Source organism: Sminthopsis crassicaudata, chromosome 2 (genome assembly GCF_048593235.1).
Source record: "Sminthopsis crassicaudata isolate SCR6 chromosome 2, ASM4859323v1, whole genome shotgun sequence".
NCBI classification, from domain to species: domain Eukaryota; kingdom Metazoa; phylum Chordata; class Mammalia; order Dasyuromorphia; family Dasyuridae; genus Sminthopsis; species Sminthopsis crassicaudata.
The window spans coordinates 90442835-90587013 of NC_133618.1; the positions used below are offsets into that span (position 1 = coordinate 90442835).

Here is a 144179-nt window from a genome sequence, read left to right on the forward strand (position 1 = left end):
TGGGAGTTGAATTAGATGCCTTCTAAGGTCTTTTCCTGTTTTAAAATCCCAGGATTTCCCTGGAGAATTCTTCTCAAATTGCCTATTCTCACTCCTCCCTCTACCACTTCCCTTCTCCCCAAGTCCGTGACAGAACGAAAGCCAGGGTAGAAACCAGCATCAAGCACAGCCTGGTTTCCTATCGTGGATCTAAAAATCTTCCCGTCTTTTTTGTGGGTGAACTGGAGTACAAAATTAAATGCTGGTGCTGCTCTCTTTAATCACATGGTTAGATTTTTTTTTTCTTCCCTATTGCCTTAAAAAAAAAAAAAAAAAAAAAGTGACATGTAATTCGGCAACAGATCTCTTTGAAGTGTCTCCAGTGAGGGGAATGTGTCCAAATGGCATCCGTTGGTGGAGATGCCAAGCTGACAGCCTGGCCAGAAATCTGCAGGCTGGCACTGCAGTCTTGGTGCAGAGAACAGGGAAAAACTCCCTGGGTCTAAGCCTGCTAAGCAGCAGCAGGAGGAGGGAGGGCATTGTTTCTCTTTGTCAGGGATATTAACTCTTTGGAGGTATGAAAGGGGACTATTTAACATCTCAAAGCATCTATTTACTACGTCTCCTCCAGGACTGAAAGAGTTAACTGTTTCTTCAACCACTAGGCAATTTTATCTTATTGTTTTAGATATATAAAAAAAAATCAGGAAAACAAAGAGCTCATCTCTTAAAAAAAAAAAAAAAATTAGTATTTTTGATTGAGAGTTAAAAGAGAACTGAGAGGTTCCTTACGCCAAGCCCTCCTTTTTTATAGATGAGGAACCCTAAACCCAAAATTCTGAAGTGAAGTGACAGACATATAAGTGGACAGGATTATTTGAACCCAAATCCTGAGATTCCACATCTAGAACTCTTTCTATTTTACTATATTAGGCAGAGGGATATTTCATAGTCTCTTACCCCTAAAAAGATCTCTCTAAGGAAATTTCTGGCTCTAGATCTTATAAATTAGCATCAATCTAAGGCTTCCATTTTACAGAAGAGAATATAAAGGTATGGGTTGGGGAAGGAACCCTTACTCAGGGCCATATAGTTAACTATCATTTGTTGGGGACTACTACTATGTTCAAAATTCTTTGTAACCTGCCTTCCCCTTGCACCTTCACACTCTATTTTCCAACTTAGGCATTGTCACAGACTGCCTCTCCTTCCCTGAGATGCTCTAGTCCAGGAGGTGACTTGCATTTTCCAGAAGGATTTTTCCTCATGGAATAAAAAGCTTAAGCCTATTTTCAGATCTCAGCAAGCAAGTAATGATAGTTTTTACAGGGGGATGAAGAGGAGGCCTGGAGAAGAGAAAGGCATTCTTGGCATCCCTGAAATCATACCAATAATTGGCTGCCTACTTGACCTAAGCCTCAAGCCAGTCCTGATAGTCTCTCTTCCCTTGAGACTTTCATATAAAGTGAATAGATTCTTATCATTGTTTTATGAAATTATATGTTGAGAAAACAATAACAACTCACATTAGTACAGGAAAGCATTTTCTCTCATACAAAGCTTCAAATTGGCAGTCTGTATCCCTGGCAGCAACTGCTGCTGTTCTCTTAGGATTCTAGTTGTAACCCCGAGGGGCTGGAATTCTATTACTATAAGCCCCCACCAATATGCTTTCTATTGAAAAATCTTAATTAGTTTTTAGGAAATGTCAGGCATATTATTTAACTTTTAAGAAAGGAATTTACTGAACTGTTATTGTAAGAATAATTGGTGCAAAATGTTTCCTCCACTCTTGTGGAATACCTTCCTTTTGTATATAAAATGTACCTGAGTAGAATGAGTTAATATTGACAGTAAAATTGTAGGATAGTATATGTACAAAGGACAAGTCCTTTATTCCATTTGTAGTATTATGAAGTTCCTCCTAAATATAACCCTTTGTTGGGTTTTGAGAGCTGAATGCCTTTTTTTTAAACATTCATAGCTGATTCTGTTTTGTGTTAGTGCCATCAAACTATTTCTTCCTTCAAGTGGCTATCTTTTGGTTATCTGCTTCTGTCCATTTTTTTCTTGATGTGTCTCTCTCTACTCCCAGTGCAATAGATAGTCTCCTAGTGATAACATGGTCAATGGAGAAAGAGGGGAAGAAGAGTATAACATTCCCTCTGGGCTTACTCTTTCCAACCCCCCATGTTATTGCTCTATAATGCAGACCCAAGTGTTTGTCTCTTAAGAACCTCCTGGGCTTGGAGTCTTTCCCACTTGATTGTTTCATTTGGTGAAAAACTATATTTATTATTGGACTGTGTGGTTCCAAACAGGCTTACTCTTTTGTACTAAGTCCCAGGGATGTGTCACAAGATATTTCCCATATCATTTCATTTGTATTTATCCAATGATTAAAGCACTTTATTTCTCTTGTGTAGATTAAGGGCTTGTTTATAGTTGGTTTATAGTTGGGATCCTTATTCAACTGATCTAGCTAGACCTTCTGTGATTATTTTAATTGGGAAAAGAGGGTTGAAAACTCCATTCTTTTACTGACAGCAATATTAGTAAAGAAATTACAAAAATATAATTATCCCTATTTTATAATTGAGGAAATCTAAACTTGAAAAATTAAGGTAGTTTAATTAAGGGGTGAATCAATATTCAAACCCAGGTCTTCTGACTCCAGATCAAGAGCTATTTTTACTGTGGTACACCATCAGTGGCATAATCCAACACTAGATATAGATCTTAAACTAGTATCTGAAATTTTAACCAACACTGACAGATGGCAGATGGAAGAAGAAGGGTGAATTATATTAGGACAATATCATACTGAAGGTATTGCCATTCTCAACCCTTGCCTCAGGGTTTTCTCAGTGTCTTTCAGGTACCAATCCCCATCTCTATTGTTCTGAAATTATGTTCTGAGAGCTAAGTGGCCTGGGTCTCATTTCTAGTTTTTCATTGGACTATTCTATGTGTCCTCAGACAACTCACTTTGCCAATTTCTCTTTTTTTGAGGAACATCCAGGATAGATACCTAAGTTTGAGTAAATTCCTTTGAAAATGATTTTACTTTATTTAATAGCAAGTTTAGGAAATAATATATAGCAACTCACCCTTGTAAAGTGCTTTCAGATATACATTTTCCTCATAACCATGCCATTAGTGTCATGGTACAATTTATTATCCCTAATTTTATAGATGAGGCAACTGTGGTTAAGAGATGTGACCTGTTCATAATTATATACCTACTAATCCAGATGGTTAGACTTCAGGTTGAATATTCTTTCTACTTTCTACTTTTCACAATCTATCTCTCATCTTCCTTCTCTTTTTTCCTTTTACCTCCTATTCCCTTCTTCCTCCCCCTTTTCTTCTGCCTTTTTCTTTTCCCCTTTTCTTCCTCCCTTTTTCTTTCCCTTCTCTCCCCTACCATTCCTCTCCCTTCTTCTTTCCATTTATACATGTATAATTTCATAATCAATCAATGTCTTATAAGTCTTGGTGGCTTCAGATTTCATTATCTGGCAAGGCTCATAAGATGCAACATCAAAGAGAATCCCCACAATGATGGAACTAGAGATCCTTAAAAGTATCAAAACATATAATATATGTATGTATGTATTCCAATACTCTAAAGGGTCCATTATTTCATTGATTTGGGTATTTCTTCTGCCAATGCAGATGTGCATCTTAGCAAAAAACTTTATGAGCTGCTATGACCAAAAAAAATTACTATTTGGCATTTACCCTTTTGGTAAATTTTTTGACAGTGAAGACATACAATCCATCATTGGGCTCATTCTTGAAGTTTTTCCAGCTTGTTAGGACATGCCAAGGTTGCACTCTATTGGTATAGCCTTTAACAACCAAGGGTCATTGATGAGGAATTGGAATGAGACTTTAATGGAGGATGCATATATACAAACTCATGTGAATACATGTAAAGGTACCCAAATCAGCATTTATCCCTATTAACATAAAAATATGTAGACACACTGATAGGTTTATATTGAATTCTCTTTTAATTATATACATGGGAAAATACCATTCAAGGAATTATAATAACTTCTTTCTATCCTACTCAATTCTACATTTATTAATCACCTATCGTGTGCTATATACTGTAGGATAGAAAGATAGAATTTAAAATGTTTTTGCTTCCTAGGAGCTTATAATCTCTTAGGAGAATACACACATATGAGTACATACTATGTTATCTGAGGATCAAAAAGCCTAATAATTTGGAGGACCAGGGAATACCTTACAAGAATAGAGGAACTAAGTTGACCCATGAGTATGACAGGTAGAGGAAAGGAGTTAGTATTCAAAGATCACTGAAACTGGAAGTGACCATAGAGATCATTCAATCTAACTCCTTATTAAGTCACTTAAACTCTCTAGGTCTCAATTTCTTCATCTTTCCTGAGAGGATATGTCATTGAATAGATGAAGAAATTGAGACCCCCAATAAAAGGTAGTTTCTGTTTCATGCCATTTTGTTTTTTGTATCCCCATGATTCCTGGACTATAATGAGAGTCTCTCTCTGTCTCTCTATCTTCTTTGTCTGTCTGTCTGTTATTCTATCCATCTATCCAGTGAGAAGTTCTATCCAACTAGTGAGAAGAGGTCATTAAGGAAACCAAATTTCTAAACCCCAGATAGATTTGGGTTCTGTGTATTTGTTTTTTAGACTGAGTCTTTTGGTGGGATAATGGCACATGTAGTCCTTAGTTCAGAACATTTTCTTCAGCCTTGCAGCTAGAAAATTGGACATTTTTGATCTACATACTGAGAGAAGGGAGAACAAAAGGTTCAAGTCAGAGAGTAAATATTTGTTGGATAAATGATTGAATGAATGACTCAGGAGAATGATTCTTTAATGGAACACCTCTCCATTCTGAATATTTTCATAGAATAATGACCTATTAGAAGTTGGAAGAACCTTTGAGATAATTTAATTGAACTCCCCTGTACAGTCAAGGGACCAGGTTATACGATTAATGGGTGGCAGAATCAGGATTAGAAAGAATCAAGATTTCTTGATTGCCAATCAGTCCAGTGTTCTTCAAGGCCCCTTTCTAGTGATTCACTTAAATTCTGTTAGCTCTGCTATCTATATAATCTCTTTATTTTAAGGAGTAAAAGGAAGAAGGGGGCTTAAAGTGATAAGGTAGCCACAGAATAGGCTGCACCAAAGGGTATTTGGCCAGGGATTGCTTATTTTTAGGGCCTCAATGATGGCCAATTTGTGATAATGAGGCAAATTGGAGAACATCTACATCCAGAGTTAAAGTTTCTTTTGAGCCAGCTGTGCACCTAACCTTGTATTAAATAAGGATGAAAGAAGAGAAAAAAGGATGGTGTGTGTGTGTGTGTGTGTGTGTGTGTGTGTGTGTGTGTGTGTGTGTGTGCGCGCGTGCACTCGAGCACAAAAAAGTTATACTGGGTAGGTAAAACTATAAGTATAAAATACTTTCAACACTCATCCTAGTCATTCAATTGTTGCAGTTCTTGTAACATTTTAATATTTAATTTGACCAATGGGGGAATTCCAAACAGATGTTTCCTATGTCCTTCCCACAGGATTGGCTAGGGTTTAAACTGACTGATAAAGTATTGCTCTAATTATAAGGATCAACATAGTGCCTATAGGCATAGTAAGTTCTTAATAAATATGTTATTATTCACTCATAAAATAACAGGTTGAACTAGGTCTACATATGGATAAATAACAATGTTTAAGAACCTATTGAACATTGCCATAGCCTCCAGGAAATCCAAACTAAGTTCCATGGTAGTCGCAGGGCTGTTCAGTCAGTTATTACTGGACTGTGTGGTACTTGAGATTAGATCCCAGCTGACTTAAAGCTGATTATTTTCCCAGAGATAGGCAAATTGGAGTTAGGAATAGCTAGGTAGGATCCTCTGAAGGAAAGCAGCTTGAACAGGAGAGCACACACTATATAAAATTACATGAACGACAATCTTCCAAACCCACAAAGGTGGTATATTTGTTTTACTATGATATATATCCTTATCCATATATACCCATATACATATATACACATATCACCCATACAAAGATAACTAACAAAGAATCTGGTATTCACTGATTAATCAAACAATCAAGAAGTGTTTATTAGGCTCCTGCTGGGCAGTGGGACTACAACAAAACTCAAAGTAGCAATATCCAATGTTCATATCTATCTCAATTTAGAAACGATGGCAATTTTACAAACTAAATCCATAATAAAGTATGTGAAGTTGAACAGTTATTTGAGTTATTTAATACCAGTGAGTGGGAGAGCTACATGATCTGTAGAAATTTAAAGGTGAGAGTGATTTGGGTCATGGAAGGCTTTAGTGAAGTATGGAAGATATATAATGCAGAATAAAGTAAGTAGGAAATTAGTATGCACAATAATTAGAAAAATTTAAATAACAAAAAAGTTAAACTGAATTCTTTGATATTATAATGACCAAGTTTGGCTTGTGAGAAGATATGGGAAAATTCATTTCCTTCTCGTCTATGACACTCTATCTCAGCTCCAGATATTATCTCTTGCTGTGTATCCTAAACCTGGGACACTTTCCTTCTCCGTTCCAACTATTGACTTCTCTGGATTCCTTTATGAACCAATTAAAATCTTTGTAGCTCAGTTATCTGCGACTCTTTGTGACATCATTGGGGATTCTCTTGGCAAAGATTCTAGAATGGTTTGCCATTTTCTCATTATTTTACAGATAATTAAGTGATTTATTCAAGATCATACATCTAGTGAGCATCTAAGACCAGATGTGATCTCAGGAACATGAGTCTTCTGACTTCAGGCTCAGCACTCTACTTCTGGCTGTCAATAAAAATCTAGACCTCTGAATTCTAGTGCCTTCACTGTGTTAATTATTTCCTATTTATCCTGTATATATTTGTGTATATTTGCAGATTGTCTCCCTCATTATGTGGTAAGGGCAGAGGCTGTCTTTTGCTTCTTTTCATATCTCCAGTGATTGGCTTAGTGCTCGACAGTGGTAGGCACTTAAAAATGTTTGTTAATTGATCAATTTTGCAGATTATGCAAAAGTGAAAATCTATGACAAAACAGACATAATTCATATGTGGATATTGCTAGACTGCTTTTCCTCCTCATTCCCCCTTTTATTTACCCTTCATTTATGACAAAAGGTGACCATTCATTGGGAGCATATGAAAATGAAGTTGATGTAAACAAAAATATATTAATAAAAGTTAACAAAAGCATAGAGGTCAGAAAACACCAATGATTAATATGGATTGTGATGCCAGATGGGACAACCAGTTGAGAAATTTTAAAACAGGTGGCCCATATTCATAAGAAAGCTGACCATGAGAATTAGGTACTCAAGAAAGGTAGGATTTAGTGCTGGGAAACTTTGTGAGCAGTATCCAGGGATGTTTCTAAATTAGATCCCTTGGGAATACTGGAATGGAAAGAATTAGCCCAGTCCTTGGACTGGAATTAGTCAGTTAGTAAAGGGACTTAGCAATGACTGGAAAAGTTTGAACTCTTTTTGATTCTGTAACAAACTGGTCTGAATAATTGAGCTGTGCCCCTAATGAAGTACTAAATGGTGTTTTGAACAGAGAGAAATTAAAGAATTGATCCCTGAGGCACAGGCAGAAAGCACTGATTCAGATCAGTTTAGCTTCCTGGTCCCACCCTCTGGGGAGGTTGTCCAGTCTGAAATAAATCCAAGTTATGTAAAATCCCTAAGATCCACCTTCTCTAGAAATGTGCAGCTATCTCACTTTGCCATGTCCTATCAAAAATCTTAGTCATGTCCCGGAGGTTAAATTTTTCCTATAAAATCTACTTTTGGGCCATTCTATGGCTGCTGCCTTTTTTTGGATCAGTCTGCCACAGCACTCTGCCTCATAGTGTCTTTCCCTTTATGTCCCATGCCATATGGGATCTCTCCTAACTCCACTATGCTTCTCAACCCCCCTTCTCCTTACTGCTAACTAACTATTTTAGGGTGCTAAGCCCCTTTCAGAATTTAGTCTATCAACTAAGGGCCTGCCCCAACCTCATGGAGTGCTCCCTTTCCACTGGGTAATTGTGAGTTCCATTCTATTTCATATCTACCATTCCAGATATCTATTGTATCCCTTCATTTTGTCTGTAACTTCTTCCCTAAATAAATCAACCTTTTGCCAAAGAGAATGACCATTGTGAATTTTTCATGTGTAACTGAACCCCAACTTTTGGTGTCTACCATCATATGGTGTCTACATCACCCACATCATTTTGGTGATGAACCAACTTAAATCATCCCTATCTATAAAAAATTGAAGTTGCCTTGCAGGGTAATAAAGTAGTTTATATACTTTAAATAATTTACTGAGAATGTGCTAGGCTACAGTAATCACTGGAGACATGGAAGTGAAAAGGAAAAAAAAAAAAAAAACATGGGCGTGGGCAGAGAAGCCCCGAATCCTCTGGATGATAACTGTGGGAAGAGGCCCGAGCTACAAAACCCATTGGTTTCCCAAATCCAACAGGCCAATTGCTTTAAAAGGTAGAAGGACCAAGGTGAGCATAGTCCTCAGTGTTAGAAGGAAGTTAGGGAGGGACCGGGACCGATTTTATTAGTCTAAGGAACTCCCATATTAGCAAATTCCCTTGGTCAAGATAGGTTAGCACCTTTTCTGCAATTTATTATATTAGTTGTTTAGGGTATTAAGAATTTAAATGACTTGCCCCGGGGTTACAAAGCTGGTCACAAATGAAACTTGAGGAAAGATTGTCTTAGTTTTGAGACTGGGCATTGTGGAGCCAGCTCTAACCAGCATAGAGAGCAATTACAAATTCAGATTTGATTTACCATTTTGTTTAGATTTAAGTAAGCGTTAATGCTCAGGGGCAGATACAGTAGACAGAGTGGAGAACCTGAATTTAAATGCAACATCAGATAGTAGCTGTGGGAACCTGGGCACATCACTTAACTCTGTTTGCCTCAGTTTCTCCATTTGTAATGAGCCAGAAAAGGAAATGGAAAACCACTCCAATATCTTTTCCAAAAAAACCCATATGAGGTCTGGAAGAATCAGACACAACAAAATTTAAAAGTGTATGTGCATATGTTTCCCCCTTTTTACCCATCCCCCAGTCTGGTTGTTAAATATTTACCAGCACACTCTTGTATTGCTCTATAAATATTGCTGGAGCCCAGCAGGACTGCAGTAGAGGTGGAATGACTGATGTCATCAACACCCTGGAGGCCCAGTGACTGGGGGCTAATAATAGTAATAATAACTAGCATTTGCAAACATTAAGGTTTGCAAAGTGCTTTAAATCCATTATCTCATTTGAGTCTCTCAATATCCTTGTTTATTTGTGTCCTAGAAGGAAGCTCCCTGGAGGGAAAGGCCATTGCTCAGAGATTTATTTGATTTCTCCCCATCTGCCCTAGCTTTATGTACACCTGATTTATTTTCTGGATATCTCACTTTTGTTGTGATTGTCCCTCCCATCCCTGGAACTTTCACTCATCCGTTAGACAGTTGGTATGGTATCAGCATCAAATGAGAAATGGCTTTGGACCCCAGCTTGAATACCTAAGAGCTAGGGGAGTCTGGGTAGTCTGAGGATCACTCAGTTTCCCCTCATTTAGAAATGAGATGATGAGAATATTTATACCACCAGCCTCTCTCGGATATATGAGATTCCTGTTGAATCTACCTTTCTTCACTGATGTCATTTTATTTCTCTTCACACATTTATCTTTCTGGTTAAACTCTCCTGCCTACTGTATAGAGCTCTGATTGTCCCAAAGGGGAAGGAGATTCAGCTCCCTGAATCCCAGAGTTCCTACCTCCTCTTTCCTAGTTTCCTAGAGGCAGCTAGGCTTTAGAGCACTGGGTCTGGAGTCAGAAAAACCCAACTCACTTCCTAGCTGGGTAGTCCTGGATAAATCATATAAACTCTATTTACTTCAATTTCTTCAGCCATACGATGTTGTGAGGATCAAATGATATAATATTTGTCAAGGTTTAACATAGGACACATAGGAGGTGCTTAATAAATTCTTTCTTCCATTCTCCCTTCCTACAAAGCACATACTGGTTGTGTGGGCCACTCAGATTTCTAGACAATTCTAAACCATCAGCTGCAGAGACAGTGCTGACCTACATGGGTGGAAGGCATTTCTCATTTGGGAGTTCCTGATCCTGATGGAATCACTGTCTCTTGTCTATGTATGTGATACATCCCCTTAAAAGAATAGAAACTTCCTGAGGTCGGGGAAGCAGTGAAAAGCACATTGCATCAGGCGTCAAAAGACTTAGCTTCGAATCCCGACTCTGCTATTTATATGTCTGACTAGGGGTAAGCCATGTAACTCCACGGGGTTCAGTTTCCTTTTCTATTAAAAGAGGTTGCACTATGTGACTTCCAACTCTGTAATCCTTTGACCATTTCGTTTTATCTTTATTTCCTGTATCTACTTTATGTGTGTGTGTATATATTTAAATGTGAATTATTATTATCTTTGGGTGCCACAATGGATAAAGGGCTGGATTCAGGAGGATGCAAGTTCAAATTTTACTTACATGATCCTGGGCTGTTTGCCTCAGTTTCCTTATCTGTAAAATGAGCTGGATGAGGAAATGACACAATTCAGTATCTCTGCTAAGAAAACCCCAAATGGAGTCATGGAAGGTCAGACACAGCTGAAAAACAACCTTATTATCTTTGTCATCTGTTCTTATTTCTTTCCTCAGATATAATGTTCTTTGGCATCAGCTTACAGCCACATACGCTGTTTATAAAGCCCTGTTTTCTCCTCTGGGAGGTTTCTAAATCATAGAGGCTGACTCAGTCCTCAGGCAGCCACTTTGACTTCCCTATGTTTCTTGAAAAAATATGACAAAACAGACCAGAGAAACTTCTGTTAGAGGGATATTCTAGTCTTCTTGGATGGGGGTGGGGGGGAGAGACAGAGAGAGAGAGAGAGAGACAGAGAGACAGAGAGAGAGAGAGAGAGAGAGAGAGAGAGAGAGAGAGAGAGAGAGAGAGAGAGAGAGAGAGAGAGAGAGACACAGAGAGAGAGAGAGAGAGAGACAGAGAGAGAGACAGAGAGAGAGAGAGAGAGAGAGAGAGAGAGAGAGAGAGAGACAGAGAGAGAGAGAGAGAGAGAGAGAGAGAGATATTAAAAAAGGAAATGCTCTGATCTAGAAAACCCAAAGTTTTGAAGGGACCAAAATTTTGATGGGTGGAACCAATGGTGGTTGAAAGTTTGTTCTGGAAAACTAGTGATTCCTACCCTTAGAGCCTATGTTGGTGTGGATTTCCAAAAGCTATAGGAACCCTAGGATCTACTGTTGCAAGGGACTTTAAGAAAGCATCCGCACCACTTCCTGGTTATTGCAAGTAAAATATTAGGCAGCTAGGATGTCCTAGTGTCTAAAATGATAGATTTGAAGTAAGAAAGATAAAAGTTTAAATTAATTAATTAGCTGTATGGACCTACAGCAAGCCATCTACTCTTTCTGGATCAGTTTCCTTGTCCATAAAAATGGGGATAATAGTAGCTACTTTATAGGGTTGTTGTGAGAATCAAATGAGATAATAAATACAAATATTAATGTGCTAGATAAATGCTTATTATTTCTACACTTATTATTCCACAGTTTATAGATAAAGCAACTAAGACCAATTTTGTTTGTAGTTGGCCTGAGGCTGTATAGCTACTAAGAGTTGGTGGTAGAAGGATTAGCATCCCAAACCTAGAATACCTTCCAATTTTTAGCCAGCACGGGAAAGATAATTGGTACTCACTGTAGATAAACCACTTTGTGCTAACAAACAGAGACATGGCGGGCGGTGAAGTGGGCAGCGAAATATGTGTGACAATGATCTAGTTGGTTGGAGCTGGGGAAGCCACAGCTGATAGAGTGTGTGTGTGTGTGTGTGTGTGTGTGTGTGATGGGGAGTAGGGGGTGGCTGCCCAAACTCCTTGGTTTCAAAGCTGTTGTTTTGTGAGGACACGTCGCTCCTTCCCCATTATCCTGGCAATTTTCAGAACTGAAAGACTCCAAAGGAGGGAAGGAAGAAGTGGAAGGTGGGAGGAAGCATGTCTCTGTGGAGTCTGCACTTTTGAAGATGATGATTAAGGTACTGCTAAAAAGAAAAGGGATTTGTAATGGAATCATAAGCTGGAATAACCACCTTTTTTCTATGCCACAGAAATGTCCTACCTCAAAGTGAATTGGGACTATTTTACTTGTTATTCTAATTTTTAAAATAGTATCATGGGCTTGTAGAAGGGCATTGTACATTTCAAATTGTAAATAGCCAGCAAAGAGGACCTTAAGGTTTGCAAAGCATGGTGTGTATTTTAATTCATTTGAGTGTATATTCATCTTCACAATACCCCTGTGTTATAGGTGAGAAAAGCTATCATTATCACTATTCACAGATAGGAAAATGGAAGCTCAGGGAGTATAATTAGGTAGAGAATCCTAAACTAGAAAGGCTCTTTCCATCACCCCATGATGCAATTCATCAATGGCTTCAAGATTTTTTGATTAGAAAAATTCAATTCAATAGTGATCAGTCCCTTATCACAAAAGTACTATACAACACTCAAAATTATTTAAAAAAATATGAGTCTTGAAATATTCCTCAAGTGTCTATTAGGCTCCTGGTTTGCTGTTGTTTTGTGATTATTGTTGTCTTTTTCCCATATACCTTCTGAAATGTGTGTGTGTGTGTGTAAAATTTTAAAATTTCTATTTAATGACAGAAACAGAAGTGATCATGGAATAATACTTCTCCCAACCAAGGTTATAGTCCTAACAAAGCAAATTTAGGAATACTGACACATTTGGGGAGTCTTCGACTGAAAATATTATGTGATTTCTCTGGCACTTATCTAGGAAATGGAAAGGGAAACGTAAAGCAGCAGTCTGTGGATTTGGTTGTAAGAAAAAGACCACCAGTGGCTGCTGGTCCTTTCATGGAAGCAATGGATGGTATGCACTCTGCTCTTCTGTAGAGAGCAGGGCACTGAAAAGAATGCTTTGTATTTGGAAGGAGGAGACTTGCATTTAAATCCTGGTTCTGCCACTTACTATCTTTGTGACTATGGAACAAGCTATCACTTCACTTATGCAGTAAGGGGATTTGAATCCGATGACCTTTCAGGTTGTTTCCATGCAAAAATCTATGAACAGGTAGCAAATGATTGGTAGCAAGGAACTTCCTCCAAGTGCAAAGTACAACAACCAATTAAAACCATCTCACATGTTTTCTAATATTTATTTTTTAAGCCATAGTAATCAGATAGTATTCTTGATGCATTCTTAACCTTTTTGTGTGCCACTGAGTGACAGTTTGCATCCCTTCTCAGAATGTTTTTAAATACATAAAATAAAATGCATAGGATTATGAAGGAAATTGATTATGTTGAAATAAATGTAATCCTCTTCCTCCTCAATTCAAGTAGATAGACTACCTGTAATTTATTCAAGGACCTTTTGGTGGAGGGAAGGTCAAGATCTGGAAACACTTGTGATGAAGCTTCTATTGCAGAGGCTGGGGGAAGCAGGTAGAGGAGTGAAAGAAGGCAAGACTGAAAGACAGACTGAGAATGGCTTAAATTATGTCAGGTTGCTTTTTATTTATCATTAATTTGATCATCCCTTTGGAGTACTACTCAGAAAAATAAATGTATCATTTAAGAAAGCCCTCTCACAGTTGGGCTAGACATGCTTTGATCCCATCTAAGGTGTACACATTGCATACAAAAAGAGTTCATAAAGCAAGGTTAGTTTTTTTTTTTTTTAATGGGGATGGGGGTAAGGAGAAAGGATATAGGCCAGTGTAGTGCATAATTCCTACCATTTCTCCAAAAATAGACAGATGAATGTATACCTGTTTGCCAAGGTAGTGCCTGAAGTTTTATCCACTTCAATTTACTCCAGAAAGTTAAACCATTCCCTAGTGGAAACAAATGAAGCTTTCTTCTCTTTTTCCTCCTCTTCCTCTTCTTCTTCTTCTCCTTCCTCTTCCTCCTCCTCCTCTTCCTTTTCCTCACCAGCCTCCATCCCTGCAGGTAGGAAGTTACCAGCAGGGGTAGGCAGGTTAAAAAACAATAATAACAAATAAACAAAGAAAATCCCCAACAGCTCTTCTCCTGCAGACCTGAGCTGCAGAAAGCAGTGGTTTGTCTCAGTGTTTTCCAGGCATCCACATTGTTGCTTGTGCTTTTTGAAGGTAGAAAGTTACAGTAAGATTGAACTGAGCGGGGATTTGTATTGCTTCTGCAGCCTGCCCTCCTGCCTGTCTGCCTGCCTCAGGTTCCCAGACAGATTCTGTTCTGAGGGGGAGGACTCCAATTAAATCAGTCCCTGTTCTGATCACTCCATTGGCATTAGATTGACCCCAGTGCATTTCCCAGGATTACAAGACTTGGGGAAGATTTAGTGGGAATATTTTCCAGGGTTTTCTTTTGGAAGCTTACCATTGTGTAAAATGTATATAGTCTTTGCAAAGAAGTACATCAAACTTTCCAGACCAGATTTGTTTTCCTTGGTTCTGGAAGATGAGACTGGCAATGTTTTCTCCCTACCTGGTCTAAACCCTGATTCTTCTTAGGCAAGTGGCCAGTGGTGATCCATTGTAAAGCTGAGTCCTATATATACATGCACACATGCCCTATAGTGTTTAGTCATCTGCTATGATGGGTTCTTGGGCATTATACCTATTGAACCCTCTGCAATGGAATATAGGAGTGGGATGTGGTCCCATCAGCTTTTTGTGTAACTTAAAGAGGCCTAGGATGTTCTAAAGCCATTTCCTCTGTGAAGATTTGGCAAAGCTTCCTTACAAGCCTGATAACTTGAGGAAAGAGATGTGGAAGCCTTTGGTAATTATAGAAGGGAGACCCTAATTCTTATTCTCCCCCCTCCCACTCACTTGGATTTCCTGTTTTCTGTAAGTTAGTCACTTAGAAACAGAGTCTGATCTCTTAGGTCTGAGGGGTGAGCCTGGGCCATGAGGCTCAGCTCTGGGCAACACAGAAAAGCCCCTTAAAGCTATTCAGCTGGAACGGACTGCTGTCTGGGGCTCCTGCTAAGACCGAGTAGTGGACCAGAGGTATGGGCTAAGAGCGACTTCCAAAAACGGAGAGCTTCTGAAATTGTCAGCCAAAGCTTCCTCTGAGACAAGGTTCAGTTGCCAGCTGTTTTAAATGCCTTGCTATCGTAAGGTTGGGAGAGCTAAGTACTGGAATTGGATAAGACAAAGTTGGATTATAGGAAAGGGGAAAGTGCTGCGTGGGTCTTTAAAAGCGCTGGGAATGAGTCATCTTTTTATCAGTATGGAACCCCCCCTCTGAATTCTCTGGCAGTCTGGGAAAATCTTGAGAGTGGCTCTGCTTGGACTGCCCTGGGCAAGGCAGCTGCCACAGCTGTAGAAAAAGGGCAAAGAGCAGACTCTGGACTCATGCAGTTGTGGGCAGAGGGCTGAGGAACCCGGTCCTTGGAGGAGGAGGTGGAGGGAGCTAGAAAAAGACTCAGCCAAGCTTCCAGGTTCAATATTTCCCAAAGAGCTCCTGTGTTCTTGGTACACTCCCTCAGGGATCAGAGTGACAAATGAAACAGCAATTAGGGTGTCAAGTCTGTACTAATAAGCCAACTTTAATCACGCTATGTTCTTAGAGACAGAGGTTCTTTGGAAGCTGTTGCTGGCACTTGGAGTCCCTTGATTTTTAGCTGAAACCTCCTAAGTTCTGAGGTGCAGTGCCCTGAGATGAGAGACATACCTTTCACCAGCTCAGCTCAGGTCATGGGGAAGCTGGTGCAGATGGCAAGAAGCAAAAATTGTGCTAAGATTCCTGTGAGATCTGGGGGATCTGTGTTTGACTTCAGGGAGTATTTCCTGACAGCTGGAAATAGGTTTGCTGAGGTATATCTGGGGCTCTCTTTTCCTGTAGATAAGATCAGCTCTTCTCTTCTTCCTGGGATGAGTTCAAATGTAGTCCTGTCTGTAGGCAAATGGAGAAATGGGGTTGACTATGGTGGTTCTACTTGCATCTACTTCTCCACCTTGATCAAGTACAACTAAGCTACCTTCTTGGTTTCAGGGTGCGTTCTGGACGTGCTTGCTTTGGAAGGATAGCTATTTTGCCTTGATAGGCAAAGTCTGTATATGACAATGAAATCTATATAATTTCTGCTCCAAATTTTTTCAGGAAATTCCTGACGTTATTTCATGTTACCTGGGTGACACCTCTAATTAGATCTTTTGTTCTTTTAAAGGGATAAACTTTTAGATTGTCATTGGCTTAGATCCGGAGAGACATTTCTTTCTTTCCCCCCTCTCCCTTCCTTTCTCTGTCCATCTCTATGTAACTTTTCATACATCTTTGTTTCTCTGTCTCTGTCTCTCCCTTTCTGTTCATCTCTAGCTTCTTGTCTCTGTTTCTGTCTGCCTTTCTAGGAGTTCCTCCTTGGATGTCTATCATGGTCACCATTTGAAGGAGCAGAGTACTCCTTTTCTCTCCTTTTGATACATGATTCTGATCTCCCATTGATCCTTTTTGTATTTGCCATTCTAAATATCACTTGCATATTTGGAAGCCGCCCTTCTGAAAGAGATCCCTAAATAAAACATTCCAATAGCTTCCGAGTAATTTAGTTAAGAGGTGATGAAAGTGATGAAGTAACAGGGAATCCTTCTACCGGAAGATTCTCAAGAAGTAACCTTAGTCCATCCACCTAACTGAGGTGGAGACATAGGAGGAGCGAGGCATTTTCACAAAGTAGTTTTGGTTAGTCTTTGACAATGGCAATACATTCTGAGGTCTAGCACTCATGACAGCAACTCTTAGCCTTCAGAAGATTCTATCTCAGAACTTTACCTTCAGAAGTCATGGTTAATAGCTTTTGGATCCTTTGGAAGATTCTTCTCCTTCATTTTAGTTAACAGTCTGGCATGATTCTCATTCCCTGATATCCATTTTAATTAACACAGAACATTTAATGCTGGGTTTGGATATGAGGATCTGAATTCAAATCCAACTCTGCCAGTTATTACTACTACTACTGCTAATAGTAACATTGTCTCACTTTAAAGCTCACTAATTATTATTATTTTTTTTTCTGGAGCTGGAATTTCACTAGTGTAGAGGATTCCTGAACATTACTTTGAGCCTCACAACAACTCTGTGAGGTAAGTACTACAGGTATCCTACAGATAGGAAATGGAAGTTCAGAGAGGGAAAATGATTTGCAGGTGGTCACCCAGCATGTAAGTGTCAGAGGCCGAATTTAAGGTCTTCCTGACTTCAGATCCAGCACTCTTCCACTAGGCCACACTGTTTCTCTCACTTTCTATGGCATTATGGGGCAAGTCACTGCAAACTGAGGAGGTTGGACCAAATGACCTTTAAGACCCCTCAAAATTCAAGGCTCTGGTTCTACTCTCAGGGGGATTCTCTGCCTTACTTTCCCTTTTCAATGATTGAATTAAATTATTGTCTCTTATATTATTCTTTTTTTCCTGCTAGGATCTGGCTCAGTATGCATGAGGGAGAAAAGAAATTTATCATTCAATCTTTTTATATAATATGAATATGTATGTATATATATATCTATGTACTTGGATATATCTGTGATTTTACCATTGTGGGTACTTCCTCCTGGTTATACATAAAATGTGTGTATGTGTGGTGTGTGTGTGTGTGATGTGGCTAAATATAGACACACCACACTCACACACACACATCAGATACAGATGCTTACTTAACTTTTAGGGAAATTTCCCAGCAGTAGGGTGCAGTGAAAACAGTGTATATATTTGGAGTGAGAAGAGCTATATTAGAATCTTGGCTCTATCCCTACAGGACAATGGCCAAATCACTCAATCTCTCTGGTCTCAGTTTCCTAATCTGGTTTTTTTTTTTTTTTGTTTGTTTGTTTTTTTTAAGATGGCATTGGACTAGCTGTGATCTGTGACCTCAAGAACCACAACTCTTTTTGTTATCTCCCAGTAATTTCATCCATATCAGGAGCTGTCTCTAGTGATAGGTCTGGAATGTATTCATATTAAGAAAAGCTTTTCTCCCTCTGAGCCATTCACTTAAAAAGATGATGATCTCAGAAATCCATTCTAGTTCTCTGACTCTATCATTAAATATACTTCAGGACTGCTTATCCTAAAGATCATCAGGAATGGAAAATGACTTCCTTTACCAGACAGGATGACTTTGCTCTCACAGAGAGCAGGGCAACCTTTGCTGTTAGATCTTCAACTTGTCTTCCTGTTACTGAGTAAACCAGTTAGTGTGAAGGGTGAGAGGGCGAGCCAGCTTCTGGATTCCCCATCAGACAGGGCTCTCCTCTTCTCATCCAAATTGGTTCCTTGACCACAACTGCCCAAGCTTAGCTGATTTACAGGGGCAAGGAATGCTAAATAATTTTAACATTAGTCTAATGAGAATTAGGAAGGACAATAACATATTCCAAAAGTAAATGAGATTGACTTTGGGATTATCTGCTGCTTCTCTGCTCCGGTCCTCTCTATTAGGACGGGTAATGGAGCTTTGACTGACTATTGAGCTCACTGAGGAGGGGAGAGGTTGAGCGGAGGAGAGGGCTCTTGGGGTATCCATAAGACTCTGGCTCTAAACTGATCAGGATAAAAAAGATTTGAAAAGTTGAAGTCTTCCTATGGAAGAGTCCGAGATTCTCAGATAATACTGAAAAGCATCGCCAAGAACTGTGGGCATGTCTCATGACAGTGGGGGGAGGGGGGCAATTCTTGGCGACTTGAATTCCAAATCACGTGGTTGAACCAGTGCCCTAGAGAGCGTTTTCCTGTGGGGTTACATGTTTCTGAGGCCTTGGGGGTTTGGGAACTGCCCACCCTGCACTTCCCCTCTGCTCTGACTCCATCTGCCCCCTTAGGCCCCTCTTCATTTCTTTCCTACTCCCCCCCCCCCACCTTGGAGCAGTGTTCCTGGGATGAAGGGTTCTGCCTCAGGGTCACCTGTGCTAGAGATGGCTAACGGAATTGGTTCCAAGCTGAGAAAAGGATAAAAACAATTCCTCTTATTTGGTACAAATTCAGAATCGGGGTGGATAGTCTGGATAAGTGATATGTTTCATCTCATTGCATAATATTATAGCATCATGTTGTGTGTATAGTAGATGTACTGTAACATACATACGTAATATACACATATATACATACATCTGCAACCCTGGCTCTCCCCACCTCTGTAACTGACATTCCGGAGAACCACCAAATTGTGAATCTCGGGGATTAATTTCAGCCACGAGAAGCCGCACCATATATTCGGGGGTTGGGAGAAATGCTATTTCCAGCAGGGACTTGGCGCAGCCTTGCTGACGGCCCTACGGCAGGGGAATTCTCTCTGCACTGAGAGGAGAAACTGTCTTCCTTCTCCAGGCGCCATTCTCAGGCCTGCCAGAGACAGACTCCCCAGGCATTTGGGAAGAGACTCAGAACCAGAAGGTGGCTTGGGAATCTTCTGAAATCCGTTGGTGATCCACTGGCTCGGCGGGATCACTTGGTATTTGGTATCTCATTTCATCTGTTAGATAAAGAATTGGATAGGGCTGCCCCCCTCAGTCCTTCCCGCCCCTCCCCCCACACCCTATCTACCTGGAATCGCTCGTTTCTGCCAGTCGATTGTTCATGATCCCGAGAGCCCCCACACCCCCCGAGAAGCCGTTCTGCCGGGTGTTGACACAGACGTTCCGGGGATAGCCGTTAGCTGTCTCAGACAGCTGCTTCTGCAGGAGGGCCAGAGAGACCTTGTTGGAGGCAATCAAGTCTCTCATGGAGATCATCTCTCCCGAGAGCCTCCGGCCCTCTGCGTCGCTGTCATAGTGCCCATCAGCCTCCATGGCGTTGAGGTGGTGGCGGAAGCGGGAGCCGGGTGTGATGGCGTTGCGCCTGCCCAGGCGGGAGCTGGGCCTCCGGCACCGCTTGCAGCACTGGCAGCTGAGCTTCTTCAGCATCCAGTTCAGAACCTGCTTGATGATGATGGAGATGACATTGAAGAGGGAGTAGATGCAGCAGACCCCCATGAGGATGAAGAGGAAGTTGCCCAGCCTGTAGAGGCTCTGGTGGCGGTAGGCCTCCTGCTGGCTGCTGACCAGGTCCCCGAAGCCGATGGTGCTGAAAGTCACAAAGCAGTAGTAGAGGGAGTCCATGTAGTCCCAGCCCTCCACGCTGGTGTACATGGCAGAGGCACAGCAGGACAGGAGGATGGCGAAGATGCCCAGGATGAGCATCACGTGGTATACGGAAGGCTTCCAGCCCACCAGACTGTCCGCCTCCGACAGGGACGAGCCTCGCCGGAAGGTGGGGGGCAGCAGGCCGCTGCGGCGCAGCCGCCGCTCGTGGCAGGCCCGCATGATGAACGCCAGCAGTGAGATGATCCGCTCCAGGAAGAGGTTGAAGAAGAGGATGGTCCCCGCACAGCCAAACAGGCCATAGGCGATGAGGAAGGCCTTCCCGGCCACCGTAGAGGGCGTGGTCATGCCAAACCCTGCAAAGACAGAGCAGACATGGTGAAAAGGGGCCTAGGCCATGAGGGCACCGGCACCAGCCGCCCGGCCTTCCCTCGCCAAGCAGCGGGTGGCTCGTTCCTGAGGAGCGCCCCCAGAAGGCCATGGCAGACGGCCTTGCGTGGCCATTTGGGCCGTGTACATCGGCTGAAGTGGGAGCTCCTGGGAAGGTTGTGACTCCTCCCCATCTCAGCGCCAGAGGAATTGCCCCAAGTGTTATAATTCTCAACTGCGGTTCTCATCAGTCAGTCGATCAAGAACCACTTAGTAAATGTCTGCTACATTCTGGTGCTAAAATAAAAAATGAGGATGATATGGCGCATGCGCGATGAAATGACCATTCTATGGGCAGGTCAGCCCCTGCCCTCCAGGAGCTTACAACTGAATGGGGGAACAACTTGCATGCAAAGCGAGTGTGTACAGGATGACTAGGAAATAATTAACAGCGGAAAGGCGCCATTGTTAATAGGGGTTATTTCCCCCAAATGACACTTTACCAAGAATTCCCCATATTTGGGCAGTCACTGGGACGGAGACTCCGTGTTCCCTCAACCAATCAGAAAAAAAGTGATTCTTGAAATGGGTAATAACTGTTATCGGTCCCTGATTAGGCGAGCAGCACCCTGACAATCCCATGGACAAACACCGAGTTGTCCCCAGGGCAGTCGATCCTGATCTTTGCCTTGAGTTTTAATGCCCAGTCTAACTCAAGGTACATGGAAATCCTCATGCAATATGTATAGTTGATGTTTTTTTGAGGTAAAGTATAGCCCGATAGAGTACAAAAGGCACTGGATTTGGTGTCCAAAGACCTGAGTTTGAGTACCAATCCTGCCGCTTCACTAGTCTGTGAGCAAGTCATTTAATCATTCTTAGCTCAAGCCTGGCCTCAGACACTCCCTGTGTGACTCTGGGTCACAGTCACCTAACCCTGCCTCAGTTTCCTCATCTGTAAAATGAGCTGGAGAAGGAATGGCCACCACTCCAGTATCTGTGCCAAGAAAACCCCAAATGGGGCCACAGAGAGAACTGGAAAAGGAGCAGATGAAAGCGAGCATTAACCAACTTAACTATAACTCATAAGTAAAATGGGCCTAACACTACCGCCTCACTCCTAGGGTAGTTGTTGGAGAAAGAAAGGTCTTTGGAAATCGTACCACACTGTCAAAATAAGCATTCAAGTACAAAGTAAAACAGGAATATAAGCTGCTGTGCATTCACCCCGCTGAAATCCTACTCTTGACATTTCACACCGTGGCCTGGAAGTATCCTTGTCCTGTCAGACCAAAGGTTTTAAATAAAGCCCATGGCTCAGACTATATACAATGTATCTCTTGTGAAAATGATGACTCTGTGCTTGGAGTTCAGAGAGGCTTATCTCCAGAATGTTATTGTTGCTATTTTTCTTTGCAGCAGAAGTAGATTAAGACTGCATTTTCTGCTCTCTGACTGCATTTTCTAACTCTTCAGCTTCTGAGACCTAACCTTCTGGAGGGACTCCCCAGAACATCGCTGATTTTGTGTATGTATCTGGAATTCACAACTTACTGAAGAATTTACTGTTAAATCATTCCTGGAATGATTTATCATACAGTGATATCTAGCTGATACCTCCTTCGGATCACTAGGATTCACGTTTACAGTTATTGTAAGAATAAAGTCACTGTTACTGCATATCAGAAGAGTAACAGAAAAAAAAAAAAAGTTCATTTAGAACTATGTAATGATGACCAGCCTTAGCCCTAGAGAAGAAATGAAAAAAAAATGCACTTTCTCTCTCCTAACAAATAGGAGACTATTCATGTGGAACAATGACCATATTGTTTTATCTTTGTTTAGTTTTACTGAAAATATTTTTGCCCCCCTTTTTAAAAATTTTATTTGACAAGGGATGGCTCTCTTGGGAAGGAACAAGCATATTTGAAAAAAAAAAGTGATATTGAATGATATTAATAGCAAATGAGCTGAATCTAAAGTATGGAAAGATTTACATAAAATAAGAGATGAGCAGAACCAAGAGAACATTATAGATAGTAACAGCAATATTGTTTTAAGAACAACTTTGAACAAATAATCTATTTTGACTATTACAAATGCCCAAATTAACTATAAAGGACCAAAGAAGGAAGCTTCTATCAGCACCCAAAAAAAAGAATTGATAATAAAAAAAATAACTGTACATACATATATCTGTTTGTATAGACACCTATTTGTGTCTAATGATAGCAATCTCTAAAGGGGGAAGGAGAAGAAAAAAGGAAGAAAAATGTGCAATCGTCATTTTTTATAGAAATACTTGTTTTATTCCTTAAATTAAAAAGAAAATAAGAAAGAAAAAAGATATCAATACATTTTTAAAAAAGAAGCCAGTTCTGAATAAGCATAAAATAGTTGACTTTTCAATATGCATACAACATACAAAACTATTCTTTCAGGTCACCTAGATGGCATAGTAGATAGAGAGCCTGACCTAGAGGAAAACAAGTTTCTGAGTTCAAATCTGGCCTCAAACACTATCTGTGTGACCCTTTTTGTCTCAGTTACTTATTTGTTAAATAAGATAGAGAAGGAAAGATAATCCACTCTAATATATTTGTCAAGAACACCCCAAATGGAGGTCATAGTCAGACATAATTGAAAACAACTAATCAACATATGATCTTTGGGAAAAACATCCTTAGTGAGACCATCAGTTACTTTGTTAAATGTTTAAAAATACAAAATAAAACTTGAATCATCTGTCTTGTAAAATCAAGATAATAGACTAAGTAGTTTCCAAATAGAAGATGTTAGTGAACCTGTGATTTCATTGAACCACTTTTTTTTTTTTTTGGCTGAAGCAATTGGTATTAAGTGACTTGCCCAGGATCATATTTAATAAGTATGAAGTATCTGAGGCTGGATTTAAACTCAGGCCCTCCTAACTCTACCTAGCTGCCACCACTGCTTTAGATTTAATGGGACATGCTAATAGACATATTCCTGAGTGGACTTTGTTCTCCATTCTCTTGATCTGAGACTCTATTGCTTTCAAAAAACCATTTGTTTCTTGCTCTCACTTTCTGAATCTTATATCAATACCTTGTTTAGACTAGGTTCCAACATATTAACTTCAACAGGTTTCTTTTGCCTGACTGCGCTGCTTTGTCTGCTAGAAACAAAGGATGAGAAACTCAGGATCAGCATATTGTCAACTCCAACAATCTGCTTCTCTTTATTGTCCCTGATTCTGGAATTTGGACAACCACATCATTATACCTGAACCTGTCTTCCAACGCACATTTATCTGCAGAGATGGGCTCTGCTCTAGGGAGATCAAAGACTGGGGTTTCCTTCACAGATGTAATGCTCCTCTCCTTGCAGTTCCTAAGCAAACAAGACTATAGACCTTTTGCAACCACACAGATTGACAGAGAAAGCTGAGGTAGGAAATTTAAAGGGATTGTGCCTATGGATTTGAAGTCATCAGATCAAAGTATGGGGACTTCTGAAAAGGAGAAAAAGATGAAAATGGCCAATTAGAAGAGTTCTTCCAGTCAACTCATGGACCTTCAGTCTCTTACCTTTGCTGGCAAGTTGAGCATCTTTTGGAGCATTGGCCAGGTCTAGGGGTAAGCACAAGGTAAAAAGACTGAGGAGGCAGTGATTGGAACCGAGCCACTGTAATGCGTGTCCAGATCCCAGAACAGAATCATTGCACTACTCAACACTTTAAGGCCCTCTGAGGCCCTGCCATATTATTCTATCATTTTAGTCATATCTGACTCTTCATTGACTCTGTTTGGATTTTCCTTGGCAAAAATACTAGAGTGGTTTTCTCTTCCCTTCTCCAATTCATTTTACAGATGAGGAAACTAAGGCAAATAAAGTTAAATGACTTGCCAAGGGTCACCTAGTTTGTGAGTGTCTGAGGCTATGATGGAACTCGGGCAGAGAAATGCTTTTGCTTTCAAGCCCAGCACCTCTAACTATGACCAGCCAAGAGTTGGCTATTGCTATTATTTCCCCCATAGCACTACTCCATTAGGAGTAGTATGAGATTCCTCTGCGTGAATTATCCAAATTTCACAGATTGTTTCCATTCTAGTCTGGAAAAAGCCGCCTTTTTTCTTGATTCCTGCTGTGCTTCCTAATTAATATTCCATGTAATTTTAGAATAAATGTTTAAGTGAAGTAATTAAAATAAGTGTCAATGAGAATATCAACTCTCATTCACCTATTCACATGACTGCTATCTTTGATAAATCAACCTACCTTATTTTATCCATCTCTGGAATGCAAACAGTAGAAGGGAGTCAGAACTTAGTTGGAGCTTGGAAGACTGACTTTTCCCATCATCACAAAACATGTACATTGTTATTGGAATTCTTCTACCCCAAATCCCCTTTGATTCCTGCTCCATCTTCTGGGTACAATGCAAACCCAATTCAATAGCATGCAAACCCAGATCTTACACACACCTGAAAAAAGACTTGACATTGCCATTAAAATATTTGCAAAGATAAACAGTTGAACCACATGGGGCTTTGGCTCTATTTTATTTTTATTTGCCATTTTTGCTCCTGCTGTCATCCCCTTCCCCACTTCAAAAATACTGTAAAATTAAAGATTGATTTGAAATCCATTTTGCTAAGATAATCAAGGAAGATTTCATATTCCCTATATCCCCAGAAAAACTTGCCTATCAGTCAAACTTTTGTAGTTAGTTCCTCCTTTGTAAAGCCACCCATCACCTACTTCCAGATAAACTTGATAAACTTAAAGGTCAAACCTTCCCTTTGCCTGGGAATGTCTTCAAGTCTTAGCTATGGTTAAGGGGTTTCAGAAGGAGAGGTCCAACTAATGTAATCTCAAGCCAATCAGAACACATACCTGTATTGCTTGAAATTTTACCTGATCATCTAATTGTTATAAAAGACTATAGGTCCTCATTTGAGGTCTTTGGTGATTGAGAGAGGTCACTGACCCAATTTATTGGTTACTGCTAGCCTATTGATCATGCTCAGTACTTTTTGTCTCAGTTTACCTAAACTTTCAAATATTTAAACTGTCCGGAAGACTCTTCATATTGTTTGGGAAAACTCTAAGCTCAGACTCAGCTCTTTAAGAATATGTTATCCTTACCAGTTACAAGAAAAACAGGTGGTTTATTGTCGAGTCAACTCAACAAGTACTTAGTATATTCTGGGCACCGTGTCGAGCAATGAGAATACAAATGTAAGATGAAAGAAAGATAACTGTTCTTCCTCAAAAAGTTCACCTAAATTAGGAAAGATAGCCCATATAAGGAGCTTAGGAGAGGATAGTAAGAGTACGGTGGGGAGAATCTAGAGAAGAATGAAGACATGGATGGGCTGAGAACTCCCCTTGAAATGGAGGTTCTGGGAGGAATTGACCACTCAGAAGAAGGGATGCTAGAGGAGGAATGAATTTCCAGCTCAAGAAGGCTGTTGGGCTTCTTTTTCTTGGAATACCAAGTATGGGGAGGGGGAAGGGAACAAGCATTTATTAAATTTCTGCTTTGTGTTAGACACTATCCTAAGCATTTTACAGATAGTATCTCATCTGAGCTCCATGAGATAAGGTCCTTTATTATCTCTATTTTACAAATGAGAAAACTAAGGCTGATAGAAGTTAGTGCCCAGGGTCACCCAGCTGCTAAGTGTGGAGGGTCCTGATTCCAGTACACCATGCAGCAGTCTCTGGGGAGTCAGGGAGGATGCACCTGTCATTTGAGCCCCTGGGACTGGTTTTGTAGGAACAAATCTGTTTTAGGCAAGGTATCCTTATCCTAATGTAGGGAGTTAAAAGCTTCAAGAAGACAAGGTTCACCTTCCTTTTGAAAACCCTTTCCTTTCAAGTCTTTGGTTCGCCTGTAACAAGAGGTCCACATTCAAGAGCAGGATATTTTGTTTGTAATGTGATTTATCTACCATCCAAGATTTGCAGAAAGATTTAGTTTGCTGCTTTGACAAAAACTCTGTAACTCCTTCCCATGATTTTCCTGGTGTTGCCTTCTCAAACAAAGAAGCACCTGTAGTATTACCTAGAGGTAATACTGTAATTATTATACTGTAATACTTCAACAAGGATTTCAGAGACTCGCTGGGGGCTTGTTGGCAAACATTCTGATTCTGAGCTTCAATTGCAAAACATAGCCAAGATCCTAGAATTAGATCCTGCTGTCTAATTTGACTCTGGAACTTAAGAAACCAACCTTAATGACATATTTCCCTCCACAGATGTAAGCTTTCTTGCTGCAGCCTTCAGCAAAATGAAAGAAGGCAACTCTACAGAAAAGCATCCCTAAAGGCAAGGTGTTTAATGTGATGCTGTTGAACAGAAAGATTGTAGGAAGGGTCAGAATATCTCTCCATCTAAATATGATGGAATCTACAGAAAGAGAGGCAGCAGGAAGGATCAGAAGTGCTGGAACTCTGTCTTCCCAGAAATCAGCTGGAGTCAGGATCACTAAACTTCTTTATTTATCTTTTACGGTCAAGGTCAGGGGGTTAGGCCTAGCTACCTCACACACACCTTCCTCCCTCAAACGCCAGGAGAGACTGAATCTGAGTCTCAATTCCTCTTCCTCCTCCTACTCCTCCCACCCACGTCACTTCCCCCTCTTTGTCCCACCAATCAAGTCAGCACAGAACAGCTGGGGAGAGTCAACCTTCAAACAAGTTAATAGGGAACTGTCCAATTGGCAATTAGTCTCACGTGCTTCATTATCCAAGTGCATTGTTCAGTTCTAGCTCTTTACACAGAAGACATCTAACTATCCCTCCATTCATCCATCAAAGTATAATGTAAGTTGCAGAAAGAGAAGCTACAGGGAGAGTAAGACAACATCCATCAATCCATCCATCCATCCATCCATCCATCCATCCATCTGTCCGTCTGTTCGTCGTCCTATCCACAAATTCATCTATCCAAATATGATGGAAGTTGCAGAAAGAATTATTTGATGTCAGGAAAAACTTCTAAACAATTGGACCTATCCAAAAGTGAATTATGTTGTTTTGGGAAGTAGGAGATTCTCCTTTGCGAGAGATTTTTAAGCTGGATGACTATCACATATATTGTAAAGAGGATTCTAATTCAGACATAAGTTGTATTGTATGGCTTCTGAATTCTCTTCCTAATTGGTTTCTGTGAAAAAATTTAAGATAGAGTCTTATCATCAAGGGACTTACAACAAGGCAGGACTGCATAGGATAATGTGATGAAAGGATTCAGAGGAGCAGAGACCCTGTGGCTGCAGTAATAGAGGAAGGCTTCATAGAGAAAGATGGACATAAGGGTGCTCCTGTAGGAGGAAATAGCAGAAGAAAAAGCATAGCCTGGAAAAGATGAGGAATATTAGAGTAACGGGGAGAAGTCAAGTTTATTGGCAAATAAGGTATTTGGAATGTAAAGAAACACCAAAAGAAAATCTGGTAAATCTAGTGGTAACAACAGAAATAGCAGACTGGGTTTTTGTCTAGGGTGCAGTGTGGAACTGAAGTCTGTACTCAACATCTAGAGAATCAAAGAACTGATGGGCATCTCTGGAAATTTATTACATAACTGCTGTTATAGAATGTGGCTTTGCTGAAATGTAACAATCCTGGACAACCTTATTTATTAAACCCTGGAACAGTTAGGAAAACCACTCAGAATGTGCATCCTTATGGTTTTGGGGACAGGTCCCCTCTTTCTCAGAAACCAACCAATTTAATAATGAACAAGTATTTTGTGCAAGACTCAGACTTTGTCTTCTAGATCAGAGGTTAAAATTAATTGGTAGGAACTTGTGGAGTGGGGGACAAGATGATCAGAGTATGCTAAAAGCAAAAGATAATGTCAATGAAAGAGCAAGGTATTACAAAGACCAAGGCCTTTGTAGAGGATTCACTAATCTCTTTTATTCTAAGTTTCCCCACCAATTAACAAAGGAGGTTATGATCATTATTTCTGATCTCATTTATTTCAGAGACTCACTGGGGGCTTGTTGGCAAATGTTCTGATTCTGAGTTTCAATTGCACAACAAAAGCAAGATCCTAGAATTAAGTTCCCTGTCTAATTTGACTCTGGAACTTAAGAAATCAATCTTAATGACATATTTCCCTCCACAGATGTAAGCTGTTACTATTCTATTTTGAATCCTCATCTTCTCTCACCTTGACAATTGCAGTAGTTTCCTAATTGGTCTTTCTGCTTTCAGGCTCTTTCTTCTCCACCCTGTTCTGCACAAAGCTGTCAAATAATCTTCTTAAGGTCAAATCCAACCTTGTTACTTCTTTGCTCAAAAACCACTAGTAGCTCTCCAACTGTTTTAAAGATCATCACTTTGACCTGATATTTTGACTCTGGTTCCAAGCTGTTTACTTGCTGTTTCCTAGAGAGAACATTATATCTTCAGCTCTTCTCAGTCGGTTAATAAACATTAAGTATCTACTCTGTGTCAGGGTTACAAAGAAAGGCAAAAGAGACTCCCTGTCCTCAAGGAGCTTTCAATCTAATGGGAAAGACATCACGCAAATAACTGTCATTTGATGAGATATACAGGATAAATTGGAGATGGTCCACAGAGGGAAGGTAATTCCCCTTTAAGAAGGGAATCAAGAAAAACTTCCAATAGATGTGAATTCTTAAGTTAGGTAACCAAGGTAACCAGGAGGTAGAAATTAATAGGGAGAGACATGGAGGATAGCCAGAAAAAAGACCATAAGTCTGGAGATAGAGTCATTAAAAAAAAAGAACAAAAAACAAAAAACAAAAAAAAAAAACCTGAGCAAAGGAAGTCAGTGGCACTTTATCATAGAATATGGAAGTTGGGAGGTGTAAGGTGTAAGAAGACTTGAAAACTGGAGCAAATTATGAAAGGTTTTCAACATGATAGGATTTTACATTTGATTCTGGAGGTGATACAAAGTTACTGGAGGTGACAGGAAGCTACTGGAGTTTATTGAACAAGGGAGGACATAGACCTGGATCACTTTGGTAGCTGAATGGAAGATGAACTGGAGCTGGGGAGAGACTTGTAGGTACCAACTCACAGGTTATTTCAGTAGTCCAGGAGTGAGTTGTTTAAGACCAGCACCAAGGTAGTGGTAGTGTCAGAGGAGAGAAAAAGGCATATTTAAGAGATGCTACAAAAGCAAAATTGACAGTCCTTGGCAACAGAATGAACACAGGGCATGAGAGAGTAAGGAGTCGAAGACCATTCTTAGGTGTGAGGCTGGTTAACTGGAAAGATAGTGTATTCAACAGTAATAAAAATTTAGGAAGAGGAGACGGTTTGGGGAGGAAGATAATTATGGGACATACAGTTCAAGATGTCCAGTAAGCAATTAGTCACATGAGACTGGAGGTCAGCAGAGAGGCAATGACTGGGTAAGTAGATTTGAGAATCATCAGTATGGAGATAAATGAATTCATGGGATCACTGAGTAAAATAGTAAAGAGGGAAAAAAGGAGAGCAGAAGGCAGAGCTCTATGGGAAACTGATAACTACCATGTATGACTTTGATGAAGATCCAGCAGAAGAACTGAGAAGGAGCAGTTGGGTAGGTTGGAGGAGAGCCAGGAGAGAGTAGCATCACAAAAACCTAGAGAGAAGAAAAGTATCAGACAGATTTGCACGGGCTGTGCCCATGCCTGAAATATTCCTTTGTCATTTGGAATCTCCAGCCCCCTTCATCGCTCAGCTCAAATGCCTCCTCCACAAGGCCTTTCCTCATCCCCCAAGTTGTTCATGCTCTCCACCCATGGAAGCCATTTTAGACTTATTATTCACATAATTGTTATCTATGGAATGTTACTGTTTTACAGTGGAATATAAACTCCTTATGGGGAAAAATGATTTAGTTTTCCTCTTTGTATTCCAGCACTTAGTGCAATGCCTGACACTGAGTATACATAGTTAATATTTATAAAATGAATGATCTCTGTTAGAGGCATCTTAAGAGTGAGAGGTATAAAATGGACTGGATTAAGATGAAATTAGTAAATATACAATAAATAAAAAGCTCCCCCCCACCATTTAGAAATTTTTTATTTAAAGTTTTGAGTTCCAAATGCTGGTCCTCCTTCCCCTCTCCTCCCCCCTCCCTGAGATGATAAGCAATCATATATAGGCTATACCTTTGCAATCATGTAAAACATTTTTACATTAGTCATTTCCCATAAGACTTGAAAAAAAAAAGAAAAAAAGGAAAGAAAGTGAAAAATAGCATTCTTCAATGTGTATTTAATCAATATCAATCCTTTGTCTGGAGGCGATAGCATGGTACACCACTGATCCTTTGGGATTGTCTTGGATCATTGTATTGCTGAGAATAGCTAAGATATTCACAGTTTTTTATTGAACAATATTGCTGTAACTGTGTACAGTATTCTCCTGATTCTGTTCACTTTGCATCAGTTCATGTAAGTCTTTCCAGGTTTTTCTGAAATCATTTCTTGTCATTTCTTATAGAATATTAATATTCTATTACAATTATATACCACAGCTTGTTTGGTCATCCCCAATTGATGGGCATTCCTCTGATTTTTAATTCTTAGCCATCACAAAAAAGCTGCTATTAATATTTTTGTACAAATAGGTCCTTTTCCCTTTTTTGGATATCTTTGGGATATAGAACTAGCAATGATATTGCTGGATCAAAGGGTATGCAGAGTTTTGTAACCCTTTGGGCATAGCTCCAAATTGTTTTCTAGTATGGTTGGGTCAGTTCACAACTCCAGTAATAGTGTATTAGTGTCCCAGTTTGTTAACTCAAACATCAAATATTTTCCCTTTTTTGTCATCTTAGCCTCTACTCTGATACATGTGTGGTAGTACCTCAGAGTTATTTTAATTTGTATTTCTCTGATCAATAGTGATTTAGCTCACTTTTTCATATGACTAAAAAAAGCTCTGATTTCTTTGAAAACTACCTATTCATATCCCTTTGACCATTTGGCAACTGGGGAATGATTTGTATTTTTATAAATTTGACTCATTTCTCCAGATATTTGAGAAACAAGGCCTTTATCACAGATACTTGTTGCAAATATTTCTCCCCAGTTTTCTGCTTTCTTTATAATTGTTATTGTGTTGGTTTTGGGTGTGCAAAAACTTTAATTTTGTACAATCAAAATTATTTTCTTCATTTTATAATGTTCTTTAAATCTTTTTTGATCCTAAATTCTTAATTTATCCATAAATCTGACAGATAAACTATTCTAATACTCTCTTATTTGCTTATGGGGTCAGTCTTTATGAATTTTAATCTTATCTTGGTATATGCAATGAGATGTTGCTCTTTATTTATTTTCTGCCATATTGTTTTTCAATTTTCCCAGTCATTTTTGTCAAATGTGTGAGTTTTTGTTTCAAAAACTTAGTCTTTGGATTTATCATATACTAGATTACTATAATAATGTACTATAATGTAATTTGTATCAATATACTTCACTGATTCACCATTCTATTTCCTAGCCAGTACCAGATTGCTTTGATAATTGCTATATATTTTATAATACAGTTTGAGATTTAGTATGGCTAAACCATCATGTTTCACAATTTTTTTTTCAATGATTCCCTTGATATCCTTAAGCTTTTTTTTTCTTTCAGATGAATTGTTACTGTTTTTTAATAGTTATACAAAATAATTTTTGATAGTTTGATTACTGTGACACTGAATAAATAAATGTAGGTATAATTTTTATTATATTGGCTTGGCCTACACATGAGCAATTCATTTTCCAATTGTTTAAATCTGACTTTGTGTGAGAAATATTTTATAGTTGTGTTCATTTAGTTCTTAGGTTTGTCTTGACAGGTAGACTCCCAACTATTTTATATTGGTTATAGTTATTTTGAATGGAATTTCTCTCTTTCTTGCTGTTGGACTTTGTTAATAATATATAGAAATGTTGACAATTTATGTGGGTTTAATTTGTGTCCTATAACTTTACTAAAATAGTTAATAGTCTCAAGTAGTTTTTGGGTTGTTTCTCTAGAATCTTTTTTTTCTCCCTTAGGATCTTCTAAGTATAACATCATAGCATCTGTAAAGAGTGATAATTTTATTTCCTCATTGTATATTCTAATTCCTTTTTTTTTCTCTTTTTACTACTATAACTAAAAATTTAGTAAATAATAGAGTGCAGATATGCTTGCTTCATCTCTAATTGTATTGGAAAGACTTTTAGTTTATCTCCATTACAATAATGCTTGCTAGCAGTATTACTACTGGGCTTATATCCCAAGGAAATATTAAAAGAAGGGAAAGGGACCTGTATGTGCAAGAATGTTTGTGGCAGCCCTCTTTGTAGTGGCCAGAAACTGGAAACTACGTGGATGCCCATCAATTGGAGAATGGCTGAATAAATTGTGGCATATGAATGTGATGGAATATTATTATTCTGTAAGAAATGACCAACAGGATGATTTCAGAAAGGCCTGGAGAGAGTTATATGAACTGATGCTGAGTGAAATGAGCAGGACCAGGAGATCATTATATACTTCAACGACAATACTATATCATGATCAATTCTGATGAACGTGGCCCTCTTCAAAAATGAGATGAACCAAATCAGTTCCATTTTTTCAATAATGAATAGAACCAGCTATACCCAATGAAAGAACGCTAGGAAATGAATATGAACCATTACATAGCATTTCCAATCCCTCTGTTTATGTCTGCATTTTTGATTTCCTTCACAGGTTAATTGTACATTATTTCAAAGTTTGACTCTTCTTGTGCAGCAAAATAACTGTATGGATATGTATACATATATTGCATTTAACATATACTTTTAACATATTTAACATGTATTAGTCTACCTGCCATCTGAGGAAGGGGGTGGGAGGAAGGAGGGGAAAAATTGGAACAAAAGGTTTTGCAATTGTCAATTCTGAAAAATTACCTATGTATATATCTTGTAAATAAAAAGCTATAAAAAAGAAATGATATTGCCTACAGATAAAAAACCCAAATGATCTTTTTGATACATTGCTATTTCTGTACTAGCATTTTATTTAAATTCTTTACACCAATATTCACTAGGGAAATTGGTCTGTAATTATTTTTTTTTTCTATTTTGGCTTTTCCTGCTTGGGGTATCAGCACCATATGTGAATCATAAAACAAATTTGGTAGGATTCCTTCTTTGCTTATTTTTCCAAATAGTTTACATAGTATTAAGATCTATTGTTTTTTAAATGTTGGCAGAATTCATGTGTGAATCCTTTTAGTCTTAGGGATTTTTTCTTAGGAAGTTCATTGATGGCTTGTTCAATTTCTTTTTCAAAGATTGAATTATTTATGTATTTTATTTCTTTTTCTGTTAATTAGCATTTTACTTAAAAAGTAAACCAACATTCATTCCACAGGAATATTTATACATAGATTAGTGGCCTTTTTTTTGGATTGGAGTTTGACTGTGTTAGTGCATAGAATTGGTGGATCTGGAATCAGAAAGACCTGAGTTTGAATTCATCTTTTGTAGATGTGTGACTGTAGACTGCAGCTTCAGAGTGAAGCTCAGTTTCCTCATTTATAAAATGAAGATAAAAATACTTGTTGCACTACTTTATTCCAAGTAAGGAAGAAGAATTACTGTGGGCTTCTAGGTTTGGGGAAAGGTAATATAATCTTTCCAGTTGGCTGTGAATTCATTCTTCTATGATTTCTTTTTAACTCTTTGTATTTATGCTTTCCTGATCTTAGCAAATGAATATTATAGATAAAATGACCAGGCTATAAAAATATGAACTTCAAAAAGTAAGAAAAACAAATGTCCCAGTAGCAATCTGGAGCTGGTAGTAGTAGTAGTTGAGTTGGTGAGGAAGTATTTCTGAGGTATTTAATAGTCCAGCAGTGAATTGACCTGACAACTGAGATCCCCTAAAATGAATCTGATGCAGAATTTGTGAAGGATGAAATGGACTTCTAAAATTGTTCCTGCTCATCCCCCCAGATTGTGGGGGGTACATGTTTTCTAGCAATCACTTAAAATTTGAGTCTACTTTCCCTAGGGACCAAATGGGTGTATAGGGAGAAGAGTGTTCCCTTGACTCAGAAACATGGTATACTTCAGGCTTTGGTGTACCTTCTCAGTAAATATACTTCAGTTTAAAGGCAACATGCAGTGGATAGAGCACTGGCCCTGGAATCAGGAAGAAGTGAGATCCAGCTTCAGACATTTACCAGCTTTATGGCATTGAACAAGTCTCTTTACTTCTCTCTTTCCCTATCTGTAAAATGGCAATGATGATTGATGATTGATTGGTGATGGTGGTGGATTGTTATGAGGATCAAATGAGATCAAATCAGGGTATGGCCCTAGTATGGGAGGAATTCCTCTCTTCATAATGGAACTAGAGATCTAGAGAGACACTTTTCCAAAGTATCCACAGATATCTTTATCTATAGATTCATAGAGAACTTGAAGGCAGGCAGTATTTAGTTGGGCCTCCTCGAGGTACTTACAGTAGTGCTGAGCACATAGCAAGCTTCACTAAATATCTGCCAGGTGTATGAATGAGAGGACCATTTAGTTGGCCAGTTCTCCTCAACTGGGAAAAGAGCTGCATGATCCTTATGGTCTCTTTCAATCCAGGGTATGCTGCAGGCAATTTGATTGAGCATTTTCATCTTAGAAAATCAGCAAGCTCTGCAGGTCAGGCCTTGATTTATTGTCTTATTGATTGCTAATTTTAAGAAGGGCAGCTGGATTGCACAGGAGACAGAGTGCCTAGGCCTGAAGTCACAAAGTTCTGAGTTCAAATATGGCCTCCAATAGGATTAGCTGAGTGAGCTTGAACAAGTCACTTAACACTGTTTGCCTTAGTTCCCTTATTTGTAAAATGAGCCGGAGGAGAAAATGACATACCACTCTAGTAACTTTGCCAAAAAACACCCAAATAGGGTCACAAAAGAGTTGGACACGACTAAAGACTGAACAACAAAAGCTTCAGAATATGGTAAACAAAATCACTGATAAAGCAGATTAAATTTAAAAGTGTGTCCCATGAACTCCAACCTCCACTCATCACCCTGGACTCCTCCCTTTACCCTAAGCTGATTGTTAAACATTTACCAGCATTTCACTGTTTTCATCTCTAAAATCCAGGCAGAAGCAAGAAATAGAGGATCACAGGATCATAGAATTGGAGCTGGTAGTTACCTAAAAGGCCACTGAGTCCAATTCTTTCATTTTTCAGAGAAGGAAACTGAGGCACACAATAACTTACCCCAGATCATACAGTTAGGCAGTTTCAAAAGCTGGATTTGAACCTAGGATCTCTTGTTTCCAGGAGTCTTATCTAGCACACAAATGGGATTCCCCAAAATTACTAGGTCCCAATAGCTCCATTTGTTTGGATTAATTTCTGGACTTCTTTTTTCTGATAATAGTTAGCCTCTATATGTTGCCCTAAAGTTTGTGAAGCACTTAACACATATTATCTCATTTTATCCCCACAATAACCCTGGGAAGTAGTATTAGCTCCATTTTATTCATATCAGAGATCAAGTGACTCATTTAGGGTCACACTGCTAGTCTGAGGTAGGTCAAGAAGGTCTGGGTCTTGGGTCCAATGCTTTGAAAAGCCCTTCAAGAAGGGCTTTCATTTGTCTGGGATGGCTTTGTTGAGCCCATTAAGGGCAGGTGGATGGATTAAAAGACCTTTCAGGAGCTTTTCCAGGCCAACTGCAGGATCTGGCTAAGTTCCTCCTTGCTTTTCTCCACGGCACACAGTGGCAGCAGGGAGAACAGGATGAGACGCTTAATTCTCTAGCCCTGATCTTGCGGCAGTGTTTATATTTATCCTGTTAACTGCGGGAGCCTGTTTATACTCGGAGAAGTAACCTTACAGGCAAGATGGGGGAGCTGCCAAGAAATCAGCTGCTTCTCTGAGGCAAGCTGGGTTCTTCCGGGCCAGAGATGTTCCCCAGAAGATCCCGAAGTAACTACCCCTTGTATTTCTCCTGAGCATGGCCACCCGAGGCCGGCCCTTACCCCACTCTCAGTCCCAGGATCAGTTACCCTAAAGGGGCTGACATTAAAATTTTGGTTGCTGTTGAGTGATTCCCATCCTGTCCGACTAGTGTGATTGATTTTTAAGCAAACCTATTACAACTTATCCATGCAAATGAATTCTGTTTCCAGGCCCCAGAAGAGGGTTTCTGTGTTAACATGGCCCTACAAATAGCTATGGGACAAATACAAGTGTAAATAACTCCGTCTGGTCAGGGGGAGGTTGGCTTCCTGTTGCATCCTAAGTGTCCTCAAATAGGACAATACCTCCAAATATCCAGGGGGAAGGCTGGCCCATCTGTCCCCTTCAAAATAATTTCCTGTGGAGTTACTCTCATACTCCCCACACTGCCTAGAATAACGCTGAGCATCTACTGGACACACACACACACACACACACACACACACACACACACACACACACAAAACCTGTTGATTGATAATCACCAAACTGCATTTGAGTCAGCACTTTCTCCCTCTGAAAAGTGGCAGAGTGGGCAGGTTTGCATGCTAATCAGGTTTGTTCTGGCAAGAGGTAAGCCTTCCAGGAGGAAAAACTTCATTATCAAAGTTCTGATGTGTTAGGTTTAAGACAGAGACAAGTAAGGGAGGTGGGGGAGGGAGAGAGAGAGGCAGAGAAGGTGACTTACAGTTAGTTATGTTAGGTAGGTGGTTCTTAAAATGCGGTCAAAAAAATTTAAAATATTTTGCTAAGTATGTTTCGGTATAACTAACTTTCTTTGTAATCATAAGTGTTTTATGCATTTAAAAACATTTTTTGAGAAAGAACAAATACTTTCACCAGTGTTACCAAAGGTGTGTTACCAAAGGTATCCAAGATACCCAGGATGTCACATTTTATCAAAGTGGTAAGAAGTAAGCAATTCCAGAGCATGCAAGTACCACAAAATGTCTCTGGGCCAATAGGCTGATGAGTTCCATTTTTTCTTCACTAAAGTGTGCTTTTGGATAATTTAATAATTAAATTTTTTTTTTTGCAAGTAAACAACTCTGTTTTATGGCTTAATGGTGTTTTTGTTTATAGCTTATATTTCTGTTGCTATGAACTTCAAGGAATTTTATATGATTTTTGAGCCATGGTGAGAAGATACCTGGTTGGAACAGAGGCCTGTTTGAAAAGTGACTTTTTCTCTGCCTAATCAAATAGCTTTTTTTATGATCAGCAAACAATGAACACAATGAGACATTTTTATTTTATCTAGCTTTCAGTTAATTGTGAAATTGTAATGGTGTCTGCTATTATAGCCATGAAGATAGATCTAGCCAGTAATTCAACCAATCAATAAGCATTGATTAAAGTTGAATATGTGCCAGGCACTAGGGATGCAAAGAAAGGCAAGAAGACAATTCCTTCTCTCAAGGAACTTATATACTAATAGGGGAAACAGCAAACATATAATTATGTACATATAAGATATAGAGAGTATAGATAGAAGCCAATGTTAGATTCTAAGACTATCCCTAAGACTTTGAGAAGGAAGGAACTGGGGGAAAGGAAGAGAAGGAAGATGAGATTTGAGCTAAGGTTTGAAGGAAACTAGGAAAGCTGCACATGAGATCATGCAGAGTCCAAGTTGAAGAGAGATTCATCCACTTTATTTCAAAATGTAAACTTTACAAAAGACTTTTTCTAACAAAACTTTTTCTATCCCTCTAAAATGCAGAATCTCCTTTGTCCCTAGCCTCATATTCTGCTATGAAGGACTAGTGGTAGAATTCAATGACAAAGGAACAGAGGTACAGCTTTTAAATGGGGTAACATTTGCCTTTTTTGCCTTCCTTGGCAGATTCCTTACCCCTTACTATCCATAGCTCTAGGGGCCACATGTATTGGCTGAGTCATAAGAAGCACAGTGGCCAGGATTCAAGAGGGGAAAAGATCTAGATTTTTCTGCCACCCAGCTGCTCTGGGGATACCAGGATTTGTAGCAGTGGTTGCTGAGCTTGAGGGAACAGAAAGCCCACCTGATCCTTTAGGAACAGGTCTCTGTATTGCCAGAGCAAGCAAGGCAGCAGGCCAGACAGTTTGGAAGACAGAGGAAAGGGGCCAGGCACTGCAAGCAATTAAATCAGTAGATAGGTCTCCCACTCCCTCCCACCCCAAAGCCTCACAGAAGCTGAACAGAGGGAAGTGAGTAGGAAGCAGAGGAAGGAAATAGAAGAAGGGTTGGTGGTGGCTGTAACACGGAGGGCTCTGTGAACAGAGACTGAGAAAACTACCTCTGCCCCAAAGTCTCCGAACACCAGAGCGTTACTTCATTAGGATGTACATGGACACACCTAGCACACCCTCCAACACCTGTGTTCTGGGGGAAGAGTCAGGACAGGGGCCCTTAAATCAACTTTTTAAAAGAAGTTTAGTTGTGTAAGGCGGAAAGACCTCAGGAAGGGACCTCAAATCTCATTACCACGAACTGATGCTGAAGAAGAGGCCAGAAGGATGAAAACCAATATTTTCTCTGTTTTTACTGATTATTCTTGTTAACTAGCCTCTTATTTCTTCTTTTCCTTTCTCCTCCTCTTCCTCTTCCCTTATCCTTCATTAAAATGAAGACAAATTTTGACTTTTGTCAAACTAGATCAGTGCTAGGATCACTTAGCATAAGTTTAGGATTTGAAGTCAGACAGGTCAGGGTTCAACTTCCTGTATGTGATTACCAGCAAATCACTTCCCCTCATAGTCTCTCAATTCCCTAATCCAAGTCTCTTAAAGTCAGCTAAACAATGGTAAAATTAATATAATATTAAATGGTTGGATGGTCAAACCTATTGTGGTCATAGGAACTTGGAAGGAAGCCTCTAGAGAACCATGTTTAAACTCTATTGTTAGTGACTTGGGTTTTTTCCCCCCAAGACATTTGGGGTTAAGTGACTTGCCACTTTGAAGTGACCCAGCTAGTTAAGTGGCTGAGGCCAGATTTGAATCAGGTCCTCCTGATTCCAGGGGAGTCACTCTATCCACTGCACCATTTAGCTGCTCCTTGTCAGTGACTTGGATACTCATCCAAATTGCTGATGACATAAAGCAAGAAGGATCCAGATAAAAAGAGATTTTAATAGGCTAGTTTATTGGGCTGAATCTAACAAGATGAAATTAAATAGGAATAAATACAAAGTCTAACATTTGGGTTCAAAAACTGACTTTACAAATACAAAACAGGGAAGTCATAGTTAAAGAACAGATTGTCTAAAAATATTTATTTAACAGGGAACAAATTTAGAGTGGGTCAACAGCATGACATGACAACCAAGAAACCTTAAGAATTTTTGGGCTTCATTTAGGAAGTGTAACTTGAAAAAATAAGGAAGGGATGGTCCTTATATTTGTTGCCTAATTTAGACAATGCCTAGAGTATTGTGACAGTTTCTGGGTACCACATTTATGAAGAACACTGACAAGCTGGAAAGAATCTAGGTTATGGAAACCAGAATGGTGAAAGTTTTTGAGTTGATGCCATAAAAGAGTGGCTGAAGGAACCAATTGTTTAATCTGTAGAAGAATAGATTTAGGGGCAGCTAGGTGGTGCAGTGGATAGAGCACTAGCCTGAAATCAGGAGGATCTGAGTTCAAATCTTACCTCAGACACATAACATGTCCTAGCTGTGTGACCCTGGACAAGTCACTTAACCCCAACTGCCTCAGCAAAAGAGAAAGAGAGAGAGAAGAGAGAGAGAGAGACATAGAGAAAGAAAGAGAGAGAGAGGAGAGAGACAGAGAGAGAGAGAGAGAGAGAGAGAGAGAGACGAGAGAGAGAGAGAGAGAGAGAGAGGAAGAGAGAGAGAGAGAGGAGAGAGAGAAGAGAGAGAGAGAGGAGAGAGAGAGACAGAGACAGAGAGAGAGAGAGAGAGAGAGAAGAGAGAGAGAGAGAGAGAGAGAGAGAGAGGAAGAGAGAGAGAGAGAAGAAAGAAGGAGAAAGAAGAAGAAAGGAGGAAGAAGGAGGAAGAAGAAGAAATCTGACCTATTTGATTTTTGGGAATATCAGTTTATCCACAAGATAGGGCTGATGATATCTTCAGTCCTCAGACTGTGGTTGCTGTGAGGCTAGGAGCACTTGGCTCACTTGGAAGCATTCTGTAAATGTCATCATGCTTCTTGTCACCAGCTGCTCAGACTGCTAGGGGCCTCTTCTTCCTACTGGTCCTTGCCCTTAGTTCTCCAAGTCTCCTTTCATTTTCCTCTTAGATTCTGAGCTTCCATTTCTAGCACTTGGCAACACTCCTAAAATGCTGAGGGGGTGGTTAAAGCCCCTGTCCAAGGTCCTTCCACCCTCAAAAAATTCACAGGTTTTTTTTTTTTTGAGAAAGTTTAAAAAAAATCAAGCTTTATCCATCCTCAGTCTTCATCCTCTGCCCTTGAGTAGTTATTTGTGTAAAAGGAAAGGCCAGACACCATTTTAAATGTCATCACCAAAATTATATCTCTCTTCATCCTGAACCACGTCCAATTTATCCCAGGGATTTTGTTAAAAACACAAAGGCAGATTTAAGCTGACATACAGAAAGAGATAAGCACCTTGGCTGGTCTACACATGTACATATTATCCTTGGGGATGTCAACGATACTGCAAGGTGGGCCCCTGTCCTCAATGAACTTACAGTTCTGCTGGAAAGATAAATGTACAGCTGAGAAGATGACACATATATCAGTAGATGATCAGGGCCACGGAAGGTACAGCCACCAAAGCATAGGGAAATCCAGGGAAGGAGAAAATGTGATGAATTGGGGATCGTCAGGGACTTAGGTAAGACCTTGACAGAAGGATAAAATTTGGCTAAAAGAAGAGAAAACAAGAGGCACAGATGGGGACAAGTGAAATGCATGGACATAAGAAGGTTTGGTGCATCTGGATAGTTGTGAGGTTCAAATATTTTTTTTATTTTTTAAAAATAATAGCCTTTTGTTTTTCAAATACATGCAAAGATACTTTTCAACATTCACCTTTGCAAAACCTTGTGTTCCAAATTTTTCTCCCTCTCTTCTCCCTCCCCCTCCCCTAGACAGCAAATAATCCAATATAGGTTAAACATGTACAATTACAAGATAATATTTATAAAACACTTGTTCCCTTTTTACTCTCCACTCTTTCTGTGGTAGTCAAACCTAGTTAGCACTATTTATATAGTCTGACTTAAAGGAAGGTACTTAACTTTTCTTATCTCCATTTCTTTAACCATAAAATGGGAGAATTAGATGATGTCTAATAGCCCTTCCCAGACTTCCCAAATCTCTTTCCTCTAAAATGGTGGTCCTCCAAATTTCTCATGCTGTAAGAGTGATTTGGATTTCCTGACTATAGTTTTTAATATTGGTATGAGGAGAGAAGAGGAGAGGAGAGGAGAGAAGTAGAGGAAGTATATATGATGGCAGTAGAGGAAGTATATATGATGGCAGTAGAGGAAGTATATATGATGAGAACTGGTAAGAATATGTTTGTCAGAAGTATTATGAATCTCAACAAAAGGGCTTTATATTGAATATAGAGGAGGATGGAGAAACCTGATCATAGACATATGCCAAACCAGATTACACAGAAAATAGCAGGAAAACAAACAAATATTTCATAAGACACAATATCTGAGAAAGGACATAGTACTTGTAGATTGGGAAACATCACAAACCTGACACAGAAACATAAAATAGAAGTAATGGGGGACTTTATCTATATGGATGCCTGTTAGAATTCTCTCTGCCAAAATCAAAGAAAACAACCAATAAATTTTTGACTAGCCCTAATAAAAATTTTATATTATTATTATTTTTAACATTATTCAAGAAGTATATATATTAGATAAACACTCCATGATTTATTTGTTTAGTAAGTCTGGATTTTCTCATCTTGGGCTCTCTTAAAGAGGGCCACACCAGTCTTGGGAAAAGCATGAAAGTGTAAATATTTCTAGGTTCTATGTGCTTTTAAAAAAAAAAAGTTATTTTTAATTTATGGAATAAGATAAGCATTTCCAAAACATAGTGTAATAAAAAAGATCACTGCACACAAAATTGCACATCAGTTATGTACAACTTGTTATTGCTTTTAAATATATAATAAAGTTATCATATAAATTTCCTTTTTTTCTTTTTTTCCTGTCCTAGAGATGGTTATCATTAAACACAAATAGGTATATATGTATGTAAATATTTATACAAGTTTATATTATTATTAATGATTAATTTTAACTATAGGCAGCAGATAAAACCTGGTTTAGAATCAGAAAGACCTGAGTTCAAATATGGCCTTGAATACTTATTAGTTGTGTGATTCAGTGCAAATCTTCTTTACCTCTTTCTGTCTTGCCTTCCTCCACTGTAAAATGGGAAGTATAATAGCATCTACCTTCCACAAGTTTTTGTAAACATCAAATGAAGTAATATTTGTAGAGCACTTAGCATAGTTCCTAGTACATACTAAGTGTTTAAAAAAATGCTTGTTTCCTTCTTCTTCCTTTATTTATCCTTTAAAAGGTAGAGAAAGCTCTTTTAATTTTAAGTGACAAGGAATAAATAAGTTCTAAAGTAGAAATAATATGACCTAAGGTGGAAATAAATATTCTACTTCAGAATTTGTGAGAGGCTTTTTCTAATATGCATTTGCAGAAAGGATTACAAAAAGTTTAGGGAATGGATAGGTGAGATTCCTTGGACAAAATTCTATATGGAGTCAACCCAATGGGAGAAAAAAAAAAGATTCTAGAGAAACAACCCAAAAACTACTTGAGACTATTAACTATTTTAGTAAAGTTATAGGACACAAATTAAACCCACATAAATTGTCAACATTTCTATATATTATTAACAAAGTCCAACAGCAAGAAAGAGAGAAATTCCATTCAAAATAACTATAACTAATATAAAATAGTTGGGAGTCTACCTGTCAAGACAAACCTAAGAACTAAATGAACACAACTATAAAATATTTCTCACACAAAGTCAGATTTAAACAATTGGAAAATGAATTGCTCATGTGTAGGCCAAGCCAATATAATAAAAATCTTACTAACACAAACAAATGAGTCTGATGAACACTAAATTCTTAAAGAAGAAAAGTGGAATATGTCTGAAGAGAATATATCGATGCCTATCAAATTTGATTTTATAGACCTGTATAGAAGTTGGAAGCAAGGGCAAAAATTGGAAGTTAGTTTCCAAAAAGGGATGTGCCCTAGTAAGAACAGGACCATGGGCACCTAAGCATAGAATCAACTAAAGATGACAAGTTTTATTGGGGTTAAGAAGTGACATAAGAAAGGGCCAGGACACTCCTTAGGATATTTGTGACAGTGGAGAAAAAGAACTATTCATTTCTCACTTTGCTTCTGTTTGCCCTGCCAAGAAAATAATATTTGGACTGAAAAGGTTAGAATAAAAATAGTTATTTTGGAGCCAAAAAAAAAAAAAAGGAACAAAGTATTTTATACATTATCTACTGATAAGCTTGACTTTGATTTTTTTTTTTTTTTTTTGGCAAAAATGTAGAACACATTATTAAAGAGATGGTTTATGTACATTTAAAAAGAGATGTTTGAGGGGCAGCTAGGTGGCGCAGTGGATAGAGCACCAGCCCTGAATTCAGGAACCCGAGTTCAAATCTGATCTCAGACACTTAACACTTCCTAGCTGTGTGACCCTGGGCAAGTCACTTAACCCTAGCCTCAAAAATAAATAAATAAATAAAATGAAAAATAAAAAAGAGATGTTTGCAAAGGTCTAGCTTGGTTTCCTCAAGAATAGTTTATGGTAGACTTATCTAATTTCCTTTTTTTGACTGAGTTATTTAACACATAGATAAAAGAATGTCATAGACATAGTAAGTTTGAATTTTAACAAAACATTTTAAAAATAAATTTCTTATGTAATCTTTGTGTTAAAGATGGAAAGTTGATCTAGAGGGTTATACAATTAAGTTGACTTAGAACTGATTGATTTGATGAGTGGACCCAAAAAAAGTCATCAAGAAACCATTAGCTATATATATAAGAAGTGTCCCAGCAGGGCACTGTGGCTGGCATCTTGGTGTTGAACACTTTTGTCAATGAACTATATAAAAACACAGATGGCTACTAAAATTCAAAAAACCCAAAATAGAGATGGCTTAGATGTTAGATGATAATATCAGGATCAAAATCTTCTAAATCTAGAAGGATGGACTGGATCTAACAAAATAATAGTAACAAATGTAAAGTTTTATTCTTGGGTTCAAAAAAATCAGTGTCAAAAGTACAAAATGAGAGATATATAGATGGATAGTCACTTCTATGGGAGAGTGCTGGGGCTCTTAGAGAACTATAATCTCCATAGGAGTCAATTGTGGGACAAGGCAGCTATGAAGAATGAAGGATGTGAGAGGTTCCCTAACCTGCTTGAATCAGAGACTAATGGGGTATAGTCTAATTGGAGACAGGGAAATACATAAGTATTTATGTAATTTTCTACTATGTGCCAGACATTTTTACAGATATGGTCTCACCTCTTCTGAGCAACAGGATGATTGAGGCCAGTTCCAATGATCTCGTGATGAAGAGAACCATCTATACCCAGAGAGAGCACAGAAGGAACTGAGTATAGATCACATTACATTTTCACTCTTTTTGTTATTGATTGCTTGTTTTTTGTTTTCTTATTTATTTTCTTTCCTTTTTGATCTGATTTTTTTTTTGTGCAGCAAGATAATTGTATAGGTATGTTTACATATATTGGATTTAAAATATTTTAACATGTACAAGATATATTGGATTACTTGCCATCTAGGAGAGGGGGTGGGGGGAAGAAGGAGGAAATTTGGAACATAAGACTATGCAAGGGTCAATGTTGAAAAATTATCCGTGCATATGTTTTGAGAATAAAAGAGCTTTAATAATAAAAAAATGAAAAAAAAAAACAACAAATATGGTCTCACTTAATCCTCACAACCTTGGGAGGTGGATGTCCATTTCATAGGTGAGGAAACTAAAGCAAATAGAATTTTAAATAACTTTCCCAGAATCACATAGCAGTGAATATCTGAGGTTAGATTTGAAATCAGATAGTTCTAACTTCAGACTCAGCACTTTGTCCACTGCAAATCATAATATACAATATTACAATTGGAAGAGATATGCAAGACACTAGGTGAGCTTGGAGTGGGAAGGCTATTTGCCAACTGAGATGGAGTTTATACAGTTTGTTCTTGATCATTCCTGGTTCGCTCCTACACACACACACACACACACACACACACACACACACACACACTACTCCCTGTCCATGGTGTTTTTCCATTTTGGAAAGACAAGAGCAGCTTGGCAGGAGGAAGCACCATCATAGTTCTTTGAAAAGCACTGGCTAGAGATCACATTGGGTACTCCAATTTATCCAAATAGTAACTTTCCATGAAGCTAGAACGCTAACAGTCTCATAAAAACCAGGCATTGTGGGATGTAGTGCATTCAGAATTAGAGGATCTGGGTTCAAGTCTTCCCTCTGCCATTTATTATTTGAATGACCTTAAAGATCTCAATTATAAAAGGATCCTCAATGATCTTCAGGCTACTTTTCTGCTTCAATTAATTTCTATTTACCCAATCATGGAACAAATATTTAGCTACTAACGAGTTTTTATGCACACATTCAGTTTTTAAATGGAGGTATAAAGCAAGGCTTGATGGGCTTCAATTTGATATTTCTTAGAAAGAGGTTAAACTCAGAGTTGAAGGAAAGAAATTCAGATCCTAACTTGACTACTTCCTACCCAAGTGATCTTGCCATGACCTCAGTTTCTTCAATTGTAAAGTGAGAGAATTGAACTAAATGACCTGTAATGTTAGCTTCTTACTAAGTGCTAAGTCGATACTTAACAATTCTCTAGTTCACATCTTTAGTGCACACCTTTAAAAGGAGTTCTGAAAAGGAGTTTACACAACCTTTAAAAGGAGCAAGTTCATTGGTTTAAGGAGTTCCCACAAGCCCATTTTCTGGGAGGATAAAAGAGGAGGGCAGTCGGGCAAGGATTCAGTCTGCATTGAGTCAAAGAGAAGACATCCTGTGAATTTGCAAGTCCAGCAATCCCACACTTTTGGAGGGGAAGAAGAGGATTCGAGATTCTACCTTCGCTCTGGAAGCCTCCCAAGAAACCTGCTCACAGAGGAAAAGATTATACAGAAAAGAGATCTCCTCCCAGAGAAGGATTACAACTGAGACACCAACAGAACATTACACTGTAAGGTCCCATGTAGCTCCAAGATTGATTTTGTGAATACAGGGAGCAAATGACCAAGTTGGGATTTGGATGCAAATCTGGTTTCAAATCCAGTGTGCTCTCCATTGGACCATTCTGCATTAAGTAAACTTGCATTAAGTACCTACAGTACCCAGAGTACAGTGCTAAGTGATATGGACAAATACAACAATTAAATAAGATAAAATCCCTGTTCTTCTGAAATTTACAGATAAAAATGGGGATAAGCCCCCCCAAAAAAAAAGATAAAAGATTTTCCTTTTTCTTGAGGGCCAGCTTTCCCCATGGGCCCATAGCTGAGATGGCTTAGTGGAAGAAGGCATACCAGTTCATTGGCGGCAACACACACACACACACACAAATGGACTCTAAGTCTCAAGGAGGCAGGGATCCCGTCTTAGACTCTTTGTAGTCTTTGCAATAGTAGGTACACAATAAATGTTTCTGAGAGAATGTCTAAGAACAGTACCTTCCATTTGTGTCATTTCCTTTCAAAGATTGTTCACATATATGTACATATGTATATATACACATATGTACATTTATGTATAGTTTACATATATATATATATAAAATGTCACTTGCCTCTCATCCCAACCCTGTGAGGTAGGCAGGTAATACTCTTTTTATAGATAAAGCACCAAGATCTAGTAAGGTTTAATGATTTTCCCCAAGGTCGTATATTTGGGTTTGGAAATTAAGTCTCTAGAAAGCCAACTCAATGCCCCTCCACAGTCTCATGGCATCATTGTTCCTGCAATAGGCAGAGGGTGAAAAAATTCCCAGTTATTTGTCCGGGGGTCTAACCACCCTGCACCCCGAACCTCGGCCTTCAACACATGCAGCCACAACCAGTCATAGTCATGACTCTGAGGCTCCACTGGCAGTGTTATTTTTCAGAGAAGCCCCAAATGCAATGAGAGACTTTCACTTCATATACCCACTACTAGCCTGCTGATAAAAGCATCCTTAAACCAATGGCCCAAAGAGACAAATTAGCATACAACCAGTTCTTAGAGCCCAGGAGGGGACAACCATTGAGGTGTGACTGGAGTCATTCTGGGCCCATTTCTCCTGTTTTCCTATTCCAGGCAGCCCTGGGTTTCATGGCAGCAGTGGTGGATTTATTATTCTCACCCACTCCCAATACTAGGGAGTGTGTGTTGGCCCTGGGACCTGACGCCAAGGGCCCAGAGTGTCTGCCTTTTCTTTTTTTTCTTTTGATTCGTAATTTAGAGCTTTAATATTTTGATCAGTTTTTTGTGAGGTCTATAAACTTGGATGGGAAAAAGACACATCCAACTGCCATATGCAAGACAGGCAATATGAAAAGGCAAAAGCACTTCCCAATAAACCGGGGACAGAGTGACCTGGAGTGTCTGCCTTTTTAAAGAAACAGCCTTTGGAAAAGCCTAATCTCAGTTTGGGCCTCCCAATTTGTCAACCCTTTTCTACACAAACTCTTCCCAGCTTCTCCCAGCTGGACTACAGGAGAACGGGGGAATGTACTCGGGTTTGGGAGTCAGAAGGTCAACATTTGAATCCTGGCTTACTCTGGGGTATTTGGGGGACTTTGGAATCCCAGTGCTCCACACTTTCTTCATCTATTTGTTATGCCACAGTCTCCTTGAGCTGTTCTACCTCAGTTTCCCTGCACTAGTTTCCCTTATTGTCCTGAGTTTCCCTGAATTGTCCTATCTCAGTTTCCTTAACTGTTCTGCCTCAGTCCCCTTAAGTTGTAAAAACCCTCTGGTTCATTAAACCACCATCACCACCAACAACAATTTCAAAAGATGAAAATACTATGCTTTGATCTACATTCAGTGTATCTCTCTGGATGTGGATGGCTCTTTCCATCACAAGTGTATTGGAATTGCCTTGAATCACCATATTGTTGAAGAGAGCCACTGCTTGTCCTTTCTTACAGCATATTCCATTATAATGATATACCATAGTTTCTTTAGTTGCTTCCCAATTGATAGGCATCCCTTTGATTTCCAATTCTTAGCTACCACAAAAAAAATCTGCTACAAATATTTTTGTACAAAGAGGTTCTCTCCTCCCTTTTCTTTTGATGTCTTTGGGATGTGGACCTAGCAGTGGTATTGCTGGATCAAAGAATAAGCCTAGTTTTATAATCCTTTGAGCATAGTTCCAGATTGCTTTCCAGAATGGTTGGATCAGTTCACAATGCCACCAACAATATCATTCTTTTTTTAAATTTTTTAAAATTAATTTTATAATTATAACATTTTTTGACAGTACATATGCATAGGTAATTTTTTTTTTTTTACAACATTATCCCTTGTACTCCTTCTGTTCCGAATTTTTCCCCTCCTTCCCTCCACCCCCTCCCCTAGATGGCAGGCATTCCCATACATATTAAATATCTTATAGTATATCCTAGGTACAATATATATGTGCAGAACCGAATTTTGTTGTTGTTGTTGCAAAGGAAGAATTGGATTCGGAAGGTAAAAATAATCTGGGAAGAAAAACAACAACAAAAAAATGCTCACAGTTTACACTCATTTCCCAGTGTTCCTTTTCTGGGTGTAGCTGATTCTGTCCATCATTGATCAACTGGAATTGGATTAGCTCTTCTCTATGTTGAAGATATCCACTTCCATCAGAATACATCCTCATACAGTATCATTGTTGAAGTGTATAATGATCTCCTGGTTCTGCTCATTTCACTCAGCATCAGTTGATGTAAGTCTCTCCAGGCCTCTCTGTATTCCTCCTGCTGGTCATTTCTTACAGAACAATAATATTCCATAACATTCATATACCATAATTTATCCAACCATTCTCCAATTGATGGGCATCCATTCATTTCCCAGTTTCTAGCCAGTATGATAAGAGCTGCCACAAACATTTTGGCACATACAGGTCCCTTTCCCTTCTTTAGTATTTCCTTGGGGTATAAGCCCAGTAGTAGTATGGCTGGGTCAAAGGGTATGCACATTTTGATAACTTTTTGGGCATAGTTCCAGATTGCTCTCCAGAATGGCTGGATTCTTTCACAACTCCACCACCAATGCATTAGTGTCCCAGTTTTCCCACATCCCCTCCAACATTCACCATTATTTGTTCCTGTCATTTTAGCCAATCTGACAGGTGTGTAGTAGTATCTCAGAGTTGTCTTAATTTGCATTTCTCTGATCAATAGTGAATATCATTCTTTTTTAATGCACCATGCTATCTCCATATTATTACAAGAAGAATTTTCCTATAGTATTGCTTTGAAAATATCATCCCACATCTCAAAAAAATCTTCAATGACTTCCAACTGTCTATGCTCAAACTCCCCAGTCTTTCATTCACCTCTCCCTCTCCCCAAATCTGGTTCCACTGGACAAATCTAATCTTATCCCCCACTGTTCCTCTATACAAAACCTCTGTTCCTACTAAATTACTTAATTTAGTTTTCAGAGTGAGGTTTTCTATTCTCCATTTGGCAACCTTTGCTTATATGGTCCCCATGTTTGGAATGTTCTTCTCTTATCTAAATCCTTCAAGATCCAAATCAAGTGCTCCTTCCTCTATGAAGCCTTTTTAGACTCTAGATAATCTTTCTCTCTTCTTTGAACTCTTGCATCAATTATTGTCTCCTTCACTTATCTGGCCCATACCATACACTATCAGTCTCATATAGTTAGTTACCTTTTCAAGAGGGCAAGTCCTATTTCCCCAAGGAGATTATAAGTTTCGCAAGGACAAAAGTCCATGTCTCATGTGCTGGTCCCCTCATAGAGGTGAATAGATATTAGTAAACATTTGATAACTGTTTTGGTTTTTTTGTTAGAAGCAAATTATCACAGGAAAAGGTTCAAAGTACTATATACTCAGTGTTAGCTTAAAGTGTTGTCTTGCAGCAAACAGACTGCTTTCTAGAGCCAAAGACTTGTTCCTAGCAAAGCCCTTCAATTACAACATTCTCTTAACATTTCTCCTGGCCGTGCTCAAGTTGGGAAAATAATTCTATGGGATGGTTTGAATATATCCTTTCTTTTGGAGAAATGTCAGTAGCTTAGTTCTCTATTATTTCAGATGAAATCAGGCAGAAGACTTTTGGTGGTAGCAAAATAAACTGGAAAACAAACAAAAAAATCTAGATGCCAAATCATTATGGCTAAATGATGATATATGAAGATCATAGGTTATTACTGCATCATAATAAGTGATGACTAGAAGAAATTCAGAGAAATTTAGGAAGACTTGGATGAAGTGATACTGCTTGAAGAATCAGAAAAACAGTATCCACAATGACTTCAACAATATAGATGAAAGCAAGACTAAAAGGAAGCTGAACTCAGAGTAAAAAATGAAAACGGATGATGACAACTTTTCTCAGTAAAGAGATGGGGAACTAAATGTTCAAATCCCATCTCTTATATTTACTACCTGTGTGACTTTAGGCAAATCATGTTCTCCCTGGGTTTCAGTTTCCTCATTTATAAAAAGAAAGTTAGATTAGATGATCCCTGAAGACTCTTCAAGATGCAGATCTGTGATTCTAAAAGACACTATCACTCATTGTACCGTCTGGGTTTGCTCAACTCTTCTTTACAGCAAAGAAGAGTTGAAGAGGAAGTGGATGGAGAATAATGTGAATTTTAGGAAAAAAGCATGAAATAGTTGGCATAAAAATAAAAAGATATCCAAAGCTTCCCCTCCCCTTTCAAGTAATAGAGCATAAGTATAACTTTTTAAGCAATTCTAATCATATAAGGACAGAATCAGAACTCAAGGGAGCCCAGAGGTCATCAAGTTCAGTTTCTTGTATGCATTGATTTCTTGCAAATTGTCAGCAAACTTCTATTTGAATACCTATTGCAATAGGTATATGAAGCAACCCATTCTCTTTTCAGATAATTCAAGTTGTTGAGAAAATTCTTCCTTATATTCACCTGAAATATGCTTCTTTGGAACATCACCATTAGTTCTAGTCTTGGAATCATAATTCAAACTTAATACTCTTCTGACCTCAAAATCTTAAAACTAGGGGTCAGCTAGGTGATGCAGTGGATAGAGCATCAGCCCTGAAGTCAGGAGGGCCTGAGTTCAAATGTGACTTCAGACACATAATACTTCTTAGCTGTGTGACCAATTGCCTCAGGGGGGAAAAAAACTTAAAGCTGAATAGTTTAAAACTGCACTAAGACTTTTAGGACACCATGGTGTTTAAGCATAGGGACAATGTGATCCTTAAGATTTCTCTAGGTTAAAATATCCCTAGTTCCTTCATATGATGTGATCTTGGGCTTTCTTACTATCCCAAGCCCCCTTCCTCTGGACATATTCCAGCTTTCTAATGTTCTTACAATGAGGCATGCAGAACTGAACATAGTATTTTAATTATAGTTTGATGAAACACTACATTTCTCCTTGCAGAGCCCAAAATTGCATTCAGTTTCTTGGTAATTACATTATACTTAGATTCACATTAAGCTTATAGTCAAGGAATCCTTAAAGAATTTGCCAAGAGGTAACTAGATGGGCAACAACTCTCAACTTCAAGTACAGAAGACTTGATCAGGTTCAAATAAAGTCTTAGAGACTTCCTAACTCTATCATCCTGGGAAGTTACTTGACTTCTCTCAGTTTCTTCCTCTGTAAAATGTGAAAAATAGTCCTAAGTCAGAGGGTTATAAAGACCAATTAAGATAAACTATGTACAGTGCTTTGTAAACCTTAAAATACTATGTAAATTTTATCTTTTATTATTATTTGGCCACATTTTCCTTATCCTGTAGTTGTACAGATGATTAAAAAAAAACTATAACCAGAAATGTGTATTTATCAGCATCAAATTTCCTCTTAGTAAAAGTTAATTCAATATTCTAACATGTCAAAAACTTTTTGAATTCCCAGCAATATTTTAATAGATTTTTCCCATTAATTAATTTATTCATAAAATGAATTAGCTATCCTTTCAAGCTTCATTGTCATCTACAAATGTGATATGTACATCATCTACATTTTTATCCAAGTCATAGATAAAAAAGTGAGACATAAAACAAAAAAATGAAGATTTGTTCAGTCATGTCTGATTTTTCATGCTCTCATATAGATTTATCTAATTGTTTTTACAAAAATCCATTTCCTTCTCTAGTTCATCTTATAGATGAGTAAACTGAGGCAAACAGAGTTAAGTGACTTATCTAGGGTCACACACCCAATGTCTGCGGCCAGATTCCTGATTCCAGGCCTAGCTCTCTCCATTGTGCCATCTAGCTGTTCACTAGATTTATAACCAACTACTAAAATTTTACCTGTAGTTTATCTTGGCATTCATCATTTAATAAGTATTATTTGGACAAAGCAATTTTACAAATCTACAATCTACTAAAAAGCCTTCTCTTTTCTCTCATAGGTATAATGAGAAATTACCAAATGCTTTGATGAAATCCTATACAACACATATAATGATCTGTCTAGTAATCACATCAAAAAGAAAAAAAGAAAAAGAGGTTGGTCTGCACGACTTGCTTTTAGTGAACCCCTGCTGACTCCCACAGATCTTGATTTACCTTTCTAAAAGATCATAAATTGCCGATTTAAAATTTTATTCTATTCTATACCTGCAAAGTAGAAAATATCAATACAGTGTAATCTCCTTGAGGGGAGCAATGGTTTCATTTTGTTTTGGGCCTAGGACAGTACCTTCATATCACACATATGTAAAAAAAATTCTTGTTTTTGTTTGCCTGATTTTTTGGAGAACAGGTATCCCTATCTTGACCAGGCTATAAATATAGTAATGATTCATGGGCCTGATCCTACTCTTGATGGGCACCAAACTTTGACCAGTTCCATTTTTGGCCTGAGTCAATTTTGCCTCTCTTTAAATGGCCTGATATAGGCAGTTAAGTGATGAAATGAAAAGAACACTAGTCCTGGTGCCAGGCATAGTAGAGAGGGCTGTGTCTGGAGTCAAGAAAACTCATCTTCCTAAATTCAAATATGGCCTTAGATGCTTACTAGCTGTGTGATTTTCAACAAGTCATTTACCCTGTTTGACTTGGCTTCCTCATCTGTAAAATGAGCTGGGAAATCGTTCCAGTGTCTTTACCAAGAAAATCCCAAATGGGGTCATGAAGAATTTGACACAATTGAAAAATGACTAAATAATAGCAAAAATGCCTGATGCTCTCTTCTCATTGAGAAGCTTCCCAAGCTGGTGACTTAGTGAGGACACCAGATTGCCTATCGGCTTTTTATAGCAGCTCAAAACATTGGAGCTCAAGTGATTCTCCAGAAGATTACAAGCATGTGCCCCAGGCCCAATTTTAATAATAATGCTTGTTGAGTTGAATTGACTGCAAACAAGTACAAATAATACAATTCTGCATCCCTCCTGGAAAGAACCATATTATAATGGATGACAAACAAGTCAATCAATCAACAAACATATTATTAAATGCCTACTCAAAGCCAGCTCCAAGTATTCTGGAGACCAGAGCTCAGTAAAGTTATTTAGTCATGTCAACCATCTTGGGCTCTTTCCCTAACCTAGTCTCTCACAAAAATTCCTCCCAGGAAGCCAGTCTGATTGTTCTCAATTTCTGCCAGTACAGGTAATTACCTCTGCAAGCTTAAAGACTTGCCCAGAGTATTGAGAAGTGAGGTGACTTGCTTAGGGTCACAGATCTAATATGTGGTCCTTCTAATATGTGTTAGAAGCTCCTCCTCACTTTATCCTCTATACCTTGTAGTCTCTATAGAATATGGATAACAATATTTCTACTACTTACTTCACAGGGTTGTTGCGACAAAAGATTCCCAAACTCTCTGTAAGTGTAAACAATTACAGTTATTTTCTAATACGTCTCTTGCTTGAGGTCCTATATTGCAGCAGAGGAAAGAGGGAAATCCAAGTCTTCCTGAGGTCTTTTTTTTAAAGCATTTGGGGAATATGGATCTGCATAGTCAGGGCCCCCAGATTGGGGTCTCCGGAGAGTGAGATAGTACCCTTGAAGGTCCCCCACCTGTCTGGCAATCTGCTGCCAATCCTAACTCTGTCTCTTTGCTGTCAGGCAGGTGGACTGGTGAGTGAGTCATCCTAAAATTGCTCACAGACTTCAGTACTGCAAAGAAGCTGCAATCAGCCCCTACTGGCTGCTGCTTGCTGTAGTCACACAGCAATGCAGTGTTCTTCAGAGAACTCTGCCCAGCTCCCTGGATTAGCCTCTCAGACTCTGTTCTGAAATCAGTGGATTTCAGAAGAATGTGTCCTGGAAATCTGGCCCCAGCTGGCTCCTTGCTTCTCATCTTTTAAATACTACAGAGTTTCCAAAGATACTCAAGGCTGGATTTTAGGTAACAGCCACACTACCTAAAAAGAACGGGGAGGTCTCTCCGCCACACATTCTACTCTCCAAAAAAACCTTGATCATCTGAACATACTCGATGCTTTTTGACATCTATGCTTTTGTTCACCCATTATACTCTCTTTTTGGCTAGTGAATGAATTCTTATCCATCCTTTAAAACCTGCCTCAAATGCCAGCTTCTTCATGAAGCCCTTCTTATTGTCCTTGTGAGAAGCATTCATCTCATGTTGTACTGTTTGGATAATATGCGTATTGTTTTTTGAAATTATGAATCATAGTTATTTTTAAATGTTTTTATCTCATTACTAGATAGAGTTTCACAAAGAAAAGAACTAGTGATATGCTGGTAAATATTTAACAACTGGATCTCTGGAAAAAATAAAATGTATGAATGATACATTTTTATAAATGAGTTATATCTGTTTAATATATATTAAATATCTATTTTCCCCTATAGCTTTAAGTCTAAAAAGCAACAAAACAATAAATCAACCTCTGATATGTAGCATTTGCTGATGTTTAAGGTATAAGTGCTCACACTAAAAATTTAACGATAAGCTTTTGCTAGTACAAGCTAGCTTTGGCATCTCCTGGCAAGAACCATATCTCACCTAAAATTTATACCCCTCTCCTTCATAGTCTCTAAGGTCTCTATGGATATTCCCTGCTCACTTCCCAGGCAATCATATGTATTACAACATTTTAGTGAGTCAAAAATGACCAAAAGACTAAGGCCATTTGCTGAGAGCTCCCTTTCTTCCCTTTTCTCATCTCACATCACTCAGATGCCTTCTGCCACTATCTTTTTCTTTTCTCTTATCTGACATAATGGCATGAGCTTTATCTTTCCCACAGTCAACCCTTACACCTGCAAAAGTGATCCCCTTCCACTCTATCTTTTCCAGCAGATTGTCCTTTTTATCATCCCAGCTCTCTCAGTTGTCTTCAATCTCTCCCCATCTCTTGACTGCTTCCTTTCTCTCTACAAACATTCTCTTATCCTCAAAAAACTTCCTTGTATACATTAATCCCTATTTATCTGTTATTTAGCTTGTTTGTACATATTTGTTTGTTGTGTTTCCCATTAGATTCAAATTTTGGGATTCCCATTAGATTGAGATTCTTATCTTTTAGTTGTCCTTGTAATCTCCATTCCTAGAACAATGCCTGGTACATAGTATGTGCTTAATAGATAATTGACTACTTCCAATCATGTGGCAAATAGACATTGAAGAGACTTGGTATTTTGGTGTGATGTGGCAAACCTTGAGTCATTTATTTTTCATAGAATCACAGAATTGGATACCTGGAAAACAGCTTAGCACCCATCTCTCACCTACCCAATGAGTATTATAGAGACACTGATTGAAGATCTTTGAAGATGGGGAATCTTCTCCAGTCAGCCCATTCTACTTTTGGACAGCTGTATTTATTAGGAAGTTTTTCCTCTGTGAAACTCAAATCTGCCTCTTTTCAACTTTCCACCATTGTTCTGGTCTTGTCCTTGTGGATCAAAAAGGACAGATCTAATCTTTCCTTCACAAGATAATTCTTCAGATACTTAAAGGCAACTATTATATCCCCTTCTTAGTTTTGTTTTGCTTTTTCCCCTCTGGGTTAAATTCCTTTAATTGATCCTTGTGTCACTGATTAAAGGTGCTTCACCATACAGTCCTCCTTTGAACACTGTATCTCGTCGGAGTCCTTCCTGAACCACGGTGCCCAATTGAACATAAGAGTCCATAAGACATCTGGCATTGGCAAAGTCCAGTGGGATAGTGGCCATCCCTCTCCTGGAAGTTCTGTCTCTCCTAATATAGCCTAAGGGTACAATAGAATAGTCTTCCTTTCACCCAGTGACAGCTGCAGTGTCAGAGGGCTGCGTCAGTTAAAAGATTCTTTCTGGATCATTCTCTTACTTTAACTTTCCCATGTGGCAACTAGTATGCCCTGTCTCTGCACCCTACACAAGGGCAAGAGAGATGGATTGTGCCTTTTCCTCCTATTCTCCCATTGCTTATAGGTAGAGCACAGGCTCTATTAAATTTGCACTTGGACTCTAGGCTGCCTTTTATTCCCTTTTTTGAATATCAGTCTAAAAGTATATATGAGTCTAAAGGCATGATGTGAGAGGTTCTTGGTCTAATGAATGAAACTAGCTAGTGGCCGAGAAAGTTGCTGAGAGAACATGATCGCTCATGGGCTGATCCAACTTTGGTTGTTTTATCAGTGGGCAGGTAGGTGAAATGTAAAACGCCTCATCAACAATCCCATGAACTGTTTTAATGGTTTAAAGATTAGTTTCCCAAGAAAATAAGTTCTTGAATTCTATTTTCTCTTACTGCCAATGTGAATTTTTGTCTGTGGTTTAGCATTTCTTTCATGCATAAAAAAAGAATACCTATGTCTTATCTGATCCACATTGAATAATAAATATCTTTCTACTTTGGGGAAGAAACCCTAAATGTAAGCTCCAAACAAATAGACCCCGAGATACTACTGTCGGGTTTTAATGAGCCAAAGATGTGAGTCTAGTATTCTCCTGCTTCCCTATTTGAGGTCATGCTCCTCTGGTCAGACCATATCCCTGAGTCCACAGTTAAAGGATCCTTTGGTGTAGATGATAGTACTGTAGACTGTCTAAGTCCCAAAAGTGGAACATCAAGGTTAGGAGAGCATAATACAATACTCTGTACACAGTAGATGTGTAATAAATGTTTTATGAATTGAATTAAAACTAAAGGGGGAAAAAAGGGTGGCCAGGGACTGTTTCTTTTTCTCCCAAAGTGCCTAGCACAAGGCTGAACAGACATTAGTTGTTTCATTCATGAAACATCTCTTTCCTAAATTCATGGAGGGTAGAGGCAGAGAGGTAAATTGAAAAGATCACTGTTCTTGGAGTAAGAAGCCCTGGGGGTTCAGGTGCTAACTCTGACATTATTGAGACTTAGGGCAGTTTCACTTAACCCTCTCCATTTCCTCTTCTATAGAATGAGGATGTTAGAATTATCAGCTCTGAATCTGGGCTCTTATGAAGCACCTGGGCTAACCCAACTTGTGGGTGTACTTTGAATAATAAGATAATATATTAAATGGAAGTAATTTGAACAAGGTAAAGTGCTCCAGTGATGAATGTGGGGTGATATTATGAAGAAGAGAAGGTTTTGGTTGGGAAGATGACGCACAGACTAAAAAGTTTAATAGCAATCTAGCTGTTATTACATAACACCACCAGATAGAAATACAAGGTATGTCATGAGAATTGGCAGTTGATTGATAGACCAGAGAACGGAAGATGACATCCCTATAGGAAATAACCAAGGCCTCAGGAGGCTGAAGAAAAGGAACATGATGTTGACAAACATGGTCAGGATTATAAGAAAATAAACCAAAGGTTCTTGGACATCTTGCTGTTCTGAAGGAGGGCAAAGAGCTCATCAACTCAGAGTTTAAACTTGGGTCTAAGTAATTTGACTACTTTTAATCAAATTTAGCTAAGGTTAAATAGGACTTCACTAGCAGTACAGCTGTCCTTACTTATTAGCTGCATAACTTCAGGGAAGTCTCTTCCCTCTTTTATTTTCATTGATTTGTTTTTTTACTTTATTTGCTAGTAAATGTTGCCTCAGTTTCCTCAATGCTAAAATAGGACAAATAACAGCATCTACTTCAAAAAGTTGTGATGAAGTTCAAATAAGATAATATTTGTAATTCTATACACTGTAATCATTTGTTACACTGTTCTCTGAAGCATTACTATGAAGATTTTTAGATGGAATGGAGATGGGGATGGGAAAAGTAGGATAATGAGGAGGAAGGAGATGGTCAGTTTCTTACATTTATAGATTTTTAAGAAGTAAGGATCTTTGGCCATAAATGTAAAAATTGTTTGCATCAGTGTTTGAGCAAAATTACTCCATGTTCCCTTTTAGCATTAAACAAGTGAAGCTGGTCACCTGAGTTTCATTGATCATTAATGATTTACATCCCAGCTAACCAGCCACCCAGGCCATCTTAATTTGCCCAACCATAGCTGTTGCCTTATTTCTTCTTACCTAGAGAGCACTTGGCACTCTGGATTCCAAAAAATGTGGCTCTAATCTTTGGGGAACTTAAATCTACTAAGATTTTAAATTCTGGGGCTGACCTGTCTTGAGTAATTGCAAACTTGACTAGTCCAATGTACTATCTAACCTGTTCCAGACCAGATAAGGTGACACTTCATATTGCCATCTACTTTGTTAGTGGGTGTGTTTCAGTCTTGAAACTAATCCCTCTTCTTATACCTACTTTTTGCTTCTTGCTCTTAGTAAGATAATCAAATAGTACTATGGCTTTTGGAAGGGTATGTCAATTGACTTCTCTATAGATCAACTCACTGCCCCAAGGATCCTCCAAAACAAAGCTCTTCCCTGTCCACACTCCTCTAAGTGTCATATCTCTCCCTATTATTAAGATGTAAGTTCCTTGAGATCAAGAACTGTCTTCCCCATGCTTAGCAGAGTGCTTGGCACATAGTAGGCAATTAATAAATATTAACTGAATGATTGAATTTTATTATAGCTTTCTATTGACAGAACATATGCATAGGTAATTTTTCAACATTGTCCCTTGCACTCACTTCTGTTCCAACTTTTCCCTTCCCTCCCTCTACCCCCTCCCTTAGATGTCAGGCAGACTAACTTATTTTTTATTCCCATTTCTTGTTATAGTAACTGTCTCAGAGTAAAGACCTAATAAATGCTTTCTCATTTGTTGAGTTCAACACTTGTTAATAAACTGAGAACTAGTTATCTTCCCAACTCCCAACAAAAAATTTAGTGAGCAGTCAAACAAGGAGTCTGGAATTTGAAACGTAAAAGAGCCAAGAAAATCTGTTTCTAGTATTTGGAAAAAACTAATATGAAGCTGATTGACTATAGAAGGAGAGCAATCAAGACCACATTGCTGCTGCTTATGAAACTAAGTCCAGAACTCAGTTTAACTCCTTTCTGAGTCCAGGTTTTCTTATTTATAAAATGGGGATGATAAGATTTGGGCTACTTACCTTAGAAGGTTGTTTTGTGGAAATTACTTTGTAAACTTCCAAGGATTATACATGAATGTTAGCTATTGTATTATTTCTAAGGTTCCTTCCAACCAGTGGTCCTCAAACTTTTTAAATAGGGAGCCAGTTCACTGTCCCTCAGACTGTTGGAGGGCTTGGACTATAAGTAAAAACAAAAACTCACACTCTATCTCCACCCCTCAGCCCATTTGCCATAACTGGGCGGGCCACATAAACTTCTTCAGTGGGCTGTATGTGGCCCACGGGCTGTAGTTTAAGAACCTCTGCTTCCAACTCTAAATTCCATGATACTGAAGTGTGTTTCCTGAAGACTATAACAAGAAGACAATAAGAATGTAAGCTTTAACCACTGGCTAGTGAAGGTGCTTCAGACAAATTGAATGGGACAGAGAGAAAAAGAAGACAGGTGAAGGTAGATAGGTAGGGTTTCTAAGGACTAGGGCCAAAGACACTTCCTAGAAAGGGCTGGAATAAGGAAAATGGATGTATGAATTGTGTGTGCTGAATGAATTATATGTCAGCCAAGGCAAGCAGTGTTTAGATGCAGGAAAACCTCTGAATCTTAATTGCTCTTATGCTTTATTTTATTTTCATTGATTTGTTTTTTTACTTTATTTGCTAGTAAATGTTCCTTTTAAGAACTTCAACCTTTTTCCTTATCTGAGCAGAAAAGGAGAATTTTTTTTTTTCATACTTTGGACAAGATAATATCTTGAAATATCCTGAAAAGCCAGATCTGGCTTGTTTTAGGTTACAGATCCGGGGAAGAAGTAATAAGAGTTGAGACCAAACAAAGAAGTCAGAAGAGGAGTAGGGGAAGGAGGGAAAGAGGTGTGCATAACTGTGACTACATCCTTTCATGTAGGGTTTTTCTCCATGGTTTGAGTTATAACTCTGCTGAACTTTTTTGGGGAAAGTCACAGTAGACTGATGATTGAGTTCATTAAGAATTAAGAAAACCCCTTGTTCTCCCCAAACTGCTATAAAAGGGATCAGGTATCTGCTTGGAGAATAATCAAGGAAGCTGTCATAGAATTGTAGTATTATAGATATCGAACTGAAAGGAACTTTAGAAGCCATACAGTCCAACAGTTCCATGAGAAAACTGAAATTAAATAATTTGCCCGAGCACATAGGTAATAAGGTAGTCTGGTAGTAAAATGATAGAATTAGAATTCAAACCCAGGTCATTGCTAAAAATCTAAATCTGATACTATTTCTACTGTGCCCTATTGTGTTAAAGAAAAGCCAAAACCCTAAAGCTGGATTTCTATGTTTGTGTGGTCCTGCTGAATAAGAGAGCCAAACCCACTGTAGAAATGATATCACTTATAGTCAGTCAATCAATAAACATGTATTATTCACCTACTATGTGTCAGACGGAGTGCTAAGCAGATACAAAGTAATACAGTACCCCTTAGGGATGGATGCATCATCTACTACCTCCTGATCCAGCTCCTCAAAGCCTATCTCTACAAAGGAACAGTTACCTGCCTCCAAAGGGTAACCATTTTCACCCACACAGGGTGCCTCATCAAGTATTCTCCAAGGCCCAGGATTTCCTCCTCCCCCTCTTACAGCAAGTGACCAAACTCATTAATCAGCATCAAGTTCAAGCAGATTTTGCCTAGATAAAGCAGAGGAAGTTAGTTAGCTGTGGCTAGGGATGTCCCTTAAACTTTGTTTGCTTGAGTTTCTTGAGTTGTAAAAGGGGAATGATACCAGCACTTACCTTGCAGGGTTATTGTAAGGATCAAACGAGATAATATTTGTAAAAAGTGCCTAGAACATAGGAGGCCCTATAAAAGTACTTATTCCTTCCCTTTGTAATTTCCATGATTTTGACTTCATGTTTGCTTGGGAGATTGCATTTGTCATTTAGAAATCTCCCAATACATTTTCCTTCTCTACCAAGTCATGTCATTCCAACCTCTAAAATACTGCTCAAACTCATCTCCCCCAAGAAACTATTAATCTCATTGGGCCCCAGCTGCTCCATTCAGCCCAATATCACCATTACCACTATATATCCTGTGTAAGAGTTATAGTTAATTAGTAGCGCATTTGTTATCCATTTTGTTTGCATTCATTTCCCCTGCTTTCTTCATACTGCTTGTGTTCTGTATTCTCCTATAAAAGGATTGATTCAGGCCAATTCCAATGGTTTTGTGATGGAGAAAGTTATCTGCATCCAGAAAGAGCACCATGGATCACAACATAGTATTTTCACTTTGTTGTTGTTGTTGTTTGCTTGTTTTTTTGTTTTCTTTCTCATTTTTTTTTCCTTTTTTGATCTGATTTTTCTTGGGCAGCATGATAAATGTGGAAATATGTATAGAAGCATTGCATGTGTTTAACATATATTGGATTACTTGTTGTCTAAGGAAGGGGGTGGGGCAAAGAGAGGGAGAAAAATTTGGAACACAAAGTTTTGCAAGGGTGAATGTTGAAGACTATCTTTACATGTATTTTGAAAATAAAAAGCTATTATTTAAAAAATAAATGATCACCTTGAGGGGAAAAGACCACAACAGGTTAGGTCTCTTTTCATTCAGGACACAACCCATAGGTTCTATTTAGTTGAAGGGACCTTCAACAAAAAGAAGGAATAAGGGAGACCTGTATTCTAGTCCCAGATTTCCCACTAACTAGTGGAGTGACTTTGGGAAATCACTTACTATCTCTAAATCTCAATTTTCTTGCCTGAAAAAGCTTCCTTTAAGTTCCAACTAAGATTACTTCCTTTACTGGAAGTCTTTTTCAATCCCTTTTAACTCTAGCATCTTCCCTCTGTTGTTTCCTATCTATCCCCCACAAAATTTGTTTTGTATATATTTGTTTGCATGTTGTCTCCACCACTAGATTATAAGCTTCTTGAGGGCAGGCATTGACTTTTGCTTCTTTTTGTACCTCCAGCATTTAGTATAATGCCTGGCACATATTAGGTGTTTTAATAAATGTTGATTAATTGATTGATTGCAACATGAGGAAGTTAGACTAGGTGATTTTTCTAAGGTCCCTTTTAAGAAAGCATCTTTATCTCTGAAATTTTCTCTCCATTTGGGAAGATGGTTATTAATCACTGGGAACTTCTTGTACCCTAACAATGGTATTATTATTATTACGGAAGCTATAAGCCCAGGCTGACCTCTGGTAAATCAGCAAAGGGAGTAGAATCTAAGTCCCAGACTTCAGGCTAGGTCATCCTCAGGTATGTATGGGTAGTGTATCTGACATATAATAGATGTTTAATAAGTGCTGTCTAGTTGATTGAGAAGAGAAAATTCTTTGTATCCTACCCCATGTAATTGACTAACAAACAATAGTCGTATTGATTATATGTCAAGATGAAAAAAAGTTGTTGTTCTCCTTCTTAAATACTTCACAATAATGCTCTTCTTTATGTCCAGTACTTCTCTAAGGGGCCAGCTATCATTAAGAAGGAAGAACTAATATATATTCATCAGGGTCTAAACAGGTACTAATAGACCTATTTGGATCCTCTCCTAGCAGGAATTTCTTCCCTTGACAAGGAGTTTGACATAGTCCACAGCCAGTCTACTACAACAAACGGTAGCTCATCCACAGGAACCTAATTCACTGAATTTACCAACTCTTCCTGAAGTGTAAGTGTAAGTGTAAGTGTAAGTGTGTGTGTGTGTGTGTGTGTGTGTGTGTGTGTGTGTGTGTGTGTAGACAGAATAGATTACAGGGATTTTTAACCATTGTTATGTGTCATGAATTCGTTAGCCTAAGGATCCCTTTTTAAATGCATAAAATAGCATATGCAGAATTACAAAGGAAACCAATTATATTAAAATATGATTATCAATTTAAAAACATGTTCATAGGTGCCAGGTTAAGAACTACCTAAAACAATAAGCCCCCTCTTCAATACTAAAAGATAAACAAGAGAGATTTTTTTCTCTCTTCAAAAAATATTTCATTACAGGTTTAAAGCATCTTTCTGAAGGAGCTCCGATGTGCCTAAACAGGGGCTTCACAGTTGGAGAGCATATGTGTCAGAGGAGAATTGATGTTTTAATACTGCCTTGACATTTAGGTCTTTTAACATTTCAGTTTCTTTTGCGGCAGAAACATTTATTTTTAAAAATCTACATTTATATGATGAGAGGGAAAAGTTAGTCCTTATTATGAATCTGATGGTGGATAATTAAGCATCCTTAGTTCTGAAAGCAGCAAACTCAATTATTCTGTGCCTAGCGTGACACCTCTCACACCTTCTTCTCTGAGTCTATGATAGCGACATGATTAGAAGTTCTGCAGCTAAAATACACTTCCTGAGAACTGAATAACAGGAGGCAAAAATATTTCTGTTTATAACAAGCTGCCATTTGAAGAAGATTTTTAAATATGTTCCTCTTCCACACACACAAATCTGACAGCAGTTGCATAATTAAAGCCCCAACAGGCAGTTTCTTTTAATCCATTCAAGTAAATCAGTGAAAAAATCCTTTAGGAAGTAAAATGATGAATTGTTTAAATCATGCTAGATTATTTCAAACATATGTAAGTGAAAGAAAATGCATAAGATTCCTCCCCTACAAAATACTGAGCGCAAAGCTATCCTTATCAACTTCCTTGAAACAGATCTGAGCAACATGGCTGGTGTTGCATCGTTCATAAGATAAAGATTTAGACCTGTAAGGCAATTCAGTGACTAACCAGTATAACCCTTCCTTTGATGGAGAGGGAAAGTGAAGCTCAGAGAGATTTAAATAATTTGTCTAATGTCACACAGTATGTAGCTGCACTAGGATTTAAACTTAGGTTCCCCTATTCATCTGTTTGTTTCAGATTCACATTAAAATATTTAGTCCTCCTAATGCTCTCTCTGTATATGGCTTTACTCAATGCAAAAGGAAGCACAGAATTAACAATTTCACAGTTTTCTGGACCTGTCTTATTTAAGGATATAAGCTAGTTTCCAAAGTAAAATTTTCTTTTTTGTGTGCATTAACCATTTTTTTTACTATTTACATATTGGAAGTCAAATCAGTAATTTGCCAAGTCTTTTTTAATGCTATGTCAGATATGAAAGTTATCTGCAAAATATCTAGGTACTGTTATTTCCGTTTTCACCTAAGTGTTCTCAAATTGTATCTATACCATTTCCTTGGAAAAACACCTCAGTCCTTCCTGAAATTGATCTCTGTGTCTCTCTTCTAGGATGATAAGAATAGCAGCATTATGTCTGTCAATAGTCTGAGCCTCTCTTTTTATGCCTTACTCCCATTAGAACCTTCCCTGATAGGTCTAACACCTGTTACCTTCACAACTTCAGGAAGAAGTTGTGTCTTCAGGACTTTGTTTCTTCATCTGGGTTTCAAGCACAAAAATCTATAAATTCCTGTTTACCCACAGTGAGCAAACGGTTATTTGCTCTCTGCTCTAGGACCACAGCTTCCCATGGTTTCCCCTTAACTCTAAGTTATTGATTGTTTAGATTGTTTTAGTTGTTTACCTAATTGGCCTTTGATATCTTCCTGACTCTTCCAACCTAGACCAAAGGGACCTTAGATGCCATCAAGAGGAACTTCCTCTTTTTACAGATGAGGAAAATGAGGTTAAGTGACCCTTGTACAGGGTCATCTGGATGTTCTGTACTGTGCAGACACAATCTTTTAAATAGAACAAAAAACACAATTTATTCTAAAAATGTGTACCTAAAATAGAGCAATCAAGTCATTTGAGCTATCTTAATAAATAACCATGTAATTGACTGACAGGCAATAATCATACCAATTATATGCCAAGATAAAAAATCATTTACACAAATACCTATTTTAAGGTGTGCAAGGTGTAGTATATGTAATTTTATTTAATCTTTACAAAAACTTTTTGAGGCAGGAATTATTTTCACCATTTTGCAAATAAGGAAACTGAAGCTGAAAGTTTGGTGATATATTGAGGGTCATGTAGCTAATAATAAAGGGCTGAGACAGACTGAACACAGCATCTACATATAGCCATGTGAAAGATAAAATTTGACTTCTTGATCAAGAATACCATATTTTAGAGGCTCAAGTGAATCATTAAACTGAGTCAAAATAGCATAAAGAGGAAAAACACTTAATCAGTCCATGTAGATGGCCAACCAGATCATTTTAAGTCTAACAAATTCCATAGTTCTGAATGAACTATATAATTTGCCTGGGTAAGTCAATCAAAGAAAGTTGGATATTTGTTCATTTTCTACTTCACTTAATGCTGAGAAGAGAAAGCCCTGATTTCTAAATTGGGACATACCCCTGGGCCCTCTGAACTGTTGGGCTGACAAAAGCAGTGGTGAAGATAATAATGACTTTCAAGACTAAGGGGATTTCAGGGCAAGGAACTATGCAAGCAGAGGAGATTAGTATCATATTTTCCCGGAAACTGACATTTTTAGGTTCCTGCTTTAATACAAGTCCATTCTTACAAAAAGAAAGTCTCTATTTGGGTACTTGAACTGGATCCTTATGTAAGGAAGAAGGAAGAATTTTAAATTGTGGCAAAGACCCTAGGAGATTAGTCCTTGCTGTTCATATGGTTGTCTGAACAAACCGTAAGAAATCATTCCACCAAGTTTCCTGTGGGTTGGTTCTGTGGCCATGAATATAGATTCATTCTAAAACTAAATTTTTCCTGTAGCACATTTTAGAGGTGATATGTGGGAGGAAGTAGAAAGTATACCGGATTGGGAGCACAGAATCTGGGTTTGAATCTCAACTCTAGTGTTTACTACTTGGGTGACCTTAGGTTAAGTCATCAATATCTCTGGGCTTCCTGTAAATGAAGTGAATAAGGAAGAGAGAGGGAATAAGCATTTTTAAAGTACCTACTATGTGCCAACACCTGTGCTAAGCATTTTACAAATATTATCTCATTTTATACAAAAATCTTGTGAGGTAGGTGCTATGGTGATGCTCATTTTTACAGTTGGAATCTGAGGCAGACAGAGTTATGACCTGCTCAGGATCACAGAGCTGATAAGTATCTGAGGCTTGATTTGAACTCCATTTTTCCTGTCATGAGACTTAGAAGTTTATCCATTGTAGCACCTATTTCCTACAGGATTGGATTAATCTATTCCTGAGGTCCCTTCTAGTTCTACATTTTCAGGTAACATGAAAATACAGTCATACCCTTCAATGCATTGCTTGTGCAAATGTATCACTTTCCTGAAAAACAGCAGCAACAACAAATCAAAACCAGAAGACTCGAAAACCCTAGAAAGGTAACAGTCTCTTTTGACTTGGCTATGGACCTAAAACTGGAGAAGGTGGAAAGATAAGATACAGAACAATTTTCAAACACAAGATCTTGATTTCCTTTAAATAGGTGAGGCACACTTTGGAAGTTCTGTAGGAGCAATAGGAGGGCTGAGTAGGGCCTACAGCCCACAAACACAATTACCCTTTCATTGGGACATACAAGCCTAAAGAAAAAAGGTGATTGCCAACAACTTCATCTTCAGACAAGAGGATTCATCAGGAAGCCAAAGCATGTCATTAGGAGCAGAATGACATGTCTATTGCTTGTGTGCACAGGTGTTCTTTTGAATGGAATAATGAAGATATAAAGTATAACAGTGCATTTATAACATTAAGGGCAGAGTCAATGTGAGTGTGCACATGATGTCATCTTTCAGCTGGCAATATCAGCGCTTTCAAAGCACTTTAAAACTCTAGTTACTATGGCAACTCGATGAAGCTCTTAAAAGAACTTTTTTTTTTTGGTTATTTTGTATCTTTAATCACCATAACAACATAATATAGCTTTTAAAGTGTATTTTTATCCAATTTATGTTTGTCTTAGACAGTCTGCATTTGCTTCTTCCCTTTATGAAAAAAAACATAAAGCATGACACATGAAAATTCATTATAGGGAAAAGGGCCATTTATAGTCTGTGCATGTCTATATATCTATACTTATATCTATAATCTACAAAAATACAAATATTCACACAACCAGATCCATCTAGTTAGTCCCTTGTTGGTTTGTTTACATCCTATATAGAGAATCTTATCAAACTAGTCATCTAGTCCATTCTCCTGCCTCCCAACTGGCAGTCACTGTCCCAAGCTCAATCGTCCCCAGAGATAGAGGTGCCACAAGTTCCTTTGCCTATACATCTCAGTGAATCCCACGTTTCAGAAACAGCAAAGGGCAGCAAATGAGAAGTTCACGATGGTTGATCACATTTTCTTTCCTGCTATGGGGATCCTTCTCATTGGTCAGCATGCACCATCAAGGTGCCACCCTTCTCTACAGAACCTATGGGACACATCTGAAGTTCCACTGAATTGAAGTAAAGCTGTTTCTTCGAAACTCTTTGAAGAGATGAGTGATGAATGCAGCAACTGCCAACTGCAGTTCCATACAACAATTGAATATAGGGTACATAGGGGAAAGAAAGGGGAGAATTATTGGGAAAGATTGCAAGAGGGGTGAGAGATATGAGATGAAGAAGTTTAGGGTAAAAAGCAAAAGGCAAGCAAAAAGAGAGAGTTTATCAAGAAACTAAAAGAAAGCAAAGAGTACAGAAAAGGAAAAGAGGATGATGGGATAAATGAAGGAATTTAAGGAAACAAGCGGAGTATTAAAATATTTGCTGATCAACATTTGTGATGGCACAGATTTGGAACTTTCGTATTTAATGAATGGAAAGAAGGAAAAAAAAATCAATCTATTAGAAGGACTTAGGACCAAGGGACTTGAAGCATTGTAAAGGGAAGAGAAGAGAAAAAGGAGAGAAAAGATAGGAAGTAGAAGAGGGAAAATAATAGATGAGGGAGGGATCAAGAAATTCTTAGGGAGTTGAGTTTCCTTTGGTTAAAAAATCAAAATGTTCATATTACAAATGAGGAAATTGAGGCCCACAGAGTTCAAATAATTCGTTTGCAGGTCCGATTCCTGGTGGTCACGTCAGTGCTCTGCACCACACAAGAAAAGAGGAAAGGATGAGAAAAGGAAAAAAAGGGAAGGAAGGAGAAGAAAGAGACTAGAAGAAGGGAAAGAGAGGAAACAAAGAAGAGAAAAGGGGCAAATGAAAGGAGGAGGAAAAAGAAGAGAGGAAGCAAGGGGAAAGGGGGAAAGAAGAGAAGGACTGATATGGGGAAGAGAGAAAACCAAGAGAGGGGGAAAGGATTGCCGCGTGCCCTCCTTACCTATAGTCGACACCACGGTGCCCACGAAGTAGAAGGCTCCAGTGAAGTCCCAGCGCGGACGCAGAGCATCCGCTCGGATACCTGCCGCCAGGGCAGCCTCATAGTCTCGAAGGAAAGCGAGCAGCTCGTCCTCGCCCACGTCGTGCGCCGCGCTAAAGTTGCGCAGCGTGGCGCCCCAGCGCTCCCGCGCCGCCGCCTCGGAGGGACTCTCCAGGGCAGAGAAGACCGTGGCGCCGGCCACCAGGTAAAGGCCGATGAGCGCGGCCAGCAGGACGAAGCGGCCGGTGTCCTCGTTGAGGTGAGAGCGACGGCCGCAGCAGCAGCAGCAGAGCAGGAGGCGGTGGCAGCGGCGGGACTGGGGCCGGGGGCTCCGGGCTGACATGGTCCGGACCTCAGCCCCTCGGGGGTAGCATGCTCGGCTGGAGGCGCTGCATCCCCCCGGCGGCTGGCTCGGAAAGGATCCCGCCCGAGGAAGAAGGAGAGTGAGGATGGTGAGAGTGGGGCTGGGGAGAGTCTAGCCTCACCCCGCTTGCCAGCCTCCGCAGAGCCCCTCAACGCCTCCCCGAAGGGCCAGCCGGCTGCTGCCGGAAGGGCGGCTCCCGCCGTCTCCCCGGAGCTTCTAGGCACGGAGCGGAGCCGACTGTCCCTTCTGCTCGGGCACAGGGTCTGGGATTTGCGTTGAGTGCTGCGGAGCCGGTGTACCGGTCTCAGCCCCCCGACGCCGGATCAACTCACCACTCCCGTCTTCCTCCTCTCTTCGGCTCAGGGCTGCCCAGCTAGCTCCCTGCCGCCCCGTGGCCGGGACCCGGTGACCTCTGTCCCTCATACTCCTCTCTGGGGAAGCCACAGGGCTGGGGGCAGGGAGGAGCTCCCCACTCCGGGACCCGACTCTAAGACTGCGAGGCGGCAGGTAAAGGAGAGAACCCCCAGTCACGTCCCATGGAAGCCATCCGACATGCCAGATGCAGCCTTAGGAGGTTCCTCGTCTTGGTATCCGGGCCCTCTCTCCCCGGCTCGGTAGCGGGTTTGGAGCCAGCAGCCAGGCAAGGTCCGGGGAAAGCGTCCTCTACCTTAGCTCTTGGCTAAGAACTGCTTGGTGTAGAGAGGCGGAGTCACCCGCGCCTGGGGCGGGGTGTGTGTGGGAGGAGGGGAGCGGGGGGTGGGGGGGGGAGGAGAACAAGCTGCAGTGACGCCTCCCTGTCTTCGAATCCGCGCCTCGCGGGGTACCTGAGTATTTGAACAGGTGTCTGGCACCTCAGACCGTCTCCACCTTCTCTGGTCCCCCACTGGTGGTCTCAGAGCCAACTGCGAACTTTACACGCCTTGCGGACCCTTTCGGACTTGCGGGTGGGGGTGGGAGATGGCATCCTGAAGACTTCTTGCATTCTAAGACTAAGTCCAAAGTTCAGTTTATCTTCTCCCTCCCATCTTCCAATTTCCAACCTGAGTGATGGTGCAGAGAGATTGCCAAGTCAAAAAATGTTTGACCCATAGCCTAGGATGACTTCCCTCCCGGTTTGGTCTGCTGATGGTAGGCCACCCTTCCTCTAGAAGCAACCCCCTCTCTGAGAGCCCGAGGACACTTGCGGGCTGCAAGTATGAGGGCACCAAGTCACGTGAGGTGCTTCCACCGCTATACCCCAATTCCCGTACCCCAAATCCAAGCTTCACAGCATCTTCGTTTTCACAAGCTCAGCTTCAGAACCGCGGACAGCGCAGCGGATGGGACACCGGTTTCTGGCTGAATCTAGGCTAGTCCCTCCCCAGACTCCGCCCTTCCTAAACTCCGCTCCTTCACCTACGCGTCCCCACTGGCCTGGGATCTAGGAGGTGGTTACAGAAAAGGAAGGGAGCAGGGGCTCTGCGGAAGGGAGTGTGTGTGGGTAAGGCAGATGGGATTTAGGGTCTGGGAGGGGGGAAAGGGAGGGAAACGAGGAAGGAGGAAGGCTAGAGTACGGAGTAGGGTTGGCCACCACCCTGCCCAAACTGCAGACGCGGCGGAGAAGCCCCATTTCCTTTCCTGGTCAGATTAGGAACGAGAGCCTCGAGTCAGCTACGGCGGGAAGGAAGTACTGCCGAGATTCCTAGCCGCAGAGCCGGCACGTGGAGGTGGGGGTTCCGGGGTATGTTTAAGGTGGTGGGGAGGTTGGGAAGCCCAAGGAGGAGGAAAAGGCAGGTGAATTCTATTCAGTGTTACTGGAGTTTCGCCCCGCTCTTCCCTTTGGGCTCTCTACCTTCAGTGTACCCTGAACCTGTGTGGTCTGAGTCGGGAAAATCAATATTCCATCAGTTCCCGAGTCCTCTCTCACTTTCTTCACCCTGAATTAGTCTAAGACCCCTTCGAATAGGGCCTAAGGCCAGGGCCAAGATTGGGGAATATTGAGCCAACTTCTACTAACAAAGCTAAGCTCTGAATGGATTTAGCCCTGAACAGAAGCGAGACGACCCTCTTCCTTCTCCCCCCCCCCCGCCCCCGCCCTGAAAATTCCATTCTCCGTTCCTTTTCTCCACCTTTCCTTTCAGCCCTGTAGAAGGATAAAAATACAAAAAAACAGTTCTGAGACCAGTCTGGCTCTGGAAAAGGTCTGTTTGCTGGCCAGAAGGAAGGAGTTAGGACTCCAAGGTCACTTGAAGACCCAGGGAACACTCGTCGCCCTCCCCCTTCCTGTTTCTAGCCTCCAATCCAAAGCTGGCTTTTCCGAAGGTATCAGCCAGCATTTCTAGAAAGATCCTGATCTGTTACCCCGCGATATAGAGCAAGACTCCCAAGAGCGAAGCTCCTTAATTAAGGCTGGAGAAGCTTTTCCATTTGCTCTCTCCGTGAACTTCCTTTTTAAGGTTCAGTAGTGGCTGAAATGGAAGAAGCAATCCCCTTTGCTCTTCCCTCTTCCCAAGTTCCACTCTAGATAGCACCACTGTGAGCGCTTTATCTATTGTTTTTCACACCGAAAGGAGCAAGACCCTTGCAAGCCTCATCAAAATGTGAATGCCACTGCAGTTTGTCCCTCTCCTCAATAGTAATAATAACCTCTTTCTCTTGTTTAGTGCGCCTAACTTTTTCTAAATACTTGGTAGAACAAGTATTATCTCCATTTCATATATGAGGGAATTTGGGATTTGTCTAAGATGGCAAAGCTGGTTTTAGACCTCTGGTCTCCAGACCATCAACTCCAGAAATTCTTCCAACTCCAACATGTTCCTTTGATTTCAAGTCCTGTGGCTATCTCCCCACCTCATCCCCCCAGGAGACCTCACTTCTTTTCCTATTAGATCATTGGAGGTGAAGACATATTCCTTTTTCAAATCATATTCATCTTACTGCTCCTAGTTTCAACTATCCCAATTATAACTACCCTATTGTGAAGAAAACCAAACCTACTCATTTCCATTTCATAGATGGGAAACTAAATCAAAGTTCCATGTTCCCCTGTCCAGACAAAAATGTTCACAGGTCTCCAGTACCTAAGCTAGGCTTTTAGCAGAGCTTTTACTAGTTAGCCTTCTCTTCTTTGTTCTTACTCCCTCTCTCCCCAGTTCAGTGTGAATTAATTTTTTTGAATGCTTGCTATGGGTGACCAAAGTCAAAACGTCCTTGATCCTACTTCTATTTGTCACTATTGTCACTATTCTTCATGAGCACAGGATTCATTTAAAGATGTCAAAATGTCTCACTCAGCAAACTGATTGTCTGGCTAGGAGCTCCCACCTTTCACTAAAAACAAATGCATTGCTTACATTACAATAAGTAATGTATTGTTTATTAAATATCATGTTCATTCATATCTGGCCCTACCCAGCCATTAAACCTTGTTTGTCTTCAGTCCTCCTTATCTCAGTCCTATCTTTGACCACATTTACTCCTGTTCTTTACAAATAGAATATTCATCTCCTGCTAGATATCTTTGACTTGATCCAGCCTAAAGAAATAATATTCATTTGGCTCCATTTCTGGTTGTCCAAGTTTACAGCCAGGATGGCTTTTCACTGGGCACTGTCTTTAGGATGCAATAGAAACACACCAAAGGACAAAAGCAAATTATTCATATGAGGTTTTAGTCCTTTTGCTAAGACACCTGAGAAAGATCAGGAAGGAAGTGAAATTGCCCAGTGTTTCTGTAGCTATTGGCATTACCCTTTCTCCATTTGGCAGAGTTAGATGCTTTGTCCTCCAGCTTGCTGTCCTGCCTTGATTAGCAACAAATGCATGCCATAAATCTTTCCTATGGATGATCTAATCAATTTATGTAATAGGGAAATGATTAGTTCTCTTTTAATGTGCAAGGATTTTTTAAAAAACCAACACTGTGATAAATGTTGTTTTTGCCTACTGAAATAGTATTGAAATATTGAACTTTCCAGCCTGTTAAATTCAAAGTTTATTTATTTCATGCCTGGCTTGTCACAACAGCACTTGAACAGATCTTCCCCAGGTTCCTCATCCCTACAACCTATTTTGCATGTTGCTACCAGATTAAATTTTCAAAAACTTGGCTTTTGTGGTGAACATTCTTTGACTGCAAAATTTTTGGCAACTACAAGATACTCCACTAAGATAACCTTTTGTTCTAAGGGGTCTCATTATTACCTGAATATGGTCTGCCATTTATCAGTGTGAGAAATCTTGGTGTGGAAACTCCATCCTTTGAATTGGGTTACAAAATTTCTATGATTTGTAGTCTTGGATGCATGAGGCTTAAAGATAATAAATCTTCTGACTCTAAGTGAAGAACTCTATCCGCTGGGCCACTTTGTCTCTCATCATGAAAATACTTTTGCTCAAATCCAACTTCAAGTTTTATTCCTTTGGTGTCCCTTTCCTGGAATAGTTTTCTTCCTCTTTCCCCATTCAATCTGTTGTTCCAATGCACATCTCAGTTTCATTGCCCATGCTTTCTTAATCATTCTCTCCTTCACTGTTCCTCCTCAGAGCTCCTATAGTACCTCCCCGGGGTATCACTCATTTGCCAATTATACACTACATCTTATTATTAAAACTTTTATGTGCATATAACTTACTTCTCCAACCAGATTGGAAGCTACCCAAAGGTAGAAATTTTATTTAATAGGTTTTATATCTCTTTTAGTACCTTTACTACTTAGTACCTCATACATAGTAACTGTTTGGTAAATATTTGCTAATCAATTAGCAAAGGTTTATTAAATATCTATTATGTGTTAGGAACTAGGCACAAAGCTAGGTCCCTGAGAAACAAAACCAAATATAAAACAGTCCCTATCCTCAAGAAGATTACATTCTATTTGGGTAGGAGGGAGAAGACATGTATGCATGTGCAATTTTATGTACATAAAATATATATACAAGGTAATTTGGAGAAAGAGGAAGATCTAGTGAGGGGTAGGGTAGAGAGGATGAATCAGGACAATCACAAAGTGGTATTTGAGCTGAGCTTTAAAGTAAACTATTCGTTCTGGACCAAATGTTGAAATCAGGGAGAGGAAGTGGTGAAAAGATGGTCTAAGAAGAGATCTAAGGACAATGTGGACAAAACTCATGTCCAACTTCTCTGATCATACAAGGATAGTACATGGTATTCAAGGACAGAACCAATCAAGTCATCCAGGAGAATATTTGGAAGATCAAGTAAGGCAGTAGACCATGTGTGGTGACATAAGACATATCCTAAAAAAGAAAGACCTTTAGGGGAACCATATCAGAAAGTTGAGAGAATAAGTAGACTTTAGTTGACAAGGCCACACATTGAGAAGTAAATGGGTTCCAGTTGAAAGAAGACTTGGAGCCAAAATTCTTGGGTTCAAGTCCTGACTCTGAATAACATTGAGCAAGAAATCCCATCTAACTCTTCTAAGCCTCAGTTTCTTTATTTATAGAATGGGGATTACTACCTATACCATTTACCTCATAAAGGTATTTTAAGACAAGTGCTTTCTAGGTCTTAAGAGACTATAGCAATATATTAACATGGGATTGTATAATTGCCAAAGGATCTATTCCCCTGAAGTTCTTCTCCAGGCTTCACCATTATATGGAAGGTATTGAGGAAGACCAGCATCTCTGGTGTGAGGGCTTGTCAAGCTTTTTCCGGGGCTGCTCACCCACCTTTAATGTCCACTTGATTCACTTGTTCAAATCATATCTCAAATCTCACCAATAGCTCCAAGAAGCTGCAGCATGTGCAGGGATCATACTCTAGTAAATCATCTTAGCAGATGGGCTAATCCAAGTTGAGGGTCCATATTTAAGTTAGGGAGTTATCATCCACTGCACCTAGGACCATCATTAGTCATCTTGACCTTTGTCCTGCCATTGGATTTCAATGATTCAGGAAGAGAGAGTGAGGCTGATGATTTTGTACAAGTCTGTCTCACTTAAATCCAATTCATGAACAAGCCAAGACATCACCCTCTGATATCACTGATCCTCTTTGAAAATGAAGGACAAACAACACCTGTTGTCCAAGGAACAAACCCAGCTAAATTAATATTTTCATATTAATTTCAGGGTGATGTAATTTGTGGTCTCGGCAATTCATATATATTATTTCCCAGGTCACAGACAGATCTGTGTTGGTGGAAGGAATACCGCTTCTGAGGAAATCATGAATCTTTGAAGTACAGAAGTGTACTATCAAAACTAGTTGTTTAGTGACTTAAAAGTGCTGGCAAAAAAGAGTTAACTGAGAAGAACTCAAAAAGAATTCTTTCTTCCCTCTCCTTTTATAGCATAATAGTGTAGGAACAACACTCTTTTCTCTCTGTTTTTTATTTGTTTGTTTGTTTGCTGAGGCAATTGGGGTTAAGTGACTTGCCCAGGATCACACCGCTGGTAAGTGTTAAGTGTCTGAGGTCACATTTGAACTCGGGTCCTCCTCACTTCAGCGCTGGTGCTGTATCCATTGCACCACCAGCTGCTTCGAAATTCTCTTCTCAATAATCAATCATCTTCAATATAATCCTTTTCCCAATCCTCTTATCACTGGGTACCAATCAGGAGTTGCTATTCATTCGGCAAAGTGAACTAAAGATGTCCTAGAGGGACTAGTCAGCTTTATTCCTCAAGTTTCTGAGTTTGGGTTCTGACTGAGAAAATGGTGATAAACCCTCAGGTGATAATTCTGCTTCATTCCTGCCACAGGCTGCTCTAACACAAGAGTTATTATATCTTAAATCTCACCTGAGCTTTTTCTCTCTTTCTTGGTCTAGCCCAATCTCTTCTACTGTGCTTCCTACCACAACTCCATTCTCATTTTCTGCTGCATCTTGCTGGAGAGATAAATGTGTTGGAGGCTCAGCAGTCACCACCCCTGGCACCCAGCCTAGGTGCCAGTGAATAAACATAGAACGGAGATTTAAAAAAAAAATCCGACTGGAAGCAATCCCTTCTGGAGAGAGGATATTGTTTTGGAAAGGATTTCTGCCATGGAAAAGTTGCCCTTTAAATGAGTTCTGTGATTGGATCTCTTTTGGATAACGACAAAAAAGTATTTGGTGCTAGCTGTGACTATAGCAGGGGCTCAATTAATGTTGAATTGAATCCAGGAGCTACATTGCATCATGCTGTAGGAGTTCTACCACCAAGAAAGTGTCAGTACTTTGCCCTTTCATTAATAAGGCTATATGTTTTCTAGAACAAGGAATATTGTCAGCTCTGTTTTATAAGTAGGAAAACCAGCACCTTACTAAATGATATCTGATGTTTATATAGCATTTTAAAGGTTACAATGTGCTGTACACATGTTGTGTCATTTGTTCTTGAAACAACATAGTAAAAATAGATGATATAGGTAAATTCCTATCTTCATTAAGAGATAAAGAGATTCAGAACTCTTATGTGACTTGCCCATAGTTAAATAGGTAATAAGTGTCAAAGGCAAAATTAAAAATCAGTTATCTTCGAATTTCAAACCTAAGATTCTTTCCATAGCATCACACCGTCTAAATTTTCTTACCTAGATTTAGTCATGGAAACATTAGTAGGTGAACCTGGGATGAAATCCAAATTTTGGACACACATACCTCCCTTGCCTTCTAATTCTTAGGTTTCTAATGTGAACTAGAGTTGAAGAGAATAGTTGATCTTATGAAGAGTTCAGAATGGGGATATAACCTTTAGATGGCAGCAGTGAGAGAGGTATTTGGAATGTGGAAATTCATGATGAGACTCTTAAAAGACAAGTAATCTTTTTTTTTTTTTTTTTTTTTTGAGGCTGGGGTTAAGTGACTTGCCCAGGGTCACACAGCTAGGAAGTGTTAAGTGTCTGAGAGCACATTTGAACTCCGGTCCTCCTGAAATCAAGGCTGGTGCTCTATCCACTGTGCCACCTAGCTGCCCCAAAAGACAAGTAATCTTATATGGATCAGTAATGTGACATCTTGATAAAAAAAATGCATTTCTAATCATCAAAACTGCTCCTGTGTTCAAGGAGTTAATATGTTGTGTCTCTCTCTTTTTTAGTTAAGGAAGCCCTCTTAGCTTTTGAACCTCACACACAGAGATTGAGTTCAATCCTGAGAGAGAGTGAATCTGGAGTGCTTTTGATTTCATTGTCTCTGGATTTTTATGACTTCATTTCATTTTAAGAATTGCCTTAAAGCTTATGTTTTGACTCATAAATAGGATCTCCCTAAAAGAGAAAATAGAAAGGCATTCAATGTACAATACAGATCAGGTATAGGACAGCTATCTATTTCTTCTACATAAAAAGTATTAAGCATAATAGACAGGAAAAAACCTTCCATTTACAGAAAAAAAATGAAGTGGCAGCTAATAATAGAACTACTGCTGTATTCCCTTGAGAGGTTGAGACCTAAAATAATCAAAACAAAGCATTTTGCAGAACCACTGAATAGACATTTTATCTTCTACCTCCACCTTGCACGGTGAAAATAATTTCTTCCAGATTATGTCTTCTGTCAAGTAAAGCTAGAACTTAAGCTTATTCTCTAACAGGAGGTCATCTTTTCCCAGAAGTATGATAGTGGATATAGAGAGAATGTAGTAGTGTTTATAAAGTTGATATAGTCAGTTCCACATTGACTGAGGAACTTAGGAATGTCATCTTCTTGGACTTACAAGTTTGCCTCAAAGTTTGGACAGACCCATCCCTGGATCATTGTTCAGTCACCTATAATCAAGATTCAAACGGTCCAAGGTCCAGTTTTAACTTACTTAGCCAAGCCCCAGCTTTAATTACTTTGTGCTGGCAGATGCCATATTGTCACCCTTTTCCCACCCACTCACAGGCAATCTAGTGAGAAAGAATTACTTTTCAGAGGGGAATGTCACAAAGTAGGACAGTGAGAAGAAGCTGTCTTTATAAATTTATGTAGCCCCTATCTTACAAGGATAAAGAAACGAATAAGGAAATTGTTTCAAATTCTTAAAGTGCCTGAATCTTTGAGAACAAATAGAAGCAGGAAGAATATGTTTTGTGGGTTACAAATCCTATTACACAATTTTAGGCTATATCAAAGAAGCATAGTATATAGAAAGGCTGAATGGTATAGTAGAGAGCCTTTCTTGTAGTGGATCTTATCTAGAAAGATTTAGGTTAAATCCATATCTCTGACACTTATTGACTGTGTAATCTTGGTTAAGTTACTTAACTCCTCTATGCACCTAGTAATTTTTTCAGACTTCAAGTTTCAGAAAAAGTACTGATCTGCAATGATGAATCCACAAATACAGTTTTAAAAAATAGTTTCTAGAGCACAGGAGGAGTTCTAAGTGATTCATTTTAGGAAAAAGCATTGAAGTAGAGAAGTTCTAGCCATGTTGAAAAACCATAAGACCAAGCCATATAAGGATTGGTTGAAAAATAATGTTTTTTAGTGAAGAAGACCCAGGTTCAAATTTTACCTATTTTAGACACTAGCAAACCACTTCTTTGTGCTTTTGCACATATTTGGTTATTTGTCTTTTCCCATTAGATTATGAGCTTTTTGAAGACAAGAGCTATCTTTCTCCTCTCTTTGTTTCCCCAGCTCTAAATGATTATTGGCTGACTGACTGCTTCAGTGGTATTATGGGATCAAAAGGTCTATACAGTTTTGTAGCCCTTTGTGGATAAGAAAGTTACTTTTTAATGGAGAAAGATAACATATAAAAGGAAGGTGAATGGTGGAGTAGGGAGGAATGGCTATCTGGGCTAGAATAAGGCTTCTAGGGTAGAGATAAAGAAGTCAGGAAAGTGAGTAGGATCCACAATGAAGTGAGCATAGCTGGGGTCCTTCATGAAATGAAGGCTTGGACTGCAACTCATCAATCAGCAGAGCAAGCTTTAGATCTTTTCAGGCATCTCTAGGATGAGAAGGCTACTGGAGAAGAAAGAACTCTGGACAGATGAAATCTAAATGTTTGGCCCCAGAGAACAGGACTATAAATAATAGGTATAGAGAGATAAATTTAGGTTTGATATGAGGATACATTTCCTAATAACTGGTGATATTCATAAGTAGAATGAACTGCTTTGCGAGCTAATATATTCCTCTTCACTGGAGGTCTGCAAGAAAAAAATAGATGACCACTGTCAAATATGTTGCAAAGGGGATTCCTATATAGGTACAGTATGGATTGGATTATGTGGCCTCTCAGATCAATTTCAGCACTAAAATTCTGTAATTCTAGTTCCAGTCCTGATTCTTTCATTTGTTAATTGTGTGACTTTCTTTTACTTGCCTTATCTGTGAAATGGGAGTAATAATGCTTGTTCTACCCACCCCACAAAGATGTTTAAAGAAAGTACTTTGTAAATCATATAGTGCTAAAGAAAATGTGAGCTGTTTTTTATTCTGACATCAGCACAAGGAAATTGTTAGCACACAACACATGAAAAGAGCACTATGATTTGTTTCTTTCCAGAATTAGCCACAATTCCAAGAGATGTCATCAGCCACTCTAAAGGGAACAGCCTAGTAGTGACTCACTCGTTGAGAAAAAATGACATTTAAAAAAAAGAAGTGTAGAATCTCCAGTGTTTAAAGAAGAACCAGGTACATCAATTGACACAAAATCTTCTTAGTCCTTTAGAGTATTTTTAACTTCCGACCTTTCTTTAAGTTATGAATTAGCTAGTGAAATGGTCCTCATCTGTTTTCCATGGGTTGATATTTTAGGCTCTCTTCCATATGGAAATTCTATTGCCTCTTGATTTAGCTGCAGGATGCAAGGGAGAAGTGGCATGGATAATCCCAAAGAGAAGATTTAAACACCCCCAGGTATTTAATTTAGAAAAATGTTAGGATATTTTTTTAAAGAGCAGATTTATTTTTCTATCTTTCAATTACATTCTTAGTATGCAGAGTTAATATGAAATAAGTTTCTATTCTCTGCGTTCATCATTGGCAAGGTAGCTTAGAAGGCAGCTGGGGCATGCAGGGTAACAGGGAAAAGGTAAAAGCAATCCAGGTTTAAGAACCTGCCATGGAGATTTTATAGATCTGTGAATACTGAGTGGTATTGCCACCTCCAGGGATTTAATGCCTTGGGAAAGTATAATAGTGGTCATCCCATCTCTTTATTCATAGTAAGATTTTGAAAACTATCCTCTTCATGACATGGCCCTGTGAGATAGAGGAAAGAGAGATGAACTGGGAATGAGGAGACCTCAATTTGAATCACGGCTCTCTCCCAACCATTTGTGGGACAATGGGCAAATCACCTCATCTCCCTGTTCCCTCACTGAGGCTATTGAACCATGTGATTTCTAAGGTCCTGCTAGCTCTAACCTTCTAGGAAAAATGTCCATGAGGAAAAGAGTAGGTAGAGTTCATGGAAACCATTATTTTTTATAATCAAACCATGATATCTGTCTGGTATGACTATCTAAAATGAAACACAGGCAAAGACAAGAGACTTGTTCGCTAGATATTAATTTAAATGTGCTAGTTGAAAATAGATCACAATAAAGAGAGATGGAGCCAAGATGTTAGAGTAAAGGTAGAAATTCACCTGCGCTCTCTACCCAACCATTCCAAATAGTTTTTAAAATGACTCTAAACAAATTCTAGAGTGGCAGAACCCATAAAAGACAGAGTGAAATAATTTTACACCTCAAGACAACTTAGAACACCTTCAGGAAAAGTCTTGTGCACCTGGGTGGGAGTGGAGCACAGTCCAGTGCAGGACATACTGGGACAGTCTGACCCCAGCAAACCAGGAGCAGGCCTTGGGAGCCACTGAATCAGTAGCTGTGACTTCTGGAGATCTCAGCCCACAGATGGTAAGGAGTTGGATAAGTGTTTAGAAGGAGATTACAGGGGTCTCTGTGAGCACTGAGACAGGACTTTGTTGCTTTGCCCATACTCAGTTCTGCGTCACAGTCCTGTGTGCCAGTCTCAGGGTGAGGAGGAATATTAGCACACCAGAACTTGTAATCACAGTAGAGCAAGGACCCTTTTCACAGTTCCAGAGCAGAAGAGAGTGTTTGTGGTCACTCAGACATCAGAACACAAACCTCTCTTTAGAGCATACCACTCTGAAAGAACTGAAAACTTGCACTTCTCTAGAAGTATCTCTGAAAATAGCTGAATAAAACTCTTAAAGCTTGGGACGGTACACAAAGTTAAAAGCTAATTAACAGGCTGGGAAAATGAGCAAACACAGGAAAAAACTCTAGCTACAGGAAGTTGTTACGGTGACAAGGAAGATCAAAACGCATACTCAGAGGAAGATAACAAAGTCAAAGCTCTTAATATCCAAAGAATCCAAGAAAAATATGAGTTCATCTCAGGCCAAGGAAGAACTCAAAAAGGTATTTGAAAATCAAATAAGAGAGAGGAAAACTTGGGAAGAGAAATGAGTGATTTAAGAAAATGATGAAAAATAAATCAACAGCTTGGTAGAGGAGGCACAAAAATATACTGAACAAAGTAACAAAGTACATTAGGCCAAGGAGCAAAAGAGGTTTGAAAATCCGATGAGGAGAAGAATTCCTTGAAAAGCAGAATTGGCTAAATGGAAACAAGTATACAAAAATTTACTGAAGAGAAAAACTCCTCAAAAAGTAGAATTACCCAAATGGAAAAAGAGGAACAAAGATCCACTGAAGAAAATAAATCATTAATAGAATTGGCCAAATTGAAAGAGAGGTACAAAAATCCCACTGAAGAAAAAAATTCCTTAAAACTTAGAATTGATCAAGTGGAAGCTAATGGCTTAATGGAACATCAAGAAGCAACAAAACCAAAAGAATGAAAAAAATAGAAGACCATAAGAAATATCTCATTAGAAAAACAACTGACCTAGATAATAGATCCAGGAGACATAATTTAAAAATTATTGAACTATCTGAAAGCCACAATCAAAAAAAAATCTGGACATTATTTTTCAATCATGTTTGACTCTTTGTGACAGTATTTGGGGTTTCTTTGGCAAAGATATTGGAGTGGTTTGCCATTTCCTCCTTTGGCTCATTTTTGCAGATGAGGAAACTGAAGTTTCCTCAGGTTTAAGTACCTTGCTCTCGGTCACACAAATAGTACCTGTTCGAGGTCCTATTGAACTTAGGAAGATAATATTTCAGACCTGCCACTCTGTCCACTATACCACATAGCCACTTTAATGTGGATATAAGTCCTTTAGCTTTTCTTCTTTTCACTTTCCTCCTCTCTAAAGTGGGAGTAAATCATATTTTGACTTGCTCTCTTATGGGGTTATTATGAGAATCAAATGATATCACACATGAAGTCAGTCAGACAATAAACATTTTTAAAGCACCTACTATGTGCCAGACACTGCTCTAAGCATACAAAGAAAGACAAATGAGATTCCCAACCCTCAAGAAAGTAAAAAATCTGATGTGAAGAAAGTACTTTGTAATTATGAAATCCTAAATCATTATGGAACATTATTATTCTTTGGGTACTAATCATCCAGTTAGATTATAAATCCATCTAAGCATCTAAAATAATGCTATCTTATGCCTCTCTTTATCTTGTCCATTAACATATTGTAAGAAACTAATGTCCAGCCAAAATTCAGACACAATAATTGAATAATTGATTAATTGATTGATAATCGACAATGCCTAAACTTTTTAGATTCTTACTTTTTCCTTTCTACTTCTTAAAAGAGACAGAGCAAGGGGCAGTTAGGTGGTGCAGTGGATAGAGCATTAGCCCTGAAGTCTGAGTTCAAATTTGGCCTCAGACACTTAATACTTCCTAGCTGTGTGACCCTGGGCAAGTTACTTAACCCCAGCCTCAGGAAAAAGAAAAAGAAAAAAAAAAAGTTTTCTTTCTTTTCAATGCTTGCCTGGAATGAGATAAGACAACTGGATGGGAGTAGTGTATGTGAAAAACAGGTTGGTTCTGTAGCTTATACTGACTGAGATTGCTTCCTATTTCTTTCAGGATAAAGAACTCTGAATTAGACTGAAGTCCTAGAGATCAATAGCAATGAGAAAGGAGACTCTTTTTTTTGAGGCTGGGGTTAAGTGACTTGCCCAGGGTCACACAGCTAGGAAGTGTTAAGTGTCTGAGAGCACATTTGAACTCCTGTCCTGAAATCAAGGCTGGTGCTCTATCCACTGTGCCACCTAGCTACCCCAAGGAAGGAGACTCTTAATGGAATATTGAGAGTTTTTTGGAGCAGGGATATTTTAGCACTATGGTGGGTTTGTGAAATTATGGATACTCTCTTCAATGATTCTTACTCAATTCTGTACTCATCCTCTCATAAATTTTCCATAGAGAATTTATACAACTAAAGGGCTTCCTTTTAGGCTTTTTTTTTTTTTTTTAACTTTCTCTATATTATGAACTACTTTGCCAGTGTGGTGAAAGTTATGACCCATTCTCAGAATAATGATATATTTTTTTGATGATTGAAGAAAATGCTAATTTAATTTTAGCTTAGTAAAAATAAAGACTTAAGTTCACAGATTCCTTGAAATGTATCCATAGATTCCAGGTTAAGAACTTCTGATCCAGGTCTTTTAATCTTTCTTAAGCACCCTTATGGCATCTCTCTCTCTCTCTACCAAGGTTCAATCCACTACCTTTTCTGATAATATGTTTCCTAGCTATCGTATATGTCATTTCTTTTGTGCAAATCATTGTTAGCAATATGTTACAACTTTATGCTCATTATGGATTGTTCTTTTTTAGAGATTATAGCACATGATTACCTAATGTTTCATAAAACTTTATGGTTTGCAAAGCACTCTCTCATTCGATCCTCACAATCCTGTGAAGTGTTATTATTATTTCCATTTTTCTGATAAGAAAATGAGGCCAAGAGATAAAGAATTTAATCTCAGGATCATATAACCAGTAAGTGTCAAAGGCAAGATTTATATTCAGGTCTTTCTAAATATATGTACAGTGCTCTGCCCACTATACCATTTTGTTGCCCATGATCTACAACCAGCCAATGCCCCAAGAAAATTAGTCCCAAGTAGGTAAGAGAAAATAAGGAAAGGAGATGCCAGGAGATGAATTAGTAGGTTATTAGAATAGTGTAGGGGAAAGGTAACCTAGAGAGTGCCCTCTTGATTGAAGAGAAAGAAAAAGAGAATGAAAGAAATGTTATGGATATAGAATAGGCATTTGGGAACTACCAGGCTGACTGCCCAGGATTTGACAGATTGAATCTTCCCATTAGACTTCATTCTCCATCCATTAAGGCAGAAGAAAAGGGGTAGATGCAGAAGGAGGTTGGAAAGTCTTCTCAAAACTTCTTTCCTTTCTTGGTAGAGAAGGTACCTGAGGTTGTCCTTAAAGGATGGGCAAGAGTTTTTTGGCTCAGGATGTCCCCAGAAGTCCCATACTTATCATTATCACCTCTGTGCCCAAAGAGGGGCTTTATCTAGTATTTTGTGCTCCATGAAGTTCACACTCCTTAGGCTTGCATTCAAAATTTTCCACTATGTAATGTTGTTCTACCTTTCCTGATTGTTCATACTATTCCCTGGTGGATATACTATAGGCCAGTTAAACTGGTAATCACTCACTAATCCTTGTACATGCCCCATGCTTTCCTGCCTTTGTTCATGCTGTGAAATGGATGCTCTCCTCCTTCCCCTTCTACCAATTGAAATTATACTAATTCTTTAAACTCTATCTCAGATGCCATCTCATCCATGAAGCCTTCTCTGATTCTTTCCAGTTAATAATGATTTTTTCTTGTTATAATTCATAGACCACTTTACATCTTACATGCAAAATTAATTTTTCAAGAACAAGTAGGTGAGATGAAGTTTGGGATAGCAGGAGCATGGGAGGCTGATGCTACCTGAATCAGAAGATTCTCTGTAAGGCATAAAGAATATTTAGTCACCAAACAGTAAGTCCCTAAAATGTATTATTCATTGTGCTAGATCATCTACTACCCTATGATCTAGCAGATAGTATCCAAAGGAGAGTAGCCAGAAAGGTAAAGGGACCCAAGAATAAGCCATTCAAGAAATCATTTAAGTGATTGAGTGATGAAGTTTAGTTTGGAGAAGACTTAGGGAGGACTTGGTAGCTATTTTCAAAAGTTTGAAAGCCTATTACTTGGAAATGGGATTAACTTGTTTTGTGTGTTTTTAAAGGACAGACCTAGACACAGTAGGTAGTAGCTGCTCAGGTATTTTGTCTTGATGTGAGGAAAGTCTAGCAATGGAACAACTCCTAAACGGAGTAGAAAGACATGGAAGTCCCTCGCCAGAAAGTCCATAAGCAAAGTCTGAATTGAATGTATGATAGAAGGAATCTTGTTCAATTTCAGATTTTATATTCACTGATCTCTGAGTCTCTTCCATTCCTGAATGTGTGTGATTCTGTCCAAATAGTTCTCTTACAAATTAGAATGTAAGCAGTAAGAGGATAAATACAATGGGCCATGTGTTCAGATGAGAGTTGCCTCAACTTGGAATTCCAAGAGTGTATTTCTCTACATTTACTAAGCAGTGGGAGTAGGAACTTCCTCAAATCAGTCAGTGATGGTGGGAAGGGAACTGGGAGATAGTGAAAGTCAGGATATGAGGAGCTAAGGAAAGGGGAACCAGTGGAGAGATGACATAGGTTGATGAGCATGAATAAGTGATCCAGGGAGACAAAGATAAGGAATTAGTAGGTCTAGGCTTTATGCCATTGTAAATCCCTCAATACCTCTTCACTCTGGGCTTCTTCATACCTTTTCTTTCTTCTGAGATCTTAGGTTAGGAGAAACCTTTCCTATAGTTGCACTCAGATTGCTGCTCACAAAATAAGAGAGATTAGGAATTTCTTTTGAACATGACATACCTTATTTGCCTGTGGGTTCTATTAAAAAGAAAGGAAGCAAGGAAAGAAGAGAGGGAGGGAACGAAGGAGAAGGAAGAAAGGAAGGGAGGAAAGAAATAAAGAAGGAAAGAAATAAGGAAGGAAGGAAATAAAAAAGAAAGGCAAGAAATAAGGAAGGGAGAAAGGGAAGGAGGAAGGAAGGGAAGAAATAAGGGAGGGAGGAAGGAAAGAAAGAAGGAAGGACGAGAGAAAGGAAGGAAGGAAGGGAAGGGGTGAGGAAGAAAGGGAGGAAGGGAAGGAAGAAATGGAGTGAAGAAGGAGAATGAAGGAGGGAAGAAGAAAGGAAGGAAAGATAGGAAAGAAGGGAGAAAGAAGAGATAGGAAGGAAGAGAGAAAGGGAAAGAGGAAGAAAGGAGAGATAGAACAGAAGGAAGGGAGGAAGGAGAAATAGAAAGGAAGGGAAGAAGGAAGAAAAGAAGAAAGGGAGAGAAGAAAGGAGGAGAGAAGGAAGAATGGAAGGAAAGAGAGTCTGTCCTAACAGCTTTATAAATATTGTCTCATTTATTCCTCACAACAACCTATTATTCCCATTTTATAGTAGAAGAAACTGACGCAAACAGGGTTGTGACTTTCTCAGGGCCATACAGCTAATAATTGTTTGAGGCTTATTTGGATCCAGGTTTATTTTCAGACCAAGTGCTCTATACACTGTACCAACTACCTGCCTCTAGGAAGCCTTCCTCTCTTTCCAATTCCCAGAGTCCTGGTCAATCAACCATCACCACTTAGTGCAAGCCAAAGAATCTTGCTCTAGCACAGCATATCTTATGTGTGGCAATACAAAAGCCACTCTTAACCCTAAGAAGGTTACATTCTTCTGGACAAAACAGAAGGCAGAGAAGTCATGTTTAAGTAGGAGGTAATAATTTTTAGTGTTTGCCCTAGTTTGAAAATCATGTTTTAATTATTTAAGGAGCAGGTGGTTCTGTGGTCACTGGGGAGGTTACCAGATGGCAAGTATTTGCTCTAGCATCCCATGAAGATCTTCACCAAGAATGAAGGGGACGAGATCTGCGTCAGAGGAAAGTTTTAGTTTAGTTGTGTCTGACTTTTTGGTGTTTTCTTGGGAGAGATACTGAAGTAGTTTGCCACTTCCTTCTCCACCTCATACACATGAGAAAACTGAGGCAAATAGGGTTAAATGACTTGTCCAGAGTCACATAGTTTGTAAGTGCCCGAAGCTAAATTTGTACTCAGGTCTTCCTGATTCTAGGCCTGACACTCTAACCACTGTGCCACCTACTGCCCTATGATAGAGGAAAAAGTACTCAAACTGATGAAATCCTAGATCTTTCAAAATTCTGAACTAAGCAAACACTAACAGAGTCAGAAACAAATTATGGAAATTCAGTTTCATCATTGCAGAGACATCAATAAGACTCAAAACATTTTTCTGGGAAATTTTAAGGTTCAGTACAATTCAACACACATGTATGAAATGCTTGCTTTGTGCCAGGCAATGTGCTAGTTGCCTGAGATATAAAGGCCAAAATGAAATGCTCTGGTTCTCAAGCAACTTATACTCATTTATTGCAAGTATTTAGTTAATCATTGTTATTATTAATATGGAAAATTCTGAATGAATGGAAATTTAACTAAGATTGATTAATTTTAAAATTATATAAACATATTTGTATATGTAGAAGTATATATATACATGTGAGATAATACGTATGGCTACATTTTATTTATATGTTATAGAGGGGTGGCAAGGTACATCTGCCCTTCATAGTCTTCATAAGCAGATTTTGCTTGGAGGACTGGGAGAGGTACTCATTGTATGACTTTTTGGAAGTGGTATGGAGAAAAAATATGATGTCACTGTAGGAAATACAAGGATCTAGACGCAGCCTTGATAATAGAATATTATATTTTAAAACATTACATGGCTAGAGAATTCAACTATTACTGGACCCTAGATCCTAAAGCCAGTTAATGGTAGAGCTTCTGGGGTTATGAAGCCACAAATTCTAAGAATTAGAAGGGTCTTTTGAGGTTTTGTCCAATTTATACCTGACCAAAAATCCCCTTTTCTATATAATTGACAAATGAGCGTCCAGTTTTTACATGAAAATATGTATAATCTACCTTCTGAGGCCACCTGTTCCATTTTTGGACAGTTATTGTGAAGAATTTTTTTCTTGTATCAAATCCACATTTACCTTTTTGCTGCTTCCTCCCTTTGCACCTCATTGTACTTGTGGGATCAAAAAGATTTCATCTTTCTACATGGGAACTCTGCAAATACCAAGAACTAACATGTCCCTTTTAAGTTGTCTCTTCTAGGTCAGGGCTTCTTAAACTTTTTCTACTTGCAAACCTTTTTTGTCCAAGAAATTTTTATGCAACACCAAATATATAGGTACATAAAATAGGTATACAAATCAAACATTTCCTGATAATAAATCATATTTTCACAACCTCCACAATCAGTAATGAAATCTCATATGGGGTTAAGAACCACAGCTTTCTTCTATATTCTATATAACCTTAGCTATTTCAATTGGTATTTATTTAGCATGGTCTTTCTTCATTCTAATCACTCTGTTCTATTCATACTCTTTTCTTTTTCTATGTCCTTCCTAAAATTTAATTTTAAAAAAATTTTAAGTATTCTGTGTCCAGAACTAAACACACCATTTTATATGTAATCTAACAAGAACAGGGAACCAATCCTTTTTTTCTCAACACAATGCCTTTAAAGTTCAGTCTAAAAAAAAAAAAGTTCAGTCTGGGGTGACATTAGCATTTTTTAGCTGTCATATTAAAATGTTGATTCATACTGAACTTTCTTTCCATTAAGAGTCCCAGATCTTTTTTTTTTTACATTAATGTAATTAGATTCATACCTAGTAATGTGCTGGTAAATGTTAACAATTGGTTCTCCAAGGAAAAAAAAAGTATATACAACTTACTTTTAAATTTAATCTACATTATTATTTTCTCCAGTACTTTCTTAAGTCTATACAATCAACAAAACAAGAAATCAAATCTGATTTCAAATATTAGCTGATTTCCAAGGTGTAAATTCCTATATTGAAATTTTAATCATCAGTTCTTTCTCTTGAGATGCTTTGAGCTGACTCCAAAACACCCTAACACACATCCTCTATTCATGATTTGTTTTAAGGCCTGAAGGTAAAGTTTACATTAATTGTAATTACATTATCTTTTGGAGATCTTATGGTACTTAATCCTTTTATCCAAAATTTTATGGATTTTCCCCAGTTTCTCATTTTGACAAGCCAATCTTCTATAATTTCATTCATAAAAATGTGGAAACATATATTACTAAGGACTACTATTCCAAGGTATACTTTATTCTGACAATTTTATTGTTAAGTTCACAGCTTTTCATCTTATTCACAGGAGTGGCCCAGAGACATTGACCAGTGCTTTCCTCTGTCCTAGATCAGTACTCTTTCCACTACACCATAGTAGGGTCTTGGCTCTGAAGTGGAGAGAGAGAACAACTGCATGATCTGTCCACAAGATTGCTCTTCCTTTGTAAATCTTAAAGAATTATATAATTGTATCACTAGGTAAGCTTTGGGTCACACAGTCCCAATCTGTCACACAAAGAGGTTGGACTATATAAATTCTAAGGCCCTTTGTAGATATGAATTTGACAATTGTATGCTCTTCATAAATGTCTCTACTTCCTTTTAGCCTCCACAGGCCTGGAATAAGAGCAGATGGCAGAACAGGCTCAGTCTGACCCTAGAACGGCTTCAGTATTTATCCAAGCAGGGGCTTTCAACTGTAAAGACAACTTCTTTTTATACACTAATGAAGATACAGCTAAAAACCATAAATTGTGCCATACATGTCTTCCTAGGATTAAGTATACCAATGGCCAAGCTTTCCACTGATTGAAGGTAAACTCTGTCTGTGGGAGACAAGAACTGAAATACCAGATCTGGTGAGATGAGCTGGGCTGGGGTGAAAAGCATCTATTTTTCAGAAAATCCTGGAAGGCTTGGACTGTGTGGCATTGTGTACTCTGGGAGTTGGGGATGGCCCAAAAGTAGAGAGATAGAGAGCAAGAGAGTGAAAGGAGAGAGACAGAGAGATAGGGATAAAAGGAGAGTGATAGAAAAAGGAAAGAAGAAAAGAGAAGAAGAGGAAGGATAGAGAGAACTAGAGACAAGGGGAAAAGAGTGAGAGGAGAGGAACTGAGAGATAGAGAAGGAGAAGGGAGGGGAAGAGAGATTGAGGAGATAAAGAAATAGAAGAGCAAGGTGGAGGAGAGAGAGACAGATAGAGGGAGAAGGAGAGATGGAAGGAGAGAGAGAGAAACAGAGACAGGGAGAGAATATTAGACTATTGAGAGAAAGACTAAAAGAAACTGAAAGAGAGAGGGAGAAGAGAAAGAGAGAGAGGGAAAGAGACAGACAGAGACAGAGAGAGTGAGAGGGGAGAAAGAAGGAAAGGAAGGAGGGAAGAAGAGAGAAAGAGGAGGAAAGGAGGGAGAGAGAAGAGGGAGAAGGGAGGGGGAGAGAAAGAGAGAGAGTTTTAGATTTGAAAGTGACTTAGGATGAGCAGTCATGGACATCTTGGAGGGAGAGGAGCCTCAGGAGCCACCATGAGGCCTCTAGCAGAGTCATAACCTTGTGATTGCTAAGAGAGGCCACCAAGGGACTGCTTTTTCCATTTAGGTCAACATGAAGCCACAAGTCCGTGACCCTGGCTATTGGTTCTGTCCCTGCTGTGTCTGCCCTTTCCTGCTTTAGGGGAAGGAGGACTGGAGATGTTCCAGCTTAGACTGTGACCTTGTGAGCTTTGAAACTCCAAGAGAGTGAACTGCCAGAGGTCCAAAAACTGGAAGCCATCTCAGAGTTGACTGGCAGCCAAATAAGCCCAGTGAGGATAGTAACTTCATCTATTAGCTAGGCTACTACATTTGGAAATAAATTGGTGATGGTTTAGTGTGAATGCTTTTTAGCAACTGCTTTACATTTGAGCTTATCATCCTTAGGGATCAAGGTAATAGTGAGGAGAATGTTGTCCCTTGTTGTGCTTCCCTTCTTGACATATTTTCTCAGTAAATATTGTTTTGTTTAAAAGAAGAGGAAATAAATCTTATTTTACAGGGACTAAAAGGAAGGAGAGGCTGAATGGTAGGTATTCTGTGTAGCCTGATATTTTTTTCAAGTACCCTTTGCACTATTATCAAAGATTTTAAAAACAGAGCAAGTTAACAAACAAACCACCAATTCAGACCTAGTCTAAACATTTTAATGAAAATGTTTTCTAAATATGAAAGTTCTGAGTTATACCACTCACACAGTGCTTCAGTATATCTTGCAGTTTGAGAGTGGTGAGGAGAAAGTGAAGAGGATCTGGATTTGTGATTTTATCAGGGTGGGGAACTCTTGGTGTGGAAAATTTCACAACCAATTCAGGTTAGTCACTTATAGGAAATAATAACAACAAAATAATAACTAACTTTTATGTAGCACTTACCATGACAAATTACTATGTTTTATAAGTAATAAAAGAATGTGAATAGTTCTCAAAAAAGAATTTCAAATTATTAACAACCTTATGAAAGAATGCTCCAAATCTCTAATAATTGTTTTGTCTTTCATTTTCAAAGAAGACCAATGATGGATATACCCTCTGACTTATGGATTCCATTGTTAGGTTTATACCCTAAGGAGGGCATTGATTAGAAGAAAATTCACAAATACACTAATGTACTTTTTGCAGGTCTTCCTATGATAGTATAGAATAGAACTGGAAACAAAATAGATGCCCATAGATTGGAGAATAGATAAATAGATTGTGGTACATGAATATTGGAATATGTCTGTGCTGTAATCAGAAATGAATATGATGAATAAAGAGAAGCATGGAAGGATCTACAAGAACTGATACAGTTAAATAAGTAGAGAGGAGAAAACAAAATACACAATGATTGCAATGTTGCAATAGATAACCTCAGAACAATAGAAAAATGAATGCAGAAAAATTATAAAAAACAATTGTGGCTCCAGAGAAAAGTGTGAGTAAACACTCCTAGCACCTCCTCCCCACTCCTTTGCAAAGGTGAAAAGCCCATGTCTGTATTTCATTGCATGTATTTTCAGACTTTTTCAATATTTTGATTAGTTTTACTGACTCTTTTTTTTCTCTTTTAAGTTTCTTTTTTTTTTTATTAAAGCTTTTTATTTATAAAACATATGCATGGGTAATTTTTCAATATTGATCCTTGCAAAACCTTTTCTTCCAAAATTTCCCCTCCTTCCCCCCAACCCTTCCCCTAGCTAGTAGATAGTTCAAAACATGTTAAATATGTTAAAATATATGTTAAATCCAATATATGTGTACATATTTACACAGTTATCTTGCTGCATAAAAAAAATCAGATCAAGAAGGAAGAAAAAAACTGAGAAAGAAAACAAAATGCAAACAAACAACAGAGAGAGTGAGAATGCTATGTTGTAGTCCATACTCAGTTCCCACAGTTCTCTCTCTGGGTGTAGCTGATTCTCTTCATCATTGAACAAGTGGAAATGATTTGAAACATCTCAGTGTTGAAGAGAGCCATGTCCATCAGAATTGATCATCGTATAGTCTTGTTGCTGTGTGCAATGTATGATCTTCTGGTTCTGCTCGTTTCACTCAGCATCAATTCATATAAGTCTCTCCAGGCCTCTCTGAAATCATCCTGCTGGTCGTTTCTTATAGAACAATAATATTCCATAACATTCATAAACCACAGTTTATTCAACCATTCTCCAATTGATGGGCATCCATTCAGTTTCCAGTTTCTTGCCATTACAAAAAGGGCTGCCACAAACATTTTTGCAAATGTGGGTCCCTTTCCCTCCTGTAAGATCTCTTTGGGATATAATTCCTGTAGAAACACTGCTGGAACAAAGGGTATGCATAGTTTGATAACTTTTTGAGCATAGTTCCAAATTGTTCTCCAGAATGGTTGAATCTGTTCACAATTCCATCAACAATGTATCAGTGCCCCAGTTTTCCTACATCCCCTCCAACATTGGTCATTATCATTTCCTGTCATCTTAGCCAATCTGAGAGTGTGTAGTGGTATCTCAGAGTTGTCTTAATTTGCATTTCTCTATCAATAGTGTTTTATAGCACCTTTTCATATGACTAGAAATAGTTTCAATTTCTTCATCTAAAAATTATCCACTCGTATCCTTTGACATTTATCAATTGGAGAATGGCTTGATTTCTTATAAATTTGAATCAATTCTCTATATATTTTAGAAATGTGGCTTTTATCAGAACCTTTGAATGTTAAAAAATGTTTTCCCAGTTTATTGCTTCCCTTCTAATCTTGTTTGCATTAGTTTTGTTTGTATAAAAACTTTTTAACTTACTAGAATCAAAGTTAGCTATTTTGTGATCAATAATGATCTCTTGTTCTTCTTTAGTCACAAATTCTTTCCTCCTCCACAGATCGGAGAGCTAAACTATCCTATGTTTTTCTAATTTGTTTATAATATCATTCTTTATGTCTAGATTGTGAACCCATTCCTTATCTTGGTATTCGGTGTTAGGTGTGGGTCAATGCCTAGTTTCTGCCATATTAGTTTCCAATTGTCCCAGCAATTTTTGTCAAATAGTGAATTTTTATCCCGAAGTAGATAGAGCACCAGCTCTAAAGTCAAGAAGACCTGAGTTCAAATATGGTCTCAGACACTTAACACTTCCTGGCTGTGTGACCCTGGACAAGTCACAACCCCAATTGCTTCAGGAAAAAAAAATAATTGTATTTCAATATTATTAATTTGATACTCCTAGTTGTTTTATTTCATGCATTTAAAAACATCATTTGGAGGAAGAATCCACTTTAATCAGACTACCAAAAGGGTCCATAAAACACAAAAAAGATTAAGAACACGAACCAGATGGTCTTTGTGTTTGTCAAAAAATAGATTGCTATAGTCGTTGACTATTTTGTCCTGTGAATCTAACCTATTCCACTGATCAACTAGTCTATTTCTTAGCCAAAACAAAATGGTTTTGATGACTACTACTTTATAATATAGTTTTAGATCTCGTACAGCTAGGCCATTTTCATTTGATTTTTTTTTCACTAGCTCCTTTGAAATTCTTGATCCCTTTGTTCTTCCAAATGAATTTTGTTGTTATTTTTTCTAGGTCAGTAAAATAGTTTCTTGGGAGTCTGATTGGTATAGCACTAAATAAATAGATTTGTTTAGGTAGTATTGTCATCTTTATTATATTCGCTCGACCTATCCAAGAGCACTTGATATTTTTCCAATTGCTTAGATTTGACTTCATTTGTGTGGAAAGTGTTTTGTGGTTTTGCTCATATAGTTCCTGACCCTCCCTTGGCAGATAGATTCCCAAATATTTTATACTATACACAGTTATTTTAAATGGAATTTCTCTTTATATCTCTTGTTGTTGGATTTTGTTAGTAATGTATAAAAATGCTGATGATTTATGTGGATTTATTTTGTATCCTGCAACTTTGCTAAAGTTGTGGATTATTTCTAATAGTTTTTAGTTGCTTCTTTTGAGCTCTTTTTATTTCTTAAAAATAATTTTTGTTATATCAGATAGCTTTCTGGCAGAAGAGGGGGAGTGATACTGAAGAAAAATTTAGTAATATAAAAAAATCCAAATGATATACTTAACCAGCAGGAATCATTGGACTTCCTCACACAAGATGAGACTAATGGACAATGGACTTATGGACATTTATAAATTTTCAATTTATGATTATTTGATTATGTTATTTGTTATATACTTCTAGCATGTATTATGTTACTATGTTACTATGTGCTTATGTAATTTATGTAATTATGTGTAATACTTCCCATATTGATGGATTTATGTTTCAAGATCATGACTGTCCTATGTTCTAAATCAAAAGAAAGGGGGAGATGTTAGGATTACTAGGTGAGAACTCAGGTTGTCTGGATAGTGACAAGGTGAGAATTCAGGTTGGACAATTACAAGGTGAGAACTCAGGTTGACTTGATAGAAGGAGCAAGCTCATTGGCTGAAGTGGTTCTTCCCAGAAGCCCTTGCATTATCCCACGCCCATTCTCTGGGAGGATAAAAGAGAGGACACCCAGAGATAGAAGAAGACTCTGCATTGCATCAGGCTTGACGGGGCTCTCTGCAGGAAGGGAAGTCACTTCTCTGGACAAGAGTTAACAGCAACTGCCTGGAGACAACAGTTCGTTACAGGAAGAAGAATCTGTCGGAGAGATTTGAGTAGAAGACACAGCAGATCTCTTCCCAGAGAGTGATCCGGCAGCTTCTAGAGACGACAGCTCGCTACATCCTTGGACTGTTTTTTCTCTAGATTTGGATGCTACTATGCTTCTTTTTGAAAATTTTTTTTCAAATTTCAAATTATTATTATCACATTTTGTATTAGTTATTATTTTTATCATATTAAATATATCACTTGGATTTTTTATGTTCCCAAATTTGGAGTATTGTTTTAGCATTGGGATTCCACATTTTTGTCAAAACACTGATCAGCCTGAGATCATCTAGAGAAAGGGAAGGGTACAGGCCTTTGGGATCCTTCCAAATGAAAATTAGTCAAAAGAGAGTGAGAATGTTTAGCCTGGAGAAAAAAAAAAGTCTTAGACAGACAGGTCACAATAAATTTAAGTTACCAAGGAAAGCAAAGGAGAACAAAAAACACGGTTTTTATTTTTTTAAGCTATATTGTAAAAAGAAAAGGAGAAATAAAATAAAGAAGCACTGGTAGGGATACATGGGAAGATAATGATGACAACAGAAAGTAGAGATACTCAACTCTTATTTGACTTCTTTTTTCTCTGCCAAGGAGAATGATGTCCAAATCAGAAAGGACACATCCAAAATGGCTGATAGTGAGTTAATGGCCAAGTAACATAGGATAAAACTTAGTAGTTCTTGATGAACTTAAATCACATTCATAGAAATTGGAAGAAACAAGTAACACTGTAAGCCCTTAGAGCACTGAGAATTTAATTGATTGAACCAATGAGACTTCAGCCCAAATCTTTTGGGGTTGGGTCAGATTGGGTCAGACCTGAGGTCTATGGACTTATTTTAAAAAAAATTTGGGGCAACTAGTTGGTGTAGTAGATAGAGCATCAGCTCTAAAGTCAAGAAGACCTGAGTTCAAATATGGCCTCAGACACTTAACACTTCCTGGCTGTGTGACCCTGGACAAGTCACTTAACCCCAATTGCTTCAGGAAAAAAAAGATAATTGTATTTCAATATTATTAATTTGGTACTCCTATTTGTTTTATTTCATGCATTTAAAAACATCATTTGGAGGAAGAGTCCACTTTAATCAGACTACCAAAAGGGTCCATAAAACACAAAAAAGATTAAGAATATTTGAACCATTCTAGTACTGAGATTCCATTATTTTTTTGATTCAAGGTTACCCACAAATTAGCTCTAAATTATCATGCAGCCTTGTTTCATATGACTGATATTTGTGTACTTCATTTTCCTACTAAACTAGATTTTCCATTTCCTATTTCTATCTTGCTTTCTCCCATTTCCTTGCCTTTGCTCATACTGTTTCCCATATTTGTGTTGAATCACCCATCTCTCAACAATTTCCTTATGTTGAAGTCTTTCCAAGTCCCAACTCAATTGTCACTTGGTGCAGGAGGCTTTCCTTGACTCCCCTCTTCTTCAAGGTAAAAATGGTCTCTTCCTTCTTGAGTTTCTCATTATGCTTTGGGTGACTTTCTTTTGCTCCTAGTATATATTATCTCATGTCTTCTTGAGGATCCTAGATCTAAAGCTGGAAGAAACCTCAAAGTCCATCAGGTAGAATTCTACTATTTGCAGAAGAGATATAGTAACTTAGACCCAGGGAACAATCATCAAGATCACCCAGCTGATAAATGTCAGATTTAAAACCAGGTCCTTCTATCTAGAAACAGTGCTCTTCTCCTTACTTGTATGTAGCAGAGGAGTGTGCCTTATACACATAGAAGGGGCCTTGTTCTTTGTCCTTCATTCTTGAAGAGGAATAATGACATCAGGGAGGTGATGTCTTGATTTATGAGTGAATTGGATTTAAGTGAAGGAAAGCTGTACAAAGTCATCAGCTCACTTTATCCAGAGCTGTCTGGGTGCAGTGTCAAGATATCGATTGAGATGACTGGAGAAGGCCCCAGATGCAATGGGAAACCTGGCACTTTTAAGCTAAAGTCTTTCTCAGCTCTCACTTAATCTAAGCAAAAAACATTCAGTGAGTAAGGCTATTAAGAACATAAAAGGCACCTGACCTGTGGCAAGGGGCTGTAAGTGTTTAGTATTGCTTGGCTTGAATGGAGTTAGAATAGACACTTCTCCATGGAAGCCTGTCATTCCTGCCAGAAGGGGAAGCAGGAGATTGGAGCGTAGTGGCCACTCTGCTCTCCTCAGAGAGAAGGGATACTGGGCTATACTTCTACCTGATCCCTTAAATATGGTATTTGATTAGGGTTGAGCTAACTTTTGATCACCTTATCATTTTTGGATGGAAGGGGTTCTCCAATCTCTATATGCAGGGTTTGATTTTTTCCTCACCAAATACCAATTTAATAATGAATACACATATCAAATAGCAAAGAAATTCATTTATCACAAATTGTAGCAAAACAGAAATCAAAGAAGTTATATAGAGGAGAATATGTACCAGATAATACAGAGTGATGGAGCTCTACCTTTGGGAGTAAGATAACTCAGCTCAACTAAAAGAAAGGGTGTTAGATTTAACCCAAGGGGGAATTCTCCATAGTCTCTTGAGGGATAAATTGGGAATAGGACCATGGTGGAAAATGCCAGCCTCCTTCTTAGTGTTTTTTTCCTTTAGCACCCTGAAGTGGAGTTGGTCTTTTCCAATTTCTCTCTTGAAGTTGAAAGCCAGAAGTAACTAACAATACTAGAAAACCTTGATGAGTCCCCAAGATGGGAAGGGAGAAAGGGGAAGAGGGAGAGGAAAGCAACGACTTTCCCTTGAAGGGTCTGAAAAGGAATTGGTGAAGACTAGAGCTCTTCTGCTGTTCCCGGCTCCACCTTGCCACTCACCCAGAGCAGTACCTTCCTCTCAATAAATAAGGAAAGAGTTCTATTCCAATGGGCTTCGAGACAGTAGTTACATGTATCATATGTCATATCATGTCATTGGATTGATTCATTTTTCATTTTTGTATCTCTTAGTGTTTAACATATTACATTGTCCATGCAGTGACCTTATGATTAATCAAATGCATTAATTAATTAATCAATGTATTGATTGAATCTAGTGTTTGACTCAGGTTATAGGATTAATTTGTGATCAAAGTAGATGGCTAATGTGTAGATGTGGCTAGGGACTCAGGGGTGAATCTGCCTGTGGTTAAGATTCAATGTGTGTTAAGATTAGGGTCATTTCAAAACCAGCTCAGGGTATGATTAGGGATTTAAATCTGTCTATGACTCAACATTTATTGAGTAGTTACTTTGTGTCAGACTTTGGGTTAAGTTCTGGGACTTAGAGGTCAGTCTTTAATGGTCAAGATTAAAAGGAGTACATGATCTGGCTAGGGAATCAGTCTTCAGCTGGGATTGAGGGTTTGATCTATGACTGGGTTACAGGTACCCAATTTTGTTCAGGGTTTGTGGTCAAGACTAAGCCATTGTAGCCATTGTTTAAAGTTTAATGTATTTCTAAAGTAAGAGAGTCAGTGTCTGACTAGGACTGGGATTTCTAGTCATTCCCCTCAGCCCCATCTGCTAATGTCTTCCCCTCTGAGATGTCTTTCCATCTCTTCTGTATCCAACTTGTATGTACCTGGTTATTTACATGCTGTCTCCCTCTATTATAACATAAGCTCCTTTAGGGCAGGGGATGTTTTTGTCTTTCTTCATATCTCCAGTGTTTAGCACAATGTCTAGTATACAGTAAGTGCTTACTAAATGTTTATTGACTGATTCCATGACCATTTGAAGTGGACAGTTTATATTTAGAATTAAAGTTCAGCCTATGGCCAATATTAAATGTCAATTTGTGGATAGCTTAGGAGGGTCAGTTCTACAGTAGATCTCAAGAGTCAATATGTGACAGGAAAACAAGATTCTGATCCATACAGAATCAAATGAGTTACTTCAGCTTATTCAGAACGATGCTCTACGCTGATAAGCACTCCTGAGACTCATTTATGTTTAATTTGCCTCTCATCTCTTCTCCTGGAGCTCAACAGTTTGTATTCCATTTACATTTTGAAGGACAAGTGCGAATTATTTCCATTGTACTCCAAGGTAATGTACATTGTTTCTCTTAAGTAAAGTAAGGAGATAAGTGAAGGTTAATTAATTTTCCTTGTAAGTGATTTTTTCCTAGGGCTATGACAAGAGATCAGATACAAGCTCTAGCAAAAGTCTCAGGATAGGATTGATAGTAATTCAAGGTGTCCTTCAGCTCAGGACCTTGAGAGCTAATGATATGCTGGCAAAAGTTGCTGTCCAGAGCTTTTCCCCTCTTGATTTCCCTAGATTTTTAGAAAATTAAAGACTAGAGATTTTTTCATCTGCTGGGAAGGGGGGAAACCCCAAAAGTTTGGGGTACCAGATCAGTGTCACAAGGTGTCTCAAAAGAATTTGCAGGTTTGAACCCATCTCCTAGTCAAGAGGCAAAACTTTATTATAAGTAATGCCATTATACAATGGGATTGAATTCTAAGGGAATTCAGCAGAAAAACCGAAGCAAAGAGATATATTTATCGAGCTTTCAATTATAGATATGCTAATTCTATGGTTCGTAGGTAGGAAAGAGTGGTCACTAAAAGGAGTGGTTCTCAGTTGATCAGATTATTACTGGCAAGAACATCAGTCAGCAATGAACAGAGGAGTGATCTTATTCACTATTGTCTCAGGAGTTTGCTCTGTGGGAGTTTCCTGAGGCCAGAAGCTATCTGACTAAGGAGTGGTCACACACTGGATGTAGGGACTTCCTGAGGCAGATTTCAAAGCCAGAAGATTTAGGATTTCTGACTTATTGTTAGAACAGAAGCCCCCTCAAGGTCAGGGAACCACAAAATCATATTACATCTACAGGACTTGAGGTAAAGAGGAAAACATAATTCCATTCTTTGGATAGCTTTCCCAGGACTACAGAATTATAGAATCGAGTTCAGAAGAACATAGATTTAGAGCTGGATAACCTTAACCGTCCACCGTTGTTTTATTTTGTATTTTAAAATGTGTATCTGGTATCTCTTGTTTTTATATCACATCTAGAATTAAATTACCTCCAACCAAATTGAACTCTCACTTGTAACAAATGTAGCTCCCTTTCTGGGTACTATCCCGACTTGTACTCATGAACACGATTTGGGTCTTCAGAGGCTGACTGCTAGTCCCAGATTTTAAGGGATACCTCTGAGCCACACTCCTAAAACTATAGCTCACAATATCTCCATTAATAAACTCAGCTGTAGGCATGGTTAGCTTAAAGCAAAGGTATTTATTTAAATGGCATAGTATAAAAAAAAAATAGCTACAAATAGTTACAGAAAGCATTCTCCCCCAAATATACTTAAGTCCTATAGGGAAAGAAGGCACAATTTAGAATACAGTATTAGTAGGGCATAAATATAGGGAACATATGTGATAATGATGGGGGCTGTGGCCCTTTAAGATTCCTTTTCTGATCTCCAACTTCCTTTGGGATTGACCTTTGATTTGGTCAAAACCACCCTTTTTGTATTCCAAGGAGAGAGATCCGGATCTGAGCCAGTTTGGGCTGTACCCAGCCTCCATTCTAAAGATCTGCACATGTTTCCCTAAAACAGTTTCTTCCTTATCTGAAAAGCACGCCTAGAATTTGCTCACTGCCCTAGGCTCCTTCAAGCAAATAAAAGAGTCTAGCTGGAGTCGTCTCTTGGCAGAGAGTTGAAACATGCGAGCACCATGCTTTGCATCACAGACTCTTTGTCCCGCCACTTTTGATATATTTCTTCCTCTATCTAATACCTTTTAATAACCAGACTTTAACCTTACTTCCAAAGGCTACAATAAACCTCTTTTTTATCAATCTAGGTTTCCGGGCCTGTAAGTTCCTTTACAGGGGACTCTCACCGCCGCTAGACCTGATTTAACTTTGTATCCTTGCGTCGAATGCAAAGGGGTTGCAGGGGAGCTCCATTTGACTCCCTGTACCCCACACCTGCCACTAGACCTCACTTAATCCTAATTTTATTTAGATATCGTTTGGTTATACCTTTGATCATACCTTTGATACTCCAGGGCTCCGGGGCTCTGATGTCTATTCTGTCCTTGAGAAATCTTTCTGCTGCTATTGGGTGCAAGGTTCTCTGCTAGGTTTCCTTGAGACAGTTCATCTCAGCAGATCAAAGTTTGGCCACCAAAGTTAGGGCTCTCTTAAATCCTTAGTCAACTCCTAAAAGCCACTTCCTGCCTCAAGTCAGTGCCTTTCTATGTTAGTGTCTGCTGGAGAGTAGATGTCTCTGTTTTTCCCTCATCTCCCTTTGGTATCCTGCAAATTGGTTATGATTAATGTCAGGGAGAGGGGAAAAAAGAGAAATCTCTTCTTTTTCTTTAAGAAGTGTAGAGGGATTTTTTTCAGATTTCTTCAACAGCTGGCTTCTGCTTAGACTGATTCCAGAGGTGTGAGCTCAGCTTTTTTAGGACATCATAGGACCATTATTAAGCACACCAGTGGCTTGTCCTTTCTAATTCAATCCACTAAAACTTTCTCCCATGTACTAAAGGGATGTCAGAGTATTAACCAGTCTTTGCACTTTGTTAACATAGAGATATTGAGTAGTTGCAGGTGGTAATGGCTACAGAACTGGTCTCAAAGCCAGGAAGACCAGAATTCAGAATTCAAGTGCTTCCCTGAGCAAGATACTTAACCTCTCAGTGATTTAAGCAGTTTCTCTTAAAAATTATAGAAAAGGTGCCAAGTTGCACTGCTGGAGAGAGTTCCTCATCAGAAAATTCCCTAAATCAATGAAATCACAGACCCAGTCCTTGTCCCTATTCCTAATGCCTCATTATTTTCTCTATTATCTACTTTTTATTTCAAGAAGGGTAGGGGAGAAAATAATCTATTGAAAAATACAAAGAAAAAATAAATTAAACAAAAACCTATTACAGTGACTGTATCTAACACCATATGCAACATTATGCCATAATAATAATAATAATTAATATTTATTTAGAGCCTGTGTTGTGCTAGGCACTTTATAAATATTTGATCCTTGCAACTCTAGGAGGTAGGTGCTATTATTATCCCCATTTTACAGTTAAGGAAATTGAGGCAGACAAATTAAATGACTTAGTCATGTCTCATTTGAACTCAGGTTTTCCTGACTCTTGATCTAGCATTATATCCACTGGACCACTTCACTGCTGTTAGCAGTCCCCGACTCTACTGTGAAGAGGGAGGCATAATTCATTATTTGTATTCTGAGACTATCATTCAAGTCTCTTTTTTTTTTTTTTTTCCAGAGGAGGAAACTAAGGTCCAAAAAGATGAAGTCATCACCCAAGTTCACACAGGTAATTAGAAGAAGAATGAAGGATATGAATCCAAATCCTCTGGCTCTAAGATCAGTGTTCTTTCAACAGTACCAAGGAACCTTAGAAATCATTCAATCTGAAGCTAGCATTTTATAAGTGAGGAAAATTGGATCCAGAGAGAGGAAGAATTTGTCCAAAGTCACACAGCCAATTAGTTCCTCCCATTACCCCTGTTATGGGTAAAAAGTACAATATGGCTCCCAATATGTTTCTTTCTGTTTGCTCAACCAACAGCTAAGCAGCTGCTATGTGGCCATTTCTGCTCTAGGAAGTGTGGGACATAGAAGAAAATCAAAATCCTGCCCTTGAAGGATTCATGTATATTTAAAAAAAATGGAGAGTATAAGGATGATAATAATAATAATGATAGTATTTTAAAAGTACTCTAAGGTTTATGCAGTGCTTTTCATGTGTTTTATCTCAAGTATAACAACATTAACTGTGGATTAGCCATAAATATAAGTGAAGAAGGGAAGTAATCAGGGACTGCACTAATCAGAAGAGGCTTTTTTGGAAGAAAAGGCTATTAAGGGACAGTGATCAGAATGAGCAGAAGCACAGTTCTAAGGGTAGGGGATATTCAAACTAGGAGAAAGGAAAGATCATTCTTGCCCTTTTCTTCCCACCATTTCACATCCTATCTGGTGCCCCATTGACCTCTGTGCCTCAATTCATAAAAATCCTTTTTAAAATCTCAGGTAAGATTCTAAAATTCCTCTTCTTCTGGGTATATGTGAGGAATGCTGAAAATTTGGGTTTCCACAGTGTTGCAAGCTTTGAGTTAGAATGGGACAGTGGGTACCACTGACCAAGAGATTTTCAAGATGTGAGAGGTTAAGGAAGGTTAAGATTCATAGAATAATTAAGTTTTCAATAGAAACCTTGAGCAAACAAGGAATTGGGAAATTAGGAAGGCAGATTCAGACAGTCTTGTGGTTTTGAGAAAACCACCAACTTAAGATAATAGCCAAGCCAGCCCATTAATGAACTGACTTGACCGAATCACTATTGTGTCTGCTTAATAGGCTAATTGAATATTAAACAACATACCCTATAGGAATAGTTTTCTGCCATTTTTGAACATAGGATGTATGATGAGAGGGTGAACATGTTTTGTACATTTTAAGGGGAAACACATAGTGGACATATCAGAAAGATTGTAACCTGGAAAAACAAAACCAAAACCAAAAACAGACCAATGCAGGGGATGCAGGGAGGGACTGCACCAAACTAGTAAGTATAAAAGTTCTCCCACTTCTGTGTTCAGGGGAGTGCTCCCTCTTCCCGAAGGGGGGGCAGCACTTCTGGCCAGAAACGATTAAGATGATTCCTTAAGATTCTTTTTAAATAAATTTTCCTCGATATCTGATTTTCAGTGTTGAGTGTATTTCTAACAGAATAGTATAGGAAACAATGGCAGAAACTAGGCATGGACCCACATTTAACACCACATACTAAGATAAGATCAAAATGGGTCCAAGATTTAGGCATAAAGAACGAAATCATAAATAGATTAGAGGAACATAGGACTTGTGGAGGAGGAAGGAATTTGTGTCCAAAGGAGAACTAGAGACCATTATTGATCAGGAAATGGAAAATTTTGATTACACCAAATTAAAAAGTTTCTGCACAAACAAAACTAATGCAAACAAGATTAGAAGGGAAGTAACAAATTGGGAAAACATTTTTACAGTTAAAGGTTCTGATAAAGGCCTCATCTCCAAAATATACAGAGAATTACTTTAATTTATAAGAAATCAAGCCATTCTCCAATTGATAAATGGTCAAAGGGTATGAACAGACAATTTTCAGATGATGAAATTAAAACTATTTCCACTCATATGAAAGAGTGTTCCAAATCACTATTGATCAAAGAAATGCAAATTAAGACATCTCTGAGATATCATTAAACACCTGTCAGATTGGCGAAGATGACAGGAACAAATAATGATGAATGTTGGAAGGGCTGTGGGAAAACTGGGACACTAATGCATTGGTGGTGGAGTTGTGAAAGAATCCAACCATTCTGGAGAGCAATCTGGAACTATGCCCAAAAAGTTATCAAAATGTGCATACCCTTTGACCCAGCAGTGCTACTACTGGGCTTATATCCCAAAGAAATACTAAAGAAGGGAAAGGGACCTGTATGTGCCAAAATGTTTGCGGCAGCCCTTTTTGTAGTGGCTAGAAACTGGAAAATGAATGGATGTCCATCAATTGGAGAATGGTTGGTTAAATTATGGTATATGAATTTTATGGAATATTATTGTTCTGTAAGAAATGATGAACAGGATTGGAGGCTTGGAGATCCTTACATCAACTGATGCTGAGTGAAACGAGCAGAACTAGGAGATCATTATACACTTCAACAATGATACTGTATGAGGATGTATTCTGATGAAAGTGGATTTCTTCAACATAGAGAAGAGCTAATCCAATTCCAGTTGATCAATGATGGACAGAATCAGCTACATCCAGAAAAGGAACACTGGGAAATGAGTGTAAACTGTGAGCATTGTTTTGTTTGTTTGTTTGTTTGTTTTGTTTTTCTTCCCAGATTATTTTTACCTTCAGAATACAATTCTTCCTTTGCAATAACAACAACAACAAAATTCGGTTCTGCACATATATATTGTACCTGGGATATACTATAAGATATTTAATATGTATGGGAATGCCTGCCATCTAGGGGAGGTGGTGGAGGAAAGGAGGGGAAAAATTTGGAACAGAAGGGAGTACAAGGGATAATGTTGTAAAAAAAAAAATTACCTATGCATATGTATTGTCAAAAAAAAGTTATAATTATAAAAAATTAATTAAAAAAAATAATAGTATAGGAAACAAAAGGCTTAGAGGGCACTAGTTCAAGGGAATAGGCTAGGAGGAGAGTAGTGTATGTTATTTGTTCAGAATGTCTTTCCTAAGACTTTCCCAAGAATGTCTCCAAAGCGATGAGGATTTAGAAAATAGAAAGAAACATGGTATGGTAGTCTGATAATAGGTTTTTAAACTAAAATTAAAATACTGCCTATCTCACTCATTAGTTCTTTGACCTTGGGCCTCAGTTTCTCCATGTGTAAAATGAAAGAATTGGACTAGATGGCCCCTGAAATATCTTACAGCTCTAAATCTACCTTCCTTAGATAAATAAAAAGTCTTAAACCTCCTGTTTGTTGATCTCTTGCTGGTTAGTGGGATCTCAAGGGTAGAAAACCTGACAAATTCAGAAGTCTCTATCTCTAACTAGACTGCAACAGTACAATTAAGAATGCATCATGAAATGAGTGTTAGAGTTCTGTCTATTCCTCTTTCTAAGTACCAGTTCTACAGTCATGATCTGCAGGTTCTCCAGCTTCAGAGTGAGAATTCTATCTGGTCTTGCCAGCTCCTCTTCCTGGATCACATCACCTTCCCTATCCCCAAGCAGAGCTGAAAGTTAGAGAAGGAAAAAAGCTTTAATTTTCCATGCCATATCAAAAATGATTCACCCACAATGAAACAGAATGAGGTAACTTCAGAGACTCATAGAAAGAATTGGGCTACTTTGCTCCACTCCCAAAATTTTCTCTCCTCTCCTTTTTGTTTCACTCCTGATTTTTTTCTTCTCTTCACAGAATTATAAAATCTCAGAGTTAAAAGGGCACTGGAAGATTATCTAGTCTAGGGTTACTTAATCTGAGGTCTATGTACTTAATTTTTTTAATAGCTATATTTCAGTATGATTGGTTTTCTCTATAATCCTTGTGTATTTTCTTTTATTAATTTAAAAACATTATACTGAAGAGTCCACAAGCTTCATTAGATTCTCACCAAAGGGGGTCCAGACACAAAAAGTTTAAGAACTTCGACCTAGTCTAACATCTGTGTGTACGGGCATATATGCATCTCCTTTATTCCTGACTGCATTTGCTTTCAGAATGCAGAGTCATCTTGAAGACATTGATTATTAATGCCAGCATCTTCTTTGGGCCATTATTCTTCAATCACCTGCTGGGCAGAAAAAAAAAACACCATTATTAAGGGCTGAGGGAAGATGGATAACCCTTACAACTGCAACTGGTGCACCTCCTTGTCTTCTGCATCAAAAGACAAGGAAATCAACTTCTTCCTGATATTATATTGCAAATCATTGAGCTCCAAAAATCCCCAAACATATACCAAAACCTTGGTAGAAACTGCATTCATATACAAACAAGCCATCAATAGTTAAATTTTCATGATGGTTCTCTGACATGTAGCCAAAAACAGGGACCACTAAGTGTCCTGGAAGTTTAGGAAGCTAAAATGGAACCTTAGCATTAGTCTAAGCAAAAAAAAAAAAAAAAAGCATTTAGAGATTCATTCCATTTTTTAAAAAATTATTTTTAACTTAGGAAATAAAACATCTCCATAACAGTAGAATAAAAAAAAGATGATTGCACATGATACTGCAAATCCATTATGTACAATTTGCCTTTCCTATTAAATATATAATTAAGTTATTACATAACTTTTCCCTTTTTTCCCATCTCTTCTGCCCCTCCATGGCTACCTTTAAATACAAATGTGTGAGTGTGTGTATTCTACACATCTATTTATCAATTCTTTCTCTAGATGCTGATAGTGTCTTCCTTTGTATACCTTTTTGTAGTTAATTTGGATATTTATAATAGTCAAAATGACAGTTGCTCAAAGTTCTTAAAACAATATTCTTCTCTTCTCTAGAATGTTTTTTCCATTGTTTTATGTCACTCAGACCTCAGTCTGCTTCTGGATATAATAGGGAATTAGAAAGTAAGACATATCCCATCCTCAAGGAGTTTAAAGTTCAATCAAGGAGACCAGACTAAATGAAAACTATGAAAACTAATGATCTATTTTCCCTTCATTGTAGAATAAGTCAATTTAATTAAACAGACATATTTAGTGTCTATCTGTGAAAGGTACTATGTTATATGTATAACTTATATCAAATTGTTTACTGACTCAGACAGTGGGAAGGGGAAGGAGACAGGGAGAGAATTTGGAACTCTAAATTTTAAAAGTGAATGTGAAAAAGCGTTTTTACATGAAATTTAAAAGAAGGAAAAAAGGTGTTGTGTTAGATACCGGGGACAAAAAGACATTTGTCAAAGAACCCATTTTCAAAGAAAGCATAATCTAATAGAATGGAGAAGGAAATATATACAAATGATTACAGAATAAGGCAGAATGTGATAAGTGAGGGGGAAAAGGGAGCAAAAGTCCAAAGTAGTATGAAAAATTTGAGAAGAGATAAGATTATCACTTAAGGAATCAGAGAAGACTTCATGGGGTAGGTCTTGAATTGCTCCTTAAAGGCAGGAAGGATTCAACAGGCTGAGATGCAGAAGCAATCTGTTCTAAGTATGGAAAGAGTATAAGCAAAGGCAGAGATGGGAAAAGGAAGAACTTATAAGGGGATAAAGAGTTTGACAACGCTGAATATTTGAGGGGAGGTGTTAGGTCCTGGATGCCTGGCCATATGCCCCTTATCCTTTTTCATTTGTGCAATTAGACTTGGAAAATTGAGTTAAACTTGAGGCTCCGACTCCACTTCACATACCATTGCGGCACAATGAAGGATAGAAAAGAAAAACAGTCTCCAGGTGCTTGCCTCTCTGACTTCATCCTTGTCCAAAAATTATTCTGGGAATAGAATTATTGTCAAGGACAATCTCGTGTCCTGCAGTTATGCCCTTATTATAGCCCCTATCTATCCAAGAATGGTCCTATTCCGCTATCTCACAGGGCCTGAGCCACAATCTCCAAGCTGTAAATACCAAGTTAACTCCTCTCTCTCTGCCCTCTCTTTGAAGTAAAGATAACAACAGCTGCAAAACTAATTGCACTCTTGCTTCTGTATTTTGTATGTATAAAAAAAAAAAAAAACAAAAAAAACATATAAATGGTGTGCCTCAGTTGTTCTGGACTGAATACTTTGGAAGTATATTCCCAATTCAGTCAGCTAGCTTAAACTCTCCACATTAAAGATTAAAAACCAATCTCTTCTTGTCTCAATTTCACTGATATTGCAGAGGTACTCTGAGACTAGATTAGAAGGGTAGGGTGGAGAGCCTTGAATGGCAGAATAAGAAATATATAATTTACTCAGTAGGCAATGACAAATCACTGAAAGGTTTTTGGTAGAGAAGTAACATGTTTAGAGCAGTGGATCTGGAAGATACTTCCTGAAGTTGGGGGTCAGTTTATGTCTAAAGTCAAAAGTGATAGGAGAAATGGTGAGAATGAAGTCCCCAAAATTGCTATTCTGAAATCTCTTGCTTGGGATATGAGTGGGATAATAAGTTAGACAATTTAAGAAACATTTATTAAGTGCTGGTTATGTTCAAAATATGGTGCTAATCATTAGGGACACAAAGACAAAAATAAAATATTCTCTGCCTTCAAGAAGCTTATACCCTAATAGGAGAACAAGCTAAGAAAATACAAAGTACACAGAAAGTCATACAAAGTAATTTCTAGAGTGAGAGTATCCCCTTGGTAAATGAAAGGGATACATCTCAACTGCCTTAAACTCTCTAAACTGTCTCCTCTGGTCTAAAGTGCCTCTCATGAAGTCGATAGTTCCAATGAAAAATACCATGGTTGATGGGGAAAGAAAGAGAGGAGAAAAATATCTTCCCAAGAGATGAGGAGCAATTTCTTCTCAGGAATTATATTCTTTTTTGATTCCTGGTTTCTGCCTGGACTGATTACAGATCTAGAGAGCTTGAGTTTTATGGTCCATTAGGGTGCATGGACAATCTTTTTCCAGAAAATGATCCTCTTCTAATTCAAGCAAAGTTCTATAGTGATATTATATCTTTTTATTTAGTCAGTAAGGATTCATATCAAAAACTCCACTGACTCACTGATAAATGCAGGAAATTATTTTAAATTCTTGCAAGCATGGGTGCCTAGGTGAGTAGATACACCTTTGAAACTCCAAAGGCAACATTCTATTTCCTCTCCTGAAGCACAAGTCTCTCTCCTATTCCCCATTAATTGGATTTTAGAGAAGTTACACAACATGAATTCCCACCCTTCATTACATAGCCAGTCCTTGCTCCCAAAGGAACTTCTATTCTAGGAAGAGGAAAGGTAACAGGGGAGGGCTAAGGGCAGAGAACAAAAGATTTTTTTCAAATCTCTGGCAACCATCCCTGATTACAAAAGTCAGTCCCTGCCCCCAAGGAGCTTACATTCTTTTGGGAAAAGAAAATCTTTTGATTATGTTCTTGAAAATTTTCACTTTCCTAATTTGTTTCATTTCTCCAATTTAATTTTCATAACTATGGCCCATTTATTTCTCACATTAAGCATTTAATATGTGCCAGGGACTGTGCTAAATGCTAGGAATATAACAAAAGACAATTCATATCCTCAAACTTACAATCAAACAAATAGATACAAGTCATCTATATACAGAATAAACAGGAAACAAGAGAAGGAAGGCACTAAAATCTTGAGGAATTGGGAAAAGCTTCTTATAGATGGGATTTTAGTTGGAATTTGAAGGGAGCTGGAGAAATTGACCAAGAAGAATATAATTAATACTCTTAGAAGACAATAGAAAATTCTTGGAGTTTAAGAGATGGAGTTCATGGAATAGCAAGGAGATCAGAGTCATTGGGTTTGAAGTGTAAATGACAGGGAGTAAGATATAAGAAGACATTAAAGGTAAGAGGGGTCTTGGTTTATAAGCATTTTTAAAATCTGCTTTTGGAGGCAATAGGAAACTAATCTAGTGCTATTGAGTCCTGGTGGTTTGGTGGCTGAGTAGAGGATGGAGAAAGTTAGACCCATCAATGAGTATTACAATAATTCAGGCATGAGGTAAGAAGAGCCTGCTCCACTGGTGGTATCAGTTAATAGAATGGGGCATATTTAAGAGATGTTGGAAATATGAAATCTACAGGCTTTGGCAACAGACTGGATATGGGATGTGAGAGATAATGAGGAGCAAAATATAACTCCTAGGGACTCAGGGACTAATAGCCATTCCCTAATCGATAAATGGTCAAAGAAAATGAACAAGAACTTCTTGAAAGAAATGCAAAATGGTCACAATTGCATGAAAAAAAATTCTCCAAGTCACTCCTTTTTCTTAACATTGGCACTCACCTCATCACCTCATGCCAGCACAATTGTAATAGCCTGTGGGAAGATTTGCCAGCCTCAAGTCTCTCCCACCTCCATTAAGTCATCACATTGATTTAACTTAAGCTCAAGTTTGACCATGTCACATCCCTTTTCCCCACTGAATGGAAAATTTGATATTTCTTCAAAAGGAAAATTATAAATTAACCAAGCTATGGGATAAGTTCCTATTTTCCCTTGCCTGTCTTCATTGGCAAATAGTTCCCAGGATATGGGTGGATGGAGCAATTCCAAGAGGGTATAGAGCAGACTGATTTTGCCCTAATCTACCCAGCTCATCCATTGAAAGCACATGTCTCAGGGTCAGTTAAAGGCATGTCTTTGTTTAAATTTGAATCTATGTGTTGCTTTCATATTTGCTGTAGTTTTCTCACTTAGAACATAAGGTTACATTCTCAGTCAATGAGGATGAGCCAGCAGAGATAGTGGGGGAGAATAAGGGAGAGGGAGAATGTTTCATCAGGGGACATGTATATTGCCTCTGCTGTCTGTGCTCAGGGCTTCACTTTCATGCCTCATAAGGTGAGAGTGACCTGCCCACTTCTCATGAGAAATGAATAAACTTTCTCTTTACATTTTGAGAGATCTCTGAGATTTATTGGATAGGTTACATACCGTACACCATCATTAAACTCCAGTGGCTTTTTTTCACCTCCAGGATCAAATACAAAACTCTTTAGTTGGCATCTGACACTTTTCATCACCTGCTGCCTTTTACCTTTTCACCTTCTGCCCATTTAACTCCTTCCCCCACATACTCTTTTCTCCAGTGACACAATTTTCTTGAATTTCCAGAAATATGACATTCTATCTCTTGACCCCAGACTTCTTCTCTGAGTATTCCCCAAAGTTTTCCCTTTTCATCACCACCTCCTAATTTTTCTGGTTTCCTTCAAATTCCAACTAAAATCTTACTTTCTAATATAGGAAGCCTTTCCCAATCTCCCTTAATTCTAGGGTCTTCCTCCCCTTAATTATTTCCTATTTATCTTATATACAAGGTTATCCTGTTCAGATTTCTCCTTTTTGTTTCCTTATCATCTCCCTTTTTAGGCTGTGAGCTCAGGGACAGGAACTGTATTTTGCTTTTCTTTATATGCCTTGTGTTTGGAGCAGACCCTGGAATATAGCAGGTGCTTAATAAATGCTTATGGACTGTGTTACAGTGTCACTAATCAAATGATCAGGCTGACTTGTTCCTGTCATAGGAAGAACCTGAGCCAGTATAAAGTCCCTGAGTATTTGGAGAGGATTGGGGCAGCACCCCAAAGCAGAAGGGTGAATAACTGGAAAACCTTTATACAGAACACAGATTTCATCTACTTCATGGCTCTTGCTTCCAGCTGGGCTTTCAGGTGCCACTCAACCACTCATAAAGCAGAGGGAGGGATGGGGAGGCAAGAAAAGGAAATTCTGATGTGACCTGCTGGCTGGGACTGCTGCTGACAGTCTCAATTCAGTTCTATTTGGCTGGCTTACTGAATCAATGTTGGAAAAACACAGAGCTCTCCAGGGAGAAGAGGTATTGGATATAAATAGAAGGCATTTGGGGGAAGTCATGGTGTTAGGTACAATGCCAAGTTTACATCAAGATACTATGAAGACCAACCCACTGAAACCTATAGCTTATTTCTCCAGGTCTGTTTATCAACTAACTTTTTTTTTCAGAGCTTACTATTATGCTTCTGGAAATCATGTCTTACATGTTCCTTTATAGACAACTATGTTACCTGTACAAATTCACTCATGCCTGAAGCCAATTTTTCTCCCATATGGAACTGGCCTGATGCATAGTTGAAATAGATATCCATATGTGAGATAGGATTTGATTTTTTCCAAGATTTTTATTTATTTACTTTGAGGCTAACATATGTCAACTAAAATCAATAGAAATAGAATAGAAATGGAATAAAAATAGAAAAAGAGAATTGTACATGAAACTACAAATCTCTTATATAAGACTCACTTTACTCTTTAAATAGGTTATACATTTTAAAAACTATTTATTTATTTTAATATGTATTGCTTTATGAATCATGTTGAGAGAAAAAAATCAGAACAAAAGGGAAAATCATGGGAGAGGAAAAAGAAGTGGACATAGCATACATTCAATATCCATATCTTTTTCTGGATGCAGATGACATTTTCTGTCCAAAGTCTATTGGGATTACTTTGGATCACTAAATCACAGAGAAGAACCAAGCCTTTCATAGTTGATCATTGCACATTCTTGTTACTGTGTATAATATATTCCTCCTTCTGCTTGTTTCACTCAGCATCAATTCATGTAAATCTTTCCAAGCCTTTCTAAAATAAGCTTGTCCATCATTTTATAGAAATACAATATTCTATTACCTGCATATACCACAGCTTATTCAGCCATTCCCCAATTGATGGGCATCTACTCATTTTCCAATTCTTCGTTACCACAAAAAGAGCTACTATACATACTTTTGTACATATGGATCCTTTTCCCTCCTTTTGATTTCCTTGTGATACAGACCTAGTAATGGCATGTTGGGTCAAATGGTAGAGTTTTATAAGTGGGTGATACACTTAATGAAAAATTTAAAACTGTTGGGAATTCCTCCTCTCCTTTCCTATCCCTCTTTCTTCTCCCCTCTTCTCTCTTCAAAATACTTTTCAATAAAACTCTTTTCTTTTTTCTGGCAATTCTTTCTCTACTTTTAGAGCTTTTCTCAATTCTCCCACCTTGATTGGAAAAAAAAAGAAGAAACAAAACAAAACCCTGCAACAAATATTTATTTTTCAAGCAAAGCTACCACATTGAATGAATTTGAAAAGGTAGGTCCTGAGTCCATCATCTCTCTGTCAGGAGGTGGGTAATTTCTTTAATCCCAGTCTTCTGGGATCATGATTGGTCTCTGCATTGGTTATTTTTCAGTCTTTCATTTGTCTTTACAATATTGTTATTGTATAAGTTGTTCTCCAGATTTTGTTCTTTTCCCTCTGCATCAGTTCATGTTAGTCTTCCTAAGATTCTCTGAAAACATTCCTTTTTGTCATTTCTCATGGTACAATAATCACATATCATAATTTGTTCAATCATTCTCCAGTTGACATACCTCTTGATTTCTTGTTTGAGATTTCTACAAAAAGAGCTTCTATCAATATATTTGTATATACAAGCCCTTTTCTCTTTCTCTAATCTCTTCGACTTAGAAGCCCAGTAATGTTATCACTAAGTCAAGCTGTGCACAATTTTATGATGTGAGGGGCATAGATTCCAAACTTCTTTCCAGAATGGCTTGATCAAGCCACAACTCCACTAGGAGTGCATTAATATATCTGGTTTCCCATAGCACTTCCAACAATCATCATTTTGATTTTTTGGACATATTTGCCAATCTGTTGAGTGTGAGGTAGCAAGTCAGAATTGTTTTAATTTGTATTTGTTTTATTTTTAGTGGTTTGAAAGATTTTTTCATATACTTGTTGATAATTTGTTTTCTCTCTTTGAAAACAACTTTGGGGAAAATTCTCTCTTTTTCCTTTTAAATTTGATTTACTTAAGTATCATGGATATGACACCTTTATCAGAGGAACTTTCTCCAACTAATTTTCCCAATTAACTCTTTCTGGGGGAGGGATGTGATTAAAAGAGTTCTGTGACCTTAGGCAAATTATGTAACTCCTCTGAACCTCAGTTCCTTCATTTATAAGATGATCACAATACTGTTTGCATGATCTACTTTATGGTGGTGTGAACTATAGAGCTCTAAAGAAATAAGAGCTATTTTATTAAGGGAAGCCAGACTTCTGGGTGGCACAGTAGATAGAATACTGAGCTTAGAGTCAGAAAGACTAGCATTCAAATGTGACTTCAGACATTACTAGCTGTGTGACCCTGGGCAAATCACTTAAACCTGTTCGACTTAGTTTCCTTATCTGTAAAAAATGATTGTATAAGGAAATAAATATATACTCTTATGTGAAATAAATAAAAAGTGGTTGGGATGGAGATAGAGGTGGGGGGGAGCGGGGGGGGGGGGGAACACTACCAAGTGTGGAGATCAGAGGGCTTAAGGTTGAGGAAGATTTGAGTTTATTTTTGGGAGGAAAAAAAAAAGTAAGGATTCCTGGAAGCAGAGGTGAGAAAGTAGTGATTTCCAGGCATTGGGAGAACCTATGCAAAAACTGTTGGTGAGAGGGAGAACACTGCATAAATACAGGTTATTTGAGCTTGGCTTGGAATGCATGCATAAATGCTGAGGGCTATGTTTTCTTCTAAGACTATTTTGCTGCTGGCTTTCATCCAAGTTTCAGAACAGAACCCTGTGAAAATAACTAGTAACATCTCTCACTGCCTTCCTCATCACCTTTTCCCTTCTTGCCTCCCAACACACTTAATAAACAAAAAAAGCAACAAAGAGACACCATTTTCCAGATCTTATTTAATCTGTCGTGTATCTTCTTATCTGGACCAAAGACTGTCACAAAGTCTATCCTTGTCCCAGCCCAGGTCTCTATTCCCTGCTTTTCAAATAATGATGGGAATTTGTTCCCTCTCTTGGGAGATGTCTAGCCCCTGAATTCTGGCAATCTGTCAGAGCACTCAACCAACATTTATTAGGCTTCTACTACATGCCATTGTAACAGACAGTGTAACAAGTGGGAGGAACAAAACCATATGCCTTCCCTTAGGTAACTTGTATTCTTTTACTGAAACAAACAAACAAATAAACAAAAAAACCCATGTATGAGCAAGCCAATATTTAGTTTTTGGCCTCAGCAATTATCCACCAATTACTAAATTTAGTATCATAATTTTGCTAAAAGGAAAACTTTGGTTCTAGGTTTATAACACTGAATTGACCCAGTCCCTGTCCCTGCTTTGATCTTAATTTTCCCCAGAACAGGATCTTGGAATCTGACTTAATTCTAAGACTGGGCTATGATGAGGTAATTGTAATAATGTCGTATAATGTTCGTAATCATAGGGGATGGAAAAGAGAGGCATTGGACAAAAAGCAACTGGTCACCACCCCCAGGCAAGTCATTTTACCCTCTTTGCCTCACACACACACAAAATACTACTTGTAGCTACCCAGAGTCTGTCAGATTTAAAGTGCTTTGGTTTCTAACTTTGAGGAAACATTGCAATCTGGGTGACTTGTCCATTTGAAGGAAGGTCATTTAAACCACCATTTCTCTGATTATGAGATAAACCTGGCAGAATATGTGTCCCATATGAGATTCAGAGAAAAGAAAAAATGATCTTGTCACAGGTCTCAGAATAATGGGAGAAATTGCAACCTCCTCAGATGTCACATAATCAAATCAATCCCTACACTCTGTTACCGTTTTAACCTGTCCCTTGGACTATGCAGAATCGTAGGCTGATTCCTATGGTGATGGGGCTATTGATTTAGGGTCATGATGCTGTCAGTATGATATCCAAACACTGGGAGTGTGCATGAACTCTAATCGCATCCTAACTTGTGGAAGTAATTATGTGATGGCTCCCCACAAAGCCTGTTAGAGTTATTGGCTCAGATAGCTTGATAGAACACGACACAAAAAGACCAGGGCTACAGGATTGTGGTATCTGAAAATCTAAACAATTTCACTCAATCTGCCTGGTGACTGCTACAGGAGGAATAATGAACATCTTGGTCACATGTCTAAAGCAAACATCCAACAGGGCAGCCTCATTTTTGTTCAGAAAATATCCTCAGCATTGGGCTTGTTATCTCAGTAAATCAATAATGTAGATTATACTTTCTCACATTTTGGGATATATCCATTAAATAAAGAAAGCCCATTCCCATTTTCCCATGATTTCTCAAGTTTTTTCTTATTTCATTTCACCCAGGAAAAGAATTGCAAATGAAAAGAGGATGATTGCTGCTCTTGTGCTTAAAAAAAACCCTCAAATCGTTGATGTCACGTGAAATCCTGTCACCCTAGAAATTCTGAATTTGTCTGTTCCTCTCTAATATTACGTGCCTCAATGTATGCGTGGCTTATTCCTGCCTGTTTGCCTGTCCTTGGTCTTCCCTGACTGTAATCTATTTAATACACAAAAATGGGGCAGTCCAGAATGCTGGATTTGGAGTTAGAAGATCTGTTCTGAATCCTGGTTTTGGTCCTTCCTTACTCTATGACCTTGAATTAGTCATTGCATGCTACAACTCTCACTACTTCCCCCTATTTTCTCATTTATTTAATGATGGGGCTGTCTTAGATTATATTAAATAGATCTCCAAATCTATGAGCCTATGATTGAGTCATCCAAACTCTCAGGTTATAGTGTAAGAACCAAGGTCTGAGACTCAGAAGACCAGGCTTCTTGGTTCTGCTATTCTGTGACTAGGCAGCAATGGATGATTTCCCTGACCGCTCAGATCCTACATTTACTCATCTCTAAAACAGAAGAGCAGCTAGATAGTGCAGTGGATAGAGCCCTGAAGTCAGGGGAGCAGAGTTCAAATGTGACCTTATACATAGTACTTCTTAACTATATGACTCTAGGCAAGTCATTTTACCCTCTTTTCTTCACACACACAAAAATTTACATATAAAATGAGAGGTTGGTTTATGAGCTCTGTGCATAGCTTCAACATTTTATGTTGATTTAATTACAGTAAGGTATGTTTTGGCTCAGAATTATGTGCTGTCTTAATGTTCCTGAGTATCAATCTCAATATCTAGTTTGGCAAGGGTTCCAAGAACACAGCCCATTAGTAAGAGCAGAGGAACTACTTGTACCCCAAGATCATTTAACTCATTTTTTTCAATCTTGGTATCTTTCTGAGAGAGATCAAGGAGGAAAGGATAGGGTTCTTCCTTCCTTTCTCCTTCCCTCCTTCTCTTCCTTCCTTCTTACCTTCCTTACTTTCTTCACCTTTCTCATTTCCCTCCCTTCGTGCTGTTCGCACTTACAATTTCTCTTCATCTATTATGTATGTCTACTTCTTGTATGTACCTAGATGTTTACATGTGATCTCAAACTCCTTGAGAGCAGAGACTAAGTATGGTTGGGGATTTTTGGGTTATATTTGAGTGATGTTTTCTTTCCTTTCATAGCTTTGGTGTCAGCACAGTGCTTGGCATATATAAATAAATGTTTATAAATTAGATGACTGATTGACTACAAGTTCCCTGAGGTTCGGGACGGTGCCTTATTTCCCCCTACATATACATGTGATATCTATTTAGCACAGGGCTGGGGTACCCAGTAGGTGCTCAATGAATGCCAGTTGGCTTGAATTGTGGTTGTTTTAGTAAGATCAGTTTTATTCCGGGTCCTAGCTGTCACAACTGTAGGATTATTCAGTCTTCTTGAATCCAGATTTTGACATTTGAGTTAGAAATTCCTTCCCAAGCTGCTGCTTGCCTGTGATAAAGGTTATAACCTTTCTTGCTTGGGGATGTTTCACTTTTCAAGTGTCTGGAGGGATCATTCCAGTCATCTGTGATTTACACTAGCAATCTTCATTGCTCCCTTTCTCAGTTTCACGCCTTCTAAGTGAAAATCATCACCCTTGGATCGTAAGTCTGACTAATTATGACTAACTCTAACTTGGAGAGAGCCAGTTATATATAGATGAATTATTTACACCACAGTCCTCAGCTGACTCAGTGACTATATCAAGCAGGTGACAAACCCTCAGACCATAAGGGAAGTCTACAGGAATTCAATTCTTGTCCCAAAATCACCTCCAGTCTGGTTCAGATCCCCCCATATGTACCAATCAAAGAGAGGAAAAAGGCTTTAAGAAGCTCTTCTGAAATAGAGAGGAACTATTATTTGAAATTTATGAAAAATAGATGGGAAATGGTCAAATGTCTTGATTTTCAAAAAAAAGGAAATAAGTGAAATCTTCAAACTATAGGCTTATGAACTTGATTTCATAGTAAAAATCTAAAAAGTATTATTAAATGGATACTTTGTGAGCAGTTAGAGAGAAAACTGGTGATCTCAAAGAGCCATCTTAACTTCATCTAGAAAAAGAGATTATACTGGATTTAGCACATGTTCAATGTGTGTGTGTGCATTTGCATGTGAGTGTGTATTTATGTGTGTGTGGGGAGGTATTAAACTGGTAGCTTAGGGGAATTTTGTAGAGATACAATGCCAAGATTTCAACAAAGCATGACAAAAGAATCTTTTGCTATGTTTAGGGACAAAATACAGAATTTTTGAATAGTTAACAGGATAGTCAAGTGAACTTGGAATCAGTTTAATGATTCAACACAAATAATAAAGGCAGCTTGTTTAACCTGGGTTTCAGCTAAACCTGAAGAATTTTGCATAAGATTTTCCTAATTGGTGACTTAAAGTTGCGTGCCTCTGTTGGAGATAGAATAGATATGCAAGTTTTGAAGAAGAGAAACATTCTTCATTTCTGTTTGCAGAGAGAATATGTATGGTTCCAGATGGTCTTGGGGACCAAAATCAGACATCTTGAGAGACAGTGAGAAAAAGAGACAGACTTTGAAGGCAGACAGGTAAAATCAGAAATTCAACATGACTCTGATTCCCAACGTTTCCCTTTACAGATTATAGAGAATTTCCCCATGGGTGAGATCAGGGGTTCTCTCTTGGTTGAGAAAGATACCATTCTACTCTCATTTAAAAAACTAATTATTCTTGTGTATTTTCTGATAGATTTCATTATAGAACTTTCCAAGATTTCTGGTTTTTTGTCAGCTTGGATAAATGTGTTTGTTCATTACTCATGATGAATTTTTGTGTAACCAATTTACCCTTTTGGTGAGATGGAATCAAGCCATTAGATGTAGGCTAAGAGGTAGTCTCCTCTTTTAAGAAGTAGTCTCCTCTTTTAAGAGGTAATATCTAGAAAAGTAGCTTTTTGAATTTAAATTATCCCCTTAAATCAGCAATATTTAGGATATTAATTTATTAATATTTATTATGTTATTATAATATTAATTACAACATTAGAATAAATTATATATTATTATAAATTAATATTTGTTAAATATTAATTTAGGATATTAATCTAGTCTTATACCTTTCTCAGAAGAGAACTGCAAATTTCCGGAGATATATTTACCCTTGCCTCCTTAATCTGTTTGTCTTTATATTTAGACATTCCTCAGGAATATATTTTAAAATAGATAACACATCCCTTGTTATTGTTATTCACTTGTGTAATCATGTCCAATGTTTATGTTGCATGGGGTTTTTCTTGGAAAAAATGCTTAAGTGATTGCCACTTCCTTCTCTTCCTTCCTTCTTAAGGCAAATAAAGGTTTTTTGGCCCAATTTGCCTGAGATTACAGAGTTTGTAAGTATCTGAAGTCAGATTCGAACTTAGGAACATAAGTTTTACTGACTCCAGGCCCAGTGCTCTACCCACTGAGTCACCTTACGTTAGTATTTATGTAGAGCTTTAAGGTTTGCAAGATATTTCACATTTATTTTTTTCCCTCAGTCCTCAGAAAACCACTGAGAGATGCTACTATGATCTCCATTTTACAGATGAGGAAACTGAGGCTGAGAGTACTGTTGAACAGGTTTAAAAGGCGAGTTCATCAGATTTGCAGATGCCCTGAAGCTGAGAGAGATGGCTGAAGTGTAGACAGAAGTGAAGGACAGAGAGGGTATCCAAAAACATTATGCCTTCTCAATGCCTGGTGTTCCAGTATGATAGGTGTATAATAAATGCTTGTTGATGATGGTGAAATCCTTGGTCTTTCTTTGAATTCCTACTGCTTAGGACAGCATCTGGTATATTGTAGTTGCTTAATAAATGCTTAGTGATGAAATACTGAATATGATGGAACAACAGAGACCAAGATAGTGTTTATCAATAATAAATATATGTTGATGGAGTTGTGAGTTGATCTAATTATTCTGGAGAACTATTTGGAACTATGCCCAAAGGGCTATCAAAATGTGCATACCCTTTGATCCAGCAATGTTTCTTCTGGGCTTATATCCCAAAGAGATCTTAAAGAAGGGAAAGGGACCTGTATGTGCCAAAATGTTTGTGGCATCCCTCTTTGTAGTGGCAAGAAACTGGAAACTGAATGATGCCCATCAATTGAAGAATGGCTGATTAAGTTATGGTATATGAATGTTATGGAATATTATTGTTCTATAAGAAATGATCAAGAGGATGATTTTAGAGAGGCCTGGAGAGACTTACATGAACTGATGATGAGTGAAGTGAGTAGAACCAAGAGAACATTGTACATGGCAACAACAAGATTATGTGATGATCATCAGTTGGACTTGGCTCTTTTAAGCAATGAAGTGATTCTCTTTCAGAGAATTTGACTGAATGTAGATCACAACATAGTATTTTCATCTTTTGTTGTTGTTGTTTGCTTGTGTTTTTTGTTGTTGTTGTTGTTTGTTTTTTGTTTTTGTTTGCTTGTGTTTTTCTTTAATATTTTTTCCTTTTTGATCTGATTTTTCTTGTGTAGCATGATAATGTGGAAATATATTTAGAAGAATTTCATGTTTAGCCTATATTGGTTATTGCTATGTAGGGAAGAGAGAGGAGAAAGGAAGAAAAATATGGAGCACAAGGTGAATATTGAAAACTATTTTTGTATGTATTTTGAAAAATAAAAACTATAATAAAAATAATAAATGTAGTCAGATATTTGAGTTTAAAAAAATGCAACAATGTCCTCTCCAAAAAACCCCCCCAAAACCCAACTGCCCAAGTACAGGATGGAGGAGAGGTGTCTAAGTTCAATATGAGTCAACAATTTGATATAGCTACCAAAAATGCCAATGTGATTGGAAGCTGCATTAGGAGAGGCATAGTGTCCTGAGCAAGTGGAGTGAAAATCTGGCTGCCCCTACCGTTTTTCAGATTATCCTGAGCTATTGAAGTTCATTTCTGGGTGACAAACTAGACTGCTATCAAAATGGTGAGGGATTGGATATCATGCTTTATGAGTATATATTTCCGAAGCTAGACTTATTTTCATTTTAAACTTATGTTTTCATTGGCAAGTGAACCGCTAGAGAGAAAAGTCCCCTTGCCCTCATTTAACTTCTCAGAACCTCACTTTATTCATATGTAATGATGTTTTGTAATCATATATACATAAGGAAATTTTGAAATGTAAAGTGCTCTGCCTTATATAGTATTTTGTGAAATGTTCTGAGCTAGGGACAATCTTATCCATAGGTAAAGTAGGTGTACAACTACATGATCTGTTTTGAGAGACTGAAAAAGTCCTTCTCAACCCATACCTTCTTCCTTTCTAGACTCTCTAATGTCTGAAAATTCATCATTAGAGTTATCTTTTTTTAGAACTTGTCCTATTAGGGACAAAGAGTATGACCAATGAATTGTATATTTCTACCAATCATATTTTCAAAATCAAAAATGGACACACAATCAGTGGAAGAAATTAAAGAAAAACAATCAAGCACCTGGCAGCTCAGGCTCTGCTCCAGGCTGACTAAGTTCAGAAACCTTCAGGTTTCCTTCAAAATTGCTTAATTCAGTTTGGCACAAAAATAAAGAGCAATTCAGGGCAGGCTCATTGTCTAAAAAGACAATTGTAATCATTACTGGTTGTAGATTACCCTTAAATATATCTCTAGGGAATCTCAATGAAACAGAAGGGGGATAGCAGGAGCTCCTGTACCATTTCTAGACCCTTCAGCACCGTATGAATCCCCAGTGATCCCGCAGAGAAAGAAAGCACTGGGGAGAAAAGAGACCACTTGTCATCGATCAGACAGCACAGTAGATGTGAATCATAAATAACTAATGCAAAGCCCTGCTACAGAGATCCTAAAAAGACTTAAATATTATTCTCTCAACAGACTGTAATCATTCTAGATTCTTTATTGCTTAGTAAGTATTTCCTTTCTTATATAGTAGCAAAATTTTGTAGATGGTGCCTGATTCAGGTTTGCACTCTGGGACCTTTTTAAATGTCTTCCTCCCCTGCCCCCAAACTTGGCTGAGGAGGACCCATCGTTAGAGCCAAAATGGAATTTTTGCCCAAGAATCTGAGGTATGGGATAGAATTGGAACAGTAAGAAGGCTCTTATTGAGGAGACTGGCAGCCTTAGAGCCATGAACTAAAGGCAAAGCCCAAGGACAGGAAAAGGGCAGTATCCTCGGTCTTACAGTGTCTGACAAACCGCTCTGGTAGACAAGAATGATCCACAATAGTCCCAAAGGTGTCTGTCAATGCCTACAGTCGCTTAGAGTCTTGAGAACGAGGCTTCCTCACAAAAAGTCCCTCACCATCACACTCTGTCTTGACCCACTGCTTTCTGTCAGGCTCTTTTCTAGTTTTTCCTGCTGTTTGGTTACACAATCATCCCGTTCTCCAGTATCTCAGACAAAGCTAAGACAAGTCTATATAGTTTCTTTATATTTTTGGTCTTAATCTGTCAGTGTAAAAAGCAAGTTTTAAATACACACACACATATCACCATCACCATCACCTCCACTAGCAGCAACAACTACCACCTCTGTTTCATTCTCCTCTTTAAGGTATCAACACTTTCCCAGAAAGCCCTTCTTGCTTTTACTCCTAAAACCAGCTGAGGTCTCCATTTCTTTTTCTCAATAATGACTTCCTAGATAGTGTCCAGCTGTATCCAGATGGCATCACACACCTGGCACCATAGATCACCAACCATGTTTCCCTTTGAATCTTGAATAAAGCAAGGGACTATTCAATTCCTATATTCTCATCTCCCTTAATTAATTATTGTGCTCAAAGGTTCCAATAGTAGATAATATCTTGGTTCTCAATAATTGCCATTTTGGAAGGCTGTAAAAAGAGACAGCATCATTTCCTGTGACAAAAGGGAAATCTTGGAAACCAAATCACCTCAATTCAGGCAACTCCTACATAAGTACACCAGTGTAAATGCATATTTGAATACCTATATCATCCATCCTACTCCTTATCTCCACCTGGCTCTACAGGATCTCTTTTGAACAGGATAATAGCAAAAACTGACAGAATGATTTAAGTTTTACAAGCTGCTTAACATATATTTTCTTAACAAACACTCTGGAAGGTAGATGCTATTATTGCTCCCATTTTATAGATGAGGGAGTTAAGGCAGATAGGATTTAAGTGACTTGTCCAAGGTTACCCAGCTAGTATGTTATTTGGGGAAGGATTTGAACCCAAGTTTTCCTGACTCCAGGTTCAATACTCTATCCACTATGCCACATAGGTACCTTTCTCTTAGGGGGATTTCCTTTTGCCTCCTTAATGTTTACACTTGGATAATCACATGATCATTTGCAGTCAAATGAAAGAAGTGACAGACAATAGAAACTCATCAATGCTCTTAAATTTCCTATTTGTACAGAGTCTTAATTCCATTTGTTTCAGTGAGTGGTCTCAGTTTATAGAGATATTATTTTCCTTGCAAAAAGGCAAGAGGAAAGAACAAATATTCAAGAATTTAGTACCGATGAGCAGGTAGAATTAAGACCAAAGGCAACAAAGTGGTTTAGGATAAAGAAAAGTATTCCAGCTCAGATAGGGGGTCCGAGGCTCTTGGAGCAGCTGCCCTGTCTTTGCCTGTAGTTGTTATTTATCTCGTGGTGAACAGCAGGGATATACCATTCCCATCCAGAAATCTATCCAAAATTTAGTAGATGCCTTCATGCAAAAGACAGCTGCTGCCTGCTTAAGATTGCCAGGAAGAGTTAAAGAGACTAAGCCCACCACCTGGTGACTGCACCTGTGGGTCTCTAACAACCAACCCTCTTAACTTGGGATGCTATTTATGGTGACAGCTAGGAAGATTTGGCTTCCTCTTTGGATGTAGGGACAGGAAAGAGGAGGAAGGATTCAGGAAAGACATCACATTGCTCTGTGATTTGTTGTGCTTGGGGCCACCACCCGGGGATACAGAGGCATTGTCTAGAAAAATATTTTCTTTGATATCTCAGCAACTCTACTTGCATCTCTCTCTGTGTGTCTTAGAATCATTGCATGTCAGAATCAGAAAGAGAGCATCTAGCATACTACCTTTATTTTACAATGAAAAAACTGAATCCAGGAGAATTATATACCTGAATGCATATACCTGAATGCACAATATAGAGTGCTCTATAGTCCTTTACCCAGTTTTGTCTTCTACTTTCTAGCATCACCCCTTTTTGCCTTCCTTTACCATAAAAATTCTCATTCCCCATTCCATCTGAGTTTGGTTTCAGCTAGCTATCACAAAGTAGAGGAGATAGTCTCTTTTCACATCAAGAGTACTTAAACCATGTGCTTTCTTTTTGGTCATCCTATAGATCCTTGATGTCCCTCCAATGCTTCTCTATTCTCATTCCCTTCTAAACTTTCTCCAATTTAGCAACTAACATTATTCAACTGAAACTGGTCCCTCCAAACTTACTAATTTAAATTTAATTTAATTTAAAAAGAATTTTACTGATATCTTTTTAATTTTTTATTAAAGCTTTTTATTTACAAAATATATGCTTGAATAATTTTTCAACATTGACTCATGCAAAACCTTGTGTTCCAAATTTCCCCCTCCTTATCCCCACCCCCTCCCTTAGATGGCAGGTAATCCAATACATGTTAAATATGTTAAAATATATGTTAAATCCAATATGTGAATACATATTTACACAATTCTCTTGATGCACAAGAAAAATCAGATAAATTTCTCTTTTGCAGCAAGAGAATTGTATAAATAAATATGTTTATACATATTGGATTTAACATGTATTTTAACATGTTTAACATATATCTAATTGTTTGCCATCTAGGGGAGGGGTGAGGGGAAGGAGGAGAAAATCTGAAACACAAGTCTATGCAAGGGTCAATGTTGTGAAGTTATCCATGCATATGTTTTGAAAATAAAAAGCTTCATAAAAAAAATAAATTATCAGTCACATCAAAAAAAAAAAAGAAAGAAAGAAAAAGAAAAATCTGATCAAGAAGAAAAAAAAACTGAGAAAGAAAACAAAATGTAAGCAAATAACAGAAAGAGTGAAAATGCTATGTTGTGGTAGATGGTTTTCTTTATCACAATATTATTGGAGGGGCAGCTATGTGGGGGGGGGCAGCTAGGTGGCACAGTAGATAGAGCATCAGCCTTGAACTCAGGAGGGCCCGAGTTCAAATCTGGTCTCAGACACTTAACACTTCCTAGCTGTGTGACCCTGGGCAAGTCACTTAACCCCAGCTTCAGGAAAAAAAAACACAAAAACAAAACAATATTATTGGAACTGGTTTGAATCATCTCACTGTTGGAAAGAGTCATGTCCATCAGAATTGAACATTGTATAATTTTGTTGTTGCTGTGTAGTTTCCTGCTTCTGCTCATTTCACTTAGCATCAGTTAATGTAAGTCTCCTAAAATCATTCTGCTGATCGTTTCTTATAGAACAATAATATTCCATATCATTCATATACCATAACCTTTTCAGCCATTCTCCAATTATGGGTATCCACTGAATGCACTGAGTCCACACTCAGTTCCCAGTTTCTTGCCATTACTGATGTCTTTTTCCTCTAATACTACTCCTCCTTTTAGAGAACCATTCCACATAACAAATAATATTGTTTGTGTGTGTGTGTGTGTGCATGTGAGAGAGAGAGAGAGACAGACAGACAGACAAACTGACAGACTAACTTACAGAGACAGAGACATGGAGAGAGAGAGAGAGAAAGAGACAGCGACAGAGACAAAGAGAAAGAAAGAGACAGAGACAAAAAATTCAGCATAATTAACCGATACATTAAAAAGCCTTAAAGTATGTGCAGTGTGCCACACTCATGAACTTTCCACCTCTGCAGAAGTGTGGGGTAGGGTTGTCTTATCACATTTCATCTTTGGAATCATGTTTGTTCTTTGTAATTCTGCAACATTTGATTTTGTTATGATTGTTCTCTCCATTTACTCTGTTGTAGTCATTGAGTATGCTGTTTTCTTGCCTCTTCTTACTTTAATTTCTATTCATTCATATGGATCTTCCTATGCTTATTTGTATTCATCATCTTCAACATTTCTTAGAACACAATATTCCATTTCATTACATTCATATACCACAATTTGATTAACCATTCCTGAATCTATGGACATCTACTTCCAATTCTTTGATATTAAAAAGTTCTGCTAAGAATACTTTTCCAATTCTTTGCTATTAAAAAGTTCTGCTAAAAATACTTTTCCAATTCTTTGCTATTAAAAAGTTCTGCTAAAAATACTTTGTGCATATGAGGACTTTTGTGAATAGCCTTCATCATAGTAGAAGCCTTATAGTAGAATCTCCAGGTGTCCTTTTGTTTCTATTATGTGTAACTTGCTATTATTTATATTTTTAAATAGTATTTTATTTTCCTCACAGTTACACATCAAGAAAAATTTGAATTTTAATTTTTACAAGATTTTGAGTTCCATATACAAGATTTGCAAGGGTGAATGTTGAATATTATCCATACTACATGGCCCTCTTCAACAATGAATTGACTCAGACCAGTTCCAATTGTTCAGTAATGAAGAGAGTCATATACACCCAAGGAGAGGACTGTGAGAACTGAGTATGGACTACAACATAGCATTTTCACTCTTTCTGTTGTTGTTTGCTTGCATTTTTGTTTTCCTTCTCAGGTTTTTTTTTTTCTTTCTAGATCTGATTTTTCTTGTGTAGTAAGATAACTGTATGGATATGTATACATATGTTGAATTTAACATATATGTTAACATGTATTACAATACCTGCCATCTAGGGAAAGGGATAAGGGGAAGGAGAGGAAAATTTGGAACAGAACATTTTGCAAGGGTCAGTGTTGAAAAATTACCCATGAATATGTTTTGTAAATAAAAAGCTATAATATAATAAAAATATTCATTCTTATGTTTTAAAAATAAAAAACTATAATAAAAAATTAAAATTAAAAAAATATTTTGAATTCAAATTTTTTCCCTCCTTGCCTCCCCTCTTACAAAGATGGTAAACAGTTTAATATAGGTTATACCTATACTATCATATAGAACATATTTCCACAATTGTGAACGAAGAAACAGACAAAAAGAAGATAATATAAGAAAGAATAAAGTAAGTGAATATAATATGCTTTTATTTGTGTTTAGAGTCCATCAGTTCTTCATCTGGTCATGGATAGCATTTTTTTTGTATTTAATAATACAACTGGATAACTTAGATATAACTATGTTGCTGAGAAGAACTGAATCAATCATAGTAGATCATCACACAAAATTGATGGTGCTGTATACAATGTTTTCCTGGCTCTGTTCATTTCACTTTGTATCATTTATATAAGTACTTTCCAGGCTTTTCTGAAATCTGTCAGTTCATCTTTTTTATTACACAATAGTCTTAATATACCACATACATTTGATGGGCATCTTCTCGATTTCCAATATTTTGCCACCATGAAAAGGGCTGTTATAAATATTTTTTTCAAATGTAGGTCCTTTTCCCTTTTTATGTTCTCTTTGGGATTCTTTAAAGGAGAAGGAACAATTGATTGAACTGGGAAAGACCTCCTGCAGAAAGTAATATTTGAACTCACTCTTGAAGGAAGTCAGGGATTTTAAGAAGTGGAAGTTAGAAGGGAAGACATCCCAGATGTGAGAGGATAGTTCATGCAAATGAACAAGGGGAGATGAAATACTATGTATAAGGAACAACAAGTAGACCCATATGACTGTTTTATAAGAGTGTGTGGAAGGAAATGATGTATAAGATGGAAAAGGAGGAAGTGACCAAGTTGGAAATAGCCTTACATATTTACCAGGGGGATTTGTGTGTGATCCTGTAATAGTGAACCACTGGAGTTTAGAGTATAGGGCATGACATGAGTTGACTTTTGCTCTGGGAAAATTGCTTTGGTAGTCATGTGGAAGATGGATTGGGATAGAGAGAAGGCTGAAGCAAGGAGAGCTATTAAGAGAGTATTGCAATAGTTCAGGCAAGAAATGATGAGGAACTAAACAAGGGTGATGGCTTTATTAATATTGAGAAGAAGATATGTTTAAGAGATGTTGTGGAACTGATTGATATGTGGAGTAAGGAATCAAAGATGGGACCAGGAGTCCTTGATCTAGATGACTAGAAAGACAGGGGTGTCCTTGACCAGGAATAGGGATGTTTGGAAGGGGAGTGGATTTGGAGGAAATAACATTGAACATTTTGAATTTGAGATACCTATGGAATATCCTGTTTGAAATATCTAATAGGAAGTTTTACATGGTGGTTGAGTTGGGAGAAAATCTACATCTGCATATATAACCCTGAAAGTCATTTGGATAGAGATGATGTCAGTTGGGTGCTGATGAGATCAACAAGTGAGAGTGCACAAGAGAACAGTGACTTGTGATGTGGATGATGATCCAGCAAAAGAATCCCAGGTTTGGTCAAACAGATAGAAGATTCAAGAGAAAGCAGTGTCAGATGCAGGATATTATTTTTCTTGCAAGCTTTCTGTCATAGACTTCTGTGACCCAAAGGATATAGATATACTTTGAAGGATTTTCTCACTTCTTTGTTTTATGTCCTTTACTAGAGAAAACATAGGTGCACAGTATTGACAGTATATACTGAGAATGATTTTTAGGCATACAGATTCACAGTATTATAGAAGTCTTATTAAAAAGAAAACAAAACAGAAACCCTTGAATGAACAACCATTAGTCTCAAAGATTAATGTTGCTCCCTAGAGTCACTAACAGCCTTAAATTATGAGGGCTTTCTGAGCAGGGATTTCTCTTCCTCCCTTTCTTCTTACCCCCAAGGTCTAATAAATGTTCTTTTGATTAGATCTGCAAGAGACACAAAGAGAATAGAAGATAATGATAAAAAGAGATCTGGTGTTAGAATCAGAAGTTCTAGATGTCCAGATCCTGACTGTTACCAGCTTTTATGATCCTGGGCATTTAATCTCTCTGAACCTCAACTCTAATGTATATAAAAAAAAATCGAGGCGGAGCCAAGATGGCGGAGAAGAAACACACGACTCAGTGAACGTCCTCACTCCCTCACAACCAATTAGATAAATTAAGTCTCAGAATTAGCTCAGGACTGATAGATACCACAAGGACTGGAAGCACGACTTACCAGCTGATGAGAATCTGGAGTTTCAACAGAGAAGGTCAGTTCTCAGGGGAGGAATAAGAAAGACCAGCACAGACGGTGGGGTAGGGGCACACTGCGCCCATTGCGCTGGGAAGGGCTCTGGGATCAGAGAAGCCACTGAGGTAAAGGAATCTGGCACAGGCTGTTAGCTCTTCTCTGCTAATTATTTAGCAGTTCAGAAGAGAAAGCCAAAATATTTTAAAACTCAGATTAGATTTTCCCCGATCCTGGGGGTGACTCAGCAGACTCAGCACCAGGGGGTGTGGCCTCAGCTACCACCTGAGAATAGTTAAGAGATTGACAAGTGGGTGGATACGGCCCAAGGCAACACACACGGCCTAGCTTAGCTGGAGGGAGTGGAACTCAGCTCCAGGAAGTCCCAGAGAAGCGGAACCTTTGAACTAGGGACCGCGGTTTCTGGCAGACACTTCCAGTTTGAGCACAGGGGCTTCTCACGTCACCTGCTGCAGACATCCATTCCACACCCGGACACATAGGCTGGGCTTCCTGCTGTCTTCACTATTCTACGCCCTTGAAGCACAGTAGTGCTAATCACCTCTGAGGCACTTCCAGGGAGGGGGTGGGGAACTCTCTCCCAGAGCTCTCTCTTAGCTCAGGCGCAGGGGCCGCTGCATCCATCCGGTCTGGGAGGAAGCTGGTAAAGAAGTAAATAATTTCCTACCCCAGGGACAGACCCCAAAACATTTTTTTAAATATGAGCAAAAAAGCTAGAAAAACTATAGATTCCTTCTATACAGAGAAAGAGCGGGTATCCAACCCCGAGGAAGTTGACAACAGAGAATCAGCAGATAACAACCTAAAGGGGAACGATTCCTGCCCCCCATCACATAACTCTCTCCTAGAAGAAGCTCTTAAAAAATTGAGGGAGATCGAAGAAAAATGGGGAAAGGAAAGGGAAACTATGATAGAGAATAACAACGTCCTGAAATTGGAGTTGGAAAAAATAAAGAATTCACAGGAGATGCAGGGAAACAAAATTAGTGAATTAGAAAAGGTTAAAAAAACACAGGAAAGTAGGATTTCTAAATTGGAAAAGATAAAAAAGTCTCAAGAAAATAGAATTTCTGAATTGGAAAAAGAAAATAATTCTCAAAAAAAAAAATTAGGGAAATGGAAAAAAATTCAATAGAGCAAAATAATTCATTTAAAAACGAAATTGGGCATTTACAAAAAGAACTAAAAACTGTGAAAGAAGAAAATAACTCCTTAAAAGTCAGGATGGAACAAATAGAAATGAATGATTCACAGAGAACCCAAGAATCAGTCAAACAAAACAAAAAAAATGAGAAGCTGGAGAACAACGTCAAATACTTACTGGGAAAATCTATAGACCTGGAAAATAGATCTAGGAGAGATAATCTGCGGATTATTGGACTTCCAGAAAACTATGACCAAAAAAAGAGCCTAGATTCTATTTTACAGGAAATTATCAAAGAGAACTGTCCAGAGATAATAGAAACAGAAGGGAAAGTAGATGTGGAAAGAATTCATCGAACTCCTTCTGAAATAGACCCTAAAAAAAGAACACCACGGAATATTGTGGCTAAGCTGCAGAATTACCACACAAAGGAGAAAATCCTGCAAGCAGCTAGAAAAAAACAATTTAAATACCAAGGTGCCACAATAAGGGTCACCCAAGATCTGGCTGCCTCCACATTAAAAGATAGAAGGGCCTGGAACCTGATATTCCGTAAGGCAAAAGATCAAGGACTGCAACCAAGAATGAACTACCCAGCTAAGTTTAGCATCTTTTTCCATGGAAGAAGATGGTCATTCAATGAAACAGAGGAATTCTATATGTTTCTAAGAAAAAAACCAGACTTAAACAAAAAATTTGATCTACATCCACAAGACTGAAGAGAAACAGAAAAAGGTACACAGAACCCTTGAGAACTGTAACTCTGTTGTGGGTATATAAAAAATACTCAAGGATAATTTGATTTTACTGATATAAAAGAAAAAAAGGGGGGTGTAGTAAAGGGAAGGAGGTCGGTTCAGAAAAAGGGGAAGGAGTGATAAAAAGAGGGAAACTACATCCCAGGAAGAGACATAGAAAATACACCATATCTGAGGGAACTTAGTGAGGGGGAGAATCATTGTGTGAATCTTACTCTCATCAGAAGAGGCTCAAAGAGTAAATAATTAACATATTTGTTTTTCAGAGAATTTTCTCTCACCTCATTAAAAGGGGGGAGAGGAAAAGGGAAAAGGAAAAGGAGAATAAGTGAAGGGACTTGGAGGGAGGGGGGAGGGATCCTAAAAAAAAAAAAAAAAAAAAAAAAGAGGGAGGGTTGCGCGTCACAAGGGGGGTCTGTAAATTAAATATCGGGGAGGGGGATCAGGGGGGTCAAGGGAAAAAAGCATAATCTGGGGATAATACGATGGCAGGAAATACAGAATTAGTAATTTTAACTGTAAATGTAAATGGGATGAACGATCCCATCAAACGGAGACGGATAGTAGATTGGATCAAAAAGCAGAACCCTACAATATGTTGCCTACAGGAAACACACTTAAAGCAGGGAGATACATACAGAGTAAAGGTAAAAGGTTGGAACAGAGCCTATTATGCTTCAGGTAAAGCCAAAAAAGCAGGGGTAGCTATCCTTATCTCAGATCAAGCAAAAGCAGAAGTAGATCTTGTTAAAAAAGATAGGGAAGGAAACTATATCCTGCTGAAAGGTAGCATAAATAATGAAGCCATGTCAATACAAAACATATATGCACCAAGTGGTATAGCATCTAACTTTCTAAAGGAAAAGTTAAGAGAACTGCAAGAAGAAATAGACAGTAAAACTATAATAGTGGGAGATCTCAACCTTGCACTCTCAGATTTAGACAAATCAAACCACAAAACAAACAAGAAAGAAATTTAAAAAGTAAATAGAACATTAGAAAAACTAGGTATGATAGACCTTTGGAGAAAACTGAATGGCAATAGGAAGGAATATACTTTCTTCTCAGCAGTTCATGGATCCTATATAAAAATTGACCATATACTAGGACATAAAGATCTCAAAATTAAATGTAGGAAGGCAGAAATAATAAATGCCTTCTTCTCAGATCACAATGCAATAAAAGCTACATTCAGTAAAAAGTTAGGGGTAAATAGACCAAAAAGTAATTGGAAACTGAATAATCTCATCTTAAAGAATGACTGGGTGAAAGAGCAAATTATAGAAACAATTAACAATTTCACCCAAGATAATGATAATGATGAGATATCATATCAAAATCTTTGGGATGCAGCTAAAGCAGTAATAAGGGGAAATTTTATATCTTTAGAGGCTTATTTGAAGAAAATTGAGAAAGAGAAGATTAACGAATTGGGCTTACAACTTAAAAGGCTAGAAAAAGACCAAATTATAAACCCCCAACCAAAAATTAAACTCGAAATACAAAAATTAAAAGGAGAAATCAATAAAATTGAAAGTAAAAAAAACTATTGAATTAATAAATAAAACCAAGAGTTGGTTTTATGAAAAAGCCAATAAAATAGATAAACCTTTGGTAAATTTGATCAAAAAAAAGAAAGAGGAAAATCAAATTGATAGTCTTACAAATGAAAAGGGGGATCTTTCCACCAATGAAGAGGAAATTAGAGAAATAATAAGGAGTTACTTTGCCCAACTTTATGCCAATAAATTTGATAACTTAAGTGAAATGGATGACTTCCTCCAAAAATATAGGCTCCCTAGATTAACAGAGGAGGAGATAAATTGCTTAAATAGTCCCATTTCAGAAAAAGAAATAGAACAAGCTATTAATCAACTCCCCAGGAAAAAATCCCCAGGGCCAGATGGATTCACATGTGAATTCTACCAAACATTTAAAGAACAATTAACCCCAATGCTATATAAACTATTTGAAAAAATAGGGGATGAAGGAGTCCTACCAAATTCCTTTTATGACACAGACATGGTACTGATACCTAAACCTGGTAGATCGAAAACTGAGAAAGAAAATTATAGACCAATCTCCTTAATGAATATTGATGCTAAAATCTTAAATAAGATATTAGCAAAAAACTTCAGAAAATCATCTCCAAGATAATACACTATGATCAAGTAGGATTTATTCCAGGAATGCAGGGCTGGTTTAATATTAGGAAAACTATTAATATAATTGACCATATTAATAATCAAATTAATAAGAACCATATGATCATCTCAATAGATGCAGAAAAAGCATTTGACAAAATCCAACATCCATTCCTACTAAAAACTCTTGAGAGTATAGGAATAAATGGATTATTCCTTAGAATAATCAGGAGTATATATTTAAGACCGTCAGTAAGCATAATATGCAATAGAAATAAACTGCAACCTTTCCCAGTAAGATCAGGAGTGAAACAAGGTTGCCCACTATCACCATTACTATTCAATATAGTACTAGAAACGCTAGCCTCGGCAATAAGAGCCGAGAAAGAGATTCAAGGAATTAGAGTAGGAAATGAGGAAATGAAACTATCACTTTTTGCAGATGACATGATGGTATACTTAGAGAACCCCAAAGACTCTGCTAAAAAGCTACTAGAAATAATTCAAAATTTCAGCAAAGTGGCAGGATACAAAATAAATCCACATAAATCCTCGGCATTTTTATATATCACTAACAAAATGCAACAGCAAGAGATACAAAGAGAAATTCCATTCCAAACAAATGTTGAGAGTATAAAATATTTGGGAATCCATCTACCAAAGAAAAGTCAGGAATTATATGAGAAAAATTACAAAACACTTGCCACAAAAATAAAATCAGATTTAAATAATTGGAAAGACATTCAGTGCTCTTGGATAGGCCGAGCGAATATAATAAAGATGACAATACTCCCCAAACTAATCTATTTATTTAGTGCTATACCAATCAGACTCCCAAGAAACTATTTTAATGACCTAGAAAAAATAACAACAAAATTCATATGGAAGAATAAAAGGTCAAGAATTGCAAGGGAACTAATGAAAAAAAAGTCAGAGGAAGGTGGTCTAAGTGTACCTGATCTAAAGCTATATTATATAGCAGCAGTCACCAAAACCATTTGGTATTGGCTAAGAAATAGACCGGTAGATCAGTGGAACAGATTAGATACAAAGGATAAAAAAGGGTACATCTATAGCAATTTAATCTTTGACAAACCCAAAGATTCCAACATTAGGGATAAAAATTCATTATTCGGAAAAAACTGTTGGGAAAACTGGAAATTAGTATGGCAGAAATTAGATATGGATCCACACTTAACACCATATACCAAGATAAGATCAAAATGGGTCCATGATTTAGGCATAAAGAGGGAGATAATAAATAGATTAGAGGAACAGAGGATAATCTACCTCTCAGACTTGTGGAGGAGGAAGGAATTTATGACCAGAGGAGAACTAGAGATCATTATTGATCACAAAATAGAAGATTTTGATTACATCAAACTAAAAAGTTTCTGTACAAATAATACTAATGCAAACAAGATTAGAAGGGAAGTAACAAATTGGGAAAATATTTTTAAAAACAAAGGTTCTGACAAAGGTCTCATTTCCAAAATATATAGAGAACTGACCATAATTTATAAGAAACCGAACCATTCTCCAATTGATAAATGGTCAAAGGATATGAACAGACAATTCTCAGAGGAAGAAATTGAAACTATATCCACTCACATGAAAGAGTGTTCCAAATCACTACTGATCAGAGAAATGCAAATTAAGACCACTCTGAGATACCACTACACACCTGTCAGATTGGCTAAGATGACAGGAACAAATAATGACAAATGTTGGAGGGGATGTGGGGAAATTGGGACACTAATACATTGCTGGTGGAGTTGTGAAAGAATCCAGCCATTCTGGAGAGCAATCTGGAATTATGCCCAAAAAGTTATCAAACTGTGCATACCCTTTGACCCAGCAGCACTACTACTGGGATTATATCCCAAAGAAATACTAAAGAGCGGAAAGAAACATATATGTGCCAAAATGTTTGTGGCAGCTCTTTTTGTTGTAGCTAGAAACTGGAAGATGAATGGATGTCCATCAGTTGGAGAATGGTTGGGTAAATTGTGGTATATGAAGGTTATGGAATATTATTGCTCGGTAAGAAATGACCAGCAGGAGGAATATAGAGAGGCCTGGAGAGACTTAAATCAACTGATGCTGAGTGAAATGAGCAGAACCAGAAGATCACTGTACACTTCAACAACAATACTGTATGAGGATGTATTCTGATGGAAGTGGAAATCTTCAACATAAAGAAGATCCAACTCATTTCCAGTTGATCAATGATGGACAGAGGTAGCTACACCCAGAGAAGAAACACTGGGAGGGGAATGTAAATTGTTAGCACTTGTATCTGTCTGCCCAGGTTACATGTACCTTCGGATTCTAATGTTTATTGTGCAACAAGAAAATGATATTCACACACATGTATTGTACCTAGACTATATTGTAACACATGTAAAATGTATGGTATTGCCTGTCGTCGGGGGGAGGGAATAGAGGGAGGGGGGGTAATTTGGAAAAATGAATACAAGGGATAATATTATAAAATATATATATATATAATAAAAAAAAATCTTAAAAAAACAAACTTCCTTCACAGACAGTTTGTTAACTTTAAAATGCAACAAAAAATTTAACTATTATTATTTTTATGAGTAGCTCTTTGTCTTCCTAAAGACTTATGATTACTGGGCTATAATCAAAGATAACTCTATCTGCTGAACATTCCTTTGAGCTAAGAGTGGTTATAGACAGAAAGCCTAGCAAATTTCCTCATTTCCTTCTTCCTGGAAGATAACAGGCTGTTGGATGTGACACAGTGAATAGAATGTTGCAGTTAAACTGAGAAAGAACAGAGTTCAAATCCTGCTTCACACACTTCTTGGCTGACACTGTGTTGTTTATGCTGATACTATAGTGCCCCACAAGAATCTTCCAGTAGGCAAGGTATTTCTAGGTGGCTTGAAGAAGAGGAGGAAATTTTTCCTGTTTATTTTCTGCAGGGGTCTCTTCTATGAAGTGCTTTAGAACAGGTTGAAACTATTTGAATCCCTGAGGCCTGTGGATAATTTGCTCTGGCAAACAAATGGTTACCTTTAGCTTTTCTCAAGAAACTTATTTGTATATAAGAAATTTGTTTGTACATTATTTAGAAGTTGCTGTAATTCTACAGTCGGTTTTTAATGCCCTTGTAATGAGGGACAATTCAAGGATTCCAGTCCTTATGACCATGTACTGAATACTTCTGATGGAGTTCTCATCCCTCAATCTTTGGAGCATGTCCAGACACTTACAAATGGTTATGGGCTGGTAGCCACAGGGCGAAAGGGATGAATGAAAAGGATCCATTTTGACCGGTGTATACTTGGAGTTGTAGCTGTATCCAAAAGATATTAATTGACCAGAAATTCATTCTTCTCTTGGTTTGACTTCTTTCTGATGTACTGATGAGCAACTAAAGACGATGCTATTTAATAGCAATCCCAAAGTCCACTGATATGGGACCCTCTCCACCTGGATGGGATTGATGTCTTTTGTCTATATGAGGGGAAGGAAGGAGGTGGCTATCTTCTTTAAGTCTTTAAATCATTTTAGTCTCTTCAAGTATATTTAGGTGCTTCAGGTGCTCTGGGTACATTGGGCTTCCAGCTTCAATGCCAACCCCACTTGAGACTGCTGAAGGAAAAGACTTTAGAGAAAAGCCTACATGAGAAGAGCTAGCAGTCTCCAACACGTCTCTGACTCCACTTTATTACAGTGGAAACTCTGAGGAATTTTCCATTGGGTGAGATCTAAGATTCTCTCTTGGTTGAGCTGAGCTCTTAATGAGACTGTCTAATCTATATTCTCTTAAGTATACTTTCTCTGATTTCTTTTTTGCTATGGTTGGATAAATAGATTTCTTTGATAATTGCTATATAAGTGTTCATTGTGGAATTGATAATTGGTGGGAAAGGGGGTCAAGCCTTGGATATAAAGTTTGTACATACTGCTTTTCCATAATTAATGAAATAGCAATAAGATATTAGATTGAACCTGAAAATCACATTCCCTAGACTAATAATTTAAGGGATCATAGATATAATTCTAGCCCCCTACTCCCTGTCTCTGAGAGAAGAATGTCAGCCTTTGGTCCCAACTTCCTGCTTTCTCTCTTGGAAGGAATTTAAGTCTTCCTTGGAGAAGGATGAGGAGAAGAAAGGCTAATGGCTAGAAGACCTCCCTACAAACCATACAATAATATCCTTTATGCTACATATTAGAGGACAATCCTCATTTCAGCTTAGAGAATAGAGGCCTCCTCATTTCTAAAAGATGTAGAGAATTGATTCAAATTTATAAGAATTCAAGCCATTCTCCAATTGAAAAATGGTCAAAGGATATGAAGACAGTTTTCAGATGAAGAAATTGAAACCATTTCTGGTTATATAAAAATGTGCTCAAAATCACTATTGATCAGAGAAATACAAATTAAGACAACTCTGAGATACTACTATACACTTCTCAAATTGGCCAAGATGACAGGAAAAGATAATGATGAATGTTGGAGGGGATATGGAAAAACTGGGACACTGATATTTTGTTGTTGTAATTGTGAACAGAATCCATCATTCTAGAGAACATTTTGGAACTGTGCTCAAAAGGTTATCAAAATGTTCATACCCTTTGATCCAACAGTTCTTCTATGGGGCTTATATCCCAAAGAAATCTTAAAAGAGGGAAAGGGACCCACATGTGCAAAAATGTTTGTGGCAGCCCTTTTTGTAGTGGCCAGAAACTGGAAACTGAGTGGATGCCCATCAATTGAAGAATAGCTGAATAAGTTATGGTATATGAATGTTATGAATATTATTATTCTATAAGAAACAATCAGCAGGATTATTTCTTTTTTTAAAATTTAATTTTTATTTTATTTTATAATTATAACTTTTTTTTGACAGTACATATGCATGTGTAATTTTTTACAACATTATCCCTTGCACTTACTTCTGTTCAGATTTTTTCCCTTCCTCCCCCAACCCCCTCCCCCAGATGGCAGGCAGTCTTATACATGTTAAATATATTATAATATATTCTGGATACAATATATGTGTGTAGAACCGAATTTCTTGTTGCACAGGAAGAATTGGATTCAGAAGGTAAAAATAACAGTTTACACTCATTTCCCAGTGTTCCTTTTCTGGATGTAGCTGATTCTGTCCATCATTGATCAATTGGAATTGGATTAGCTCTTCTCTATGTTGAAGATATCCACTTCCATAAGAATACATCCTCATACAGTTTCATTATTGAAGTGTATAATGATCTTCTGGTTCTGCTCGTTTCACTTAGCATCAGTTGATGTAAATCTCTCCAAGCTTCTCTGTATTCCTCCTGTTGGTCATATACCATAACATTCATATACCATAATTTACCCAACCATTCTCCAATTGATGGACATCCATTCATCTTCCAGCTTCTAGCCACTATGAAAAGGGCTGCCACAAACATTTTGGCACATACAGGTCCCTTTCCCTTCTTTAGTATTTCCTTGGGATATAAGCCCAATAGTAGCACTGCTGGGTCAAAGGGTATGCACATTTTGATAACTTTTTGGGCATAATTCCAGATTGCTCTCCAGAATAGTTGGATTCTTTCACAACTCCACCACCAATGCATTAGTGTCCCAGTTTTCCCACAGCCCCTCCAACATTCATCATTATTTGTTCCTGTCATCTTAGCCAATCTGACAGGTGTGTAATGATATCTCAGAGTTGTCTTAATTTGCATTTCTCTGATCAATAGTGATTTGGAACACTCTTTCATATGAGTGGAAATAGTTTTAATTTCATCATCTGAAAATTGTCTGTTCATATCCTTTGACCATTTATCAATTGGAGAATGGCTTGATTTCTTATAAATTAAAGTCAATTCAGCAGGATTATTTCAAAGAGACTTGGAGAGACTTATATGAACTAATGCTAAGTGAAATGAGCAGGACCAGAAGAACATTGTACTCGACAACAGCAAGCTTATATGATGATCAAATTTGATGAATGTGGCTCTCTTCAACAATGAGATGATTCAGGCCAGTTCCAATGGTCTTGTGATGAAGAGAGCAATCTACACTCAGAGAGAGAAGTGTAGGAACTGAGTGTGGATCACAACATAGCATATTTTATTTTGTTGTTGTTTGTTTGAATTTTATTTTCTTTTTCATTTTTTTCCTTTTTTGATCTGATTTTTCTTGTGCAGCAAGATAATTGTATAAATACATATGCATATATATATATATATATATATATATATATGTATAAAGAATAGAGGCCTTAGGTTTTTCCCCATTCAAAGCCAACATGTGAGTCATATCATAAATTCAGGTCTCTCACTTCTTTGCATCAACAGTTTTTTTTTTTTTTAATTAGAGATAAAAGAAATTAGAGGCTACAGCCTTATGAGTTTCAAAAGATTGAGAAAGTGAACTATCAGGAAGACTGTGAATAGAGCCTGTGTCATTGTTTTCAATCAACTGACCCGGTGCTTTCTCTACGGTTGATTATTTTTTGCTGAAGGCCACTGCTACCAATTCCAGTTGCTGGTGAAACTTCTGATAATTCTGATAGATCTCCTGAACTTGGAGAGTCATCTGGGTGCTCTCCTCTAGAAATTCATTCAGCTGGAAAAACCCTAAGAGTCTTCTCTTCCCTTCCCTTCCCAGGATTTTTTTTTTTTTTACTAGATAAAAGAGGCAATTCTTTACTTCATTTCTTTCTTACTTAGCTTTAATCACTGAATGGGTGTTGCCTCAGTCAAACTAAGAATTATTTAAAAGAACTTAGCTTAAAGCCATCTCTAGTCATCCTAATCTACATCTGCTCACTGGACCCAGGTGGCTTTGGAGGAGAAAGATTTTGCACAGCCCATCCTCACTTCAATCCAATTCATTTGCATGTCATGGCATCAACTCCCTGATGTCATGGTCCTCTTGGAGATGGAAGAACAGACAATAACAACTCATTAAGCTAATATCAAGAAAGACTAAATACAGAAGGCACATGGGAGCCCTGTGCCTTGCATCATGAGATGGTCAGGTAGGAAATAGGTCAGCTGCTCTTGTTTCTGCTTGGCAAATCACAGTAATCCTTGTCTCATTGATCTCTAGAAAGGAAAGAGGCTGAGAAATTGGTAGGGAAGAACCTTTATATGCAACCTCAATTCTTGCTTAGTACCTCCTCCTCCTCAATAATTTTCTGATTCTGCAGCCAGTTTGGAGACTTTTATAACAGTGCCAAATTCTCAGTCACACATGGCTGGAAACAGACTTCCAAAGTTCTACATGATAAAATGGAACCAGGCAGGAAAATATCTGTGTATATTCTATATAACCCACCAGGAAGGGCAAATCTGAGAAGGCTCTAAAGGCTGGGCTGAGCTGGCATTACACTGATCATCTGTGGTATGATAAATGTTCCCTAACTCCCACATGGTACCCTCAGTATACAGGTGCTGAATATAGGACAACCTTTATATCTTTCACCACAGAAAATGCATAAGACACAAAGGACTCACAAAAGCCTATGAAAAATACAGAAAACATAAAGTACTCAAAGAATCTATGAAAATCCATCCCTTTTTGGAGTAGTTTTTCCATTTAAATGACTTAGAGATGCATTCAACCAGATTAATGTTATTTAACTGGCAATAAGTTTTACATTTACGTTTAAGTCTGTGAGATTGTTTTATGCTGGTGTAAATTTTGTTGTAATTTTTCTTTTTGCCTTGTGATTTTGGGAATTTTTACTGCATGGAAATGCTCCTGATTTTGCAAGAATATCATGTATTTGTAATAACATTGAATGAATAAAGTATTTATTAAGCACTTTAAAAAAGAATCTGTCCCCAAACCCTCATAAAGGGATATCCAATCCCATACCTTTTACCTCATATGGTAAAGATACCTTGGGAGATTACCAAAATTCCCTATTCACCTTAGACCTGCACCATCTGAACAGCTCAATGCAATAGGCAAGGTTATTATGATTCAGATCTCTTGCAGCTGCCATGGCATGACTTCAGGATGTTTGCTGCAGAGGGATCCTCTGCTGGGTGGCCTCTTTTCCAAAGAATACATTGATGAAAAAGAATACTCCCTCTAGGAAGCCAGTACTTAATTCTTTAATGCAAGAGCAATCTCCTGGTAACACTCCAGTTTAGGAACTCTCCAATTGAAGATTATTCACCAGGTAAGACCAAAGTCATGAAAACAGCTTTTCTCAGAAGCATACATTTCTCAGAAACACTTATTTCAAACGATGATGAGTTTAGATGGCTTTAGAACAGAGTCATAGGAATGGGAGTAACAACATTTCAGGGACTACCTGAAATCGGTAAAAAAAAAAAAAAAAAAAAATCAGATCATTAACATGGATGTTCATGATCCAGGACAGCCAGATACACTGAAAATCCCTTCCTGAAATGTATGTTATAAACACACTGAAAATTCACTTCCTAAATTTCTTAAAACTCCACTATAGAAGAAAAAGTGTTAACTGTGTTAGAAAGATGAGGGATTGTGTGTGTGTGTTTTGAGAAACCTGATAACCAGCAGGATAGGGTTGGCAGAGAAGTGGCCTGTTTCTTGCCCTTCTTAACTCCCTCCCTCTGCCCCAGCCTAGAATAGCACATCTGCCACTTAGAGATGTCTTTCTGACTCAAAATAGGCCTTGGGCTTTCCTATTTGGAAAGGTGAAGAATGACGCAAAGACCCTTTGATTCAACTCCTACCAGGTTTTCCTTTGGCCAGAGAGGACAAAGTATTTTCTGTGAGGTGTATAAGAAACCAGTGAATTTATTGCCTCATCCCTATTCTAAGAATGGAGATAGACAATTTTCATTTCTGACTTTTACCTTGACAAATGGCAGAATATTTCCATGATGTTTTGGAGGCAAGTGGTTTTAGGATAGATAGAGCATTTTTATGTTGTCACTGTGGTGGAGTGGATTGATGCTAGACTTGGATTAGGAAGGTCTGGGTTCAAATCCTAGTTGTGTAACCCTAGACAAGATCAGAATTTCTAGCTCTAATATCTATGATCTTATCTTTCTTGTTTTCCTTGATGTAGAATAGCACTAGAAGTAATCTTAACTCACATTTATATATCTGCATTTATGCATATATGTAACATACTTGTCTCAACGTGGAGGGAGGCAAGAATAGATACCTCTAGCATTTCCTCTCCCATTCTTCTCCAAGGAGGAAGGAAAAGCCCAGAGAGTACTTGGGCCAGAATCCAGCTACTCTTCTCTCTTGAGAGAGACTATAGAACTATATCTGTCTGCTTCTTAAAATATTGTTAGTCATGGGATTACCTGCCATCGGGGGGAGGGAGTGGAGGGAGGGAGGGGATAATTTGGAAAAATGAATTAAAAAAAAAGAATATGAAAAAAAATATATTGTTAATCTAGGGCAGAACTTCTTTAACATTTTCCACTTGTGACTCCTTTTTCCCCAAGAAAGTTTTACATAAATGCAGATATATAAGTATATAAAATAGATATACAAATAAAAAAATTTACGGATAATAAGTCATAATTTTACAACCCTCACACTCAATTATGAGATTCTATATGGGATAGTGACCTACAATTTAAGGAGCTTAGAGGAAGTAGCTTTAAGATTCAAATTAAATTTCTGATAACTGTTCCTTAATAGGAAAAGATGCCCCAAACTTTTTATACCAGAGGTTTCACTCCCTTTCCATTTCATACCACAATGCTCCTCACTGAAT

General features: G+C 38.2%; 1 protein-coding gene across 2 annotated transcripts; it reads right to left on the minus strand.

Moving 5' to 3' along the window:
• Positions 1–15640: 15640 nt before the first annotated feature.
• Positions 15641–69896, minus strand: KCNK12 (potassium two pore domain channel subfamily K member 12). 2 transcript variants are annotated; one of them, XM_074286777.1, is made up of 3 exons: positions 69385–69896; positions 19648–20539; positions 15641–16003 (listed from the first exon to the last, which is right to left on the minus strand). In XM_074286777.1, exons 1-3 carry the CDS (start codon positions 69764–69766, stop codon positions 15988–15990), a joined length of 1290 nt encoding a protein of 429 aa, XP_074142878.1. In that variant the 5' UTR covers positions 69767–69896; the 3' UTR covers positions 15641–15987. The 2 variants fall into 2 exon arrangements, with proteins under 2 accessions (XP_074142878.1, XP_074142879.1); XM_074286778.1 differs by lacking the exon at positions 15641–16003 and having other exon boundaries at positions 19644–20539.
• Between the last annotated feature and the right edge of the window lie 74283 nt (positions 69897–144179).

What these genes read in the sequence shown, in the direction of transcription:
- KCNK12 (XM_074286777.1), bottom strand. Translation starts at nt 69,766, where the DNA reads ATGTCAGCCCGGAGCCCCCGGCCCCAGTCCCGCCGCTGCCACCGCCTC. An exon ending in CACCGTGGTGTCGACTATAG is followed by an intron (nt 20,540 to 69,384) that starts GTAAGGAGGGCA and finishes CTGTCTTTGCAG; the next exon opens with GGTTTGGCATGACCACGCCC.